The 134,160-nt window shown below is 58.3% G+C and overlaps 7 protein-coding genes, 3 long non-coding RNA genes and 1 other non-coding gene across 28 annotated transcripts; 5 read left to right on the top strand and 6 right to left on the bottom strand.

Moving 5' to 3' along the window:
• Nucleotides 1-1,388: 1,388 nt before the first annotated feature.
• LOC101676791 lies at nt 1,389-4,229 on the bottom strand. The gene is made up of 2 exons (XR_001176888.2): nt 4,134-4,229; nt 1,389-1,446 (listed from the first exon to the last, which is right to left on the bottom strand). It is a non-coding gene; the product is annotated as an uncharacterized LOC101676791 (long non-coding RNA).
• A 1,163-nt stretch (nt 4,230-5,392) lies between these two features.
• On the top strand, nt 5,393-8,133 carry SLAMF9 (SLAM family member 9). Of its 5 annotated transcripts, XM_004775830.3 has the most exons (4): nt 5,393-5,609; nt 6,034-6,375; nt 7,120-7,392; nt 7,780-8,133. In XM_004775830.3, the coding sequence occupies exons 1-4, from the start codon at nt 5,393-5,395 to the stop codon at nt 7,980-7,982; spliced, it is 1,035 nt and encodes a 344-aa protein (XP_004775887.3). In that variant the 3' UTR covers nt 7,983-8,133. The 5 variants fall into 5 exon arrangements, with proteins under 5 accessions (XP_004775887.3, XP_012902916.1, XP_012902917.1 ...); XM_013047462.2 differs by lacking the exon at nt 5,393-5,609 and having other exon boundaries at nt 5,616-6,375; XM_013047463.2 differs by lacking the exon at nt 5,393-5,609 and adding an exon at nt 6,803-6,912 and having other exon boundaries at nt 5,616-6,375; nt 7,120-7,951.
• Nucleotides 8,134-9,067: 934 nt separating this feature from the next.
• On the top strand, nt 9,068-29,216 carry IGSF9 (immunoglobulin superfamily member 9). 3 transcript variants are annotated; one of them, XM_045086605.1, is made up of 21 exons: nt 9,068-10,324; nt 14,697-14,945; nt 15,166-15,354; nt 19,297-19,467; nt 20,103-20,257; nt 20,489-20,606; nt 22,002-22,143; nt 22,228-22,373; nt 22,468-22,610; nt 23,773-23,913; nt 24,421-24,537; nt 24,726-24,876; nt 25,074-25,197; nt 25,442-25,617; nt 25,933-26,183; nt 26,347-26,431; nt 26,524-26,700; nt 26,918-26,960; nt 27,289-28,149; nt 28,401-28,528; nt 28,730-29,216. In XM_045086605.1, exons 2-21 carry the CDS (start codon nt 14,888-14,890, stop codon nt 28,909-28,911), a joined length of 3,558 nt encoding a protein of 1,185 aa, XP_044942540.1. In that variant the 5' UTR covers nt 9,068-10,324; nt 14,697-14,887; the 3' UTR covers nt 28,912-29,216. The 3 variants fall into 3 exon arrangements, with proteins under 3 accessions (XP_044942540.1, XP_044942539.1, XP_044942542.1); XM_045086604.1 differs by lacking the exon at nt 9,068-10,324 and adding an exon at nt 12,656-12,748; XM_045086607.1 differs by lacking the exon at nt 9,068-10,324 and adding an exon at nt 12,656-12,748 and having other exon boundaries at nt 19,297-19,449.
• On the bottom strand, nt 11,063-12,306 carry LOC123393730. Its single transcript, XR_006608536.1, has 3 exons — nt 11,482-12,306; nt 11,288-11,329; nt 11,063-11,101 (listed from the first exon to the last, which is right to left on the bottom strand). It is a non-coding gene; the product is annotated as an uncharacterized LOC123393730 (long non-coding RNA).
• Nucleotides 12,563-14,701, bottom strand: LOC123393713 (proline-rich protein 36-like). The gene is made up of 3 exons (XM_045086534.1): nt 14,583-14,701; nt 14,007-14,081; nt 12,563-13,161 (listed from the first exon to the last, which is right to left on the bottom strand). The coding sequence occupies exons 1-3, from the start codon at nt 14,683-14,685 to the stop codon at nt 12,563-12,565; spliced, it is 777 nt and encodes a 258-aa protein (XP_044942469.1). The 5' UTR covers nt 14,686-14,701.
• Nucleotides 29,217-30,650: 1,434 nt separating the features above from the next.
• Nucleotides 30,651-37,767, top strand: TAGLN2 (transgelin 2). Of its 2 annotated transcripts, none has more exons than XM_045086608.1 (5): nt 30,651-30,770; nt 35,673-35,870; nt 36,148-36,322; nt 36,639-36,741; nt 37,009-37,767. In XM_045086608.1, the coding sequence occupies exons 2-5, from the start codon at nt 35,691-35,693 to the stop codon at nt 37,148-37,150; spliced, it is 600 nt and encodes a 199-aa protein (XP_044942543.1). In that variant the 5' UTR covers nt 30,651-30,770; nt 35,673-35,690; the 3' UTR covers nt 37,151-37,767. The 2 variants fall into 2 exon arrangements, with proteins under 2 accessions (XP_044942543.1, XP_004775882.1); XM_004775825.3 differs by having other exon boundaries at nt 30,676-30,770; nt 35,663-35,870.
• Nucleotides 37,768-41,876: 4,109 nt separating this feature from the next.
• LOC123393729 lies at nt 41,877-46,441 on the bottom strand. Its single transcript, XR_006608535.1, has 3 exons — nt 45,348-46,441; nt 43,354-45,148; nt 41,877-42,861 (listed from the first exon to the last, which is right to left on the bottom strand). It is a non-coding gene; the product is annotated as an uncharacterized LOC123393729 (long non-coding RNA).
• Nucleotides 46,442-51,853: 5,412 nt separating this feature from the next.
• CFAP45 (cilia and flagella associated protein 45) lies at nt 51,854-74,190 on the top strand. Of its 10 annotated transcripts, none has more exons than XR_006608537.1 (13): nt 51,884-51,942; nt 54,637-54,810; nt 56,289-56,414; nt 58,739-58,875; nt 60,644-60,788; nt 61,089-61,259; nt 62,295-62,473; nt 64,240-64,369; nt 67,092-67,238; nt 69,579-69,692; nt 70,299-70,492; nt 70,619-73,105; nt 73,245-73,586. XR_006608537.1 is itself a non-coding variant. In XM_045086609.1 (13 exons), the coding sequence occupies exons 1-13, from the start codon at nt 51,940-51,942 to the stop codon at nt 74,066-74,068; spliced, it is 1,824 nt and encodes a 607-aa protein (XP_044942544.1). In that variant the 5' UTR covers nt 51,886-51,939; the 3' UTR covers nt 74,069-74,190. The 10 variants fall into 10 exon arrangements, 8 of the variants coding, with proteins under 8 accessions (XP_004775880.1, XP_004775881.1, XP_044942548.1 ...); XR_006608538.1 differs by having other exon boundaries at nt 73,443-73,578; XM_045086609.1 differs by lacking the exon at nt 70,619-73,105 and adding an exon at nt 73,990-74,190 and having other exon boundaries at nt 51,886-51,942; nt 73,443-73,667.
• Nucleotides 74,191-83,125: 8,935 nt separating this feature from the next.
• VSIG8 (V-set and immunoglobulin domain containing 8) lies at nt 83,126-89,953 on the top strand. The gene is made up of 7 exons (XM_045086535.1): nt 83,126-83,231; nt 86,423-86,667; nt 87,045-87,246; nt 87,336-87,557; nt 88,090-88,209; nt 88,520-88,727; nt 89,570-89,953. The coding sequence occupies exons 1-7, from the start codon at nt 83,126-83,128 to the stop codon at nt 89,850-89,852; spliced, it is 1,386 nt and encodes a 461-aa protein (XP_044942470.1). The 3' UTR covers nt 89,853-89,953.
• An 11,929-nt stretch (nt 89,954-101,882) lies between these two features.
• On the bottom strand, nt 101,883-113,326 carry SLAMF8 (SLAM family member 8). Of its 2 annotated transcripts, XR_201073.3 has the most exons (6): nt 112,290-113,326; nt 109,673-109,981; nt 106,128-106,433; nt 105,943-106,047; nt 104,032-105,125; nt 101,883-103,905 (listed from the first exon to the last, which is right to left on the bottom strand). XR_201073.3 is itself a non-coding variant. In XM_004775821.3 (5 exons), the coding sequence occupies exons 1-5, from the start codon at nt 112,378-112,380 to the stop codon at nt 105,061-105,063; spliced, it is 876 nt and encodes a 291-aa protein (XP_004775878.1). In that variant the 5' UTR covers nt 112,381-113,326; the 3' UTR covers nt 101,883-105,060. The 2 variants fall into 2 exon arrangements, 1 of the variants encoding a protein (XP_004775878.1); XM_004775821.3 differs by having other exon boundaries at nt 101,883-105,125.
• A 9,277-nt stretch (nt 113,327-122,603) lies between these two features.
• On the bottom strand, nt 122,604-124,172 carry LOC106004046. Its single transcript, XR_006608539.1, has 3 exons — nt 124,005-124,172; nt 123,449-123,684; nt 122,604-122,958 (listed from the first exon to the last, which is right to left on the bottom strand). It is a non-coding gene; the product is annotated as an uncharacterized LOC106004046 (transcript).
• Nucleotides 124,173-134,160: the final 9,988 nt, after the last annotated feature.

Consider the following 134,160-nt stretch of genomic DNA (forward strand, 5'->3'; position numbering starts at 1 on the left):
GAACGTTCTGGAATAACCTGTTCATGTCCTGTACCATAGACTCCCTGTGTGTTCTCCTCCATCGTCGCAGACCCTGGCCAACGGCACGGGGGCTCCGGGGCCTCCTGGCACCAAAGCCCTTGGTCTCTCCACTTCACCAGCGGTCATCGGCAGGCACAGCTCGCAGGCACGGACCCTCCCGGTGCGCCCGGCTCATCTCATTCGTCGTCTCATTCCGTTCCCCGCTGCCCCGAGGAGCAGGTGTGGTGAGCAGCTCCCTGCAGGCCGCGGATCTGCGGGTCGTTCTCTTACCCCCGGCCCCCCCGCCGCCCGCCAGATCTGCGGGGCACTTCTTTGGCCAGATAAGCTAAGGGTGGCCCGGGACTCAAAGCTTAGCCAGCTCATGGATAAGACTTCGCTCCTGTTCTAGAGTAAACACATAATGTGTCCTGCAAACAGGACCCTTTCTGAGAGTGAAAAGGGGCATTGCAGGTAATCGGGCGGGGACAACAGGCTTAAACTGGGACAGCCCCCAGACACCTGGACGCAGAGTCCCCTCATCTGTTTCAAAGCCTGTCCTTTCTCCTAAAACACCTGCCTTGGACGCACCTCCAACCTCGGTTTCAGCCAATAATGTGGCCTTCACTTTGCAGGGGAGATGGAACCGCTAGGCAGGGCTCCCCTTGACGTGCCGCAGACACACCGACCTCCCTCTCCGGCCGGCTGACTCGGCTAAAACACCACCTTGCAACCTAAGGTTGGGTCTTCCTGCTGGGCTCCGAGTCTGAGCTCCCTCCCTTCCTCGGGGGCCAGTGGGGCCGCGCTTCGTCCCCTGGCCCCTTTATGTCCGGCTTCCCCATCCCCACTCCCTGCTTGTTTCTCTTCTCAACATTTAAATATGTTCGGATCTCTCCCATCTTAAAAAAAACCAACAGCGATACAACTTTCCCTCTACCCCACACTCTGCTTTCCCCTCCCTGCTGTATTTCTCCTGCCTCTGAAAGGCGAATGCTGGCGAGGGGGGGCCCTTACAAGCCCAAGCTGCCCGTGAGGCCCAGGGGCTGGCTCTGGCCCTCTCCTGGCAGCCCCCGCCGCCCCCCTGCCCGCTTCCGCTCAGCTCCTCCAACCCAGTCTCTCGGTCCTACCAGGCAGATCCCTGTGCTTCCGTGGGTGTGGCTGTTCTCTCCCACCTTGGGGACCCCGTGAGGGCCCGTCCCTCCTCCGCAGGGAGGGCTGCTGTCCCCTCTGTCCCCAGTGGCCGCTCTGGGTACACCTTCTTGGTGCGGCTGAGAAACCAGCCTTTTAACCCTGACACAAGAGAAGGCAGACCGGGCAGATGGAATAAAATCGAAGACGCGCACGTCTCCACCCGCTTTGCTGTGAGAGGGAGGTGACTTGTTGGGGACTTACCTGTTGATGGCTCCTCCAGGGTCATGGTTTGCTGTGTGGGTCCCCATCTTTCCAGACCTAAAGAGAAGCCAAGGAGAGAGACTGATGAAGGGTTTGGCCTTTTGTCGCCGCCCCCAGCCCTCCATCAGAGCAGGACTTGCTTCTCCCGGTTCCTCTTTCCCAGGGCTGTTACGGCAGGAGAACTGGGGTGGGGGCTTATTCCTTCTCAGTGACGGATTTGCCCATAAAATCCAGGGCATCTAAATTTTACTGGCTCAACTACCTTATCATGTACTATTGTGCCATAATCTAGGTCCCTCCCAGAGCAGGGCCTTGGACACGGACTTGGGTGGAGGACGTCTTTATGGGAGGTGAGCTCGGAACCAAGCGGAAAGGATGGAACACATGCCTGGACCCGGGAACAGGAGAAAACGAACAAAGGGTGTGTCGATGGCTGGGCGCGCTCTGGGGTCTGCACTCTACCCACACGTCCCACGGCACCGTGCCTGGGCTGAGTGGCCTTCCGCTCCTTCCCTGAAAGCCCCGAAGGGAGCAGCAGAGGTGCGCACAGAGGGCGCGGAGGGGAGCCCTCACGCAGCTGTCCGCTGCGCCCCAGGCTGCAGGAAGGGAACCCCCGCAGGATGTTAGCTGGAAGCTCCCTGCGGGGTCCCACCACAGGGCTATGGGAGGGTCAGCAGATCAGCAGGAATGAAGGGGAGCCTTGTCACTGCTCTGGGTCCCCTCCCCCGGGGTAGGGAGCTCAGAGCAGGAGACTGGGAAGAGATTTCTTTGGAAATAGCTGTTACTTCCTTGTGAGTCCTCACCACTTCCAGTGGGGGGCTAGTGAGAGGGGTGAAGGACAGGACTGGGGAGGTTTGTCCTGCGGGCCCCGCAGGGATGGGGGACCAGGGGACAGGGGCCGACACCAGGCCTGGGAGAGAGGAAACCGTCGTGCACTGAGGTCGGGGTCCTCGCAGGCAGACAGCGGATCTTGGTGTCAGGGGAGGAATACGGCGAGCCACCAAGCGCTGGCAGGGAGACACAGCTTGGGTGGTGGGTCTGGTGCCGCTCAGTGGGGACGGCTGGCCAGATGTCCAGGGGCTGTGGGGCGGGACCTTCAAAGGACCACCCAGAATAGAGATGCAGCCACCCAGGGTCAAGGGTAGGAGAGATGGGACCAGTGGAAACTCTTAGAACTGACAAAACTCTTCCTCGGAGGAAGAGACCACCGTATCCGTCTGCCAGACCCCCAGACAGCAAAGCCACTCGGCCCTGTGAGAATGATTCCATCATTGCTGGGCTTCCTGGAAAGGCAGGAGACAGGCTGGGGAAGAGAGTTCAGGGCAGCAGAAGTGCGGGGGTAAGCTGGGATTGAGGAGAGAGGGCCCTTCCCATCCCCCAGTGTCAGCTTCCAGCCCGAGACAGAGCCAAGCCAGGGGAAGGGGAGATTGCTTTGAATTTTAGTTTGAAATTTTGTATATTTCATGAGACAGGAAGTTCTCATTTCTGAACTGAGACAGAAATCAAGACCGGAGTTCTCATTTGGGGCAGGAGAAGACCACCCCACTGAATAAAAGTGACGGGGGGGTGGGGTGCCTGGCTGGCTCCGTTGGTGGAGTATGTGGGGCTCTTGATCTCAGGGTTCTGAGTTTGAGGCCCAAGTTGCGTGTAGAGATTAATGTAAGTTAATTAAATAATAAGTTAAATATTTATTATTTAATAATGATTAAATAATTAATATAAATTAAATTAATAAAATATCTGGGCTACCTGGGTGTTGGTGAAGCCTCTGACCTTCCCACAGGTCATGATCTCAGGATCCTGAGATCAAGGGTCCAGGCTATGCACTCAGTGGGGAGCCTGCTTCTCCGTCTCCCTCTGCACCTCTCCCACTTGTGCTCTTGCTCTTTCTCTTTCAAATAAATAAATAATTTTTAAAAAAATAGAATCTTAAAAAAAAAAGTGAAGGGGTGGTGAAAGACAGAAATGGAGTTGAGTTTGGATCCTAATCAATGAGCCAGAATGAAAATCAGATTTTCAGGGGCGCCTGGGTGGCTCAGTAGGTTAAAGCCTCTGCCTTTGGCCCAGGTCATGATCCCAGGGTCCTGGGATCGAGCCCCGCATCGGGCTCTCTGCTCAGTGCAGAGCCTGCTTCTCTCTCTCTCTCTCTCTGCTGCCTCTCTGCCTACTTGTGTTCTCTGTCAAATAAATAAATAAAATATTAAAAAAAAAAAAAAGAAAATCAGATTTTCAGAACACCGTCTTCGGAGAAGTCCTTTCTCCACATTGGACTGGGTGTGTGTGTGTGTGTGTGTGTGTGTGTGAGAATTACCACCCTCTACTTAAGAAGCACACGCACTGTTTGTTTTTGTTGGTGGAGACAGGTCTAACCCACCTGAACACAGCTCCCGTTGGTGGATATCTGAGGAGCTGCCATGGGGGGGTCCCTGGGTCTCCTTCCCAGAGAGCTTGTCTTCAGCTGCAGGGTTGCAGCTGGATCCCTGCTCCTCCGGGGCAGGTTCAGAGAGCACAGCGGGGTGGGGGCGGGGGCAGATCTTGGCCCCAGAACCCCCACTAACTTAGCAACTTGCCCTGGCAGAGACTGGGCTGATCTGCTTTGCATGACAGGGGCGTGGGCTCCCCCTGCCCCACTCTGCTTCCTTCCCTTTTATCTTTTATAGGGCGGGCATTCCCCTCCACCACAGGAAACCTCCTTCACACCCAAAGCCCACCGGCACCTGCCTCGCAGAGACCCCCGGACTCACCTTTTAAACTCGGGATTACACACGTGACCTTGTTTCCGTTTTTTAAAAAATTATGCTTTAAATTTTTTTAAACAGGAAGCCTGCATAAGAACGTTTTCATCTGCATTTTCAGAAAACCAGTCTCTCAGGTTTGATGCTCCCAAATTGAACTTCCAGAACTGCCCACTCTCTTCCCTTCTGCACTTCGCAGATCCTAGTACCTTGAGGTCATTTCTCCTGGAGGACTTTCTCTGACCTCCTGAATTCAGATGTTAAACCCCTTGTCCTGAGCAACCCAGACGAGTCCGTGGGGGAAACTCATCCAACTCGCTCTTAGTTGTCCTTGGTCAGATCTCAGCCCCTGAGAAGTCATGATCTGAAGATCTTGGTCACGGCTAATTGCTCAGAACTTAGGGCCTGGGCCAGCAGCTGCTCAGAAAGTATCTGACAAGGGCTGAATCTGACGCCGCGAACGCCCGGGGGGCTTCCAGCTGCCTCCGCCGTGGCCTCAGTCTTAGGCCATCACTCCTGCTTCCTGATCACCACACAGACCTGTAAGACTGGGCACTCGAAAAATGTAAAAGTTCTCCTGTCCGAGTACCCAGCGAGAGGATCTGTAGTCCCCCACCGACCCAAGACTGTCCCCTGTGAGCTTAAACACCAGCGACGGAGACTCCTCCCGAGGCCACCGGGGCGTCCTGAGCAGCTCCGCCTGTCGGACCTCCTCTAGCTTTGGTCCGCGTCACAGCCTCACAGGACAAGTTAGTCTTTCCGTAATATTAACCTAGATGGCCTCTCTGGCCCAAAGTGTGCTTTTTTTTTTTTTTTTTTTCCTTAAGAGAGTTAAAATTTTTCTTCCTCTTGATAGTCTCTCAAGTGGGAACCTGGCAAGCTTGAAATATGGAGTACTTCGTTTGTTCGTCCGTTCCAGAAGTATCAACCGGGTGCTGCCTGTGTCCAGCATGGGACATAGAGGTGTCCCAAAAGACGGGGTCCATCTGGGGAGACAAAAACGCTTATAAGGTCAATGCATGACAGCAACATGGGAACCGCCGAGCAAGAGCTGACGGAGGATACACTCAAGGCCAAGAGCTCCGGGCAGGTGGGGGAGGGGGGCTGCCTGGGAGCACAGGGGCAGGGCGTCTAGGAAGGTTTCTCTTAGGAAGTGGGATCTGAGTGGGGTCTGATGGACAGGAAGCACGGGCCAGTGGGTGAGCCAGCCGGACAACCAGACTCCGAGAGAGAACTTCCCAAGATGGACAGGGAGGGGCTTAGTGGGGATGAAGGAAGTTGGAGGCTGCTGGCGGGGCGGGTGGGTGTTGAGAAGCATTTCCCCTCCGGGACACTGTCTGTCAGTCACTCGTCTCCAGCAGCCTCCTGACCCAGCAGCTGGTCTGCTTCATCAGCTCGGGGGCCAGGAGGCCAACCTGCTGGCGAGCAGGGCTGCTGTCATGGGGGCCCTTCCGTGGCTCCTCCTACTCTTGCTGGTCCGGACAGGTGAGAGAGGAGAGGCTGCAGCCCTGGATGGGAGCCTCTCCCTCCCTCTGCTCTCCTGTCCCGCTGGGGTTTGGGCTGGCCAGCCTCGGGGGTGGATGCTTCAGCTCTCCGGGAGTCAAGAGGAAGAGGGTGTGGCTGCGGTTTAGGACCAAGAGGTGGGGAAGCCTGCAGCGTAGAAGGAGCCAGCCCACCGCGGCAAACGGCCACGGTGAAATTTGGAGGAGGAGGGCCCAGACGGAAGCCAAGGCCTGGGAGGTGCTCAGGTCGAGTGCAGCGGGAGCTAGAGCCAGAGAGGGTTGGGACGGAGCCGGGGGCCACGGAAGCCACACGTGGGAGACAGGTGCCCATCACTGCCCCGGCCCCAGGCGCAGCAGCGCAGACACACCAGCTGGGCTGCTCCCGTCTTTTCTTCCTTTTTCTGCAGCGGAAGGGTATTCTGGAGATGATGGGGACACAGAAGATGTTGTTGCGGTCCTTCAGGAGTCCGTCAGCCTCCCCCTGGAAGTTCCAGCCGATGAAGAGGTTGAGAATATCATCTGGTCCTCTCATATAAGGCTTGCCACTGTGGTCCCTGGGAAAAAGGGGCAGCCGGCCACCATCGAGGTGACCAACCCTCGATACAAGGGCCGAGCGAGCTTCCTGGACCCCGGCTACTCCCTGCACATCAGCAATCTCAGCTGGGAGGACTCAGGGCCGTACGAGGCTCAGGTCAATCTGAGGACGTCGCAGATCTCCGTCGTGCAGCGGTACCATCTACGAGTGTACCGTGAGTGTCGGCTTGGAGGTCCGGCGCTGCTTGTCCAGGGCTCTCCCCCGCTTTGCACGCGAAGGAGCAGTGGTCTCGGGACTCAGAGTTACGGCTGGAGGGGCGGGGATGGGGGGTGGGCTGTCTCCTGTGTGCCCAAGCCCGGGGTCTGAGCTGCGGAGTAGCTGGAGCGGCGAGGCCCTGGGCACGCGGGCTGCTCCCCTGGGCCTTCCGCGCGCAGGGAGACGGGTCTGGAGTCTGTGTGCGGACGTCCGGGGGCCCTTCTCTCCCACTGAGATCCTGCATCCTGGGAATGGGTGCCGCCTCTAGGCCTGAGTGCTCCATCTCCCTGTGCCCTTGAGGGCTGCTAATCAATGCCTCCTCTCCACCCGAACCAAGTTTCTCAGTGCCGGTAACACTGACTGATACTCCATCTTGAATCTTGCAGAGACACTGATTAATCTATCAATGCCCTCAGGAGGTGTGGCGATATTTTCTGGGATCGAAAAGGCAGAACGGGTTTGGAAGAAGGTGGGGTATGCAGGGGACAGAGAGAAGGTGAGGCCATGCTGCGGGGCGCGTAGAAAATGCCAAAGGCAGCCCTGTCTACCTTAGCAGTTGCCCGGGGGACCCTGGAACCAGATTTTATGGCGGCTTTGTTAGTTTCTGGACAGGCACCCCTGTCCCCCCAGGATCGAGGACCTTAAGAGAACAGCCCCAACCCCTGATTACTTAAGAGGGTCTTTGTGTCCCTCCTTCATCCAGGCCGGCTGTCGGAGCCTCGCGTCACCGTGAACTTTGAGATCTCTCGGGAAGATGGCTGTAATATATCTCTGACCTGCTCTGTGGAGAAGGCAGGCCTGGACGTGACCTACAGCTGGCTATCCGGGGAGGATGGCGTGGACGCAGTGCACGAGGGCTCTGCCCTCAGCACATCCTGGCGGCCTGGGGACAGTGCCCCCTCTTACACCTGCAGGGCCAGCAACCCCATCAGCAGCATCGCTTCCAGCCCCATCCCTGCTGGGTCCTTCTGTTCAGGTACCAGGCCCCTGGGGACAGCCCCGAGCTACTGCAGGGCTCACAGCTACCACCACCCTTCCTCCGTTCTTCCCAGGAGAGTACCTGGTACCCAGAACCGCACTCCTCCCCAGGGGACCTGGTCCCCTGGGCTGGGGATGGGGCCGGCGCTCCCAACTCCCAAAGGTTCTCGAGTCTCTCGCTCAGCTTGAGATCATTCCCTGCATCTCAGCTCCTGACTTCTGTGATCAGAACACACATGCCCAGGGACCCTTGACAAGGAACAGCAATTGGCTGTGAACTTGAGACCCCTCTGTGGGATCTGGGCTGGATGTCCTCCTCGGAATCTGGACCTCCCCCCTCCCCTGCCCTGGCGAGCCCCTCTCTCCTTACCTCCTTCTGCCCCAGATCCTGGCTATCCTTCGGAAAAGTCCACTTACCTCTGCGTCTTGGCCAAGGGGCTGCTGCTCCTCGTGCTCCTTGTGGTTCTGGCTGCGGCGCTGTGGCTCACCGGAGCCCCAACATGGGGCCGAACACCAAGGATGAGGAAGCTCAAGAGAAATAGACTCAGATTGAAAAAGAAGGAGAAGCCCCACCCCAGCCTGGCCTGAGCGACCCTGGGACCCCAGTCCTGAGCACTGTTTCTCCCCCAGCCCCGGGGGCCTCTCCTCCCAGAGGGCCGAGGGCTGGGCGCTGTAAGGGCCATACTCCACAGGGGTGGGGGAGAGGATGATTATCCTGCAATAAAGTCGAATTAGGTGACCACCGCTCTGGGGGGGTGGTGTTGGGTCCTCGGCCGCGTGACTCCCCAGACCTGCTTCCCAGGCTTTCCTTGTGATCTGGGCATCCTCCCGGCCAGCCGCTATGCTTTCCCACACCTGCCTCTGCTAAGGAGAGTGAGTCCAAAGCTCCGTTCACAGTGGTCTTTATTCTTCAGCCCCTACCCCAACCTCGCCCAAGGTACACTTTCCTGTGACCCTACCTGAGTCTGGGAGTCCTACCCCGGGGAGAGGTGCTGGAGAGATGCCAGAGAGAGGTGGGAACACTGAGCAGCCCCAGGGGGGCTAAACTTCCCGCTCAGATTCTGCTCTCAGAGCCTGCCGCCTGCCCAGTCCCCGGGCTCAGGGCAGAAGCTGTGTGGCCCATTGAGATGTCCTGTGTCCCGGGGCTGAGCCGAGCCAGGTGACCCTCAGTCAGTCGCCTTCCTGTTCACTTGACACTCGCTAGCTGCTCTGGACCTCTACGGCCTGGCCTTTGAGGCCGGCCCCAGACGGACGACGCCTCGGCTGGACTGGTAGCTGGAGTCTGGACCGCTGATGCCGTCTGTGATTGGTACTGCTGTCCGGTCCTCTGTCTGTGGTTGGTACTGCTGCCCGGTCCTCTTCTCCAGATTTCCCATCTCGGACCTACTCCCTGGGCCCTTGTCCTGGGGGCACGCCCTCCCGCTCCATGCACACCCGTCCCCGGCCAAGCCCTTATGCTGATCCCAGGAGCCTGAATCCCCCACCCAAGACTGCTGAGCCCTTGTCGAGGTCATCGGATAGGGTGAGAGCCCTGGGGGCGGGGATCGCAGGGGCTCTCGGCTCTGCTCTGCCTCTCTCCCGGGACACTTTGTCCAGCAGACATCCATTCAGGCTCCGTCCCTTTCCTGGGGCTGTGGAGGCGCAGGAAGGCTGGCTGGTACCCCCTGGGGGGGGGGGGTCTCTGAAGTAGAGTGAAGAACCAGGGGTGGGCCGCGTGGCAGAAACTGTCTGACATTCCTCCTCCTCTCTCAGTGAGAAGGATGCTGGTCTCCAAAATGACTTCCAAGGGGCAGTGCGATGCGTAGGGGAATCGTGGGGACCAAGGACACTGCTTTTGGGAAGACAGGACAGGTGGGCCAGGCACTAGGACACCCAGGAGGAGGGTTCTTTCCTGGGTTCCAGCCTGGAAAGGAAGCAGGACCATGAGGCAAGGGAGGGGGGAGGGGAGTGTCCTAAGTTTCTAGGCAGGAGATGGAGCCCCTTGGGACCTGGAATGGAGTTGGTGACGTTGGGAAACCAGGCCCCAAAGAGCTCCTCAGGTGGGCAACAGATCAGCTCTACTCCCTGAGGGCCTGAGCCCTTGACCCGCTGGACAGCAGTCCTGGCTGATTCTCTGCCCCTCTGCCCCGCCCCCCAGGAGGTCCCACCTTCCAAGAGGCCTGAGGTTTAGGGCCAAGGCTGCAGCCCCTGTTCCTCCAGCTCCTGCATTCCGTTTCTGGAGACTGACTGGGAAGGCACGCGGGGCCTCTGGTTTTTCCTGGATCTCAGAGTCAGGCCCACGGAAAGCAAGTAAAGAGACAGAGGGTCCCTGTCCGGCTGGTCCAGGGCTCTCCCCGGAGCTGGCCAAGTCCTCTCCCACCATCCCCCAACAGAGAAGGGCTGAGGCCCCAAAGCATCAGGGGGAACCTGAAAGAGGAAGGCAGAGCCCCTCAGACGAAGGAACGGAGGCTCAGGGAGGTCCGGGCCTCTCTGTCTGCAGGAAGCCAGGGAAAGGATCAGCCTGGTAGCACTTCGCCCCTGGCCGAGTTCGCCTGTCCTTTGACACAGATGGAAGCAAACCGGGGCGGGATTGGCGTGGGGCCGAGGAAGGAGGGCAGTATTTAGGGATCCACTAAGAGTCAGGCGCTGGGCTAGCCCTGGGGAGGCAGGAAAGACCTGGCCTGCCCTCAAGGAAGTCTTCCTGCAGCCTGTGAAGACCATAATTACGAGGTGTGACAAGGGCCATGGGTGAAGGTGAGGGCAGAGTGGGCGGAGATGTCCCTGCCCCCGAGAGGAGAGGAGAGCACAGTTTCTGACCCCAGATTAGCCGGGAGTCCGAGGAAGGAACATTCTCGCCTGACAGAAAACGAGCTGGAAGACACTGGTTTGTGGCAGAGCACAGTGACTTCTAGGGACTTTGAGACCGCACCTGGCAGGGGACAAAGGGAGAGGTAAGAAGCGGGTCTGAAGAGGAGGCCAGGCCCCTCTGATAGACTCAGCGTTGTGGGATATTCAAGCAGGAACACCCTCCTGGACCTACAGCTGCACGGGGACAGAAGGCAGGGATGCCCATGACGAGGGGACAGTCTGTGAGAGACCACACTGGGTGACAGGGCTGGTGCTCCCAGGTGTCAGCGGTGCCCGTGGAACTGACCACAATGTCTGATCTTCTTCTCAGCAAGTTGAAAATATGTGGGCCGGCTGATGCTTGGGTTACATAAAATCCTAGTGGGTTGAACACCCTTTCCCTGAGAGTAACAATCACAGATCGAGGGGGACCCAGAAGAAAATCTTAATTTTGAGACTCAGGGACTATTTTTAATCAACTTTCACTTCTGGCACAGTGAGGGAACAAGTTTCGGGGCTAGGTTCCTGTTCTTGCCCCAAAGCCCCCAAGATACTTCAGAATCAGAGCAAAATGACAATAATAATACATTCCACAAAATAAGGATTCAGGGTGGGAAATGACCAGACCATCAACTTTTTAAAAATGGAAAGCTATTTTAAATCCCAAGATCACAAAAAGTTATTTTACAACCAAATGAAATTAGCTCCTCCTCAAGAAAACCCTGGAAACAGGGGGCGCCTGGGTGGTTCAGTCAGTTGTCTGTCCGTCTTTGGCTTAGGTGGTGATCCCAGGGTCCTGGGATCAAGTCCTGCATTGGGCTCTCTGCCTTGCAGGGAACCTGCTTTTCCTTCTTCCTCTGCCTGCTCCCCCTTTGTGCGCTCTGTTAATAAACAAAATTAAGAAAAATAGGAAAAAAAAAAACGCAGGAAACAGCAGATGCGAACTTTTGGATCAGAGGGGGAGGGAGATCTTCTCTGCTGGCTAGCGAGGGACCACGGGGTAGAGAAGGCTGCGTGTGGACATCTGTTTGAAGCCGTCTCCTGGCTTTCGCACGGCGTCCACTAACCTGTGCTCTGAGCGGCCTTGTCGCGGTCATGAGGTCTGGTACCTTGTAAAGGAATGTGGAGAGCTGCCACCTGGAGAGTCTCCGCCGGAAGGGTGGTGGGAAATAGCCCCCCACCTCTCCTGCCCCCCCCTCCTTCTCCCCTTCCTCTGCCACATTCTCTCAGGCTGTTGCAAGGAGCCCACAGATGTTCACACCTGGAAGAACTTTCCAGCAGTCTGTCCCTAAGGATGGAACGGATTACTAGGGGGATGGCGAAGCTTCCTGGCCCAGGATGTGGGCCTGTGGGGCCAGAGACCACCTGGAAGGCGAATGTGGCTGGGGTCCTGGTGGGAGTGGTTCAGCGTGTCCCGCAGGGTCTCTCCTGGCAGACCTGGAGGCCATGAATCCATGAATGGGATGCCTGGAAGGCTCCAGGGGGTCCCGGAGTTCAGACTGGGGGGAAAGCAGTGAACGGGAGGGACCTGCACAGGTCTGGCTGCTTAAGCCTGCTGGAGAAGGCGTGATGACCCTAGATCCCTAAGGGGACCCCCAGGTCGCCAAGGAGAAAGCTCTGAGGGGCAGCAGTGCCAGACATCTTTCGGCCTGAAGTCTCTGACGAGGTGGGTTTCACGAAGTCCAGGCTGGGAGAGCGCTCAGCCCTGCGCAGATCGGGATGGGAAGCCCGGGACAAGTCCCAGTTTTCTCAAAGCAGAGCCATACCCCTCCCCAGTTTCTTGGCCCAGGGGACCTAAGGGCCGCAAAGCCCGTAGTCCAGGGTCTGGCCCCCTGCAGAGTTCAGGAGGCGATCTTTCCATGCGCCTGTCCGGATGCCTCCCGTCCTGCCCGCGCCCCGCCCCCCGCCCCCGGGACTGTTTCGCGGGGTCGCGGGCGCAGTGAGCTGCCGCCGGGGCGACCTGGCAGCCTCGGCCGGGGCGCACGGTCCCCTCGGCACCCTGTGGGAGGCGCCGGGGCAGGACCTGGGAGCTCGCCAGCGCAGACAGGTATTTCCAGTCGGGCCGGAGCAGAGGCGGGTGGGTGGCGGTGGGGGGGGTGGGGCGGGGGAGGCGAGCCCGGGTCCCACCCCCCACCCCCCATCGCGCGGGTCCCCCGGGGGTCCTGTTCCCGGCCGAGCGCGGACCGCGGGGCTCGCGGGCGGCTGGCCGGGGACGGGGGCGGGCCGGCTCCGGTCGGCCGGGGCCCGGGTCCTGGCGGCCGCTGCCCCGGGTGGCGCCCAGCGCGCGGAGCTCCGCCAGGGGGCGGCCCGAGCCCGCGGCCACGCGTCCCGCGCCGCCGAAACTACAACTCCCAGGCCGCTCGGGGGTCGCGGCCGCCCCGCCCCGCCCCGCCCCGCCGGTCGGCCCCCTCGGCGGCGGGCGGGGCGCGGCGGTCTCCAGGGCGACGCGGGCGCTGGGGCGCCGGGCGGGAGGCGGGCCCGCCCCCTATTGTGTGGCTGCGGGAGCCGGGCCGCGCGGCGCCGGGCAGGTGAGGGCGGGGGCGCGCCGGGGGCAGGGACAGCCGCCCGCGGGGCTCGGGAGTCCGGGGGCGCGGAGCACGCGGGGGCGCTGGGGCGCCGTGGGATTCTTTGGGGAGCAGAACTAGAGTTCTGGGGAGTGAAGTGGGCTTTTTGGTGGGCGGGTGGGGGGGTTCCCCGAGACCCGGAGGCGTCTGGAGGTAACGCGCGCGCGCGCGTGTGTGGGTGTGTGGGTGTGCGCGCGCGCGTCTGTCCTTCGGGTGGGTCCCGGGGTTCCGAAAGGGAGAGTTCTGGGGTCCGGAGCGGGCGAAGGAGCGGGGAACTGGGGGTGGGGCATCAGAAGAGTCTTGTGCGCTGAGGCCGGAGAATTTGGGGAGGGAGATTCCAGGGCAGAGGATGGGAGAAGTGGGTTGCCGGGTGGATCCTGGAGGAGACAGGAGGGAAGTTCCTTGAAGCGCGGAGGACCTGGCGCAGTTGGAGATCAGGGGTGGAAGATGGGTACTGGGGGCGGGGGGTACGGTGAGAAGTAGAGGGGTAGCTGGAATTGGAGCACTTGGTGGGGAGACCCAACAGGTGAGGACATGGTTGGGGGGTGGGTGGGCAGAGGAGTAGGAAGATGTAGGAAAAACAGAGGAATTCGGGGGAAACCCGGGAGGGGACTGGGGTTCCTATCCACTTGGAAAATGACCTGTCAGGGAAGAATGGGAGAGCTGGCTGGGGGCACGGGGAAGCAAGCGGAATGTTTGCTGGTGAGCTGTTGGGGCCGCTGGCCGCTGAGTAGAAGCCCGGGCCAGGCTGCTGGGCGTGGAAGACATTTTACAACCAGTCCAGAAGTGGGAGGCCAAGAGGGGGGTGGAGGCCACAGTGCAGAGCCTGGTGGGCTTTCCCCGGCTCCAGCTGGGCCCCTGACCCCAGCCGGCTATGACTACCCTAGATGCTCTGGGGCTGGGGCGGCTCTACCCCAGGGCTCACTCTGTACACCCTAGGGACTCGCAGGCTCTCTGGCTTCTCCTGGGTCTGCCTCTAGGGTTGGGGAAGGGAAAGCCTGGCAAACCCTGGGCCCCAAGGACCGTGAATGGGGAGCCCTGGGGTGCAGCACCTGGGTTGGGCCGAGGGCTGCCTGGCAGCATCACGGAGGGAAAGGTGCCAGCTGGAGGGAAAGGTGCCAGCGGCCTGCCAGGGGACCTGCCCAGACCTGGAGGATGCTGGGGGCGGGAGCCTTCCACCAGGTGGGGGAAGCCACCCCTCCTCCCCCAGAGCCTGACTCACTTGCTGCCCAAGCTGTGTTGGGAGGCCGAGTGGAGGAAGAGATGTAAGGTCTCCAGTTTCCAGGGTTCACAGAGGCTGGGGAAACGGGCAAGGAATCATGCATGAGGGTTCCCTGGGAGCCGCTGTGTGTGGTTCTGATACAGGTTTTGCCCTTCACGGGCTCCGTGCCCCTGAGCAAGCCTGTCTGGGATTCCGGGGGTCCCGGCTTGTCACTGCGGGGTGCAGGCATTGCGATCTCGTTATTAGCCTCAGGGCTAGGGAAGGAGAACAGAGGAGGCTGAGCCCTGGGGCTTCTTCCTTTCCCATTTTCCTGACATCTTATTCCCAGTGGATAGGAGCCCCAGTTCCCTCCCAGCTCAGCCTTCTGAGCACTCACGGAACCCCGGGTTTCCCTGGAATTCCTCCGCCTTCCTTAAGATCTTCCTACTGCTCTGCCCCACCCTCCCTGTGTCCTCACCTGTCGGGTCTCCCCACCCGGTGCTCCCGGGCTCTTCCAGGGCTCCCACCCCGGCCCTGGAGGGCCCTGATTCCCCAGGGCGACAGGATCTCTGGTCTCTGGGCCCCTCCCCTACTTACCTGCTCTCCCCTCTCCTCCTCTGCTCTCGCGTCCTGGCCTTTCTCTAACTGTGGGGTTTCTTCCGGTCCTGAGGATTGGCCAACTCTGTGTGCTGCTGTGCATTTTGCGCTTAGGTCTAGTGGTGCTCCAGGAGCGGCTTCAGCAGGTGTTATGTGAGCCAAACCCGGATCGTCCAGAAGAGTGAGCGCTGAAAGCTGCCACCCACTCAGAAGGCTCTGTGGGGCTTGCTGGGCTGTGGATACCCCCAGGCCCCTCCGCCTGGGCCCCCGTGGATAGGAGGGGCCGGGCACGCAGGCCGTGGGCTATGGTTTGGTGCCTTGGTGTGGCCATCCTCAGCCTGATCATCAGCCGGGGGGCTGACGGTGAGCCGGACTCCCGGGGCTCAGGCGCTCCCTGCTGGCCTTGGGGTGGGGGGCAGTCCCCGGGGAGGGAAGCAGGGGTGGGGTGGTAGGGCGGGTCCTGGAGATGTTGGGGAGTCTCTCGGTCACTTCGCCAAGCCCGGGGGAGCCCTCAGAGCTACGGAGGAGCGCCCTCTCCCAGCCCTGACTAGGGTCCCTGCTGTGGGCCTGCCCCACCTCACAGGTCGAGGGAAGCCTGAGGTGGTGTCAGTGGTGGGCCGGGCCGGCGAGACTGCAGTGCTGGGCTGTGACCTGCTGCCCCCCGCCGGCCGCCCACCCCTGCATGTCATTGAGTGGCTGCGTTTTGGATTCCTGCTTCCCATCTTCATCCAGTTCGGCCTCTACTCTCCCCGCATCGACCCTGATTACGTGGGTAAGACGGTCCTCAGGCGGGAAGTTGGGAGGTGCCACCACCACACGGTGGTGGGGGGTGGGTGGAGGGCAGGACTCGCTACTGCTCTGCCCCCCACCACTGTTTCAAATGCCCCTTAGGAGGTTCAAGGCCTCTGGGGGGTGGGCGGATGGGCAGCAGGGTGGGTGGGTCTGTGACCTGCCTGCTTCTCCAGTGGGGGCCCAGTCTGGTGTGAGTACAGGAGGACGTGTGCGTGCGTCTGGTGGGGGGCTGGCCAGGCCGAGTTCCTGCTTCTGATGGCTCCTGTCCGGATTTCCACTAGTACATTGGCCTCCCAGGGGCCACCTTCTCTGCCTTCTGCACCCCTGCCCCCTCGCTGGCTCCCTAGAGGGCTTGGATTCCTCCTAATCCCAGATGGATCCTTAATCTGAGCGGTTTCCTGAAGGCCTCCGAGGCCAGTGTGTGGCAGGGCCCAAGGTGGGGGCTGGGGCTCCTGGGCTAGACTGTCTTCCTGCCTTTCTCTGCCTGGGGGGATCCGGGAAAGGCCACCTGGGCAGACGTTGGTGGGGGAGAGCCCCCCACCTTTTCCCTCTCTAGTTTGAATCCCGAGAGCAGCCCTGGGATTGGCTGAGGCCTTCCCGAGGGGCAGGCTGAGCTCAGGCAGGTGCTGCCGAAGGAAGAGTTTATTTTCAAAGTGGGGACCGTTGTTGGCAAACAGCCTGCTGGGAGCGTGTGTGTCTCCACAGGCTGAGGCAAGCAGGCCCCAGTGAGGACAGTGCGGGGAAAGGGCCGTACCCGGCAGCCCTCCCTCCCTGCCTCTGTGGGCTCTGGCAGGCAGGAGGGGTTTGGGCCCCGGAGCTGAGGCTGGGCTGTTAGAGAGTGTCCCGGGTGCGGACAGGGCAGGTGTGGGCGGGCGGTGGAGGGAGAGGGCTTTTCCTGGGGGCTGTGCAACTCTCCTTCCCGCCCTCTGCCCTGGCTTGGGGTCCCTGGGGCCGACAAGCCACTGTGTGGCTGGCAACTTTGTGCCCCGTGGGTTTCCGTTCTCTTTGTTGCTCCTTGGAGCTGCAAGGACCGGGGCAGTCCCCGCCGGGCTCTTCCTACCCTGCCCTTTGTGTCCACCCCTGCCCCTCCTCTGGAGCTCCTGGTCTGGCCTGCGCTGGTCTGGGGCGTCGGGGCCCTGGGGGGAGGCCCCCGTGCCCATTAACTCTCTTACTGCCTCCCAGTGTGGAAGGGGCCTCTCTGCCTTTGTGTAGGGGACTCGGGACTGTGGTTGCTAGGCAACAGGAGGTGGAGGTTGCTAAGGACAATGGTGTCCTGTCATAAGCTCTCTGGGCAAGGGAAGGAGAGATGGCCCGGGACTGTGTGAGGCCGGCGGCCTAGAGTGTGGGAGGGACTGTGCCCGAGACCAAAGCAGCCCCTCTTGGAGTACTCCAGAACCCATCTGGCGGAGTTGCCGAGCTTTACAGACTAGCACAGAGTAGGGGAGAGCAGTAGGACCAGGCTGGGGCTGCGTCCAGGTGAAGGCAGTGACTGTCCCTCCAGCGCCCAGCACCGAGCCTGTGCAGGACACCTTTGTGGTCCCGGCGTCCAGAGGGATGGCAGCCTCGGATTACTCAGACTTGAGTAACCCCGGGGGCAGGGGTGGTCTCAGACCTGCCCTTTTAATCCACGACACGGTTCTGGTCCTTGACTTTCCTGGTGTCTTTCTTGGCGGTTTGAAGGTAGCCCGTGCTGCCAGGAGGCACGGGTTTTCTCTCTGCCTTGAGCAGTGGGGTTCAAAGCAGGTCTCGCCTTCTGTTCAGAACCCCTGCTCTCTCCTGTCTTCTCCCCTCGCTGCCCTCCGGGTGGTCTCTGGAAGTGCTCGGTATTCCTCGCGCTTGGCGGTCCTTGGACTGTCTGGACACACCAAACACCATTTCTTGAGCTGTGTGTATGTGAACTTGTACATGAGTGTGGGTTCTCTGCCTTCCAAGAGCTGGAGAGCAGAGTCTGTGTCTCCTCCTCCCCTTACACACCCCTGCATGCGGGAGGTCTAGAACCCACCAGGCTCCGGCCCTTCCGGTCCTTTGCTCTAAGTGAAATCTTGGGAGGATTAAGTGTGGTGCTGGTGGTCCAGGTTCAGGGCTCAGTCTCCCTTTTCTCCTCTTCCTCCCTTGTAGAACTTGAGGGTCACCATCGTGAAAAGTTGCTATCCTACGGCACTTAGGAGAGGCCGCACGCGGGAGTCTGCAGGGCTCCGTGGCCACGCCAGTTAGGGTGCCGGACGGACGGACGAATCCCAGAGCAGGGTGGAGGGTGTGATTATGTTAAATATTTACCTGCAAAGTGTAGGCTTATCTCCTGGGTGGGGAATTCAACCCCAGCCTGTGAAGCAGGTCCCCACCCGGAGAGTCCACACCTCTGGACCTCATCCTTGGAAGGAAAAAGCCCTGGCCTTACTAAGATCGCCACCGCAGCCTGAAGCCCATCATTCTCCTCTTCCCTGACAACACTAGGGGCACTGCAGGCTTCAATTATACTTTGGAAACATCACCCTGGAGGTAGAAGGGAAGCAGACGCACAGCGTCAGAATTTCTGGTCTTAGGAAGGGCCGATTAGGGGCGATGTCTGGTCCGTGGGCGCAGGCAGGCGTGAAAGGACTTGTCTTAAGACTGGCAGTGGTTTTGTGTAACCCCAAAGATTTAGAAATGTTCATCCATCCATATCAAAGGCCAAGGTGTGGTGGGCTGATGCCTGGAACGGAAGGGGGGCTCAGGCAGGGGAGACGAGCTGGTGGGCCGCGGAGGAAGGCAGGGGAGAGGTGCTCCGGGACCACACCAACGCGAGGTTCTGGGAGAAGGAACAGAGAGCGAGGAGGCAGGATTTCGAAGATGGACTGAGAACGCAGGGGTGGGAGGTAACAGACAGGAGTTGGGGTGGTCCCAGTTTCTGGTAGGGCAGCTTGGTGCGTGGTGGGGCTGGCCATTGCTCGGGCGGGAGGAGAGGACGTGTTACCAGGCAAGGGGCAGGGGCAGGGGCAGGGGCAGGGGCAAGGTCCAGTCCAGCTTCTGATTTCAGATCTTGTGCTCGTTCGTTTGTTCAGCAGTATGTGAGCCCAGTGTTCCCCACACCCCACCCGGCCAGGTTTGCCTTCCCCCTCTTACAGGTGACACTGAAGTCGGCTGACTCGTCCAAGGGAGTGTCTCTGGCTCCCGAGTGCAGGCCTCGGTCACTAGGCCGCCCCGCCAGGGACATCCGAGGCTGTGTGGGGAGGGTGCTGAGGGATCTGCGGGGGCGGCCTCCGTCGGAGCCTGCCGCTGTGCCAGATGCTAACTGAGGGTGCACCGGGGTGTCTGCCTGGGCTGTGGCTCTGTGGCTTTGTGGAGCTCCACGTGGCCAGCCGGCGGGGGGGCCCCGGGGACATGGGGGGATGGGGTGAGGAGGCTGCTGACCTTGCTGCCTGGCTGGGCTGGACTCTGGCCACCCTAAGGCGCTTAGGCCGTTGATAATAGCTCTGGGGGATTAGGGGCTTTGGGAGGCGAGACCTGGGTCCCTGCTCAGGCCCCAAACACTGCTGAGGTTTCCAGGGACTGTCCTCTGGCAGGAGGAGTACTCGGGGAGCCAGACCTTGCCCCTGTAAAGAGCTGTGGGGCGGGATAGGTCCTGTAGGAGTCACAGGGAGACTAAGTGTGGCTCTTAACCCCCGACCCCGTCCCCCAATGGCCTTTGCAGCCCCTGCGGTTCAGGAGAGTGTGTCGTCCACCTGCTGCCGCTCGGGGTTCTCTTGGTCTAGACAGGGTCGCAGCTGCTGAAAGGCAGGGGTGATCCAGGGCTGAGTGGAGGGACCTGCCCTCCATGACCCAGCCCCACCTGTGTCTCTCTGGGCCGGGCCCCCCTTGATTAGGGTAACTGGAGGAGACTGGGCCCATTCTTGAGCTCTGAGAGAACCACAGTGTGACCAGGGCTTTGGGGCTCCTCTCCCAGGGCGAGTCCGGCTGCAGAAAGGGGCGTCTCTCCAGATTGAGGGGCTCCGAGCGGAAGACCAGGGCTGGTACGAGTGCCGCGTGCTCTTCCTGGACCAGCACAGCCCTGAGGACGACGCTGCTAACGGCTCCTGGGTGCACCTCACAGTCAATTGTATGAAGCCGGGAGCAGGTGGTGGTGAAGGGAGACGAGCAGCATGATGGGGGCCTGTGGCTTGGGGGAGGGCAGGGGTCCCCGTGCCCCACCCTTGTTCACACCCCTTGTGTGCTGGCTCACTGCCTCCCCGCCCTCCCACGCCGGCGCTCCCTCTTCTTCAGCCGGGGTCCCAGCTGCCTGCGAGGCCCTGTTGGAACTTCCTTGAGTCTTACCTGGGGGACGCCACAGGGGCTATGGGGTCCTGAGTGACACATAGCTCACGACATACACAGCGTGTTTTTTTTTTCCCCCAAACACCTTTGAACGCAGCACCTCATGAACTCTCTCAGCCCCTAGAAGGGAGGGAAGTCCTAATTGTTCTCATTTCGCTGTGGAGACTGGGTGATGCTACTGATTAGGGGCAAAACGGGTCTCCTGGAGCAGTGTCGGAGGCCACGGGCTCTCCCGCAGCCCCCAGCCTGTGCGCAGCCCTGTGGCCAGCTCTACAGGCCAGTGCGGGGATGGGCTGACACATTCCTCACTGGGCCCGGAGGGCGGCAGGCAGGGTGGCCCTGGCTTGGTGGGCTGAGGGGTGCAGCCCTGACCTGCCTTCCTGGCCCTCGGACACTGCTCTGTGGACTGACATCTGGCACCCCCATGCCTCTCTGCAGCGCCCCCTCAGTTCCTGGAGACGCCTCCCCAGGTGCTGGAAGTGCGGGAACTCGAGCCTGTGACCCTGCGTTGTGTGGCCAGGGGCAGCCCGCAGCCTCATGTGACCTGGAAGCTCCGAGGACAGGACCTTGGCCAGGGCCAGGGTCAGGTGCAAGTGAGTACTGGGGCTGGGCAAGGAGGGCAGATAGAGCGGGAGAGGCAGGTGGAGGCCTGGGAGCGGGGCTGGAGGACCGGGCGAAGGCCAAGCTCCCGCAGGAGGGGCTTTGTGTTGGCTTCCTGAGCCCGGTGTGCTGCCTCCCTCTGCCGGCCAGTCTCGGGAGTGCAGGGTCGGAGGCCGGCAGGGGGAGGAGGCACAGGGGACCTTCCTCATCGCCTCCTACCCTAGGTGCAGAATGGGACGCTGTGGATCCGACGGGTGGAGCGAGACAGCTCCGGAGTCTACACCTGCCAAGCCTCCAGCACCGAGGGCAGCACCTCCCACGCCACCCAGCTGCTGGTGCTAGGTGCTCTGGGGCGGGGGGGGGGGGGCATGGCCTGCGGCTGGGGTGCACACAGCAGAAGTGGGGAGGGGTGTGTGGAGAGAGAGGGAGCTCCCAATGCAGGCGGGTCCTCCAAAACCAGCATCTTAATTTTTAAAGGATCAGTGAATGGACAAGTAGACATTTAGTGCCCAGCAGTGTAGTGTGTGACCCCCCAAACCCCCAGTTTCCTCGTCTACATATAAGGAGGTTGATATCCGCATCTTAACCCTATTACAAGAATTTAACCGAGCACAGTGATCAGCAGTTAGTAATTCCTGTCCAAGCCCCTTTGAGGAAAGTGAGCAACGGAGCCTGGACGCTGCCTGTGATCCGGAACCTCTGTGCTGTCGCTCTCCTTGGTCCTGAGGGCGGGCGTGTGCGGAACTGCTAGGGGCCAAGTCCACCGGTGGCGGGAAGGCCTGGATGAGGCCTGCCTGCCCTGTTAACCTGGGGCAGCTCTCCTCACTTTTCTGCCTCTGAGCCTCCATTTCCTCATTTGTGGAGGGAGACAGTGACTCCTCCCACAGAAGGCACTTGTGAGGACTTGTGAACGAGTCGTGCGGTGACGTGCTTACGGGAGCGGCCTGTGTGCCGGTGGTGTTCTCTATGCTAGCTTGGATCATTACCTCTTAGGACTGACCACTGGCGCAGCAGAGCCCAGGGAGGGGCGAGGGCGGTGGAGCAGCCGACCAGACTGCGTGGCCTGGCCCGACTCTGTGGGAAGAGTGTTCCAGATGGGGTTTGGAGCAAAGGCAGGGCAGTGGGAATGAAGCGCAGAGCCGGCTACCCATAGTGACTTGAGTCTGTAATGGTTGGCCAGGCTGGGAGCCGTTGGATCATGAGGGCCCATGAGGCTAGATCAAGAAGTTTGAGCTTAACGTGGTAGGAGCCAGGAGCTGTTGTGAGTTCTGGGGCAGAAGTGTCCCGTGGCCAAAGGGAGGCATTTCTACATGAACGGCTGCCGGAGGGGCAGAGATGGGGAGCCAGGATCAGAGGTTGCTGCAGTATCTTGGGGTAAGGTCCTGGGTGTCCGCAGCAGGGTAAGACACAGAGCGGTGACTTCAGATGGGACAGATGAGGGATGTTAAGGGTAAATAGGCAAAGAATAAACCCGATTTCCCAACCCCACACACACGCACACGCACACACACAGCTTCTAGGCCGGGGAATCTGGGTGAATGGTGGTGTTCCTGGAGGGAAGGAAGGGGAGCCGGTCTGGGGGAGAGAAGGAACTTTTTTTCACGTACAGAGCCTGTTTCAGTTCCCCGAGGCTTCTGTATTCCAGAAGGCAGATCCGGAAGAACTGCTGAAGGGACCTCAGGGTTCTGGGCAGACTGTGGGCTGATGCCCCTCCCTCCCCTTGTGCTCCCCCAACAGGTCCCCCCGTCATCGTGGTACCCCCCAGGAACAGCACGGTCAATGCCTCCCAGGATGTTTCCCTGGCCTGCCGGGCTGAGGCGTACCCCACTAACCTCACCTATAGCTGGTTCCAGGACAGCACCAACGTGTTCCACATCAGGTGGGGCTCGGGGGTGGGTGAGGGGCTGGTAGGCAGCCTTCGGGGAGTGAGCCTGGAACCCAGCCCACACGTGCCATCTTGCAGACGGCTGCAGCCCCGCGTGCGGATCCTGGTGGACGGGAGTCTGCGACTGCAGGCCGCCCAGCCTGATGACGCGGGCCGCTACACCTGCGTGGCCAGCAACGGCCTCCTGCGCCCGCCCTCGGCCTCTGCCTACCTCACGGTGCTCTGTAAGCCTGACCCCGCTCCCTCCCCAGTCTGCTCCCCTCCCCTGGGCCAGGCTGAGCCCCTGCCCTCCAACCTGCCACTGCTCCCCTCCACCAGACCCAGCCCAGGTGACAGCGATGCCTCCGGAGACACCCCTGCCCGTGGGCATGCGGGGGGTGATCCAGTGCCCGGTCCGGGCTAACCCCCCACTGCTCTTTGTCAGCTGGACCAAGGATGGGCAGGCCCTGCAGCTGGATAAGGTAGGGGCCTTGGCCCCAGGGGAAGGAAGGGCTCGGCTTGGTGTTCTCCTAGTCAGGGTAGCTGGGCTGGAGGGAGCTCCACTGAATTCAGGTCGGTGGCTAGGGTACACTTCTTCCCCGGGGCTGTGTGGGGTGTTTGGGGAACAGGAATGCCACAGCTGTCCTTAAAAGCACAGCCTGGAGGGGCTAGGGCAGCACACATGCTGGAAGGCTCGGGCTGGTTGAGGAGAGCTCAGCAGCCGCTTCTGGGACTTTGGTGATGGGCCTTGGGGATGCACAGACATTCCAAGCGGAAGCCAGGGCCCTGGGGCAGGGAACCGTGCAGAGTGTGGAGGGTATGGTGAACCCCAGGGTCGGGGCGGGGGGCTGGTGGGAGTCACAGTGCCTGTGGGGACGTGATGCTACCGAGAAAGCTCAAGGGATAGGTTGGGGCCAAAAGGAAGCTCTGTGGATACCGAGCGACTGTTCCATCGTTCCCTGGCAATCTTTGCAAAGGGAACACAACCCATGGGGCATTGCCCCCATGTCTTTGGATCCCAGGGTCCCCGGGGCTTCTGCAATTAGGACTCAGTACATTTTTGTTGAATGTTACCAAAAAAGCCTGCAGGCAGTTGGAGCCCGTGAAGTTGTCTGAGCAGAGGTGTGACAGCTTCGGAGCTCTGAGCAGGAGCTGAGTCCGTCAGTGAGTGGAGGACAGAGTGGACGCGGGGACAGGGGTTCAGAGGCTGTTGAGACGGTCCAGGGGAGAGGTGAGGAGGTCATGGCAGTGGACGGGCTTGACGCCTAGACAAAGGCCTTCCCAGAGGACAGAGCTGGTGAGCATTTGGATGGGGGAGTGAGGAGTCTGGGGCCAGTAGGGACAGTGGGGCCCTTAACACAGAAATAGGGAAGCCAGGGAAAGGAAGGGATTTGGGACGGAAAATGCTGACTTTCATCGTGGAGTGATGGGAAGACAGGTGGGGGACACCCCGGCAGGCAGGGCGCCCCCTACCAGGACTCAGCTCCAGGGGGCGCCCCTGGGGAAGAGAAGTGAAGGACCAGTTCAGAGAGAGGTCAGGCCTGGAGGAGGAGTCCTCTGCAGGGAGGCGGCTTTCTCCTCCCTCTCCCACCCCTGCCCTGCTGCTGGGACTGGTGGCCATCTCCTCTCTCCTGTCCCCTCCAGCTCCCTGGCTGGTCCCAGGGCCCGGAGGGCTCACTGATCATTGCCCTGGGGAACGAGGACGCTCTGGGAGAGTACTCCTGCACGCCCTACAACAGTCTCGGTACCGCGGGGCCCTCCCCGGTGACCCGCGTGCTGCTCAAGGTGAGCCTGTGGACGGGTCGCCGCACCGGGCCAGGGAGCTGAGGATGCACCCTGGCCTTGATGCTGGAGGACCAGGGGTGGGGCAGTCACACGTGGGGAGGGGCTTCCCGTCTTTCCTATGGTGGGCACAGCCGTAGCTGTCAGGCACCACCCCAGAGGTTTCTGCAGAGATGGTGCTGGGGAGGGGGGGCGGAAGGCCGGCACACCCCCAAAGTCAGATACCCCGCCGGGCCAACACACTAACCTTGGCCTCTCTGGAGAAGGAGCGGGCAGCAGAAGGGGGGTGAAAGGGCCTCCTGTGGGGCTGTATACATCCCTGGAGAGGCTTCCCAGCCCCCGGTCCTTGTGCAGTCCCCCAATTCCCTGCAGCCCCTCCAGGGAGCAGAGACTACGGGGAGGGAGATGGGGCCTGAGAAGGCAGAATGACTGGAGACCCAGAGAGGGGAGCGGCCCTTCGCTAGCAGGGCGCAGGGCGAGGCCCTTCCCGATGCCGGATCTGGCTTGCAGGCTCCCCCAGCTTTTCTAGAACGGCCCAAGGAAGAATATTTCCAAGAAGTAGGGCGGGAGCTACTCATCCCCTGCTCCGCTCAAGGAGACCCCCCTCCTGCCATCTCTTGGGCCAAGGTAAGGCTCCTGAGTCCGCTCTGCCCGGGCTCCCGCCCACTACACCCCTGCCTCTCCCTGCCCTGCTCATCCAGTGGGAAGGAGGGGGCCCTCAGGGCCCGGGTGGGGAGGACACTGGAGCTGCCCTCAGTGAGGGGTGGCTGCGTGTGTCCTCAGGGCTGACCAGTGGTTGACCAGTGGTTCTGTAGGTGGGCCGGGGGCTGCAGGCCCAGGCCCAGGTGGACAACAGCAGCAGCCTCATCCTGCGGCCACTGACCAAGGAGGCCCATGGGCGCTGGGAGTGCACCGCCAGCAACGCTGTGGCCCGAGTGGCCACCTCCACACATGTCTACGTGCTGGGTTAGTGGCTGGAGGGCCGGCCAGGAGCTGGAGGAAACTGTGTGGGACAGGAGATGGGGGCGGGGAGAGGGGGATTATTTTTGGAGGTCCACATGGGGGGGGAGGGGAGGGGATGCCTGCGACGATACACAGAGGTGCGAGGCCCCGGGCCTCCCCTTAGTTCTTCACCTCCCCCTCCCTCAATTCCCCCTCCCCAGGCACCAGCCCCCACGTTGTCACCAATGTGTCCGTGGTGCCTTTGCCCAAGGGTGCCAATGTCTCCTGGGAGCCTGGCTTTGACGGCGGCTATCTGCAGAGGTTCAGTGTCTGGTATACCCCGCTGTAAGTGACCTGCCCCTGCCATTCCTGTCCCCCCAGCCCCCATTCCATCGGACCCTCTGCCCTTTCCCCCACCCCTCCAGTCCAGCCCTGCCCGAAATCTGCCCTATTTCCAGGGGATCTTAGGTGTTCAGGCCCCGCGTCTTGAGACCCCAGATGGCTGAGAAGGGACAGGTCGGATCTCTACACTCCAAAGCTTCCTGGGCCTCCTAGTTCACAAGTTTCCTCATTTTCTCACGTCCTCTAGGGCCAAGCGTCCTGACCGAACCCACCATGACTGGGTGTCCCTGGCAGTGCCTGTGGGGGCTGCTTACCTCCTCGTGCCGGGGCTGCAGCCCCAAACCCAGTACCAGTTCAGCGTTCTAGCGCAGAACAAGCTGGGGAGTGGGCCCTTCAGCGAGATCGTCTTGTCTGCCCCAGAAGGTGAGAAGCCTCTGCCCCGGAGAGCAGCCGAGCAGCCGGCGGGGTGGGAAAGGACTGGTAGGGAGCACCCAGACGTGTGACCGCCGGGGTGGGAGGGGGCAGAGGTGCTGGGCAGCTGCTTGGGGTCCGCAGGGGTTTGTGGAACATGATTCAGGCTTGTCTTTGGGGCTCTGGGAGAATGGGCACGGAGGTGGGGGCAGGGGTGGTGGTGAGAGGTGGGTTGGAGGGGCGGGTGTGTGGTGGAAGGGGCAGGGGATAGGGGAAGGGCACTGGGAGCCTAACCCTGTCTCCGTCGTGCCTCTCTGCCCTATTCAGGGCTTCCCACCACACCGGCGGCCCCCAGGCTTCCGCCTACTGAGATGCCTCAGCGCCTCTCACCTCCCCGAGGCCTGGCAGCAGTGAGGACACCCCGGGGGGTGCTCCTGCATTGGGATCCCCCAGAACTGGTCCCTGAGACGCTGGACGGCTATGTCCTGGAGGGACGGCAGGGCTCCCAGGGCTGGGAGGTGCTGGACCGCGTCGCGGCAGGCACGGAAGCGCAGCTGCTGGTGCCGGGGCTCATCAAGGTGAGTGGGAGGCACGCGCAGGGACGGGCCTGCTCGGCTGTCCCGGCCCCAGCTCCAGCCCAGGCCTCAGCCTCGCACCCGAACCTCCCAACTGCAGTCTTTCTGAACGGGGCTGCGGTGGGGGGAGCTGGGCCCTGACGCCTTCCTGGACCCCCACCCCCAGGACGTCCTGTACGAGTTCCGGCTCGTGGCCCTGGCCGGTAGCTATGTCAGCGATCCCAGCAACACGGCCAACGTCTCCACCTCCGGTGAGAAGCCGGCGGGAGGGCAGGGCGCTGGGCCTGGGGGCTCCGGGCCCACCGTCGCGGGCACCGACACTCCCCTCGTGGCCCCCGTCCAGGCCTGGAAGTCTACCCCTCGCGCACACAGCTGCCGGGCCTGCTGCCCCAGCCGGTCCTGGCCGGCGTGGTGGGCGGGGTCTGCTTCCTGGGCGTGGCTGTCCTCGTGAGCATCCTGGCCGCCTGCCTGACCAACCGGCGCAGGGCAGCCCGTCGCCGCCGCAAGCGCCTCCGCCAAGGTAGGCCCCGCCCTCCCTAGGCCCCGCCCACGGGGGAATGGAAGCCCCTCCCCGCCGCTGCCACGCCCCGCGGCTCGGGGGGCCAGGTGCGTCCTGTCCGCCAGCACAGTCCCGGGGCGGGAGGGGTTGCGGGCGGGCGATGGCTGAGGCTCCGCGCCTGGGGCCCTGGAGGCCCTGAGCTTTGCCGCTGTCCCCTCTGGTTCTCCTGCCCGAACAGATGCGCCTCTTATCTTCTCTCCTCCCGGGAAGTCAGCTCCACAGTAAGTCCTTCCACCTCCGCGGCCCCCTCCTGCCTGCCCTCTGCGCCCACTATCTCGGTTTCGGGGGTGGTGCTGTGGGGTGGGCTGGGAGGGGCGGAACGGAAGTGGGAAGGGGGTGAGGGTGGGAGTGCGGAGGCCCCGGCTTGGGGCCGCCACTGCGGCCTGTGCCAGCTCCACCACGGGGGTCCTCGTCTCCCTCACTCTCCCCAGCTCCGCTCTGTGGTACACCAAACCTCTCAAGGCCCCGAGGCTGGTTCCTGGGGGGGAGGAGGGGGTCGGCCGGGGACAGGACGCCTGCCACAGAGCCTGATCTCCTGTCCTTCCCCAGCTCTGCCCCGGGCTCAGGCAGCCCTGATAGCGTGGCGAAGCTGAAGCTCCAGGGTTCCCCAGTCCCCAGCCTGCGCCAGAGTCTACTCTGGGGGGAGCCTGCTGGCCCCCCCAGCCCCCCTCCGGATCCTCCGCCTAGTCGGGGGCCCTTACCCTTGGAGCCAATCTCTCGGGGACCAGACGGACGCTTTGTGATGGGACCCAATGTGGGAACCCCCGAAGAAAGGTCAGGCTCTGAAGGAGCTGAACCTCGGACCCCGGCCCAGCGCCAGGCCAGGTCCTACGACTGCAGCAGCAGCAGCCCCAGCGGGCAGCCCCAGCCGCTCTGCATTGCAGACATCAGCCCCGTGGGGCCCCCTCCCGCAGCACCACCTAGTCCTCGGCCTGCTCCGGGACCCTTGCTCCAGTACCTGAGCCTGCCCTTCTTCCGGGAGATGAACGTGGACGGGGACTGGCCCCCTTTTGAGGAGCCCGCGCCTGCTCCACCCCCAGATTACATGGATACCCGGCCCTGCCCCACTTCCTCTCTCCTTCATCCCCTGGACCCCGACACTGTGTCTCCCGGGGCAGTGCTTCCCAGGGCTGCGATGGGGGCCGGGGCCGCCCCAGAGCCCCTGTACACAGCCCTGGCTGACTGGACGCTGAGGGACCGGCTGCTGCCAAGCCTCCTGCCTGCCGCCCCTCGGGGCAGCCTCACCAGCCAGAGCAGCGGACGGGGCAGTGCCTCGTTCCTTCGGCCCCCCTCTACAGCCCCCTCTGCAGGAGGCAGCTACCTCAGCCCTGCTCCGGGAGACACCAGCAGCTGGGCCAGTGGCCCTGAGAGGTGGCCCCGGAGGGAGCATATAGTGACAGTCAGCAAGAGGTGAGGACAGTCCCTGTCCATCCCTGTCCTGGTTCCTGTTCCTGCCCAGACTTCCCCTAATGCTCTGTGCCTTCAGGCTCCACTCCCATCCTGGGACCAGGAAAACTTGTGCCTCGTTAGAAGCTTTGGCTGAGGTCCCAAGGATCTGCAGGGAATGCATGGCCCCTCCTCAGCTTGGGGACTCTGGGTTGGGGCTTTTGTGGTCACTCTCAAAACTCCACCCAGTGCTGGACATGTGTCCCTTTTAACAGGAGGAACACGTCTGTGGATGAGAACTACGAGTGGGACTCAGAATTCCCTGGGGACATGGAACTGCTGGAGACTCTGCACCTGGGCTTGGCTGGCCCTCGGCCCCGACCTGAAGCTGAGCCAGAGCTAGGTGTGCGAGGCCTCAGAGGGGCAGTGTGGCCTCACTGTTCCCCGTCTCCCCACTCTGTTCTCCGTCTGGTCCCCATCACCCCGTGCCCCAGCCTTGCTGTTCCTGTTCGCATGGCTCATCTGCACTGGCAGGCCCCGGGGGCTTCATGGGGCCGCTGACCCTCAGACCTCTCCCTCCCCTTGTTCTGCTTTCCCCTTGCAGATGTGAAGACTCCAGTGGAGGGCAGCCTCCCTAGCATGGCCTGTGCTCCAGGCCCCGAGGCTCGGTGCGCTGCCCTCCGGGAGGAGTTCCTGGCTTTCCGGCGCCGCAGAGATGCCACTAGGGCCCGGTTACCAGTGTACAGACAGCCAGTGCCCCATCCTGAACAGGCCACCCTGCTGTGACAGCTGGGTGAAGATACACAGACTGGGCAGAGGAGGGCCCGTGGAGACCCAGCTCCAGCCCGGAGCCCTGGCCTGCCCCTTTGGTGCTCAGACATAGCCCTGATGGTGGGTTGGGAGGGTTTGGCAGGAGATGTCTGTGCTGGGCCCTTAGAGCCTGGGGACTGGCGCAGGGATCTTAGGTCTGCCCGTGTGTGTGTGTGTGTGTGTGTGTGTGTGGTGTGTGTGTGTGTGCTCGCGCGGTGATGGTGATGGTATTTGTGGTGTGGGTGAGGTTTTTTACATGTGAATAAAGAAATTCTGAAAAATGTTTGTGTATCTTCTGCCTTTGAATCTGAGAGAGAGGTAGAAAAATCCCTGAACCCTGACAAAGGAGGAGACTCTTCCGGAATGAACAGAACAGAACAGAATTCAACAGATCTTTGCAGAAAGCATTTATTGAGTGCCTACTGAGGCCAGCTACTAAAGACAGCCATTGAGTTCGATGCTAAGAAAACAAAGCTTATTAGGTCAAGCCTTTGCCCTTGGCAAGTTCTTTCCAGTCCGAGAAGCTGGCAGAGAAACAGTTACAGTGTGATGTGATAAGTTCTGTGATAAAGCTATGTGTTGCGTGTTGTGGCTGCACAAAGGAATGGGTCAACAATGAGTATTTATAGCGTGTGCTGGGACCGTGCTACCTCCCGCTGGGAGATCCTCCTGGAGTGGGAGTGATAGTGAGGGGCTGAGCCCCCACTGTGTGCCAGGCACGGCTCTAAGCTCCTTCCACTCATCATTTTCCACCACTCAGAGGGAGGAACCATTCTTGGCTCCCATTTTCTAGACTGTGGAACGGAAGCGTGGAGGCTGTAGGAATTTGTCCAAAGGTCACACAGCGGGTATGGAGTAGGGCAGGTCAGAAGTTGGTCAAGGGAGGGACAGCATCCCAGGCAGAAGGCACAGAAAAGTGAAAAACACCTGGTTTCCCAAGGGCTCACTTGGCAGCGGGTTATAACATTGGGGGGTGGGGTGGAGCATTGGAGGGAGGACACTGGTGGTTGATGTCCTTGGAAACCAGGCGAAACAGTAGCTTCTACCAAACAGGAAGGTCCCCGCTGTTGGATGTAGGCAGGGACTCTACCAGAGGGGAAGAGAAGCCTCCGTAGAAGCCTGAAGAGGGGTGCTCCTTCAACCCTTAAACTATGCCCCCTCCACCCTCAGACACAGAAGAACTGCCAGGCTCCTCCCCTGAGGCCTCCTCTTCTGATCCCTGGGATCCCTCCAGGATTAAGAGATGCCAGGTCAGAGAGGAGGAAACGGAGGGGAGAGAAATCAGATCTGAACCCTGGGTCCCAAGGCAAAGAATGACCTCACTGTGGGTTCCTGCCCAGGCCTGAAGAAGGCGGAGAGCAGGAGTACTGTCCTGGCCTGCAGCCCCAGTACTGTCACACCCTAGTCACCTGGGGGATGGGGGTGGGGGTCTTCCGGTGCCTCCATATACCACCCTTTTAAAGTCAAGAGGCTTCTTCCCACTTAAACATGCCCATAGTCTTGAGCTGACCTTCCAGGCAAAAAGCTTCCCGCCAAGGCATAAGTTTAAGGGCTTCGGGGTGGAGGTCGAGGTTCTCACCGATGGCGACCGCCGTCATGGCCCGCATAGGCTCGGACTCCTCATACCCTCCGGCCCAGCTTCCCGCCCACCGCCCCTCCAGCAGAAGCTCGGCCCTCCGCGCCCGCCACGCGGCGCCTTTAAAGCCAGGGGCGCTCGCCCCGCCCCGGGTCCGCCCCGTCCGAGGCGGGACCCCGCTGAAAACCCCCGGCCCCGGCCCCGCGCGCCACTCGGCCCGCAGGCCCCGCCAGAAGTGTATCGCGGCAACCGGCCAACGGTGAGCAGGGGGCGGGGGGCGCGCCCCGGCAAGCGGGAGGCCGGTGCTTGCTCCCGGGACTGCGGCGAGGGTCCGACGACCGCTCTGCCCGCCCTGTGCTGTCGGGTCCTGTCCCCAAGCCCCGACCCCGCATTGCTGGGCGATGAGGTCAGCCCCGGTTGCGGGTGCACGGACAGGGCGTCCGTCCGGAGCGGGGGGGACCCGGCCCTCGGGGGAGAGGAGCGGCGGGCGCCGGGGCTTTGAGCCGCGTGCCCCGAGGGCGGGCGCGCCGGAGCTTCCCCGCGACCCTCAGTGCCGGGTTCCAGGAGCACGTGTGGGAGCTGCCCGCGCTCCGCGGCCCCGAGGCCGCCCTTTCTGTTCCTCTTCCCGCCCGCCGTCCTGCTGGCGAGTCGGGGTCTCGGGCTGGCGCGGACAGCCCCCCGACCTGGGGCTCCCGGGGCCGCAGCCCGCGCCGGCGGGCGGTGTGGGGAGGGGGTTGGTTGCGGGCGCTCCCGCCGCCGCGCCAGCCGGGGCCCCCACCCCGCGCCCCCTGCTGCTGGGAAAGCCGGCGGGGGCTGCGGGCGGGCGGCGGGCGGGCTGCCCAGACCACTGCGTCACCCCGGCGGTGGGCGGTGGGTGACTCATCCGGCCTTAACGGCCCAGGGCGTGGCGTGGCGAGGCGGCGGGGCCGGACCTGCAGGACCGGAAGTGGACGGCCGCCTTCCCGCCCCTGCGGGCCCCCCGGAGCCTGCTGGCGCCCCGGCCCGGGGAGGTCTGGGGCAGCCCGGCGTCTGGGAGCAGACGGGAGCGTGGCGGGAGTGAGGGTGGGTGGGGGGAGGTCCCGGGTACGGCTTGGCTGGGCTCTCCCGACTGCTGACTCCAGAGCACGGGGCGCAGGGACAGCTCCCCTCCCCAGCGCCCCTCCCTGCCTAGGTCTCCTTCCTCGGTCCCCCGGGAGACCAGCTGCCCGGGGGCCAAGGGAGGGTGGGGCGGCGGGGCCCCGCCCTGCGCGGGGCAACCGGTGGTCTTTGTCCGGCTGCGGCCCCCAACTAGCGCCCCAGCCCTCTGCTGCTCCTGGACTGGCCTGGGATCCTCCCTCTGCCCAGCCCTTCTCTCTCCAGGATTTCAGGGAGCGGGCGCTCTAACTCCGGACTTGCCCTCGGTGCCCGGAGCATTGCTTCTGAACTAGTGCTTGAGTCCGCTTCTCTGTCCCCCGACGGGTAACTTCCCACGCCTCCAGCCCCCCACCCCCGCCTCTGCCGCTGACCTAGCCCCCCCACCCCCCGCCCCACAAGGGATCCCTCGCACCTGCCTGCACCTGGGAACTGCCGTGGGGGGGGGGCTTTTCCACGGAGGCCGCGTGTGGCCCCCGGGCGCGGAGCCTCCTCCCCACTGCATGGGTGTTGCGTGCGTGTTTCTGCCCGGCGCCCCCACCCTGCGGGGTTCCTGTGTTTGGTACACAGAAGCCATGGCAACGGCCCCACCTCACCGCTCCGCCCGCTAGCCTTGCGGCTTCCTGTTTGTGCGGCTTGGGCTTTCTCTTCTGCTCTTCTGCTCTGCTCGCTGACTTGATGGGGAGGGGCTGTCCCCCGAGGGGCTCCTCGATCCCAGGTGTCCACCACCCTTGCCTCTGCCTGCTTCCTCTGCGTTTCCCTCTGGGGGCGGGCCCCCCCCCAATCTGGTCCTTTCGGAATAGCCCTAAGCCCCATTCTGACTTGGGAAGTTCCCCTGCGACCTGTGTGCACAATGAAAGGAGAGTCTCTTTGTCCCCCCCCCCCCCCCCCCCCGTGAGACGCCCCAGCCACGGATCTTTGGCATCTGCGTGGGGTGGGGTGACGTGAGAGGCCTGCCCCTCCCCCTCGTGAGAGCACTGCAGTCTTGTGGGTGGGGGGTGAGGGCTGTTCCCCCTGCTGTAGGCAGCTGTAGGCCCCTCTGGCTTATGTTACTCACCAGGGGGCCGACCCCCAAGTGGCTCAGCTCTGGTCTCCTCTTTGGCTCCCCAGCCCTGGGGCTCCACCACTCCCCACCCCAGCAGGCACCTGGCTGTCTGCCGTTCTGTTGAGGCAGGACTGCAGAAGGTCCCCTGGGTGGCACTCGGCTGGGCACACCAGCTGGGGCCTGTCAGCTCGAGCCTGCCCAGCGGGGCGGGGACAAGCCACAGCTGGGGACAGGCTGGCTGGGCCGCCCCTTCCTGGAGCTCTGCCCCAGGGCTCCTCACCTACCAGGTTCCAGGACAGTGACCCCTGGGGGACCCAAAACAACTGCGGCTGGAGGCTGTGACAGGCCCAGCTGTGTCCAAGCTCCAGAGTGGGGAAGGGGCCCTCAGCATCCTCTCGGAGCTGGAGCCCCGGGGCGGGGAGGAGGGGTGGGCGGCTGGGAGGCCAAGTCTGTTTTGCCCCTGTGCGGGGACACTGGAAGGGTAGGGCGTCAGGACTGCTCTCCCCTCTTAACCCGGTGCCTGGGTTAATGATTCTTCTGCCCTTTTTCTCCCTGGGCCACTGGGATCTCTTGGCCTCAGGCCACTTGGCTGCAAGGAGACAACCCTTAGGCCCAGGGGACCCTGGTGAAGCTGCTCCAGAAAAGAGATCTGGACATTGAAACGGGGGCTTACTGGTGGCTGCAGCCCCATCCCGCCTTTTCCCCCCAGGTCTCCTAGCCATGCCCCTGTGTGTCACGGACCCCAGGTTGAGCTGCTGGGGCCGCGCTGGGAGGAGACCGTCTTGTCTGCCAGCTTCTGAGCTGCTCTCTGCTTGCCCTCCCCCAGCCGAGAGCCTGTGTGCCTGGTGGTGTGGGTCAAGGCCCAGACCAGCATTTATCTGGGCCAGCCTTCAGGCGGGGGGAAGTGAGGGTGGGTTGCTCTTAATGAGGTATAAAAATAACTGATTTATGGGGAGGATCGGGGCGGAAATGTGCTGCTGGATAAGCTGGAGTAGAAGGGAGCCGCCAGGCTGGAGTGTGGGGGAGGGGACCGGCCTGCGACCCAGGGGCTGAGAGCAGGAGGGGTTTGGGGCGGCTCTGCCCCTGGGCCTGGCTCCACAGCTGAGCCCCGAGGCCCTTGGAGGGGGTGGCAGGATAGTTGAACTTGGGGTGTGTGGGAGGGAGGGAGACAGTGACTTCATCCCTTCAGTCTGACCTGGCCTGGAGCCAGATGTGGGGAGTAGGAGTGGCTTCCTTTCCTGTCTTTGGGCACAGGTGCCTGTGCCTGGGGGTCCCCCCTCCCCCCCCCCTGTATCTCACGGTGGAAGGGGAAGAAAGGGAAGCTCATTCACAGAGGGTTGGGGACAGGGAGTGAGGTCCTGGCCCACCCCCCAACCCCCCACACCCCCCACATGGGTAGCATCCTGGGACTTGCGCCCCAGGGTCCTGGGGCTGGGACCTAGGCAGTGAGGTAGGAGGTGGCGACAGACTGCCCCTGGGCCCACGGTCTGGAAACCACCCAGTTCTTCCCAATGCAGGTTCTCAACCGAAGTTCAAACCTCCTGTGTGTTTCCCCAAGTCTCCCTTCCCTCCAAAGTTTCCCTAAAACTACCACCCACCTCCGGGGTTAGTTCCCTATTCCTGCTGTAACAGATGAGTACAAATTCAGTGACTTAGAGCCACACCCGTTTCACGTGGCAGGGACCTCAGCAGAGGTTCAAATCAAAGTGTCAGCAGGGCTACCTTCCTCCTTGGGGAGTTCAGGGGAGAACGCCTTGCCTTGCCTTCTCCAGCCTCTGGAGGCCCGTCTCCCCGACTCCAGCTTCTTGCTTCTCCCGCTCTGACTTGTCTGCCTCCCCCCCTCGCTTGTAAGGCTCCTGCTGTGTGTATAAAGCCCCTTGCTGTGAGGACACTAGGCCGTCTTGGACGATCAGCACAGCGTCCCTGTGTCGGGACCCTTCATTCAGTCCCACCTGCAAAGGCCCTTTTTGCCACGTAACATTCGCGGGCTCTGGGCGTTAGGATGCAGACACCTTTGGGTGGCACCGTTATTCTGCCCACTGTAGCTTGTCAAGGGGAGGTGGGATTGGTTTTGATTGCCTGGTTTCTCATGGGAAGTTCCTTCTGCCTGCTGAAATCTTTTTCTTTTTTTTAAAAAAATTTATTTATTTGACAGAGATCATAAGTAGGCAGAGAAGCAGGAGAGAGGGGGGGTGGGGGGGTGGGGGGGAAGCAGGGGATGCGGGTTAGGACCTGAGCTGAAGGCAGAGGCTTAACCCACTGAACCACTCCAGCACCCCCTGCTGAAATCTTTTAAGGGACTACTCAGACCTGCTCTTCCAGGAAGGCTTCCGGACTGCTTCTGCCCATACTCTTCTCTACCTTTCTGTCACATAGGGTCTGATTTGTACAGTATCTTCCCGCACAAGCCTTCCGCTTTCCTGGGTGCTCTCTTTGTCTCTCTGTTGGCTTTCCAGGACCATGAGCTTCCACCGCTTCCACAGTCGCGGGCACAGATTGGGGGTGCTCGGTCAAGCCCAGAGGCTGGTGGTGAGGGTGGGTGTGTCCGGTTCTCTGGCTCCTGGAAGAAGTTCCCTAGTCATGTCTTCCTCTCCCCAAATCCTCCTCCTCCCCACGGCTGCGGTTCTAATGACCGGTTTGCCTTGGCTAAAGCAGACCACCCCGAATGAGGGGCCTCGTGTACGCCATATTCTACTCCAGTGGGTTTTCTATTTCATTCCAGTAGTGGGGCCGTTCGAATGAAGTCTAATGGCAGCACTCAGCGAAGTCAGCCTGCCGTGGGGGTGCCCAGAGATGGCCTGCACGGGCCCTTACCCCAGAGCTCTGAGCAGTGTAGTTTTGGGCCCTGTGCCAGAGGTGGGGTGAGCCCCGTGTTTGACCGTGGTTCTCACCTCTGGGGCGCACCCTGGGGATACAAGGTGTGTCCCTGCAGGCTCAGAGTACTGACTGCGGGCCCCGCCGTGTCCTCTCTCCAGCACCCCACAGCCACCACTGCCCTAGGGAATGGCCAACAGGGGACCTGCCTACGGCCTGAGCCGGGAGGTGCAGCAGAAGATCGAGAAGCAGTACGATGCGGACCTGGAACAGATCCTGGTCCAGTGGATCACTACCCAGTGCCGCAAGGACGTGGGCCGGCCCCAGCCTGGGCGTGAGAACTTCCAGAACTGGCTTAAGGATGGCACGGTGAGAGCTGAGCCCTCTGACTGGAAGTGCCTGGAGCGCTGCGGGGCCTGGGGGGCCTGGGGGGCCTGGGTTTGTTCCACTTCCTCCTGAGCCTGGGTCTCTACCTCACAGAGGACCCACGGAGTGAAAGGGGGTGCCCTGGGGGACTCCGGGAAGAAGTGCTCCAGGGAGAGGACCACGGGAGGGTGTGTTCCGGTGGGACAGGAACCCCGGGGGCACACTGTCTGCCTCCCGGCCAGCGGGCTCTCACCGCCGCACACCTTCTGTCCTCACCCAGGTGCTGTGTGAGCTCATCAATGGGCTGTACCCCGAGGGACAGGCCCCGGTGAAGAAGATCCAGGCCTCCACCATGGCCTTCAAGCAGATGGAGCAGATCTCCCAGTTCCTGCAGGCGGCCGAGCGCTACGGCATCAACACCACTGACATCTTCCAGACCGTGGACCTCTGGGAAGGTGGGTCGGGCCAGGGGACTGTCTCCCAGAAGACCAGACACCAGGCGGGGCCAGCTAGCTCCGGGAAACGGGGTGGGTTTCTGGCACCCTGAAGACAAAGGGTGTGTGTGTGTGTGTGTGTGTGTGTGTGTGTGTATTTCATGGTGGGATGGGCCCTGTGGGAGGCTGGGGGGGAAGGAGGGTGTGGGGACAAAGGGAATTAGGAAACCATTAGGTGCATTAGGGAGTTAGGTGCTGGCCTAAGTGGTCGGGGTGGAAGGCGGGCCCCCAGGACCCCAGCGTCGCTGAGGCCAACACAGCCCCTCCCCTCTCCCAGGAAAGAATATGGCCTGTGTGCAGCGGACGCTGATGAACCTGGGCGGGCTGGCCGTAGCCCGGGACGATGGGCTGTTCTCTGGGGATCCCAACTGGTTTCCCAAGTGAGTATGGCACGGTGGCCCAGGCCTGTCCCTGTCCCTAGCGAAGGGTCTGGCACAAAGCCCTTTCCTGTCCCTCGCAACTCTCCAGGGGTGGCAAGGTACTGTCCCCTTTGAGACACGAGGCGGTGTCTTGAGAGAGCTCGGGCCTCTCAGACGGGGTGGACACCGGCTCCCGAGCCCCCCAGCGAAGCCTCAGCCTGTGCAAAGGCAGACGTGTGCTGAGGCAGCCTGCGGGCTCGTCCTCACTGGCGCTTCCTTTCCACCCAGGAAGTCCAAGGAGAACCCTCGGAACTTCTCGGACAACCAGCTGCAGGAGGGCAAGAATGTCATCGGGCTGCAGATGGGCACCAACCGCGGGGCGTCCCAGGCCGGCATGACTGGCTACGGGATGCCGCGCCAGATCCTCTGACCCCGCCCCAGCCCCGTGCCCATGGATGGTTAATATATATATATATTTTTTAGCAGTGACATTCCCCGAGAGCCCCTGGGACTCTCAGACTCCCTTGGCCAGGGTGGGGGCCCGGCCTGCCTCCTCTGGGGTGCCCGGTGGCAGGCCCCCCGACCCCGTGCTTACTAATACATTCCCTTCTTCAAACCCACCAAAACTGGACCAACTGGCCTCCTTCCTCCTGGGACCAAAAGTGGGGGGCCTCGCCGCCCTGCAGCCCCATAGCTCTTCTCTTTCCCTTTGGCTTCTTTCCGCTCTGAGCTCTGCCCTCAATCTGTTCCTCGGCTGGGGGTCCGAGACCCTGCCTTCTGGCCTTCCTTCGCCTCGCCCCTTAGCCCGGGCTGCAGGGACTTCATTTATAGGGAGAGGCCTGGGGCGGTGGCCACCGGCCCCGGCTGGGCTGCCGTCCCCACACACGGAGGCGGTCTACCCCTGGCGGCGCCTTCTCTCCCAGCTTCCCCTTCTCCGTTCCCTGTGCTGTGGCTACGGGGTGGGGGTGAGGGGACAGGACTGCGACCATGGGCTGGGGCTCGAAGAACCTGAGTTTGCTGATTTCAATAAATATCTCTTGTCTTTTTTGGGTGGTCTCTGGCTGTGTCAGGGGCCCTGAGTCCCCCATGGGGAAGGGAGGAGTGTGGGGACAGTACCATGACTTTGACAGGGGAGAGGGCTTCGAGATGAAAGGCTACGGTCCTCACCCCCATCTTCTGATTTCCTTCCCCGGCACCTTCGTCCCCAGGTTTAAGGGAGGGGAGGTTGGGTTGAGGACCACGGCCCTTGGTCCCGGAGCCGAAATGCAGGAGATGTAGGCGGTGTCCACACGCCAGCCTAGGAATCGGGCATCCACCCTGGTGCTGGGGTTGGGCCCCTCGCCCAGCCCAAGTGGCTTCTTCGCCACCGCAGGAGGGTGGGGCTGGCTGCTGGCCCTGCCCGGAGTCCTGGCAAGTCTGGGGGCGGGAGGCCCCTCGGGCGGGCCTGGGGAAGGCGGCCTCTGTGGGAGTTGGCCAGACCAGCTTGGGGGCCTGGGCAAGGGCGGCAGTGCTGGGGAGGAATGGCCCGGCTGTGAGTGAGCCGGAGGGAAGAGGCCCTGCAGACGTGGGAGCTCTGTGCTTTGGAGAGCCGAGAACTTTGCTTCCGGGCACTGGCCTGGTACCAGGTTATCTGGAGCTTGCCCTGATGGAGGCCTGAATGTCCCCCCCACCCCCCCCCCCCCCGTTTCCAACTCCTCGGTGTCATCTTGACCCCACGGCCTCCCCATCAGACCCTGGGACTTTCTAGGGAGAACGGGACAGAGCCTGGGCCAGCCCCCCACACCAAGTTCCCCCACCCTCTCTACTTCAGCGCGTGTTTCCTTAGGAGGGCAGAGCCCCAGCACTGTGCCAGGGGGTGACAGATGCTGAGGAGGTTGCTAACCAGAGGGCTTCCCGTCTCTTCTCCCTCTGCCTCACTGGCTCCCTCTGCCAAGGAGCACCTACTGCGCGCTCGCCTCAGGCTCAGCCGGCATCTGGAGGGGTCCCGACGTGACCCGCCTGAGGGAGGGGATTTGCTGCACAGCAGGGGCTGAGGCGCAGATAAGATAGGCTGCCGCCTGTATGCAAATTCCCAGGGATTAGCTGTCATTCGGTCCCTTTATCTCTGGCTCTGGAAGGCTTTCTCCCAGGAGTACGGGGAGGGAGAGTGACGTCATTGCAGAGAAAACCTTGAATTCGCTAATGGTTCCACTGAAACACTGACCTATGCACATCCTTCCCAGCTTTAACCGCTTACAGCTTCCCGTCCTTGGCTGGGCGCTTCCCGACATTCTGAGACACTCCGCTTGATCCAGGGCTGAGACACTGGGTCCCAGGGCATCCATGGCCACGTAAAGACTAAAGGGGGGATGTGGGTTCGATGCCAGGTCAACCTGGCTGTGATCTCGTGCCCTTGGAGGCTCAGTAAGAAGGGGAGTCGTGGAGGGGATGCGGGGGCGGTGGGTGCCCCTCCTCTGAAAACTGGAGGTACTGGCTCCTTCCTCCTGTAGCTGTAGGGGTTTTGCCAGCCTGGGCAGCAAGTGCGGTCCTTGGCCCAGCAAAGGCTCCAGAGACAGACAGGCAGGTGCAGCGGCATCCGTGTGGATGCCTCGGGGGGGGGGGGGGGGTGCTGCCCGGCTGGGCTCCAAGATGCTTCAGGCAACAGCCAGGCCACCCTCCCCAGAGCAACTGACTTCCAGCCCAACACGGAGGGGATGGGGGAAGTGCTTGGTTAAGGGGCGCGCCTCCCTTCTGGCTGTGACCGCCACCCCCACAGGCCCCCGTGAGCCACTGCTGCCCGCAATCCACCCGGCCACAGCTCCAGCAAATGTGTTCTGGAAATGGCCTGCACCGATACCCCAAAATCGGGTACGTGTTTTGTCGCATGGGAGGCCACAGTTTTGTGCTGAATCTGGCCTGTTCCACCTCTCCTGACCTCTTCCCCCTTCGGGGTCCAAGAACTAGGGGAGAGGGGCAGCCTCTGTGCGGCACTTCCTTCTCCGGGGCTCCCTATCCTGCTGTCTCCTGACGCCCCACCTGCGGACTGTCCCCACTGCTGCTAGGACCCCTGTCCCCTCCAGGTCTCACCAGGGCTTGTCCTTCAAGTCTTTGGTCAAAGTTTACCTTCCAAGTGCAGCCTTCCCTGGTCGGCCTACTTTGCGCATTCCTCCCTCGCCCCACCCCCACCCGCTTTCTCCTATCACCGCCTCTGGGTGTATTTTACTTTCTGTCTCCACCCACAGAATGTACACTCTTTAAGGGCAGGTTTGTGTTGGTTTTGTGGATGTGGAGAGGTGCCTGGCCCGGCCCGTGGTCGGTGCTGAATAAATATTTGTTGAACAAATGAATGAATATCACCCCACTCTCCAGTTCCTCAAACCCTTGGCCCCCGTGACACGGCGCCCCGGTCAGGCCAGGGTCTCAGCAAGCCAGCCTGACCTTGGGTCTGAGATGGAAACAGCGCCTCTGTCCGCTTCCTTCCAGTGCTCCCCCATGGTTCATTTCCAGCAGGTGGAACACCCGAGACTCTGGGGCTCCAGAAGGCTGGAAGGGGGGGGCTGGGGAAGGAGGGGAGAGCCCTGTGTGGTCTGCGCAAAAGGAAGGCTCACTGTGGATTTGCGGGAAGACAGCGTGCCTGCGAGTAGGGCAGGAAGAGAGGTAGGAGCCGACTTAGGTTCAGGCTCATTGACTCCTTGCCTTCAGCTTTGAAGTGCAGAATCCCTGAGGAGGTAGAGAGAAGGCAGGTTTGGCTCCTTGTGGCCCAATGGAAAGAACTGGAGTACGAAGGCAGGGAGAGGCAGGGAGAGGCAGGGAGAGGCAGAGCGGGGAGGAGGAAGAGGAAGAGGGCTCCCAGGGCTCAGCCTAGCTTGGCTCACCCTTGGGGGAAAAGCACAGGTCTCTGTGGTCCCTTCCCGTGCGTGTGTGTCCAGGTGGGTGAGCATTTGCAGGGCTGGGGCTCAGGGGCACAGGTGGGAGCAGAGGAGTCTGTCACCCCGCGTGGAGGCCACCTACAAGCGTGTCTGCCAAGGAGCGGAATGGGTGCAGAGAGCTGTGCGTCCTGCGTGCGTAGGCAGAAGGTAAGCATCTGTGAGTTTGCGCACGGGTCCTTGGAGAACAAACAGTATGTCCCATTCCTGCCTTTCAGCTGGGGGAGGCCTTGGAGAGCTTGGCAAAAAGCCCAAGGAGCGGCAGAACAGGGAAAAGGCTGGGCAATAGGGCCCTGGGGAGAGAACTATAAAGGGTCTGGGATTAAATTTGTTGAAGAGAAGCCCAGAGAGTAAATTAGTAACTGTCTCTGTGCAAAGCAATGAGTTTTAGTCCCAGTGGCCATAGAGGTGGATTAGAAGAAAATGCACTGAAGTTGTATCTAGAGAAATTTAGGTCAGCCAAGGAAAAACGATGCCCTTGGCTCTGAAGGTTATCAGCCTCTGGTCTCTCTTACAGATCAAGAGGCATGTTTTCAATAATAGGATGGATCCCGTCTTGGGGTGGAAAATGGGCAGTCTGCTTGGGAACGCATATACTACACCCATCTTAAAAATTCAGGCCTTCATTCAATATTTATTGGGGTTCTCTATGTCAGGCCTTATGGGGGAGATGAAGATTATTAATACGTGATCTCTTTGCTCAAAGAGCACAGAGTCCTGCATGGGAGAGAAAACACAGATATGAGCCGAGCCACGATCATTGGGGAAGCCAGCGCTCTGTGCCTGTGGAGAAAAGCAAACAGCAATGTTTGGGCGGGTCACTCGCCAACCTCCCGCAGCCCTGGGTCCCTTCTGCAGTGGAAGGGGGTGACATCATAGGGAGCTAAGACTGCATATCTCGGGGATCAGCTCAGGGGGGAGCAGGGCTGTAGGTTGGGGGCTAGGGGGGCTCCTCCAGGAAAAGGAGCAGTCCTTGCTCTGTGGTCAGAGATCAACTTTCAGCGCTGGTGGAGGGGGGCTGTTCCCTTCCATCCTGGAGTCGGGAGTGGGAAAAGAGGCCTGAGTTTGGGTGAGCACCAGGGACTGGGTAGGGAGAGATCAGCATCACGGGTGGGCTGTGAGGAGAGCATGAAAGAACTCAGACACGTCGCCCTGCGCCCAGCAGACCCTGAGTTCCTCTTCTTCTTTTTTTTAAGAATTTATTTATTTATTTGACAGGCAGATCACAAGCAGGCAGAGAAGCAGGCAGAGACAGAGGGAGGAAACAGGCTCTCTGCTGAGCGGGGAGCCTGATGTGGGGCTCTATCCCAGGACTCTGAGATCACGACCCCGGTGGGTCCGACACTTAACCGACAGAGCCACCCAGGCGCCCCTCAACAAATAGTTCTCGAGCACCCATTTTGGATAAGGTATTTGCTGAGTGCTGGGGTTACAGCATCAGCAAGGCGAGTAGAGTTTTTGCCCTCCTGGGAGGAGCTAGGCAAAGCAAAGAGCAGGTTATAATGGGAGATGGGGGGTGGAAAGGGGAGCGAGCCTAGGTGCTAAGGGACCCCGCAGCAGGGGACTCAACCCAGCCTTCCAGGGGTGGGGTGGGCAGGGGAATCCATGAGAATCTCTGGAAGATGCTGGAGTCTGAGCTGGGGATTTAAGGACAATGAGAAGCACGAAGGCAGGGCCCGTGCTGGTGGGGAGAATGTTCCAGGCATGGGTGCAGCATGGGCACGGCCTGGAGGTAAGAATGTGCACAGCCGGACAGTAGAGGGCCGGTTCATGGGCTGAGAATGCAGCTGAGAAGAGAAGAAAGGCCCAGCTCTTCCAAGGAGCGTCAAAGCCAAATGAAAGATTTTGGATATTTCATTAAGGACTTGGGGGTACCCCTGAGAAATTTTAAGCAGGGGGCTGCAGAGACGAGGCTTGTGTCTTCTTTAGAAAGCTTCCCTCCATTATAGGGCAGAGAAAGGCCTGGGGTTGGGAAGACTATGGAGGCACGCCAGCCTTGAGTCTACTGCACAGGTCCAGGCTGGAGAAGAGCCGGGGCTTTAGGGGGCTCGGCAGGCGTGAGAAGGGGAGAATGGATTTCCAGATTGGCTTGTGCTCTGTGGAGAGTGAAGAGGGTTTCAGCAACCAGGTGAGAGCTGCTGTGGTCTCCCGGGATGCGAACTCCAGGAGCAGGGCCTCCACAACACAACGGATGCGTTTCCTCTTCTCTCCTATAGTCCAGGTGAGGAAACTGAGGCTAAGAGCAAAAGTTACTTCAGAACCCAGCTGGTGGCTGAACTGGGATTTGAACTGATAAGCAAAGCAGTTCAAGCTTATCGCTTGCCCCATCGGGGCCTGCGAGCTGGCTGACCCGGGGAAGGGTTCGGCTGGCAGCCAGCGTGAACTGGGCTGTTTCTGTGGGCGGAGGCCGGGGCCGCAGTGAGGAAGCAGGAGGTCAGGCCTCAGAAGCGGGGCAGGAAGTTCAGCTCGGAGGCGGCTGCCCCTCCAAGGCCGTTGCCGATCTGGCAGCTTCAGAAAGAGGCTAATGGAGAGACCCCGAGGCCCAGGCCCTGGATCTTGCAACTCGGGGTTCCTGTCCTCAAGGCTCTCTGACTTTCTGGAGCTTTCTGACTGCTCAGCTTACCCCGGCAACAAAGGCTATCGAGACCATGAGGACTTGGAAGGCACTCCCGTGTCTTGGAAAGGCTTTAGTATTCCCATATCCTTTGTAGAAAAGAGAAAAACACACCTGAACAGTGTTAAGTGGCGTGCTCTAGGTCCCAGCGTCCTCGAACCCCTGGTGTATCTGCCTCTGGCTTCTGGCGCTCAGCCCGGTAGCTCCTGGCCCACCAGCCGGCTCACGGGGAGTTGGTGGTTTTGCACTGGCTCTGCATGTTCTAGAATCCAGATCTCTGGACTCCTGATCACTCCCTGGACACTGAAGATACCTAAAGTGAAGCATCAACAGGCCTGGGGCCGGTGGCCGGCGCCGGCAGACACAGCAGGGTTGGGCGACCCTAGGTCCCCTCCCGTATCTCCCCCGGTCCTCCACAAGGAGCCCAGCTTGCTCAGATGTCTTCTGTTCTCCAAGTGACATCTGTCCTCACGGTGCCAATACTGAAGTCACCCTGGACGCTGGTTTGAGATGTTTAGAAACACAGATTCCAGTTTGTCCTCTTAGAACCCTCCACCCTCCCAGTTCCCCCGGGGGGTGGGGGGTGCTCTCTGGAATTTGGTTTTAAACGGGTTTCCCCCATAATTCTTAGGCAGCCCTGTCCTCAGAGATGCAGAGAGAAGTTTCTCCACGGAAAACAGGTCTGGGAGGGCCCTGGCTGGAGGCCTGGCCCGGGAGTCGTCCCTCCCCCTCCCCCCCTACTGCCCTGTTTGGCGACTGCGGCTGGGTTGCCGGGGAAACAGGCTCTGTAACTTCCGGCCTTCGGCGGCTCTCCCACCTCGGCCTTATCTCAACATCCGCCAGGCAGTCCCGGGTCTGTGCCGGTCACGTAGGAGGGGAAGCTGGTGCCAGGCGTGGGGAGGCGTGTGGGGCACCAGGGACCTGGGGCAGGCCGGAGGGTGGAGATGGGGTTTGGAGGAGGGGCGGGGGCTGTGGTTTCCTCTAAGGTCTTTCTCCTTGGCCTGGGGGCTCTCTGCCCTGGGGGGCTGGGGCCAGGTAGGGGGTGGGCCGTGTGGCCTGCAGGGCTCTGTCAGCGCTCTGGAGGTCCCCCCACCCCCCAGGCCTGAGGGGGGTAGGGCACAGTGCTTCCTCGGCCGGTTCCCCTCACCCCTTCCCTGCTTCCTCCCTGGGGCCCCAGCGCCCTGGGGCGCCTGCCACACCCTCCTCTCTCTCCCCCAGCCCTCCGTCCCCGGCCCTATGCCTGGTGCTTCCCAACGTTCCCCAGGGTCCTCCAACTCTCTCCCCAGGCCTCGCCTCCTGGCTGTAGGGAGGCCCCACAGTTTTTAAGGATGGGCAGGAGAGTTGTGAAGAAAGAGGGGAGGCAGTGAATACTCGGGGGAGAACAATTCACGCATTTGAATGTTTGTTCCTGTGTTCGGCTCTACTCTGCTTTGGGAAGAACTGAAGGCCGTTTTGAGAGTTCAGGTGCTCCAGGAAGAAGGGGGTGCTGAGACAGGCTCTCAGGCATCTTTCAGGCAGCCTGATTCCTGACCGCATTTGTACTACACCGAGGACGAAGATGTCCCCCGCCGTGGCCCGCACATCCCCTGCTCTGGCGGGGAGGAGAAGGAGTAGTAACCGCCAGGCACGGTGCAAACTCTTTTTCGAGCCCCGTCGGCACAGTGCCTTTTGGGGCGGTTACCCCATGTCAGATGAAGAGGCAAGGCCCCGTGGCTGGGCAGGTGGCCCAAGGGCTCTCCCCTGTGAGCGGCTAGGTCAGGGCTCTAATCCTGCCAGTCTGGTTCCGAAGCTGCTGCCCCTCGAGCACAGATTCAGAGACCACACGAGCGGCCAAGGCCCCGTGGGAGAGCTTCTTCACCGGCTGGATGGACTTCCTGGCCACGAGGCAGCCGAGGAGCAGCGTGTTTTCCTGAAAACAGAGTGCGCATCCGCAATTCCCTTTACCGACAGCTGGGGTGCCCCCCCCCCCCCCCCCCGGCCTCCAGCAGAAGCTGGCAGGCCGAGGCAGGCAGGTCCAGAGGAAGGAGATGGGGGCCCTGTGTCGGAGAACTCCCAAGACCCGTGCATCAAAGGCGTTCAGAGACCACAGGAGCGAGGAGAGAACTCACCGCGACCAACACAAACTCTTGGAAGCCCCTGGGCTGCCGGCCATTCTCTCGGTGTGGCCCAGCTACCCCCAAGTCCCTTACAGGACCCTCGGCCTCGCGGGTCCCCGGCCTGCAAAACGCAGGTTCCTAAATGCTTTTCAAGCACGGAAAGAGAGAAAGAGATCGAAAGAGATAGAAGGGAATCAGCTTCTCTTCTTGCCCTTAGGAGACGCGCTCCAGCGAGCGCCCAGACTTGTTTTAACCGTCGGCTCCTCGGGTCTTCTGTCCCCGGCTCCTCCCATTTAAATGTGCTTATTCGTCAGGGTCCAGGTTCTTAGCCCTCTGGCCGGAGCCAGTGTGGGGAGGGCGTCGGGACGCCTGCAGGGTGCGGCCGAGGCCCGGGAGGGCTCCAAGGCCTCGTGCGGCGAGAAGGAGCTGCGGGGGTGCCCAGGGGCCGCGGCGAAGGGGCGGAGCGCAGGGCGCGAGGGAACCGGGAGCCTGGGGATGCGGCCGCGGGAAGCGGACGTCCGAGTCGCGTCGCGAGGAGGCGGGACCAGAGGGAGGGCAGCGCGCAGGGGAGGAGGTGAGCGAGGGCGGCGGGGAGGAGTGGACGGAGCGGGCGGGGGCTGGGAGCGGAGAGCGAGGGCCGCCCACCCCGGCCCCGCCGGATACGGCCGCACTGGGGAGCCGAGTTGTGCTAAGGGGAAGGCTGCCTCCCGGCTTCTGCGGGTGGACCCAGGCTCGGGGCGGCCCGAAGCGCGCGCAGTCTGGGAAGCCCCATCGGGGGAGACAAGGCCACGCTATGCATGCACTGTTAATGGCGAGCCTGAACGTTTATGTAGTTTAATCCAACGTGACAGGTTGGAAATGTTTCAAAGTCTGGCAAATACTGTAAACATCATCACATCTGGAAGAGTAACAGATTTAAGTGAAGTCACGGCCTGAGACAACCCCGAAATAGCTTTCACCCTTCCCTTTTTTGGGCTGTTTATTCTTTGTGTCCAAATGACAGCGATTTTATTGATATTTTATATGGAGAATAGAGTGATAATTCATTCCTTCTGATATGGATTCACACTTTTATTATTATTAATAGATTAAGGGGGCGCCTGGGTGGCTCAGTGGGTTAAAGCCTCTGCCTTCAGCTCAGGTCATGATCTCAGGGTCCTGGGATCGAGCCCCGAATGGGCTCTCTGCTCCGCAGGGAGCCTGTTTCCTCCTCTCTCTCTGCCTGTCTTTCTGCTTGTGTCTGTCAAATAAATAAATCTTTAAAAAGAAATAGATTAGGATGTTTCTTTTATTTCAGTTTGCCTTTGGTAAAATCATATCAATTTTTGTAATTGTACAATTTGGGGAAATCTGTGCTACGTTCCTTACCTGGGCTGTAGAATTTCAGGACATTGTTCAGTAATTACATGTTCTTTGAATTGATGGCACTCATGAACCAACTTGTCTTCGGTTCTGATTCTAGTGTACTGAGTTTTATGCAAGCTCTGTCAATGTCAGTATTTTATGTCAGATCAACAGGAAATCTGATACACTCCCGATGTGTTCATAGGATTTTCTTCTTGTTAATTGCATTATTCAACAATCCAAGGGCCTATTTATTCAAAATTTGTCTATTTCTCTTATTGAATTATGCTGTTGATAGAGTCTGAACGTTTTTGCTACAATTTACTTTTCAATTTCATAATAATTTGTACTGATTTCATGGTTCATTTTTATCACTTTGGTTTCATAAACCTACTGAGTTCTTTTATTGAGATATAATTGACACATAACATTATATTAGCTTCAGGTGTGCAACAGAATGATACAGTGTTTGTATAAACTGAGAAATGATCACCACGAGAAGTCAAGTCAGTGTCTGTCACCACAAATGGTGACACATTTTTTTTTCTTATGATGGGAGATGTTAAGGTCTATCCCTTAGCATCTTCCAAGTATACAGTACGGTATCATTAACCACAGTCGTCCTGTTGCACATTCATCTCCGCGACTTACTTATTTGATAACTGGGAGTTTGTGCCTCGGGTGGGAGCCGGACGGTTGGATCTTCCACCTGCCCCTCCAAAATCTTAAAAGTTTGAGGCCTTAGCTGGGTCCAGTCACACATACTGGCCAAATGGTCTCAGTGCCCCATCGTTCTCTTAAGGCTGTGTTCTTGGAGCAGCCTCTGGGAGTGGTAAAGCCAAGTGGAACCCATATTCCAAGGTCAGGGTGGGGCTCAGGAGCCTCTGATTGCCTGGGTCCAGCTTACGGGTCAGCCAGTGGTCAGGTCTTTGATGACCTCCCCCAACAGCGGGATCATACCATTTGTCTCTTCCTGTCCAACTCATTTCACTTAGCAAAATGCCCTTGAGATGTATCCATGTTATCACAGATGGCAGGATTTCATTCTTTATGGCTGACTAGTATTCCATTATATATAATATATGTATCACATTTTCTGCATTCATTCATCGGTGGACACTTAGGTTGATTTCATGTCTTGGCTATTGTAAATAATGCTGCAAGGAACACAGAAGCGTCTATATCTTTTTGATCTAAGTGTTTTTGTTTTGTTTGGATAAATACCCAGAAGTTGATTGCTGGATCATACAGCAGTTCTCATTCTAGTTGTGTGCGGAACGCTGTTTTCCACTGTGGCCGCACTAATTTACATTGCCACCAGCAATGCACAAGGGGTTCCTTTTCCCCACACCCTTGCCAACACTTGTCACTTCTTGTCTTTTTTGAAACTAGCCATTCTGACAGGTGTGAGCTAATATCTCATTGTGGTTGGCATTTGCATTGTCCTGATGATCAGTGATGTTGAGCCCCTTTTCATGTACCTGTTGGCCATTTGTATGCCTTTTCTTAAAAAAAAGATTTTATTTATTTATTTGAGAGACGGAGACAGAGCACGGGCAGGGACCAGGGATAGAGGAAGAGGGAAAAGCAGACTCCCCGCTGAGCCCCATCCCCCCCCCCCCCCCCGCTCGATCCCAGGACCCTGAGATCATGACCCCAGCCAAAGGCAGACGCTTAACTGCCCTTGACTGAGCCACCCAGGTGCCCCCATTTTTATATCTTCTTTGGAAAAATGTCTACTCGGAACATTTGCCCATTTTTGCATTGGATTTTTTTCTTTTTTCTTTTCTTCCTTTTTTTTTGCTGTGGAGTTGTAGGAGTTCTTGATATATTTTGGATATTAACCCCTCATCAGATACACAATTGGTAAATATGTCCTCTCATTCAATGGATTGCCTTTTCATTTTGTTGATCATTTTCCTTTCTTGCGCAGAATAAACTCATCAATTTTAAAGTAACTTTTCTGTTCTTCAACACATACGTTTAAAGTTGATGAAAGAAGGGAATGTGCTCTTTTTAAAAAATTAAAAAAAAAATTTTTTTTTTAAAGTAAACTCTGTGCCCAACATGGGACTGAACCTCACGACCTGGAGATCAGGAGTGGCACGCTCTCCCGACTGAGTCAGCCAGGTGCCCCGAAGAGGATGTCCTCTTGACGTAGGTCCACGTCTGTTCAATCTCACTTACATTATTGAAATCTTCAGAGAGACTTCAAGATCAGTTTAGAAAGGCATATTCAAGTTGTATCAACTTTTTGAATAAATAGTTTTGCATTTCCTTTTTTGTATTTCTCTTCCCAACCTTTGAAAATATGTTACAGATCCTTAAAAGGTCCATGTTACCGAGCAATGTGTGGTAGGCAGAATAAGGCACCACCTCCCCTCCAAGTACCTACCTCTTAATCCCCAAGCCTCTAAATATTTACCTTACGTGGTAAAAGGACTTTGCAGGTAGGAATAAGTTAAAGATCCTGACATGGGGAGATTCTCTTGGCTTATCATGGTGGGCTCAACCTAATCAGAAGTCCCTAAATGAGAGCAATTTCCCCAGTAGAAGGAAGGATGACTTCTTAGAGTTGCTCAGCTGTGTGATGTGACAGGCTTTAAAGACGGGAGCAGGGGGCCGTGAGCCCAGGAACATCGTGGCCTTCAGAAGCTGGATAAAGGACTCACCCTAGAGCCTCCGTAAGGAACACAGTCCTGCTGATACCTCAGTTTTTAGGCCGGTGGGAACTCCAGGACCATGAGATAATACATTTGTGCTCTTTTAAGCAACTAAATTTGGGGTAATTTGCTAGAGCAGCAGTAGAAAACTAATATACAGGCTTGAACAGTTTTTAAATGGAAGGAAGTTCTCACTATACTCAGAAGAGTATATATATATTATATATATATTCTCACTATACTCAGAAGAGTTCAAGTGGGTGTGTGGGTTTGAAATTATTTACGAGAAGAATGCAAAAAGGAAAAACTGTGTCTATCACTGTTGGCAAAAACAGAAGTTGTCAACACGTTTAGGCCCTCTGGAGGCAGTTTCTTCTCTGGTGAGATGTGTAATGTGTTTATAATCATATATGTTGTATTACTAGATCTCTTCCTGGCCAGCGAGAACTTCCTTTTCGGCCTGGCAGTGATAAGAACAGAATCTCCACTTACAATTTTACAGAGTAGGAGGGTAACATTGATTCATGGACTGGCTTCTGGCTTCTGAAAAAATTTCAAACTTTGTTTTTCTTCCACTTTGCAAATCTTTCTGCTGTCGGGCACGACAGCCCCTTTTTCCCACGGAGAATGTGGCCAGCACTTTCCTGTCCGGACCTCAGGTGAGGTGGCAGGGTAGAGGGTAGAGGTACGTGGTGTCGGCCTCACCAACAGCCCGCCGGGGAGGCAGTAAAGCAACAAGAGAGGTGATGGGGAACCGACACAAACAGGTTTCACCCAGCCAAAATCCATGGATCCCTAACCCCGCTTCCTTTTGCAAACTCCAAGCAAACACACAGCAAAGAGCCCTGAAGGCCCGGAAGCATATTGGGCTTCCAGGTCAATGCAAACAAAGCTGGGCGAGGGGCTCCTGCTCTCCTTCCTGCCTCAGCCTTAACCTGGCCTTCGGAGCTCACCTGGGTTGAGAAAAGAACACCAAGTGTTGAGTTTGGACGGTGGTCCCTCTGGGCCTGTCTCCTCTCTGGGGATGGGGATGGGTACACAGAGATGTGGCTGCGAAGACTCAGTGGGACACTTAGGGGAAGAGTCCCGTCTGGGGCAGGCCGCTCACGTCTTCCTGTCCCTTCTCTCCATGCTGCTGGGAAGAGGCTGGGAGGAACCCCAAAGCCCTCCCCTCATTCCCAAGCCCGTGGGTTGTGCTTCCCCTTCAGGCCTGCCCGGTGGGGTCGCTGCTCTCTCCTCCAGGTCGGATCCCACCTCCCACACTGTGGCCTCCCTCAGTCCCGCCCCCATGTTCTTTTGAGGATCCCAAAGGAGATAAGGCTGGGAAATCTGGAGAAGGAATGTGAGGTCTGTGGGAGTTAAGTCCTTTTAAGAAGAACTGGAGGTGACCCCGGCTGCCTTCCTCCGTCCCCCTGGGGCTGTGGACAGCCCTCGGGCCCCTGGCTCTGCGGACGGTCCAGCCCGGAGTGTGTCCCGGATGCAGCGCGGGGCTTGGAAGCCACAAGTCAAGCTGGAGGGAGCTTCAGAAGGGCGGGCTGTGAGGGCGTGGGGAGAGGTTCCCCAGTGGGAGGCAGTTCCCAGGATCACGATGTCATCGCGGCCTTCTGGCGGGAGTTCAGCTCGTCAGGGCTGGAGGGGAAACCTGCCTGGTGCTTGCAGAGGCTCCGAGGGGCTTGGGGTCAGCAGGCCGAGGCCCCAGCTCAGTTCATCCCTGCAGGCTGGGAGGCGTGAGGGCGAGCCAAACTGGGAGAATCCTAGAGCTCCTAAGACCTCTTCCAGAACAGTCCACACAAACGTTAAAAGGCAGATTTCCTAATCCAGTTCTGTCGATTTCCATGCTGGTAGTCTTTGGGGCCTCCCCGGTGGCTGAGCTGGAGGGCCCAGGAACTGCTCCTGAAGCTACACGCGCGCACGCACACACACACGCACACACACGCGCAAGGACAACATGCACGCACACACATACACACACACATGCACGCACGCGCACACACGTGCGCACTCACATGCACATGCACGCACACACACACGCACGCACTTGCACACACATCCGCACACACACGCACACACCCACACGCACGCACGCTCACACACACGCACGCACGTGCTTACACACGTACTCACGGTGGTAAGTTCGTCCTGCGGTCTCACTAGGCTCCCTCTTGGTGTGCAACTTGTCTCCTCTGATCCAGGGTTGCCTGGCATCTCCCAGGCGGCCCTTGGGCAACAGTAACCATGGTAACCAGGGGGCGTCTGGGCCTGGCTCTTGCAGGAGTGCCCGCAGTTGGACGTCCTCGGCCCGTGCCAGGCCCTTGAGGGTTCGGGTTGACCCTACGGTCCAGCCAGAGCCAGTGAAGAGCCGTGCGCCCTGGGCTCAGGCTTTCGGGAGCGCGGTTCCCAGTCGAGGCGGGGGTTCGGGTCCCGGAGATCACTGGACGCCGCGAGCGTCTGCGGGAGCCGAGGGGCGGGGCCGGGGGCAGGCCTGGGGCGGGGCCGCGGCTCTCGCTCGCGCGCTCTCTTGTTGCTATGGTAACGCATCAACATCCAGTGCCCGCGGCGGAGGTGGCCGAGGCTCTGAGCCCGGGCGGGCCGCTGAGATGGTGAGGTCCTGGGAGGACAAGGGTGGGGGCCCTCGTGTGTCCTGCACTGGGTTGGGGTTCTGAGCGGGGAGCGCGGGGAGCTGGGGAGCGCAGAAGATGAGTCAGGGTCTGCGGTCCGGAAGGGCCAGGGGCAAAGAGGACATCCCTATAAGAAGTAAGGGAAGTCCTGAGGAGGGTCCACGGGGGGAATTAGGGGTGGGGTCGACAGGGCTCCAAAACGTGGAAAGGTGCTAGCCCGAAAGTTGCCGAGAGAGGGACACTCCCTTCCCTCTCCGTCGGCCTAGAGCCTCCATGGGCTGGGGACAGTGCGCGGTGATGTGGGACAACCGCCGCGAGGAGGCTACATGCAGGTTATAGGACCGGCTGGGCCACAGCTAGCAGAGTGACAATGCGTAAGTCACCTAATGTCCCCGAGCGTCAGGTTTCTCTTCTGTTGGTGGGACCTTTGTTCCCGCACTAGGGCTCACGAAGTACTTGTGCATGAATGAACGGATGGGTAGGTACCAGCTTTGAAAGACCCTGGGGAGGGACCGGGTCTGCTCTAGCAGTTGACAAGGGCACCAGGCCCAGGAGGAGCTGTGAAGAGGTGTCCGGTTTCCAGTAAGGAACGTGTTGGTCCCTGAGGGATGGGGGAGTGAGCCAGAAGGTAGGCACTGGAGCCTTGGGGTGTTGGAAGTAATGTAAGAACTTCTGGGGCACACCAAGGGGCAGAGATGGCGACCTGTGTATTCTGTGGGCACATTTCACGCCCATAGGTCACGCTGCTTCTCTAGGACCAGTGGTTCCAATTCAGGGCCGCCAAATAGGGATTTCCAAGAACTTTGTTCATTATACACAAACCAGTCTCCAACCAATGCAGCTCCCCGTGTCTGAGGACTCCTTGCGGTGTGGCAGTGGGGGCCCCTCGCGGATCTGTTTTATCACATAGTTATCCCGGGCTCTCCCCGGGGCTTCCTAAGTGCAGGGTGTAATCTGTTTATCTGGGACGGCCTAGCGTCACCTCAGGCATCCCGGCTGGCATCTCAGGGCACCCAGTAACGGTTACTTCCTTTCTTTCCGGTTTAAAACAATTCATATTTTCCAGTGCAAATGAATCAGCTGCACTTAGGCTGGACGTGTGGGAATTAGCAGATCGGGCTTCCCGGCCAAGGGCCACTCAGGGCAGGAGTCAGCCCACTGTCTGAGCATTTCTGAGATCCCTTGGACAGGACCGGGCCTGCAGGCACCTTTGGGAAGCAGTGGGTCGAGTTAGTGGTCTCCGCCTCCTAGCAGGCTGTGTGTGCGCGTGTGCGTGTGTGTGGCTGCTGCTGAGTGTGTTTGGAGGGATGGGGAGAGGTGCTGGCGGCCGCCATGGGGAAGGCAGGGGCCCAGGGAGGCGGAGTCCTAGGACTCTTACGGAAATGACGAATAACACCATCCTCCAGAAGGAGGCTTGGGACCTCTGTACTGACTAGGATGCCACCTTGTCTCCCATTTGAGGAAAGAGGTGCCCTAAGTGGATCACTCAGTAAAAGGCAGGAGCCGCGTGCTGGGGCACCCTCGCCTTCTGGGTAACCACAGCCCACGGAAAGGGAAACAGCGTCGGGCTGAGAGCTGGAAGCTTGCCTTTGCTGGCCCCTGAGGAAGCTATATGCAAAAGGAACGGGGCGGCAGGGTGAAGAGGGCGTCCGGGGAAGGACGCCAGAGGTCTTTGTTCAGTCGGCAGGTGTTACCATTACGTCAGGGACACTCGCCAGCTGTCCGCGCCACCTGTGCCAGCCCCTTCTCACCGGATTCGAGCTGAACGTACAGGACCAGGGACATCCAATACTGCTGTTAAGGGCTACACCCTTCTGTTCAGAGTCCGGGACTAGCCCCAAGGCCAGTCCTTTTATTTGTTTTCAAATAAAAATACAGTGTGTTACCTACAAAAATAGTTACCGACTCAAAGGCAGAAAATTATTCTCTACGGGAACTGACGGAAGTTAGTGTTGTTTGGTGAACATTCCTTTAATACGCCCTTGGGGTGCATACCCTTCAAACAGATATTTTCGCAGGAAGAACTTTCATGGGTCTTCTCATCTGCTTTCTTCAGATCTCAATATGTTCTGGAGATTGTCCGTATCAATGACCGTGAAAATCGTCCGACTGACCCGCTCATCTTTTGGCACTGGAGCCTCTCCCCACATTCCTAGCAGTGGCCACATTCCTGCGGCCCTGGGGAGGGAGGGTATGCGAAGGGAGGGGTTAGCTGGGTCAGCAAGATGAGAACATCAAAGCGGAGCTGGCGTCTTTATCTGTCCCCTGTCCTCATCTTTGCCCGTGGAACTAGGAACTAGATGGGCTTGTCTCTGGGCGCTGCTCACCCTCTTGGGGACATTTATTTCGTGATCCAAGAAGTCACACCAACCCCTCATTTCCTGAAAGAACCTTTTGGCTGCCGTCTCTGGCCTAGAAGGATCTAACTTTCCATTTCTGCTTGGCTCTTCATTTTTTTCGAGTGCTGTTCCACAGTGACCTCCCTAATTCTTCTTGTTGCTCTTGGCCAAAGTGACCATTCTAACCATGGTGCGTGGCTTGTGGCTTCAAAGTCAGCATTTCCTCAGTGAGGTTTCCCAGCCACCCAGCCCTAGACAGCGCAGTGCCTCCCTCTGCCCTGCCCACTGGCCACTTCTCTGTGGTCATCTCTTTTCCTTCCTCTGTTCTGACTTCTAGGCTCTGGCGGTGGACCGTCCCTTGAGTGGCTTCCTCTTGAGCTGGGTGCCAAGGGTGCAGGAAAGAGGTCACTTGGTGTCAGCCCCAGAGGAGCCTGTTGCCCGGTGGGCACCCGAGCAAAGGGCAAACCTGCAGGAGCCCTTGGAAAGAAACAAGAGAACACATACAAAAACAGTAATAATACTTTCCATCTGCCTTTCAAAGCCCCGTCACGGTGTTATTTTCCACAGCGATTTGGAAGATGTGGGGTCGGGGAGGGGCCTGGAGTCAGGCGTGTTCTGGGGAAGCTTCCAGCTCAAGCTGGCCCATGGCCCTCGAGGGGTCACCTTGCTTGGTTCCATTCATTCGCACTTCATCAAACGCGTGTCGAGCTCCTCTGACGTGCCAGGCACCCCGGCTTTTCCCGTACTTAGAGACGAACTCACCCCGTCCCTGCTGATCTGGTAGCTTCCACCTCTCCTCCTTCCCAGTGCTTCCCCTCAATCCCACTACTGCCGGGTCTGGTCGTTTCCTCTGGTTCTATTTTTGGTGGACAGGGGAGCAGTGGCTCACCACTAACCATGCAATAACCCTTTCGAGTTTGTTATTAGACGTCCTCGGGGATGTTATATTTACCTTTTAATAAACCCAAGCTTTCCTGCTCTGCTGTATTGGGGTTGCCTGGAGCTCTAAAGGGAGGCTCCCACCTCACTGGCCAAGAGCCAGTAAGCCTCTTGCTGGCTGGGGAGGCAGAGAGGGGCCAGGCGCACGCAGCGGTACTCAGCTGGAGAATCAACTGGTTTAGCGGTGGGGCAGGTGCTGGGGAGTCTGGTTGGTTAGGGCAGACGGGAGAGAGCTTTGGAAACACACTGTCCAGGGCTTACTGACCCGGAACGACAGGGTCCGTCTCCCTGTCTACACTGTCCCCTTGACGGCTGCTGATTCCCAGGCTTGGGAGACCCAGAGTAGGTAGCTCATGCTGCGGGACATCTCATCTTAGAGACTGGGGGGCAGGATGTCTCCTGCAAAGGAAGAGTGGGATCAGCTGGAGAGTAAGGCGGGAGATGCCCACAGTCCTCACCAAAGTCACCTGCCGGAGACAGACTCCTCTGAGGGCTGAGCTGGGCTGTGGGAGTAGAGGTCGTCTAGTGCTGTTAGGTGCAGACAACAGAGTCAGAACTCTGGTTCAAGTACAAGGGCACACAGGGCGGGGGTATTGGAGAGCTTGCTGGCTGGGAAACTGTGCTTGGAAAATGGGGACAAAGGGAGGCCCTGCAACTGGAACCGGGGCCCAAATCACAACCCAGACCCGGTCTGGCCAGGCCCAGGCATGCGCCGCCGCCCGCCCAGCACTGGCAGCTTCGTGGGGTGCTGCTGTGCGTCCTTATCAGCACGGCCCCAGACGCCGGCTGTGGCTGCTGCTCTGCCTCCGCCAGAGCTTCTCTGGGCTCTCCGGGTGCCACCAGCTCCCCTCCATCTCCGGCTCTGGAGATCTGTGCCCAGCCCTGTGCCCAGGCTCCTACATATCAGGGTTTACCCGGTGCTTCCCCCCAGTGGTGTCCCCACATGCCCACCTGCTTCTCCCCAGCACAGGCTGGTGAAGTGTTTACCTTGCCCAGAGTCCTGCCGGCCTCTCCGTACAGATGAGTCGACCTTTCTGCCTCTCCCTGCAGCCGCTGAGCACCGCTGGCGTCCTGAGCTCCGCTTCTACTGCTTCCAACAGGTCGAGGAATAGGACGCGCTATAGGACCAAAGCCGTGAGCTCCGAGGTGGATGAGAGCCTCTTTGGAGGGGTCAAGGTAACCATCCCCCAGCCCCTCCCGGCAGCTGGCTCCTGGAGGCAGTGGCCGACTGGCATTGCTCAGGATGAAGCCGGCCCTGGGCAAGCCGTCCCCTCCCCTGGTTGACTCTCAGAGGGAGACTGGAGCCGCGGCACGCTGGCACCTACTGGGGCCCTTGTGAACGGGGGCACCCAGCTCCCTCCACCCCTGCAGTCTTCACATCTGCCCTGTTGTGATGTCGGGGTTGGGGGGCTCTGCTGCAGAGAGCAGATCGCTGCCCAGTGAGTGCCCCAGGAGGAAGGCCTGCGAGGGCCACGGACGGAGCTCGCGGACCCGGAGCTGCGCATGGCCCCCAGCCCGAGAACAGCGTTAGAGACAACCACAGATCCCCTCTCCCAGTGCCCCAGCAGCAGGGCTCATCAGCTCTGGGGAACCCCGAGCAGGTCTTCTTGGGCCGGTGTGGTCCCCACTGAAAGGCCGACAGCATCCTCCGTGTGGAGGACGAGCGCTGGCTAGAGCATGACTCGGACTGTGGGACGTGTAGCAGGTGAGAAGGGGGAGGGCAAGGACGCAGGAGAATGGGACACGGGGAGAGGGCGGCGAGGGACAGACAGAGAGACAGACGGACCGAGCCAAGGGCGGGAAAGATGCCGGCAGCTGTGTGAGCGCCAGCATGGATGCCTCTGCACGCCGGGGGGGGGGGGGGGGGGCAGGAGGCGAGCGGATGTGTGTGCTCCTCGCTGTCCTCAGAGCCTAGAAGGACTCTCCGGGGACATCTGGGTGGCTCAGCTGGCTGAGCGTGCGACTCCTGGTGTCGGCTCTGGTCTGATTTCGGGGGTGTGAGATCGAGGCCCCGCCCGCATGTCAGCTCGGCGGTGTGACCCGTGATCGTGGCAGTCGGCTTGGGGAGTCCTTCACCCTCTGCCTCTGCCCCCCCAACCCCTGGGTGCTCTCTTTCTTTCAAGTAAATAAATAAATCTTTAAACAAACAAACAAACAAACAAACAGAACTTTCCAGAGATTTCAAGATGGGCATCTTTCTCCCTTTATTCTTTTTCCTTATTTATTTGTTTATTTATTTATTTGGGAGAGAGAGAGAGAGAGAGAGATGAGCGAGCCCACGGAGGGAGAAGCAGGCTCCCCACTGAGCAGGGAGCCCGATGCAGGGCTTGATTCCACCACCGGAGCCAAAGGCAGATGCTTAACCGACTGAGCCCCTTAAGTGCCCTGCTGTTCTCCATTTAGAAGAGCCCATCTGCGACTTTTCTATCGATGGGGAAGGAATCGAAGGAACATACCCTCACTTACAGACAGGTTCTGATTTGGGCCCCAGGGGTGGCCAAGTTCTTCAGGTGTCCGCCGTCCGGCGGGCTCTCGGGAGGGGCCGTCAGAGACTTGCCGGTTCCTGGCCCTTGGGCCTCCTTGCTGGGGGAGTCTGAGGTCTCTCAAGCCGGCAGCAGGGGGCAGGAGCGGTCTGTGGCGCCCCAGGCGCGTCCTCTTGGAAGCACACGGACAGCAGGTGGCAGCAGCGCTCTGGGGACGCTCTGTGCAAAGGGCCCTCAGGACCCCAAGGCCCACCCCCCAGGCCGGCCGCTGGCCTCCACGCAGGATCACCGTCACTGCCTTCATGAGACAAAATTCTCTCCTGTGTCCAGAATTTTCCTGAAATAAGTGGTTTCATTTTCTTATTATCTGACTCCTTCAATGAAGGTCGGAATGTTTCGGAAAAAACAAAACAAAGCAAAACATGCATTTAATATGTATTCCTGCTAATTCTGACTCCCTGACATGCTCACCGCATTCCATTTGGCCATTTCTAACATCCTCCAGGTGATTTTTTTCGGGGGAGCCAAAGTAAATTAATCATAAGGAAAGATTGAAAATTTCGAATATCATAGGTTGGATGAGTCTGTAACAAATTGTATTAACTCAAGTCACACTGTGGTCCGAGAGAGATCATTATTTCTTCTTTCCTAAATCATGGAGGGGGAGCAACGAGAGACCCCAGATTTTCATCCCTGATGGTTTTAGGTTAGGAACGGACACAAGCTAGCCACTCCCCTCCCCATCCATCCAGGACTATCTGCGCGAGACACGGGAGGGCCCTGCTCTCAGATGGGCTGGTCAGGAGGAACGCACACAGCCATGGTCAAGGGCCAAGCCGTGTGCTGCTTCCTCAGTGCCCCGGAGACTCTGGTGGTCCTGAGGTCTGGGCCCCAGCCAGCCTTCTCTGCCACCGGATGGGCTGGAAGAAAGCGGGGAAGGCTGCCCTTGAGGAAGTTGGGATGGACCCGTAGGATGTGGGCTGAGCAGCTTCTAAGCTGTCCTTCCTGACCCCACAGCCTCAGGCCCAGAGCGACAGCCCCATCGTGCTCCTCCGAGATAAGCATGCCATTAGGAAGACGCTCACGGCCCTGGGCTTGGAGAACAAGCCAGAGACCATCCAGCTCATCACCCGAGACATGGTCCGGGAACTCATGTGAGTACTCAGGGCACAGGGCCTGCCTCCCCATCCGGGCCTGCGTTTCTGCTGAGAACCTGAGCAGGGAGAGTGGCCGTCTGGTCTCCTCCAGAGAGCCCAGCCCCACTTCTGTCCTGTTCATCTGCCCCGTTCGCTTCCTGGCTGTCCTTCCTCGGCATCCGGCCTCTCTCGTTTCTCTGTCTCTTGTATCGATTCTTGCCTTGGCCTTCGGTTTCCAGCTCCTTCCTCTTCCCTGTCTCCTGGCTGTGCAGGGACCCGTGGACCGCGAGAGGCGCCGTGTGTGGTGGGTCCTCGCTGAGCCCTCCTGAGTGCCCTTGGTAGAGGGAAACTGTGCAGATGAGCCAACGCCTTCTGGCTGCACCAAGAATCTGAAGTGAAGGGAAACTGACCGGAGGCTAATCGGGCCCCGGGCTTCTTCCCAGGCTCTGAGGCCACAAGAGAAAGTTCCCCGGGTCTCTCGGGTTCCTTTGGGATTGGCTTAGCCTGGCTTCCTGACTGGAGCTGCCCCCTTGCTTGGCACCCCTGTGGTATCAGCAGTGGGAACTGAGCTGTCGCTGGGCGCGGGTTGGTGGGGGGAGGTGAGCTGCTCTCTTGGAAACCATCCTCCCAACTCTGGGTTCGCCCTCGGGGAATCTGAGCGCCCAGGAAGTGCCATCTGTGTCACGAGCCCAGGGTCACGGAGCGTGGTCTAATCAGCCATAGTGGCAGATGGCCATTCATGGTCCACGCTATCCTGTAGCTCCCGTGGTGTGGCTTCTTGGTGTGGTCTAGTCTGGCAAGCGTGAGATCCGTCCTGGTCAGTCCAGGTCCCATGACAAGCCCCAGATCCACTCACTCATTCAGTCTTCCTCCTGGACTGCCCCCCAGCATGCACACACACACACACACATTTTACGAGATGAGGTTTCACTTCCTGCCTCAGACCGGCTGCGTCTCATTGCTGTGTCCCTGTTAAAGGGCCTCACCCAGAAGCAGCTTCGTTCCTGGCCCCTGCTGTTGCCGTGCCCTCCACCTCCAGTGCCTGTCGTTTGTTTGTAATCATTATAATTAGCTATTGGTTTGTTGAGTGTGCTGGGCGGCTCGGAGGAGAGGTCCCCAGACATGCCTCTGACTGTTGTTGATCAGAGATTTTAATTAATATTTAGGGTTCAAAGCTTCTCTCTGGGCCGGATGGACCAGCATGCTTGGGTTTCTCATAGCATCCGTTTCACACTGGGCTGGCGTCCCCCTGCCCTTTTTATGTCATCCTTGAGGAATAAGCTATTTTAAAAGTCTAGTTCACCAGCGCGGTTTTGAGGCCTCCCCCTGGGCTCAGCACGGCACCGGGGGGCTGTGCGGCCACTGTGGCCAGTAGAGGCTGCATCCTGGGGGAGCACACGGGCCATGCCTGGGAGTGGGGACACAGCCCAGTCCATGAGGGCAGAGCGTGGTGGCCTCCAAGGAGGTTGGCTCTCGGCCTGGCTGGGGGAACTGGCCTATGTTTACATGGTGGGGAGGTTCTCTGATGGGTGCACAGAGAAAGTGACACACGTACTAGGCCTTTTAGTGAAAGCCCTTAAAATGTCTCTGTTTGGCTCATCCCTCACCTGGGGCCCTTTCTCCCCAGTGGGCCAGGGGTGCAGCGGGCGGTCTCTCCTGCCATCGGTGTGGCACTGTGGGACACGGGCCGTGACGGGGGAGGGGTGACGGGGCCCGCCTGAGCACCAGCAACACTGTGCTAAGAGCTTCCCTGCGCCTCCCCACTGACTGCTATCCCCTGGGGCAGCGTTCCTGCCAAGGATCCCTCCGGGGAGTCCCTCATCATGAGCCCTGAGGAATTTGAGCGCATCAAGTTGGCATCCCACGTCCTGACCAGAGAAGAGCTCGAGGCCAGGGAGCAGGCCTTCAAGAAGGAGAAGGAGGCCGTTGTGGTAGCTGCCCTCCGCCAGCCCTGATCTCTGCAGATGGGAGGGGGGAGCTGTGGTCTGGGGGCCCTGGAAGGAGGCGTGAGTGTCTGCCTCGTGGAGACCAGAGGCGTGGTAGCGTGGACACCAGGTGTGGGAAGAGCTGGGGGCCGGGGGTGGGGTGAGGAGGACTCCAGGCTCGGAAACTTCTGGGTTCTGCTAGCAGGACGGGCGAAGCCACATGGTTGGGGGGTCCCACTGGGTGGCCTGTGGTAGCTGGGCCAGCGCCCCTGGCAATCCCCCGCTGATCCAGACCGTCTCCTGTAGGAGGCGGTGACCAAGCGCAAGAAGATCATGAAGCAGAAGGAGATGGCGCGGAGAAACAGCGAGAAGCTCAGTGACCTGGAGGAGGCGGCCCAGGAGAGGGCCCGGAGCCTGCTGCAGAGAGCCAGCGCGCTGCGCATGGAGCAGGAGGAGGAGCTCAAGGACATGAGCAAGGTGGGGACGTCGGTCCTTCCCTCCTCCGAGGACTCGCGGCCACGCCCCCTCCCTCCTCGTGGGGGCTGGCGGCGGGGGGCTGTTGTTGCCGCCGTGAGAGGGAGGAATGGCCCTGCCGCGTGCTAGCTGTGTGACCTTCAGCCGGTCACTCACCCGCCCTGGGCCCCACTTTCTTCCTGGGTCAGACCACTTAGCAGGGTGATTGGCGGGGAGAACTGAGCTCTGCCAAGTGGAGACCTGCCTTCTGTTTCTCTCCCGCGGGCTCAGTCGTGGCCGCATGGGGGGGCCCTGGGAAACGGGCTTCTCCTCAGGAAGAGGAGAAACCAAACTAAACCAAGTCCTTCCTTTAGCTGAGAGCGAGAAGACCGGAGGCTGGGGTGGGTATTTGGGTTCTCATTTGCATGTGGTTCACTTCCCAAGCAAATGAACCCTGCTGACGCCCAAGCCCGTCATCTACACCTTCTCTCCCAGGCCGATCTGTCCTCATGCCTCCTCTTGTTCTCTGGTGCTTTCACTTGGTCGTTCTCGTGGACGGCTGTCCCCCGACTGTCATGTCGGGTAGCTTGGCCTCTGCATGAGAATTTTAGTTTCCCTGAGAAGTAGAGCAGATGTTGGGGTTCATGGGTCCCTAAGGGGGACCTTGAATCTCTGCAGTTTTGTGGAAATTTTATGTTCTGTATACAATGAATCTTAAGGAGGACAGAGCCCATTGCTTCCCTCATACTCTCAAAAAGGGGTCCATGGCCCCCCAAATACGAAGACCCAATGCCCCGAAAGGTACTCCCATGGCTTCTCCTTGCACGGACTAGCACTTTGCAGGAGCCCAGTAAGTGCCAGTGCAGAGCTATAGTCAGGGCGCGGGAGCAGAAGAACGCTCTTGCTCTCGCGGGCTTGCGCGTGGCTGCGCGTGTGTCCCGCGCACTCCGTAGCACCCTGCTCCCGTTTCCCCCTCCAGCTCCCTCACCCCGCGATGCGTCCCTCCCTATCTTCGTGCCTAGACCTGGTGCCACTGTGTCATTCCACCTCCCCCCCCAGATCATCCTTAATGCCAAGTGCCACGCCATCCGGGATGCCCAGATCCTGGAGAAGCAGCTGATTCAAAGAGAGCTGGACGCAGAGGAAAGGCGACTGGACCAGATGATGGAGGTGGAAAGGCAGAAATCCATTCAAAGGCAGGAGGAGCTGGACCGGAAGAGGAGGGAGGAGAGAATCCGGTAAAGCGGTGGTTTTGGCATCTCCCTGCCTGTCATTTTCATGCTTCTCTTTGTCAAGAGGGAAGAGAAAGGGTCGTTGCCGCCATCTATTAGGATCTCAAAACCTTACGAAGAGATTCATAGAACCACAGACTTTCTTAAAGCTGATTCCTAAGATCACAGCAGGAGCTTCACAGCCGGGCCCCCGTGCAGCCTCACTCCCCGCCTTCCCCTGCCTTCCCCTTTGCACTCTGCTGCCCCCCAGCACACCTGGACTGCTCACGGTTTATGCTGTGGTCGTTCCTTCCGCTTTTAGTACACTCGTCTTTCCTTTTCCTCTGGAAAACGCTTTCTCTTCCTTTAGTACGTGGCTTTGCTGTCGCCTCCCCTGGAAAGCGCGCTCCCCCCAGCAAGCAGGCTTGGGGGCTCCCTTGCTTGTGCCCTGCCACACCGTGTTTATACCCCAGCACATGGCTTCTTGCGCTGGGACTCTCTGGCCCTCACTGGAGGCCTGCACGCTCACGGAGGACAGCACTCCTGGTGTGGTTCATTTCTGTAGCTCTTGGAACTAGCGCACTGTTTGGCCTGTGGCAGCTGCTTAACACACATTAGAGGGATACATTCAGTCCCCTTCCTTTTGCAGAGAAGGACAAGTAAATTTACCCGAGCAGGTAAGTTATTTACCAAAACGACAAGTAGATTGACCAGAACAGGTAAATTACAGAATCCCAGGGTCCCAGGTCTAGAACGTCAACCACAGAACGCGAGCGTCACCTTGAACCACCCTGACCGGCTCTGCGCTCTCCCGCTCTGATTCTGTGCTCTTGAACCATTCATCTCTGGGCCTCCAGTAGGTACCTGCTCGACTGTGGCAGGCTCCCTATAAATGTGGATTTAATGGCTAAGTGGCTCTTCATCTTCTGCATAAACAGCTCCAATTAAAGAAAAATCTCTGCCTCATTAGGCCGCTCTAATGACCTGAGCTGGTCCTTACGCCGAGCCCCAGCCTGCTGCCGTGTAACTCTTTTACTCATTCCTCCCGCGTATTTCATCTGGAGTCATGAAGCCATTCAAGGGCTCCACCTGAATGGGCGCCCCATTGTCCTTCCTCTTGATTCTTACCTTACCCCGTGTCTTCTCTCATTCTCCCAGCCTTTACTCATACATCATGGGGTCTGGATGCTTCTAAGTGTATTGCCATCCAGCAGCACCTAGGGAGTCACTGGCAGCAGCACAGATTGTAGACTCCGGGCTCTCTGCTTTTTACTGTGGAGCAAGGGCCTCGCTGAGTGGGGAGGCTTGTTCAGACCCAGCCCTGTCCGCCTGCGGTGGGGGAACCGTGGCACGTGATAGCGAACGCAGTGGGTGTGGGAGGCGGGTGGGAGACAGGACACACCGGGTGCTAGCAGGAGCCCCGGAGGAAGGAGAGGTCCTGGGCTTTCTAAATCTGTGACGCTGGCAGAGGAAGCTAGCTCCCCACGGTTGCTCCGGAAGGGTTTGGGAGGTGGTAGGATTTCAGAAGCTCTTGACCCACTGAAAGGCAGAAGGTTTGTTGCTGATGTGGGGTGCAAACAAAGTGGGGGGAGTCTCAAGATGGGCAGCTTGCGAGAGGAGAGGACAGCCCCTCACGACACTCGACACTTGAGGACTTTGGTCCGGGCTCGCGTGTAGGAGGCGCTTGTCCCATTGTCCCTGCGACACCTCCCATCTCGGTTATTTGGGTGGAGGTTGGAGCAGAGAAATGTGGGTGTGGGTTTCTAAGCCCCTGCGGTACCGTTCACCCCTAGAGGAAGACGGCACATCGTGGAGCAGATGGAAAAGAACGAGGAGGAGCGGTCGCTGCTCGCGGAGCAGCGGGAGCAGGAGAAGGAGCAGATGCTGGGATACATGGAACAGCTCCAGGAGGAGGATCTACGGGTAACGGGCCAGACAGATAATGCCAGGTTCCACCAGCAACAGGGACAAAGCTCTCCGGGTTTGGGGGTGTCAGGGGGTGGACCAATTTGCTGTCAGGCCCGTGCTCACTTTGCAAAACCATCACTGTCAGCTTTTATGGCCATGTTGAACGTTCATTTGGCTGTGGCACCATACTGGGGGTCGAGCCGGGATTTGGACAGCTATCCTCTGCCTCCTGGGGACTTGGGGTCTGAGACCAACGCATCCACGGGCATGGACACAGAAAGGAAATACACAGCTCTATGCATTGCACCAGTAAACATAGGGATGTTTCCTGGTCTTTCCGCAGCTGGTTAGAGATGTGATACATTTTGTAGATGTCTTAGCCCTCTGTGTCTTAGGCTCAGGCTCCCTGCTGTTCCCTCATATCAAGTACACAGCATGTGAGTGTGGTTAATAGTGTGAAGGAGCCCCCCCCCCCCCCACTAATCTAGATAAGATTAGCAGGCATTTCCATTGCAAAAGAAATGACGACATGCCTGCTCAGACCCTCTTCTGTTTGCCTGCTCCGGTCTGTTCCAATACAGGGACCCCTCGCACGTGGGGGGCCGGGCAAGCCTTGGGGTGTTCATTCTTTCTGTCCCCCTCAGTTTTTTACCTTTGAAAATTTTTATACACACAGACACGTTGAAAGAATTGTATCAGACCCGTCCACGCTTCATCTAGATTTCATGATGAGATGAAGGTGAATCTGCCTTCATTGTCCCTTTTCGGGGCATTTTTGTGTTCTGTTACTGTGAAAGTCTTTGACCGTGAGTTGCGGACATCTTGAGACTTTGCTACTAAACGCTTCAGCCCTCGCCTCTGAAGAACAGAGACGTTCTCTTACCAGTTCTCTCACCATTACAGCTGTTTCATTCCCTCCTCCAAAAATGGAATCCAACGGAATCCAGTGTCATTTAATACTTAATTCACATTCAGATCTCCCCAATTGTTCTAAAAATGTATTTTTAGTTTTCTTTTTTTCCAGCCAGGATCCATTAAGGTTCCCTGCCTTGCATTCACCTAAACCTCTTTCATCTACTTTGACCTAGAATTCTCTCGTTCCTTCCTTCCTTCAATTTTGGGCACCCAGGCCAATTGGCTTGAAGAGTTCCCTCCATTCTGATCTGTCGGATTATTTCCTCATGGTGTCATTTGACTAGTGGGACACGCATTCTTCAATTTTTCTCCTCTTCCCCCACGATAATGGACAGTGGGGTTGTCGTCTCCCAGTGATCTGATGATGGTGGAACCAACAGAAACAACAACATGGAAAGTAAATAAATAGGCAAAGAAGTAAGTCAATACATGACGGTATACTTGTCCTAGATCAGCATTTGGCAGGTTTCCCAGCTGTGCTGGTCAGTGGGATTAAATAATGCGTGGGTCCCGACGGCAGGACTGACCCTGGAGGGAAGCTGCGAGAAAGGGAAGGAAGAAAGGGAGAAGAGGGAAAGGAGTGGAGAGTCACTGGGCCAGTGGGGAAAAGTGGGGTGAGTGAGAAGTGGGCCCGGGGAGGGTGAGGGAATGCTGGCGGCCGTGAGTCACGCACCACCGGCCGGGTGGGAGGCAGGCAGCACCGGGCGCAGATCTGGCGCAGAAGGCTCTCCAGGAGGCCGGCACGTGGCTGTGAGTCAAGCTTGGGGAGAGCCGGCAGCGTTGTCTCCGGATGAGTCAGGGTAGAAGCTGGCCTGAGGAGGAGCTGGAAGCAGAGGGTGGGGCATAGCCTTTGAGGAATGGAGGGAGCCGGGGACAGCGTGTGTGGGGAGCTGCTGCGTGGAAGAATTTGGAGGAGAGTTGGAGGTCGGTGGGAGGTCATCGGTGGGCCAGCTGCCGAAAATTCTACACTGGGGCCTGAGAATGTGCTCTGCTGACCATCCGGGGCTTTGAAAGGCTCAGGATCCTTCCTTAGGAGGGAACTTGTCACTCAAGGTCACGCTGGTACCCTGACCTCCATCATTCATTGTCTCTCTCTGTGTCTACTGGTTTTTCCCCCTTTTTCTCACATGCCACTCACTTTGGTTCCCCCTTTCCTTGTTTTAGTTTATTATTTGTTGTTTTCCTCTCATCGGGCTATGCATGTTGCCAGGGAAGACAGGGAGTGTGACATGGTCCCCATCCCCCGAGAAGATTGGAACTTGAATTCGGAAAGACCAGGTTTCAAAATTCTGGCTCTGCATTTTGTTAGCTGGATGGCCCTGGACAAGTAAATCTGGGGCCTCATCGTCTTCATCAGCACGAGAAAAATAACAGGTTCTACCTTTCAGGGCTTGGGGCTGTATCTGGGTTTCCGAGATAGGCTATGTAAAGTGCCCAGTGAATAGAAGATACTCAATGAGGGCGATACTTCATTATTTCACTCCTCACTATTGAACAGAGGCCAGAAGCCAGGGTTTGACGACGAGAGGGAAACTGAAGGCAGGGGAAAAGACCAGGAACAATGGGTAGAACTTCGCTTGACATGTGGGAGACACTGGGGAGACTTTTAAGAGCCTCCTCTTCCCTGAGAGTGCGTAGAAATCATCTGAGCCAGGTTGCCACCAAGCCAGGTGGGTACAGACTGAGAAGAGGCCATTCGGCTGCGAGGGGTCATTGATGACGCTTGAGAGAGCTGCTTTACCAGAGGCTAGTGGCAGCAGCGGGCCAGTGTCTCTGGATCTTGTCCACTTCTACTGGGAGTCTCTCTTCCTTCTGATGCCAGGACATGGAACGGAGGCACCAGGAGAAACTAAAGATGCAAGCTGAGATTAAGCGCATTAATGACGAAAACCAGAAACAGAAGGCAGAGCTACTGGCTCAGGAGAAGCTGGCGGACCAGATGGTGATGGAGTTCACCAAGAAGAAGATGGTAGGTTCCTGATGCCTGGGACTTCTGGCCATGGGGAGTGGCCAGGTGAGATCTAGGGGACTCACACCAGAAAGCCGTGTGTCCGTTCCGGAACTCATGTCCTTCGTTCAAGGGCCTGGCTGCTCCTCCTCTTCCTTTTGGCCAGTGGTTCATTAGGCTGGAAGGGACACCCAAATTAGGGCATTATATCCTCGTTAACACCTGTGATTAGAAGTCGAATGAGGGTCAGTTACAGGCCGGGGAGAAGATGAAAACTATTGGGGAAAGTAAAGTTTTGTGGATTCCTCATGGAAAGCATAATTACATCCCCAGTAATCAGAGGTCACCCGCCCTATAAATTTCTTGTGACAATTCTGCTATTGGGCATCCTGTACTGGGGGCTAGACTTCGAGAGGAGAGCGTCTCCCACCGCGGCTGTGAGAACTCCAAGCACAAATGCAGTGCAGGGCAGAGAGCGACACCGCTCACAGGGACCCGGAGATGCTGCTCTGACGCAGGGGCCAGGCTGAGTAACGGAGTGACTGGGGCAGTGAGAGGTGGAGGGCGAGAAAAGCTTCTAAGCCCAGTTTAGATGGAGTGAATATGGGGTGACACGGAAAGAGAAGGACTGAACGTGGCAGGAATGTTATTCCGTTCTTCATGTGTTGGTCCTGCCTCTCCTGCTAGTTTCGAGACTCCATGGTGACAGAGAGCACATCATACTTTTCTCCGGTAGGGGTGACAGGCAGGGAGATGGGTGCACTCTGAAAAGGCGTATTTGGTATGGCCATATGCTCCGAACGCAAACCTCAGAAAATGAAGCTCAACCAAGGGTATGTTTGGGCTTTGGCTTTCTTATTGGATGCTGGGATATGGAGGCAGCAGAGCAAGAACACATACGGGGACAAGGGTGGTTGGTGCCTAAGAATGACCACCCAACTCCATTCATTGAAGGTGAAGACTGTGCATGGGCTCTGTGCTAAGTGCTTTCCCTGTGGGTCTCGTCAAGCCATTACAATCCTGTCACTGAGTGATTCAAAATATCCTATGCGCTTCCCTGTGTGTCCAGTATGAGCCTGGGCTGAGTAACGGTGTGGACTTTGTGCAGAGCTCAGCCGCCGTTTCCTGGTGGGTGAAGGTGGTGAGATGAGCCGGTCAAGTGCAGGAGCTGCTGAACAGGTTGGCTGGCTGCAGCAGACCTGATGATGGTCATGGTCAGAGAGGAGGTGGTGAGGAGGCAGGTTGCTGAGAGCAGCTGCTGGGGATACCTTGAACCTTGAGCAGAGCTGGAAGCACGGAATGAGGAGGAGTCACTGTAGATTTCTGAGACTAGGGCCTGTCTTCGTACGTGGAAAGAACATCGGTGGGAGGAGCCACAGGACAGGCCAGCCACTGCCAAAGGGTTGGGCATTTGGGCATGCCCACAGCCCGCCCTAAGTACCAAGTGTATCACAAGTCCATCCCTGACCCCACAGTGGTCTCTCTTCTTGTAGCCGGGGCTGCCCCTTTAAAGCTAGGGGCAGAGATTGGTTGTGGAAACCTCCAGAGTTCCGTGCCCTGCCGTCTACGGGGGAGGTGGAACAGAGACCAGCTTTGACACCCAGCTCACAATCAGGCAACTCGCTGGGCTGCCCTGGAGTCTGGGCAGGTAGAACGGTGGTTATAGAACGTTGTTTAGGGGAGGATCCTATTTCCACTCAGCTCAAGCCATTCGTCTTATGACTACCCAAGAATGGCGGTTGGGAGGCTGGGTTGGGGAAGATCTTAGGGGTATGTCTGTTCTTTCAGAGAAGTGGCAAAGGGAGCTAACTTTGATGGTTCACTCCTTTCATATCTGCTAACCGCAGTGGGACTGCCCAAAGCATGGTTGGCCATTCGCCCAGGGACTAATGAAATAACTTCCACCTGCTGCACTTTACAAGACAGGCGGGCTGCCACAGTTGTTACTTGTAGAAACGTGACCCAGTGGCCTTGAAACTTAGACATTGTCTGCAATGCAGTAGAAGGGACATGAGGGCTGGGCTTGGGATACCTGTGTTCAGATCCTCTTTGGTATTTGACTATGGGATCTTGGGCAGGACCCTTGATCTGTATGAATGTCAGTTTCCTCATCTATAAAACCTGTCCCACAAAATGTTGTAGGGGCCCTCTGGGATCCTATAGGAGGAAGCATTTTGTAAACAATGAAGCATTTTGCAATGCTAATTGACTTTGGTCATTGACTTTGGTTTGCTAGTTATTTTGCCCTACTTTAAAAAGAGGGAGTGATACGGGAGATACTGGACAGACTGTGGCAGGAACTGTTTCTCTGCAAGGCTGGGGCAAGGGGAACCAATCTACAAGACCTTTTCTTCCTGGCAGGCTCGAGAAGCAGAGTTTGAGGCTGAGCAGGAGAGAATACGGAGGGAGAAAGAGAAGGAGATCACTCGTCTGAGGGCCATGCAGGAGAAGGCCCAGGACTACCAGGCAGAGCAGGTACCTTCTTAGTCTCAGCTTCCTCGAGCCTCTGCAACCCCTTAACTATTCCCTTGACAGCCTGCAAAATCGACCTGAAGGAGAGATGTGGAAGAGAGGGTGCAGGTTACCTAGACTTGAGTCATCTGAGGGCAAAGGGGTGGGCTGCCCCAGTGCCTGGTGCAGCGAGAACAGGGCAGGGTGTTACGTGCTGAAGGTTCAAGAGAAAGTTTTCGGCTGCTGTGAAAAGAACTTTCGACCTTAACTCTCACTGGAAAGTGTCACCAGAGGAACTGTGGTGCCTCCATCATTAGAATGAGAGGTGACTGCAGGATCGCCTGGAAGTGTTGGAGATACAGGGAAAGAACTGGGGTCAGTGGTGGGAGAGGACAAGCCAAGACACGTCAGGGTATCTGTCAACCAGAAAGTTCTACAAGAGTCCATGTGCTCTCCCTCGCACTCCACCTTGCTCTGGACTCTACCTTGTTGCCAGGGAAATAGGGAAATTCAAAGCTCTTCTCAAAGAAGGCTGTGTCAGATCCTGCGGTCGGCATCTTCCTAAGGCGCCCTGTGGGTACCGAGGTCAGTCTGCGCCCTCGCAGGTCTCCCCACCCTGTCCTTTCCCAGGACGCCCTGCGCGCCAAGCGCAACCAGGAGGTGGCAGACAGGGAGTGGCGTAGAAAGGAAAAGGAAAATGCGCAGAAGAAGATGGAGACAGAGGCCGAACTACGCAGCAGCCGGCTGGAGCAGGTGGCTTTCAAGGAGCACAGTCTGGCCGTTCAGGTGCAACGGGACCGGGATGAGTTTGAGAGGATTCTTCGGTAGGTGGGGCCGGGCGCCTTGGCTTCCTTTCCTCGTAGTGTGGCAGGGGTGGCCTCTACTGGGTGGAGAGGATCTTCCTGGCATGTCCACAGATGGATGTGTGTCCATCTTGCCTGGGGTGGTAGAGTCATTCCAATGAGATGAACAGCTGAAATGGGCAAAGACGAAAATTGAAAGCCAAGAATGTTCTGACCAGAGATTTGGAAAACAGCACCTGGACATGTCTAAGGAACTGGGTATTCCTGGTGTGAGTAAAAGTGTCTATCTTGTCCCTCTGCCCTCCCCTGCTTCCATGTTCCCCCTGCAAGTTAGGGATGAAGCTGCGGCAGGGAGGGTGAGGCGAGAAAGAGAGGCGTTCCAGCACCAAGGTTCTGGGTCCCTGGAGAAGAGCCTGGTTTGGGGGCTGGGGCCTTTGCCATTCATTTGATAAATATGTATGAAGCACATAAATTCAGGACTCGGTGCTGGATTGTCTGGGAGGTATTGGAGGTGAGCAAAAGGCTGTCCTTTCCCAGTCATGTGGGAGGAGGCAGAAGACTCATATTTGGAGAGACCTCACCTAGATTTATGCATCTGGCCCGGCTGGCCTGCTCCTCATCCTTTTATTTTTGTTCTCTTTTGGCTCCGTGATAATCCCCACCCATAAGTGGAAGTGAAGAGCTCATGCCCGTCGCTGTCCCCGCCCCGCGTCCACCCCCAGAGCTGCCAGCAGCCACAGCTGCTCTGGCGTCTATCAGTCAGATCTGCCACCGCCAGACCCGGCCCCTGGGTGCTCCCCTGGCTCTGTTCCGGCCTAACTGGCAATGACTCCTTTCTTGCTCTGGTTCAAAATCTGTAAGATCAGAAGCTTTCAAAGGAAACAAACAAAACCGGAAGGGGGAGGGTGTAGATGCAAAATTAAATTCCGTTTAGGTGAGTGGAGATGCGATGGTGCAGCTTGGCTTTCTGGTCTACCCGCTCTCAGTCCCTGGCATTGTCCCAAGTACTTGCCAGGCAGCTCCGGGCCCCCTCAGCCCCCCCACCCCCACCCCGTCCAGGGCCCCCAGCTAGAGGCAGAGCCGACCTGTAGGAATCTCCGTGCTTGCCAGAGCCAAGTTCCTGGTCTTTTACCAGGGCCCCAGCCTGCCCCCACTAGCTGTGGCGCCCTTTGGCTCTGTAGCTTTCCTGGTTGGTACTGGGCCCTCAAGGGTCGTGCGATGGTCTCTGGAAGCCTGCTGAAGGAGGCAGCTTTCTCGATGGCCCCACAGATTCCGCCCCTGGGCTCCAGACTGCCTTTCAGATGTCTGCCATCACCGGCCTCTATGCTCTTGGACACCCCTGTTGCCTTTAGCAGGGAGTAACAAATATTAATGAAAAGGAAGTAAGGGTCCTCCTTTTGTCACTGACTCATTTGTCCCTTCTTCACTTTGTCTGCCCAAAGCATATGCACTAGCCGGTTAGTAAAGTGAGATCAGCCCTTTGGAGATCAGCCTAAGTGTGACACATAGGCTTCCATTTCCAGCCTGTTTTGCTTCACCTGATCTTCTAGGTGAGCATCTAGACCTGGTGTCCCTGGGGACACGTGACCGTCAGCGTGACTGTCTTCAAGAGCTCTGAGCATCTCTGCCATAGCCAGCAATCCAGGTTTTCCTATGTCAAAAACACGACCTTGTAGACGGCCTCTCTAGGGGCTTCCTGCTTCTGGCGAGAGCGATGCCTTTGCCAGGCAGCCCACTGACTAAGCAGTGATAGCTGACCTACCGTACCCGGGGGCTCTTAGAGATGTCTGGGAGCTCCCATAGAGCCCTGAGACCTGGGCTCCAACCCCACAGATTCTGATGTAACTGGTCTGGGGTGAGTCCTAGACAGCTGTAGGTTTTAGAAGCTCCTGGGTTTCTGTAAGACAGCAGGCTCCAAGGTCATGGCCCTAATCCCATGAAGTGACTAGACTTTTCCCCATTCAGATTTCTTACTGCCTGTCAGCCCAGGGGCTCCCTAGTGTGACACATAGGCTTCCATTTCCAGCCTGTTTTGCTGCTCGTGAAATAATAGAACACCATTCTCTATATAGGAGAATACATGGGCAAGGCCAAGAGGTGGGGCTTCCTGTTATCACGGAGGAGTCTGAGTGGTTGGGTTTGGAGTCTAAACAGAGGAGTGAGGAAGTCGGCAGGTGTCTCCTGGTGGACTGGCGGGTGGGGGGGGTCCTCTGGGGCAGGTGCAGCACTGGGAGGTGGTCCTGGGCAGCTGAGCTCAGCGTTTCCCCTGAGATGTGAATACATTTCATTCGAGGTTTTTTGGAACCTGTCTGGCCCCCATTGGCTGCTTTCTCCAGGGTATCGGGGCCGGTGAAAACCCCCTTGTGGGGAGGTTCCTCTGAAGAATCTGGAGAGCTGGAGGAGCCGGAGCACTGAGAGGTCCTGGGGCAGCTCCTTCCTCCTTCCAGCAAGTGGCAGAGCTGCTGTTACCAACACCAGCGCTTTTCCCTTCGGAGCATCCCCTTTGCAGTTTTGTTGATGTCATTGCTACTGTTCCTGGGAAGGGAGGAAGGAGATCTCAGTGTCTTAGAACCAGCTAGAGAGGAGCTGTGCATTGTTGCAAAAGAGAAGAGCTGGAAACATAGTTTCTGATGGGTGAGCCAGCTACGGAATTTGCAGGGCCTGGGGGTTCCCTGGTTCAAATAAGTATGAAGAATTTCAAAACAGTGATGAAAGAGTGGTAAAGCAATGTGGGGCCCTTCTAAGCATGGACATAGAGTCCTGTGCCCCACAGCGCCAGGCCTGGCAGAGGAGAGGGGCCGCATGCCCAGAAGCAGCTTGGAGGCTGATGTCTGAGCCACAGAAGACGGTCGGAGTGGGCGGGCTCTGAAGCGCGTCCCCTGGAGAAGCCCTTCTGGAAGGCTTCCTCAGTGCCTCTCCTCGCTGGGCCAGCTCAGCCTAGTCCATTCGGCAACCCGTGTCCCTCCTCCAGGGCTCAGAGAGAGCAGATCGAGAGGGAGAGGCTAGAGGAGGAGAAAAAGGCCACGGGGCGCTTGTGGCATGCCAACGAGCTCAGGCGCCAGGTGCGCGAGAACCAGCAGAAGCAGGTGCAGGACCGCATTGCCACCTTCGAGGAGGGCCGGCGCCTCAAAGAGGAGGCCCAGAAGCGGCGTGAGCGCATCGATGACATCAAGAAGAAGAAGATCGAGGAGCTGAGGTGCGCTGCAGCTCCCGCCGCCCGCTGCCTCTCCCCGTCTCCCCCTCCACCCCAGGGCAGGGCATGTGGAGTCAGGGGACCGAGGGCGTGACACGTGCTCTGGGAGGGCCCTTTCTCCTGAAGGGAGCTGCGGCTGAAGGCTCTGGGACAGGGGCTGCCTGGCTTTCTGGGAACTCCGAGGCGGGGGGCTGGAGCCTTGGGGGGAACGGGTTTGGGGGGTGGATTGTGGGGGTAGGGGTGGGGGCATCCCCCAGGTTCTGTAAACCCCCCACAGGGTCTGCTTCCTGCGTCCCCGTCACACCTGCCCTGTGTCCCCCTGCAGAGCCACCGGTCTCCCCGAGAAGTATTGCATCGAAGCGGAGCGCAAAGCAAACATCCTGCCAGCCGCCTCTGTGAACTAGGGGAGTCTCGGTGTCCCCGGGGACGCCCGCGGGGACAGGCTCTGCCCAGCCTCTGGGCGTCCATAACTGCCACTATCCTAGACATTTTATAGTTACAGATTAAATTGATTCTACTTAATTAAGCCACAGTCCAGCTTTCTTGGGGGCCTGTGGCTGCCAGGGGCAGGGGGTCCTGCGCTGAGAGCCCAGTGGGCCGTGGGAGCGGAGGTCATGGGTGGTGTCATGTTCTGGGGTGGGGGACGGAAGTGTGCTCTCTGCGGGTGGTCCCTCCTAGCCGCACAGGCCCTTTGCCCTGGGTCCCCTGACTTTTTTGGGACCCTGGGGACATTGCCTTTACGTCCACCTACAGCACAGCCTTGCTCTGGCTCTTTTCCGTGCCCGGTTCAGAGGTATTTCGGGACGGGGGGGGGCTGGGGCTGCTCTCTCCAGGAGGGGCAGGGTCAGGAGGGAGCAGGGCTTCAGACACAGAGCTCCATGGGGCACCTGTAACTCAGATCACACCTGTGCGGGGGGGTGCGTGTGCACCTGGGGCTTGCCCTCGGGCTCTACCCTCCCCGTCAGAGTCCCACAGACACCTGCTGTCCCCTCAGGCACACCCAGGGCCCCACTCCTCACCCAGACCCGGCTGCCCCCTCACTGGAGCGGGCTGCCGGGCTCTCCTCGCTCCGCCTCACGCTGACGGGTGGGGCTCCGCATGGTCCTTGTTGCCGGTGTCAGCCTGCCTCTGTTTCCCCCAAACCCTCTCAGTCATTCGGTCCCTCACTCAAATGCTGCTTGGGTGTCTCCTTCGTGGGGTCCACGCTGGGCCCCCAGTGCCGCAGACCTGGGTCCACCATATGTCTTGTGCCTTTAGAATAGTCTCGGCTCCTTTGGAAGCAGCCTGATTCCCAGGGCCCTTGGGGGCTGCAGAGCTGTGGTCCGGGTGTAGAGCCATTTTTCCGTTTTGTGTGCCTGGGGCATGGGGAAGGGCTTGCCTCCCAGCTCCCAGCCCTCGGGGCCACCCTGCCCCCTCAGTGCTCCGTTCCTCCAATCCAGAGCCCAGCCTTGCCGCCCTCGATGGGCCCAGCACAGAGGAGGCCGAGAGCAGGAGCTGGGCGTGTCCTGAGTGTTTACAACGCCAGGTTATAAGGGCCCCGGGCAAGAGTCCTCTTTTCATAGGACCCAGGGAGAGTGGGCGGGCAAGCTGCTCCCTGGGCTTCCTCCTCCTCAGAGAAGCCTCTCCAGGGCCCTCTCCACCTGCCCCGCCCTGACCAGGCTAGCTGCTGGGGAGGGTGGTGCTTACCCTCCTGTTCAGTGTCCCCAAGGACGCCCGTCCTACCTGGGGAAGCTGCTCCCTTCCTCCCAGAGGCTTTGGAAAGACGTGGTACTCCCCCAGGATGGGAGGGAGCCCCTGATCTCATGGCAGCACCACCGAGGGGCCCGGCATCTCCTGTGGCTGGCTGGTGGCTCAGCCTCCGGTGGGTGAAGCCTCTCGCTGTTCATACCTGCAGGGACCGAGCCATGACCCCTAACGTGTTCCAGGGGACCCTCCTGCCAGGACAGCCAGACAAGGCCTTGGGTGCTTGGAGTTTGAGCAGATCCCTCCCTGAGTCACCCGTCTTGGGGCGGGAGGAATGGGTGTCCTCGGAGTAAGGGTCGGGAACAAAGGCGTTCCAGGCCCATCGCTAACTTATGAGGCCACGTGGAGAGAAACTGGCGACGTTCACAGGCTTAAAGCCAGGCTTGCATTTTGGCAGAACGGGTCCCCGTGAAGCTGCAGGTGTACAGGGCCTGGCGGAACCCACAGCCTAAAACTGAGACCATCCTGACATGGCCTGGATCAAGGGGCGCGCAGCTGTAGTTCTGAGTAAATGCCTGGCTTCAGAGGCTGAGGGGCCGGGGTGGGGGCGGGACACAGCTGCCTCGGAGCAGGGGAGGACAGGTCTGCCCTCGGAGTCGCCCCCTCTGGGAATTCTTGGGGTCGGCCTGTGATGCGGAAGGGAGGTTTGGTAGCTCCCCTGGGGATTCCTCAGCAGCCCCCGTGCTGGCTCCCGCGGGCTTCGGGACAGGCCTGAGTCACCCGCAGGAACCCAGTTCCTAGAAGTGGACATTCCCGAGGGCCAGGCGGGCCGCTGGCATCTGAGACGAGCAGGCGGCTTCGGGGCTGCATCTTTTATAAACACCCTCCCGCCCCCTTGCTGGGACAGCAGTTGGGATAATGACAGGGAAGCGGTCTGTGTTAGTGGGGCCAGTGGGGTCAGGCTGCAGGAGGGCGGTGGCAGAGCCCCGCTGACAGAGAGGGGGCGGGACACTTCGGGGCAAAGCGGAGAGACTCATGGGATTCCTGGAGGACTTCGTGGGCCCCGAGCTCAGGAACAACCAGCCCAAGTCCTGCTGCTAGAGATTGGGCCTTGGGGTGGACGGTGTTTTCTCCTAGGGAGGGCTTTGGTTTTTGTTTTTTCTTCCCTGCTCTGGGGTGGACGTGTCGTAACCCATTGAGCCCCCGAAATAGCTCAGGGGTGTCTGGGAGAGAGAGAGCCGTGCTGGGGGAATCAGGGCGCGCTGTTTGGTGCGCTGTGTTGGTTGCTGTAAAGATGTTAGAAATTTGTGGGAAAAAACAAAGTATGTCCAAGCTACGATTTAGTTGTGTGGGTACCCAAGGGGCTCCCCAGCTGCCTGTCCCCGGCTCCTTGGGTCTTCTGGTTCTGGTAGTGTCAGATCGGGCTGGTTGGCGTCGTCTGGCAAATCCAGTGGTGGGGCTTCACCTCGGAGCCCTGGGTCAGGTCTCCAGGCAGCTGCCTCCTGCACACGTGACCCCGGCTGCTGGCGGTCCCGGTGCCCCTACCTGGCCCTGTGTGCCTGTTGCCTGTGTCATGCTGTGGCTTGGGGGCAGTCTCCAACCTTTGCACCTGCCGGAGAAGCAGCTCCAGTGGAGTGTGACTCAGCAGCATTCCCTGGTGGCCAAGCCAGGCTGTCCCTGACTCAGTGGGGCGCTGGGATGTCCTCAGCATCCCCATCTGGGACTGGGGTCACAGCCGGGCGTTAATTGGTCTCAGTAAAAGCACTTTGATTAGGCTCGGATGAAAGGGGCTCAGAGAGTTCAAAGCCACACGGGGCTTTTGGGGTGAGAAAGGGTGGCAGCCGTCTAGGTGACAGTAGAGGGGAGACGCGGGAGTCTCAGACAAGAAGTCTGGGGGCGGAGGCCAGGGAGCTCCTCACTGGTCTCCCTTTCATCCAGGCTGACAGCTCCTTCTGCAGAGGGGGAGTCTGGGAGACAGCTGGGTCTCCCAGCATCCGAGGCTGCTGCCAAGGTGACCTGCCCCTCCCCCACACTCTGGGAGGTATCCCCACAAAGCACCCAAGTTCCCCCGGAAGAAGCTCATTTGCAACATCACAGACCTCCATCTGCCAGGCTTTACATGGTTAGACCTTCCCCCTCTCGTAGCCTCCCTGGCTCAAGGTCTTCCTTTCCCCCTTGGGTCCTCTTGGGAGAGCTGTGGTCACCATCTCAGTGCCCATCGATGGCTTTGATGCTGGGATAGGAATAGGGTTGAGGGTTTGGGTGGCTTTTTCAGGAGGCTCCTGGGAAGAGGAGTCAAGGGGGTGGTGAGAGTGGAGATCGCGAGGAAGCGGCCAGAGCTAATGAGCGTTTCTGTGTGGCTCCTGGGGAGAGACCATCCCCAGGCTAGTGGGGCGAGCCCCAAATCAGAGAATTTGAAGTCTTGAAGGGACCCACAACACCCTATGGTGCTTGGATCTCCTTTGTAAGCTCTAACCAAACAACTGGGCAGTGTGAACTTGCACACTCCGAGAGAGAGGGTGCTCACGACCTCAGAAGGCAACCCAAGCTCACCCAGACCAGCCCTGATGCTCAGAATGTCCGCCTGTGCACCCACCTGCTGGCGGGGCCCTTTCTACACACCACACCCCTTCAGGCACCTCGTACCCCGGGTCCTGTGTAGTCCGGCTCCGTGTGGGCACGGGTTTGAAATTCTGGAAACACAGAACTCTTCTAAGAGTTTGTGGGGTGGGGACAGTTGTTGGAAGGAGGAGGCGGGGGAGGGAAGAAGCTGGGCATTTAGCCCTCCTGACAGTGAACGCTTCTGCTGCCCGGGCCAGGCTGGCGGGGCTGTGCTGCCCCTGAGTCCCACCCCTCGGCACCGCCTCCCCTCGCCTCGCCCAGTGCCTGGGCAACAGGGAACAAACAAACACAAGGAGAGCCCAGGGAGGGCCGGGCGGCTCCGTGGGGAAGCCTGAAGCTGACCCCCACCGGGCCTGGGTCTGCCCCTGCCAGTTTCCACGCATCAGCCACTGCCAGGGCCACGGCCAGGGGCCGCCCTGGGCACCGAGGAGGATCACTGTGCTGCTCTGCAGCATGTGTTGGGGGATCCACACGGCACAATCAGAAGCAAATTTTATTTCTATAAATTCAAAGTCAGAGTCCCACTGGATGTGTGGAGTCACCCAGCCCAAGGTCTCCCCGCAGACAGATGTGTGCAGGCGTCTGGGAGGACCAGTCTGCGTCACGGGTCTGTCCTGCAGGCCCGGCTCCAATCCCAGTGATCGCCCTGCTGCAGGGGGGAGCAGCTCCCCAGCGGTCCGGGCCTCGAGGATCTTCCCCTCAGTGCGAAAGCCGGCATCAGCTGACTCTCCTGGCCTCATCCTCTTCTCCGGTGGTTGGACACCTTCTGGTTTATTTCCCGAGGGCCGACACACTCCTCCGGCCACTCTCCGTGCTCCCGGGGGCATCACGAGTGGTCCTCCAGAGCTCTTTGTATGCACCTCCCACTAGGGCTGCCCCCCTAGCGCCATGGCTTGCGGCCCCGTGAGCGAGGGGGCACCTCTTCCCTTGCTGATCTCCCCCAAAGATGGGGCTCCAGGAGGACAGGGGGGTTGTGCTGCTGGCTGCCTCCCCGGGGCCCAGCCGTTTGTGGGATGCACGAGGGTCCCGCAGGATACGGCTGCCCTCTGTGAGCGGAGCACAGCTCTGTTCTCCAGAGCCACTCCGATCTCTGGGCTTGTCCCCAGGAATCCCACACTCCTTCTAAACCAGCTCAGCCGGGGATGCTGAGCCCCTCAGCCCCAACCCGGTTCCCGAAACTGAGCCCACACACGCATGTCGGCCTTTGTCCATCACTGACCACCGCTTCCTCGTCCGAACTCGGCAATCTCCCGCCACACCCCCGGTGCCCCCCGTAACCCACTCTTCTCGTCCCCCCCACCATGGCCTCACCTGGTCGCCCGCCCACCGGCAGCTGTTGCTGAGAACAGCTGGAAAGGGCGGTCAGCCGTGGGGCTCTTCTCTTCTCTGCCACCCTGAACTCGGAAGCAGGTCTGCGCGCTCTGACCCCGCGTGCTGGTGTCCCTCCCGTGGCCGTTCAGACAGCTGCTCCTGGACCCTGTCCTCCGGGGCCCCTCCCGGGTCTGCTGCCTGCGCCCTGGGTGGGGTAAGGGTGAGCCTGGGTCTACACAGGGTCCTGAGAGAGGGGGTGAGGAGGAGCCTGCTCTGAGCGTGTGTGTGGAGCTTCGCGGGCGGCAGGGTGCAGACCCAGGGCCCTGGAAGGGGGCGGTGGGAGCTCGAGCTTGAGCCTGCGGCCCCGGCGGCGAGGCCGGAGGCCGGGCCCAGCAGGCTGCGTGTGAGCCGTGCGGGGCTTCAGAGGAAGAGGAGGTTGGCTGTGGCCTCTGCTGTCCTTCCTTCCCCAAGACGTCGTGGGGCCGCGCTGCCCCTCGGCTCAGAGGCAGCCTCTGGCTCCTCTGGCTCCTGCGTCTGCCTCTTCCCTTCTGCTCGGTGTCTCTGTTTACTCCTTTCTATGTCTCTGTCTTGAGATTCTGCCTCTGTCTTAGGAAACAAGGAAATACAACCCACACTGGGCGGCCCGTACAGAGGAAGGGCCATCTCCCCCGGTGAATGGCGGATTTCTTAGGAAATGTGGGTGCTGCACCCCGAATGGCAGCCTGGGCCTCTGCCGCCTCTGTCCCTCGGAGCCTCTGATGAGCCATCCGGGGGCCTCTGCCTTCACGAGCCCCTGCTCTCCCTATCAGCTTCTCTCCCCCTGGGGCGCAGGCAGCCGCCACAGTCCCCTGGATGTGGCCAACCTTTCTGAGACCTGCAGAGAAAGTGGGTGGGGACATGGGAAGGTTGGGGCGGAGGCTGGGCGGGGGAAGGGGAGAAGGAGGAGTTGGAGTCAGTGTGGGGGGGGGGGCTCCCACGAGCGACCTCTCTTCCTTTGCTGAGGAGCAGCCCAGAGCGACACTCGGGCTGGGGGCCAGGTCTGTGCTGTGAAAACCAAGCTGATTCCCCAGGGCCCACCCTCTGCGCCTCCCCTCAGAACCCTGCAGGGCTCAGGGCACAAGGCAGGAAGGCGGCAATTAGCCCTCAGTGGGTCAAAGGGAACAACAATGTGCTTTGCCTTTTGAGGCTTTAAGGGGCCTCTATGTGGAGTCCTCAAAAGTGGCTGTCCTTCTAGAAGCATCTAGGCCCTCAGTCTCTCCCAACATGCATCCCCAAGACTCTAAAACCAGCCTCGTCTGAGCCAGTAACACTGCCGCTGCTGGACCCTGTCTTCCGGTTCCATATGTGTCTGCGCCCCACTCACTGCTGAGGGCTCCGGCACCCCACAGCCCGTCACTGGGGGCAGGCTTAGGCTGTGAAGCGGGACTCCTGCGGTTACGTTTGCTAAGGGATTAGGTTGCTTTACTGCGCTCCTGCATACGTGGAACTCTCTCCCCAGCCCTGGGACCTCCGTTCACACGCTGAGCTACGATGAGAGGGCGCTGGTGTTCCAGAGCCAAGGAGTGAATATTCTAGCCAGTCTGGGATTTAGCAGGCGGACACTGAAGTCTTTCTGTCTCATAAATAAAACCTCACTTTGGCTCCCCACACATCACCCTGCCCATAGAACGGCAGCCCATGTCCTAAATGGAACCATCGTCCGTCCAAACCCAAGTCCCCTACTCAGATCGAACAAATTCTTGTAGCAGGAGGCCCAGCCCTAGTCCGTCTCAGTCCGGCCTTCAGCTTCCCGAGTCAGGCTGTGAATGCAAGTGAGCCCCTGTTCATGCCTTGTCCTAACACGGACCCGGACCGGGACCGGGCGCCACAAGCCCCAGCCTCAGCTCCTGCTGTTAATCTAGCTTAATCTAGGCTTTTGCTCCCCTCCTGGCCTCAAGGCTGACCGGGAGCTCATTGGCGATCCCAACTAACTGACCGAAGTTTCACCCTGATTCTGGCAGGAGTCATCAGGACCCAATGTACCAACCCTATACTCCAGTGTGTCCAATCTCCTTCTTCCTGGCCCACGGTTCTCCCCCTGCCCATCCCTGACCTTCCACGCTTTTCCCCTGCGCGTGGGTCTATGATCCCACAGGGCCACGGAGCCCTTTCCTGGGGCCACTCTGAGAGTCAGGATGCTCGGCTGTCCCCCACTCTGTCAGGCCCACAGCAGCCCCCGGGCTGTGTACCCTGTCTGTGGGGTGGGGAATGGTGATCCCTGTTCCGAACGTGCAGGACAATCCCATAAACCTTGAAATAAACAAGGAAATAAGGATATTCTCTGGTACGTCGGAGCACCCTGTCATTGCCGAGAGCGCGGTGGAGCGGTATGGAGCGCGGAGACGCGTGCATTCCTTGTGCTTCCTTGTTGGGCTGCCACTGAGCCTGGAGCTTTCCCCGAGATTCCCCCCCCCACCCCCACCATCCTGTCCTCTCTGTGCCTCCTGCCAGGGAGGGGGAGGCCCTGGGTTCCTTTGAGGGAGCTGAGCTGCTGCAGCCGGCCACTCGGGACCCCCACCATCGTGAGCGGGCGGCCCTGGGACACCCCGCCCCAGAGACCATTAGTGGGGCTGGTGCTCTGCCTTGTGCCTTTCCCTGCCAGGACCTCCCCACCCAGCTCCAATATGCCCAGAGCTGCGCTGGCCTTGTCACCCCAGTGAGCTGTCCAGGTCACAAGGGTCCTGGTTGCCTTTCTGGGCAGAGAAGCAAGGACACCAAGTGGTCCCTAAATAAGTACACACAGCAGAGATGTGGCTCATGTCAGGTGAGCAGGTGCACATGGGCTCGCCACCCCAGTCCCCAACCCTCTTGGGACTGTTCCTGCCAGTCCCCTGGCTGCCTCAGTGGCCCGTGCTCTCCCCTCGCCCCCTCCACACACCCTGGCTCCTCTCCTGCCAAGCCCCGCTGCAGTGGTGTTGGTTTTGCAGGGAGGGAGGCCTGATCCCCCAGCAGCCCTGCTCCCAGGGATTCCCTGCGCTCAGGGCTGACCCCCCCCTAGGTATGGGTGTGGGGCACGGCTCCGGAGGGGGGAAGACCCCCATTCCCAGACACCCCTTTCTCTCAGCTCTGCAGGCTTGACTCCCCTTGAAAGGCCAGAAGCCTACCGGGGAAGGTGGGCTAGACGTTCCCTGGCCCCTTTCATCTGCCTGGGCCTTCCCTCCAGCCTCTGTCCCCTTCCCAGCAGGCCACTTCCACAGACCTCCACGTGGTGGGGGGTTCCCTAGGGTCTGGATGCTGGAAGGAGGGACTTGGAACGCTGGAGCCTGCAGGGGAGGCTGGGTCAGGCCCTTGGGCTCAGTACTGACCCTTCAAGGCCTGGCCGCCCTTCCTCCCCAAGCCTGACTCTCCTTCCACTTCCCCATTTCCCCCAGGGAAGGAGGCGACAAATGAGTGGTGAGGGGAGCCTTGTGGACGCTGTGAAATGGGGCGACTGTTGTTACCCCGAGGATGGGGCCAGGAGGAAGTGGAAGTTTAACAGGAGCCTAATTACAAGACCCGCTGGCCGCCCTGCGCCACTCTCGGGATCGGGAAGAGCTTGGGTGAGGGCTGGGTAATGCCTGGGTAGGCCACTCTGTCACCCCGATAATTAGGGTTCCTGGGGCTCCTCCCCAAGGCGGGGACCAGGCCCCCTCCCTCCCATAGAAATAACTCCGGCTGCGACTGGGCACTCATTGCACCTTCCTGCCACCCCGGGCAGTGTCTGGGCCCTCAGTCCCCCCCTCCCTCCACCCGTCCCCACACGCCCACCACCACCACCGGCCCCCGGGAAACCCAGCCCAGGCGGAGGAGACACCGAGCCTAGAGACATGGGAGTTCGAGGAGCACTCCACCTTCTGCTCGTGTGCCTGAGCCCAGGTATGCGGCTGGGCATCGGACAGGGACGCCCACACAACGCCGGGGCCCAGGGGGCAGGTAGAGGGGCATCGAGGGCCCCGCAGAGGAGCCTGGGGGTGGTCAGAGACACCTGCTGCCCGCCCGCGGTGCATATGGCCAAGGGCCCGTCCCCAGGAGAGCCCTGTGCCTGAGGGTTTGGGGCACGTGTCTGTGGGGCAGGAGATCCCGATGGATCTCGGCTGTGCCTCTGAGCCGTGCGGGGCTCAAACATGCATGCACATGTGCATGGGAGCCCAGGCCTGCCTGGGGGACTCGGGGCTCTGGGGGTGGGGCAGAGGGTCAGGTGAGCAGCAAAGCTGGAGGCGCCGAGGAGGAGCCTAGAAAGACCCTTCTCCTCAGCGTGTGCTGGTCCCAGACTGGGGACTCCCCAGCCCCAGGCTAGCATCAAGGGCCTGGAGGTGCTTGCCACGAGAAGGCAGAGCCTCGGTGTAGTCTGTGGGAGCAAGGACGGACCCTGCTCCAGGCCCCTGAGCTCTGAGAGGCCCTGGGGAGCGCCACACCCCTGGCATGAGGCCTGAGGAGGGCGAGGAGGGAGCTGCCCAGAGTCCTCTCACCCCGGCGGGGCACACCGGAGAGCAGGGCTGGGGAACAGATGCTGTGGCCGCCTGCCCGGACTGGGGCAAGTCCCAGCATGGGCCGTTCTGTGTGGGCCTCGCTGGAAATGGCTCCGAGACCCTCGGGGGTTCTGGATTTGGCAAGAGGGGCTTTGTGGGAGGAACTCCGGAAGGGGAGCACATTTTCAGCCTTTGTTCATGCTCGTGCGTGTACGTGTGTGTACATGTGTGAGAGAGAGAGATTGAGAGAGAGACTGTATTGGCAACAAGGTGCTTGCAGAGCCCCCGGGCCGCTGGGAGCAGGTCGGCAGAGCCCACTCGGGACGCGTCCCTGTGTGTAGTGTGGGTGCGGGAGGGCAGAGCCCGTGCTCCAATACTCTCTCCTAAGGGCTGCCTGTTGTCCCCTCCCCAACCTCCAGAGGGAGGGCGAGCAGCTGGGGAAGCCACTTGAGGATTCTTGGAGGGTTTACAAGCTGAGAGCAGGTAGTGCAGCGCCCACCCCGTGCCCTTGTGGGGGACCCTGCATGGCCACTGCCCCGTCCTCCCGCCCTCTCTGTGCCGACCAGCTCTCTCTCCCAGCCTGGCTTTCTTCCCTCTCTCGGGTCTCTCTCTTCTCTCCCATTTCCTGGAATATGTCCTTAACTGCCACTGCATGAGGGACCAAGGTGAGACAGCAGGAACGACTTCCTCAGGGGAGCATGAAGGGGTGTGGAAAGGCTGGAGCCCTGGGTGGAGGTTGAGAGGCTGGTGAGGCTGGCCCGGGACGGCGGAGGGTGGACGCACTCCCCTTCAGCCGGTCCCTCCTTCCCAATGCCCCGACCCTCCTGCCCACCAGCCCCCAGGGATGGGGGCAGCTGGTCCCCTGGGGATGCGGACGGGCCTCAGGGCTGTGGGCTGCTCCCAGAAGCCCTTCCTCAGGGCGGAGCCTCTGCTCTCCACTGAGCCGGCCCATCGCTGGCTTGTCGCCTGCTGCCGGGGGAGCTGGGAGTCAGCACTAGGATCCTTATCTCAGGAGAGCGGGTGTTTTCTTGGCCTGGGGCTGGAGGAGGCATCCCTGGATCCCGTTAGTACCCAGGGGCCAGCCTGCCTGCTTCGGGTCCCTCTGGAAGCTATGGGGTTAGGGCCGCTGCCCGCCAGGGTCCCCGGGGGCAAGCTCAGTGATCCTTGAGGGCTCGGGGGCTGTTGAGAGGGCCCCTGCTGGCTCTCTAGAACTGGGTTAAGCTTCTGAAGATGTGTCTAGTCTTGAAGGAATGCACATGGGGACTCTGGGAGTGTGCGGCGGGTGTGTCTTCCGGGTGAATGCAAACTGGTGTCGGCGTGTGGCGGCAGGTCCGTCCCGGTCGGACCGTGTCCCCGTGGGCAGGGCGGTGGGACGGCACAGGTGCACAGCTGCATCTGGACGCTTTGCCGAAGTGTGTGGCTGTGTGGCTGTGACCACGGCATCGCTGCATGTGTATGTGGGACACACTGTCTACCAAGAACGCAGGCCCCAGAAAGATCAAGGGAAGGGCAGAGCCAAATGAGAGGCTGAGACCTGAGACCAGGGCTGGGGCTCCAGAGGATTTGCTGGCTGTCCTGAGCATAGGAGGGGAGAGAGCCTGGCTGGGCCAGGGGCCTGGGAGGTGGAGCCCTCCTGCCCTGCTTGCCAAGGTTGGGGCCCTGGCACCCCCTCCCCCTTGGTCTTCCTCTCTGGGTCCAACCGGTCCGGGGCTAGTGCTTGCCTGGGGCTTCAGGTTAGGGAGGGCAAGGAGCCCAGGCCCGAGCTTCCAGATCCTGGCCCCTCACCTGGGCTGACTCAGCGCAGCTCAGGCTGTTCGGAGTGGGAGGGGCCCCGAGTGGAGCGAGCAGGAGAGGGCGGCTACCCCGAGCCGCACCGTCACCGTGTACAGGGAAGGACACAAGTCCACGACGCCGTGTCACCACGCGAGGCTCTGACTGCGCTGCGGAGGCATGGGCCGTATTCCAGGCACACAGCCTCCCTCCCCATCAGACAAAAACCATCAGACAGGAGCCTGGCTACCTCCTGTCGTGCACGGGCACAGACGATGGCTCAGAGCACTGACACAGCGGGGCACACGCAGCCACACCCAGGCTTGTGGCCACAGGCACGCACGGTCACACACAGAGACGCACACACAAGCATGACCGGCCTTCTGCTCCTCGGGACGGAAAGGGACCCTGGAGGCTGTGGTGGCCATCCTCCTAGAGCCGGTGAGCCTCCCTGGCTGGAGGAGACGGCTCTGCATGAGCCCGGCTTCTCCGTCAGAGCACTTAACGACTCTGGTTGTTTCATGCGCTCAAACACACACACGCACACACAGTCCTGTGTGCATAAGATACCCTGGTTATATGCAGGAGATCCCTACTGTACACTTGAGCAGCCACAAATACTCACAAGCACACAGTGTACACACGCACACACAATCATGCACGCACACACGCAAGCACATGTAACAGGCGTACACATGCGAACAGTGTTCAGACGCAATCCCACACTAGTGTAGACTGTAAACATGTACACAAGTACGCGCAGACATGCACAGACCAATCCCTGCCTTCTCTCTCTCTCTCTCTCTCTCTCTTACACACACACACACACAGACACACACACGATGGGGGCGGCTGCTCCTTCCTAGGGAACTCCACTGAGAACAGTGGAGAGAGGCGCTGGAGCTCACGCCCCCACTTCCCCGTCTTCTCCACCCCCATCTGCCCCTCCCCCAGCACTGCTGACTGCTGTGCGCATCAACGGGGATGGCCAGGAGGTCCTGTACCTGGCGGAAGGTGATAATGTGAGACTGGGCTGCCCCTACATCCTGGACCCTGAGGACTATGGTCCCAACGGACTGGACATCGAGTGGATGCAGCTCAATTCAGACCCCTCCCATCGGGAGAATGTCGTGAGTGTCTGGCTTAGGGTCCCCCCTACCCTGCACTTCACGGTGTCAACCCGGAGGGCTGCTGACACCCTCAGGGGAAAGGGAGGGCAGAGAAGCAAATGAAGACCTTGAACTTCCCCCACGGCCTCTCTGGGAAAGGGGACTGCAGGGGGGAGGGCTCTGCCATCACAAGCCACACCTCGCCCGCCTTCCCCCACCTGCTGCAGAGGGCACGGGAGGCCTCAGGGCAGTCCCAGCCCGACCTTGCGCTTTATGACCACCATCGCTACCCTCCACAGGGACTCTGCGAAGTTCAGTGAGGCTCCTGAGGACTCTGAGCCACGCCGGGCCCCTTGCTCTGCCTGTGTCACATGTCCCTGCTCTCCTCTTCCTCACAGTTCCTGAGCTACCAGGACAAGAGGATCAATCACGGCAACCTCCCCCACCTGCAGCAGAGGGTCCGCTTCGCCGCCTCGGACCCCAGCCAGTACGATGCCTCCATCAACCTCATGAACCTGCAGGTGTCGGACACGGCCACTTACGAGTGCAGGGTGAAGAAGACCACCATGGCCAGCCGGAAGGTCATCGTCACTGTCCAAGGTACCGCCGGGTGCCTCCGGGCGCCCCTGCCGCAGGCTGCGGCGCCTCCAGGCGGGGGCCCTGGCTCACACCTGCCCCGTTCTCCGTAGCACGGCCCGCGGTGCCCATGTGCTGGTCCGAGGGCCACATGACCCACGGCAACGACGTGGTGCTGAAGTGTTTTGCCAACGGCGGCACCCCACCGCTCTCCTACAAGTGGGCCAAGATCAGCGGGCACACCCACCCCTACCGCGCCGGCTCCTACCACTCCCAGCACAGCTTCCACTCTGAGCTCTCCTACCAGGAGTCCTTCCACAGCAACCTGAACCAAGGTGGGACTGGGCGAGCAGCGGGTCCCGGGGTGCAGACGGCAGGGTCTGGGACAGATAGGTAAGAGCGAGGCTCGGCTCCTGGATTCACCACTGGTTGGCGGCAAGACTCAGGCAAGCGGCTGCATGTTGCTCTGCCTTGGCTTCCCTCCCGCGGAAAAGGGATAATAACATCTACCTTCCAGGGCCGTGTGAGGAGGAAATGGGGGGGGGGTGGGGACTGGGAGAAGCTGCGCACGACTCACAACCAGAGAGTATCAGGGCTGGAGGGGCCTGTACAAATTCCTGGGTCTAATCTTCTTCTCCCTGTACAAAGAAGGACACCAAGGCCTGGCAGGGGGGGGGCGGGGGGGATGCATTTCCCTAAGGTCACAGAGTGAACGAAGGGTGTCTCCGTGCTGGGGCTGGGAGAGGGTGCCTTGCCTCTCTGTTTCAGCTTGGGGAAAGGGACTCACCTGGAGACTGGGGTGGGCCTCCGCCTAAGACACGGGGCCCCTGGGCCTCGCTCCAGCCCCCTGGCACTCTTCCGTTTCAGGCCTGAACAACGGTGACCTGCTGCTGAAGGACATCTCCCGCGAGGATGACGGACTCTACCAGTGTACGGTGGCCAACCACGTGGGCTACAGTGTGTGTGTGGTGGAGGTGAAGGTCTCAGGTAGGTGCAGTGGCCATGGCCCTGGGGGCCCAGGGACCAGAGGGCGGGGATGAGGGAACCTGGGCTGTGTTTGGAGCCTCCGCGCTGCCCCACCGGCTCTGGCAGCCCATTGCCATCAGTGCCTGAGGCTCTGCTGGGGGTGGCCGGGAAGCCCTGGGAGAAACATGCACCTAGCACGGTCCTCACCCTTCCACACTGGGTGTCCCAGGGCCCTGAGATGGCCGGGGATCCTGGCTCTCCTTCCCACAGAGCGCCTGCCCTGGCCCCTCCCGGTGAGCGGGCTCCTGACCGTCCTCACTTCTCTCCACAGACTCCCGGCGCATAGGCATGATCATAGGCGCAGTGCTGGGCTCTCTGCTCATGCTGGCCTGTCTGATGGTGGGCATCTGGGGGCTCATCTGCTGCTGCTGCGGGGGCCCCGGGGCCGGCGGCGCCCGCGGTGCCTTCGGCTACGGCAACGGCGTTGGCGGCGGGGTCGGCGGCGGCGGGGCCTGCGGCGACTTGGCTAGTGAGATCAGGTAAAACCTGATGCATGCTGCATGCTGCCAAGCGGCGGGGGACCGGCGCCCTGCCCTCCTCACCCCCGCCTGCCACCGGCCGGCGGGACCCCCACCCCCACCCTGCCTGCCATCGCCAGGAGTGCTGGGACCGCAGCATGTCGACCTGCCACTCGTCTGGCTCCTCCCCCTCCCGCGCCGGTCTTCACCTCTACCCCCTGCCCTCCGTTTCCCTCCTGTCGGTGCACCTCTCTGTCCATCTCGTCTAGACTGTAAGCTCCTGGAGGGCAGGGTCTGCATTTTTGCGTGTTTCCCCTGTTTCGCGCCGGTGACAATTCTGGACATGCTTATTTAAGAAGAGTCAATAGTAAGAATAGTGCTAATAACATATTAGAAACCAACTAGTAATAAAAATAGAACAAGACTAGTCGTGCTAATGGCTGCAGTGCCCTGGGGTTGGAGGAAGGGACGGAGCAGGAGGTTGAGGGGCAGAGGTGCGGAGAAGAGAAAGCGAGAGGGCGAGGCTGGTGTTAGCTACGGAGAGAAGGACAGGTAAGGCCGCCCCTCCTGGGTCCCCGCGCCTCCCTCCCCGCGAAGGCGGGCGGCCGTGCGCACGTCAGACGGGGCCGCAGGGCGCCTGACGGGGCTGCCGGACAGGCTCTGTCTGCGGCGTGGAGACGGTGGCCCCGGGGTCGCCGGCCCGGAGGAGGCAGAGGAGTGCAGGTGGAGGCCGAGGGAGAGGCGAGGCGCAGGCGGAGGGAGGCGCGGGGCCGAGAGGCTGCCGGCGCCCCCGGCTCCCGCCAGGCCGTGCCCACGCCGCGCCCGGAGGAGCCCGCTCACCCGCCCGCCTGTTGTTTCCACAGAGAGGACGCCGAGGCGCCCGGGTGCAAGGCCAGCGGGCGCGGCCGCAGCGTCACCCACCTGCTGGGGTACCCGACGCAGACCGTCAGCCGCTCCCTGCGCCGCAAGTACGCGCCCCCGCCCTGCGGCGGCCCCGAGGATGTGGCCCTGGCGCCCTGCGCCGCCGCCGCCGCCGCCGGCCCCTGCGAAGCGGGCCCCTCCCCGGTCTACGTCAAGGTCAAGAGCGCGGAGCCCGCCGACTGCGCCGAGGGGCCGCGGCAGCGCACCGACGGCCTCCTGGTGTGAGCGCGCCGCGGGGCCGCCCGCCCGCCGCTGGGAATGCGCTCGGCCCCGGGCCCGCCGCGCCCGCCCCGCGCCTCCCGGCCACCGGGGCCCGCGGCGCCTCCTCGGGGCCCGGGCGAGAGGGGCGCGGGGGCCGGGAGCGGGAGGGAGGGGGGCAGCGCCGAGCGCGGTCGAGGCGGAGGCCCGGCGTCTCCAGCCCAGCCGGAGGGCCCCGGGACCGGGGAGGGGGTGCGGGTCCGGACTGGCTGGTGGCGCGGGAGAGCTGAGCTCCGGGGCGGCAGTGTTAGCACAATAAAGCACCTGTAAGACCTCAAGACTGTGCCGGCTGTGGTTCCGCCGAGGGGCGGCGCGGGGGCGGGGGGGTGGGGGACGCGGGCGGCTGCTCCCGGGCCGGGGCTGCGCTCCCGCCCTTCCTCCTGCGGGGGTCGGGAGTGGATGGGGCAACTGTACCCTCCGTCCCGCTTTCCCTTCCCATTCCGGAAGGTAGAGGAGGGGAACCGGGGCCCTGACCGCGGGGACCTCCCGAAGGTTCCCAGCCGTCCTCCGCCCACATCCACCTCCTCCTCCTTCCTCCTCTCTCCGGGGCGTCTGCCCGCCCTCTCAACCGCCAGGGAGGGTTTCAGAGCCCCACTCTGGGGTAGAAGACCTCTGAGGGCCTCTAAAGTGACCTCTCCCCACCCCGCCCCCTGTAATGGAAAGCGGACAGACAGTTTTTGAGAACCCACTAAGGGCCAGGTGCTTTCCAATATTTTTGTCTTCTTTAATCGTTCCTTTAGTCGTATGATGTCGTGCGCTGTCCCCTCGAGCAGATGAAGAAACCAGGGCTTGAGGGATAGATATCTTGACCAAGGCCACAAAGGTAATGCAGGTGTTGAAGCAGACTCTTTGGCTCTAGGACCTCAGGCTGTCTCTTTGATATTTGAATTCCTGCTACAGCATTCCTGACAAATGATGCTCCGACCTCTTGCATACCTCCAGGGGCATCTTACTATCTCCCAAATCAGTCTCTTTGGCCTCTGACAGTCAGAGAGATATTTCTTCTATTGAACCCAGTGTTTGTTCCGTAGAACTTTTATCTCTTGGTCCACTTCTCTCAGGGAGCCCTAAACGTCCTATTTCCAAGTCCGCCTCCTCTAGGGGACCAAGGGGTTCGACTCCGTACAGGATGTCTGCAACAGGCAACAGCTGGAAGTGTGTCTGGTCCAGGGGCGGAGGGTCTGAACACGGAGGGTAGAACAGGGTTCTACCAGCTGCTGCCCAGCCGCCTGCCTGTTGAGAGCCCAGGACTTTCCTTCTCTTTGCCTCTTTTTCCTGGTAGGCTTCCTAATGCGCCCTGCTCCTCCCCTGGGACTGCATGAAGTGTGGGGTATGGCTGGACCTCAAAGTAGCCGGGTTCCAAGTTTCTAAACTGATAAATCCCTGAGCCCCTGCCTGGCTATACGCAACTATGAAGCCCTGCTGGTTGGCTTGGGTATTTGCCAAGGGACGAAGGCATGGCTGGCTCTGGCTTGCTGGAACTTGGGAAGAGAAAGGAGAGACAGTGGTGGGACTGAGGGAGCCAGGGACTAAAGCTATGGGGTGGGGTGGGTTCTTGGGGATGGGCTGGGTACAGGGGAAGGGGATCCAGTGGTTAGGGGCGTGGAGAACTGTAGGGATCGTGCACTCCTCATTGCCTTTGGACACATCCGTGAGCATCTGGAAGACGACTTGCTTGTGGGGAGAGTTACACCTTGGGCTGGGCACTGCGCCTGGCACACTTTTCCCCAAGGCAGGAGCCTGCACGGGATGACTTGCGGAAGGCTCTCCCAGTCTGAGGAGCCTCCAGCTCAGCCTCCTGGAAGTCGGTGAGGGACGGACTGACAGCCAACTTGCTGTTGAATGACATCCTCTTCCCCATTCCAGGAACCAGGGAGCCATGCTCAGACAGCCTTCATTTGAGGGGTGAGGACAGTGAGGTCTGGCAAGAAAAGCTCATTATAAAGCAGTAAGAGAGACTTTAGGGAGGCTCTGGAAACGAATTCCCATAGGGTGACCCAGTGTGCCCTGGGGAAGTTCGTAAAGCCCAGGTGGGTGTTCGTTCAGTCCCACTGCCCGCCCCGCCGCGGTGAGTGGGAGAGGCATCTGCCCCAGAGACCCTGGGGTCTCTTTTCCGTCCACATGAGCCCTTGTCAGTGCTGGGGGAGAACCTTGTGGGGGTGAGTGTGTAATGGTGGCTTTGGGAATGGAGGGGGGAAAGGGGCAGGGGAGCCCCGATTGGTAGCAGGTGCCTTCTCTGAGATGTGCGTCCTGCCAGCGTGGACGTGGTGTCCCGGCACAGAGTGGGGGCGGCATGCAGAAGGACGCCCCTGTAGGCTAGTTGCACGAACCAGGTTCCACGGAAGCAAATGACCTCCGGCACCGAGACAGTACAGAGCCTTAGTAGGGGGTGCCTCGGTGGCTTGGTCAGGTAAACATCTGACTCTCCATTTCGGCTCAGGTCATGATCTCAGGGCTGTGAGATGGAGCCCCACGGCAGGCTCTGGATGGATTCTCTCTCCTGCTCTCTCTGTCCCCACCCCCACCCACTGCACATATGCTCGCTCTCTCTCAAAAAAAAAAAAAAAAAAAAAAAAAAAAAAAAGAAAAAAAGGAACCTTAGTAAGATAATTAGGCAGTGATGAGTTCTGAGTACTTACCTCTTTTGTTTTAATGTCATTTAATTGTAAACTTATAGAAATTAATTTTAATAATGGCTGCACTTAACAACAGGCTGGTAAATTTTAGGTGGGCTATGTCACTATGCAAGCAGATGGCTGTGCACCCAGATGCTGCCTCAGGAGAGGGAATCCCAAGAACAGTCCTGATTCTTCCATGGTTTTCCGTGGAGACACTAGCGGCACAAAGTCTCTCCTCTCCTTTCGGCTTCTTGTGCTGCTCTCTGTGTCTCTCCCCAGCCTTGCCAGAGTAGGAGGCCAGCTCCTCTGCTCACTGAAAAATGAGATCATTTTTGTGTCCCTGGTCACCTTCAGGGTGACCACAGAGCTCCTAGCTTGTCATCCACAGAATTCCCGTGAACCTGTCTCCCAGGATACCCTGGGAAATCTATTCAGGAGACACCGGGTCCCTCCTGACTCAGTTCCTCCTGAGTCTCTCCAGGTTTTATGTAGTGATGCTCTAGTCATCCTCTTATAAGCCGCCAAGTCTCAAGAATGGAATCCCGGTGAGTTTTCTTCTCTGGGTTCCCGTCAGAGTAAGTCAGCATCGTGTGGCCCAATGTCTGGCGAGTGCTCTGGGCCCACAGACTCTGGTGGTGACTCTGGGAGGGACTGGCAGTTTTCCGGCCTCCCTGGAAACCCAGAGGTTTTGAGAATCACACAGTCACAGTCTGGAGGCAGGGGACGGTGCCGGGTGCTTCCCCGGAATATCTCCGGAAAGTCCTGCTTGCTGTCTGGACTGTGCCCCAGCCGCTCTGCCTCGATCTCTCATTTATTCCTGGGGTGTGGACACAGAACCCGTTCCAGTCAGTTTCTTGCAGTCCCATCAGGAGGGACGTGCAGAAGGGACAGAGCCTCGAGGGCAGTGGGACAGTGCAGGCCGGGTGGAACCACGCTGCTCTCTCTCGGTCAGGCTGGGGGAGCTCGGGCATTGTGCCGGCCAGTGAGGCTGGACAAGGCAGCCTGGCTGGGGCCATGGCAGGCCTGCAGGGAGGGAGATGGGAGGAATGAAGCCTTGGGGTTGAACTTGAAGGTGACTGACCACCTTGCTGGACAAGGCAGCCTGGCGCCACCCACATGGCCTTCCTGCATGAGCTTTGGGAGGACAGGGTGGGGCACCGCGTGCCAGGAAGGGGACTGGAGCCCTAGGCCAAGTCAGGAAACAGAGAGGAGCGGGATGGGGTGACTCTAGGGGCTGAGTCCCCCAGTGATGGCAGACCCATGGTGGGTGTCTTGGGGGAAAAAGAAGAAAGGGGAGGGGAAGAAAACTTGTGATAAGTATGTGTGAGTTCGTCTTGTTCACACCTGCAGAGGAAAAGACCTCTGTTCTGCAGAGAGACCTGAGTTCACAGTTGTGTCATAGGCCCCCAAACCTCCTCTTCTTCCTCTGTAAAATGAAACAGTAACAGGGCTGATGCGTGTGAATGCTTATCCCAGAGCCTGGTGCATTGCTGGGGCTCTGCAAATGGCTGGCCCCCGGGGCCCCCAGCCCTCAGTATGGAAGTTCATACTTATAAATTTGAAATTTCATGGAATTTCAAGAAGGCAGGCTTGCTGGCAGACGTCCAACCACACACAGAGTGGGGGCTGGGGCCAGGGCAGGCCTGCAGGGAGGGAGATGGGAGGAACGAAGCCTTGGGGTTGAACTTGAAGGCGACTGACCCTCTGGGGGAGGAGATGAGGATCCAGCAAGCCGCAAATAAGCAGGAGGAGAACCAGGAGTCCACAGGCGGGTATTCATATTGATGACAATGCTCGTTAGGAATAACGATGCTAATAATAACAGGAAGCACCAGAAACACAAGCTCAGCGGGGACGGGAGTCAAGCCTGGGGCCACCACCCTGGGCGTGCCCTCCCGGGCTCTTTCTAGTCTACCCCCTGGCTCTCCGCGGCGCCAGCACTCAGGCCCGCCGTGGGCCCCCCTACCCCCAGCACTGACCTCCACAGCGCCTCCCAGGGGTGCAGTCTCTGCTGAGGGGTCCCCACGCCCCTCCCGAAGCTGAGGAGGGACCCTCCCAGCAGGGGCCGTAGAGATTTTCTCTAGCATTTTTGGGAGAATCAGTTCAGTCTCGGAAGTGAGCTCCTTCAGCTCAGGACCGGTCCCACTTCCTGCCGGTCTCCACCTGTCAGTCCCCCGAGGGCATCCCCGGTCCCCAGCTCCGCCCCCTCTCCCGCTGGGAGGCCGCGGGCCCCTCCCGGCCAGGACCCGCCTCCACAGGCTCCCGGACTCCGCAAACTCCCAATCGGGGCCTCCACCTCCAGCCTCCGCCGGCCTCCGCGCTTCCCCAGCCACACTTGCCTCCCCTCCTCCTCCCTCACCCCCTCCCCCTCCCCCTCCCCTCCCCCTCCCCCTCCCCTCCCCCCTCTCCTCCCCCCTCCCTTTCCTCCCCTCTCCCCCCTCACCTCCCTCTTTTTCTCAGACAGCATCGTCTTAGGAGACAGAATGACCATATTGGGTTCTATTATCCCAGGCTCTACTGGGCTCCCAGAGAAGGGCAGTTGACTTACCTGTGAGCTGTCCTGGACTGTGCTGCCACACTCCCATCTCCATGAGACCAGGCTCCCCCCGAAGGCAGAGCTGGGTCACCTCCTTTCTCAGTATCTACTCCCTTCAAGATCCCACAGGTGCCCCAGGCTTCCCAGGCCAGGGCACCGGGCCGGGCTCTCCCGGGCAGGTGGCTGGGCCCCGAGCCTTTGGCCAGCAGGCTCTGCGGAAGCCGTTCCCGGTAGGGCGGGGGCTTCTCCTTCCCAGCTCATGAAGGACTTGAGGAAGTGGATGTTCACGATCATCGCTCTCACAAACCTGCTAGGTCGGGAGCGGAAACTGCTGTTGTAACTTTGCTCCTGGATTCCTTCCTTTCAACGCCCAGGAGCCTCGCCAGGAGCACAGCGCAGGCTGCGAGAAAGTGAGCTCGGCGGCGGGCACCATTTCCTCCCTAGCTCTCTACCTGCCCCGCTGAAGCCCGTGTGCCCATAGCACCCAGACTTGCGCACCGAGGCTGGACCTCCCTCCGAGGCCCCCTCACTGCCTGCTTGGAGCACGCCCAGACCCTGCCTGCCCCCCCCCCCATCTGCTCCCGGCTGTCTTCCCCACTGCGTCTGAGGGCAGCTCTGTCCCCCGGCTCCTCTCCCCCTGCGCGCCCACGGTCAGAAGCCCAGCTGACCCCACCTTCAGAGTCCATCCAGGGTCCCACCCCCCTCTCCTCCCTCCTCCCTCGCGGGCTCCCAGCCTGGGTTCTGGCAACAGTGCCAGGGCCCCCCCCCCCCCCCCCCCCCCCCCCCCCCCCCCCCCCCCCCGCTCATGCCCACCTCCACTTTGTTCTCAGCAGGGAAGCCAGCATCCTACTTAGGATTCTTCTGCTCAAAATGCTGAAACGGCTTCCCATTTGACTCAGAGCCAAGGCTGAGGTCCTCACACTGGTCCTCTGGACCCTGCCTGGTGCCTCAGGGACCTACCCTATGGCCCTTCTCCCCTCGGCTCTCCACCACCCTATGCCCGAGCCACACTGGCCCTTGCTTCGTGAACAGCGCAGGGGCTCAGCCCACGAGGTCCCTTTGCCCAGAACGGCTTTGCTCCAGGTTTCCCAACGGCTAACGCCTCACCTCTTCCAAGTCTGTTCAGTGCTCTCAAGGAGCCTTCGTTGAGGTCGGAGGGCCTTCTGCCCACACTCCAGATGGCCCTACCCCCTCTCTGTTGTTCTTTAGCCCTGAGAGCGTCACTAACTGACACCCCCGCCCGTCACCTCCGTGGGGGTGGGCATCTGTGTTTTACTCACTCGTGCACCTAAGATGCAAGAAAATCCCAGGCGCGTAGGAGGCACGCCGTGCATTTTGTTTCAAAGATTTCTGGGGGCTGGGGGGAGACAGGCACGCTGCGGCAGGGGGCCCGCGAGGCGAGGGGGTGATGGGAAGCAGCTTGTCTCCTCCCCAGCGGCTCTGAGCTCCCTCAGGCCCAGAAGGCTGCCTGAGCCCGGCCGTGGGCTGGTGGCACCACGGGAAGGGTGCCGTCCAGACATAAAACCTCCCGGCCCGAGACTCCTGGCTTCCCCAGCGGAGGGCATGTCTGGAGAACAGCCCCTCACTGTCCGCCCGCACCACAGCCCACCCCCTGGGAAAATTCCAGAATTATGCTTGTGACCCTCGATTTCGTTCCCTGCAAGGCTGGGGTGGGGGTGCTCTGAGGTCCGTGGAGGGAAAGGTCCTGGGGATGGGGGTACCTGGGGTCGGCTTCAGAGCTTGGGTAGGAGGGCAGGATGGATCGCGGGCCGTATTCTCCCTGGGAGGGGCAGGAGGAGCCTGGAGAAAGGGGAGGAGTGCCTGACGGGCTCGGGGTCAGGGGGCAGCCGGCTACCTGGGACGGAAGGTGCGGGTGGGGCTGCTGGTGGGTGAGTCGTTTCCCCCATAAGGCCTTGCTGGGGAGAGGCCAGGCACGTGTCCTCTTGGATGCTGGCCAGAGAGGGGTAGGGGTGCGGGTGAGGAGGGTGTTTCCGCCTCCATCCTGCAGGCTGAAGAACCTCATTTCTTCTGCTGAAAATCGTCCAGTGAGGCCTCATCCCTCGGGGACTGCAGCTTCCTCTCCACCTTCCCCTGCCTCCCGACCCGGTCAGCATAGGACCCTTCCTCTTCTGGGTAAGGTGGTGGACCAGGAGGGAGGCGCCGATCTCATGGCCCGGCTGAGGCTTTGCTGGTCCCTCAGGCAAAGAGGTAACTTGGTGATGGGCTGTTTGCGTGCCCTTCAAACTGCGTGGTTGGACAGCCTCACGGGAGGCTGAGTGTGAGGGGTCAGGATGTCCACTAGGGCCAGTGGTGGCCAGGTGGCCATGGCTCCAAGGGATGGGCCACAGCAGACCGCCAGTCCCCTCCTCTGCCCACCTAAGAACACCCGTACCCCAGAGCCCTGACTCCTGCACCCCTGAGTCTCCCCTCCCCGCCCCCCTCCCCCAGGCACTCACTGACCCCTCAGGAGAATATGGGACATTTCCGGCCCGGAGTGGCCGCGTGACACACATATTCCCTGTGTTGCCCACTCCAGCTCGTGTTGAGACCCCAGGCAGGCAGGGGCTGGCCTCCATTCTGGGGGGCTGGACCCTCCCTACCATTTGCCGAGGCACTCCAGAGCCTTCTCTCACCAGCCAGCCTGACCCTGAGGTGTCGGTGTCCTTTGCTCCCCGTGGCCTTGACCGGGCGAGAGCGGCTTAACCCACGCTGGACGGTTGCGGTGACTGTCGCTTCCCGGAGGTGTCTGAGCGTGCCTGGAGCCCCTCGCCGGGGAAAACTCTCCGGAGCCGCCCCGGGGGGCTCCACGTGGGCGGTCCGCGTGGGACTCAGGACGCCTGGGCCCCGGGTAGGCGAGAGCGCCTTCCCTGACCCCTGTCCGCAGCCAGGCTGTCCCAGCGTCCGTCTCCCTCAGCTTCCCGCGCGGCCATTCTTCACGAGGCCGCCCGAGGGAGCTTTTGAACACGCAGGTCTGGTCCTGTCCTTTCCCTTCTTAAAACTCTTCAGTGGCCTCCTTTTACGTGAGAATTAGATTTTAAATCCGAGACCGTGTCCTACCAGACCCTGCACGGGCTCGCCTCTGCCCTTGCCTCCTCCTCGCGGCCTCTCCGCGCTGCCCTCTGGCCGGCGAGGAGGCTGCAGACACCCCGCTGAGCCAGGAGCTTTCCAGAGGGCCTTTCAGGGGGCCGGTCCTCAGCACGGCAGGCCTCCCCGCTCTGCTCCGTGACCCTCGGTGACTCCTGTCCCCGCAGGGCTCTGCGTGGGCCGGTCCTCGGAGACAGCTGTGTATCGCCCTGTGCCAGAACCAACTTTCTCCCTCGTCATTCTAGCTTGCTGTTTTCTCTTCTTCTCTGTGGAGCTTAACACAGTTTTAATTAAACATTGTGTGTATTTGTATTTTTTAAAGGTTTTACTTATGAGGGCACCTGCGTGGCTCAGTCAGTTGAACCTCTGCCTGCAGCTCAGGTCCTGGTCCCGCCCCGGGTAGGGCTCCTGGCTCAGCGAGAGAGCATCTGCTCCATGTCTAAGCTCTACACTGAGACCCACAGATCCAGGATTCTGGATTCCTGGAGCGTGTTCTAGAAAAGCAAGAGAGAGCTCCAGGTGGAGGGGGCTCAGCTCCATGCCCGTGGGGGAGCGTCCCGGCACTGTGCGCCCAGGGCAGTGACCCCCTTGCCTGGGTGCCAGGGGGTTACTCTCTGTGCTCGCAGCCTCTGGGAACAACTGGACAGGGCTGGGACCGGCAGACAGCCTGCTCTACCTGTTCTTGTCACACACAAGCCCCAGAAGAAGGGACTGTCCAGGAACAGCTGCCCCGAGTCGGCTGGGGCTCTAGCGGCTGACTCCTGCCTTCCTTCAGGTGTGCAGCTCCCTCTTGTGTGAGTCCTAGGTGAGCGCTCTGTGTCCCTTTTGTGTTCTACCAGGAGGGGAGCCTAGGGACAGACACCTGCCAGCCTGGGAACACAGGGAGCCCACACCCTGATGCCGTGCTAGGACACCTGCCCCAGGAATCCCCCGGCCTTATCTTCTTCAATCCCTGCTCAGTGAAGCTTTGCTCCCAGCCAGAGTCTCCGTCCCTTCCTTGGCTTCCTTCGGGGACCTGCCTGGCCTTCCCTGGGGACAAAGTTCTCATAGGCTAGGAGCTGACTTTGGGCACAGGCTGGGGGCCGTATTACCGTTGTTGGCACATTGCTTCCCCCATCGGCTGTGAGCTCTTTGGGGGCGGGGGGGGGGAGATTCCAGTACTCAGACTTCTTGGAAACCCGGTGGGTGCTGGGGCGCCGGGGGGCAGCGGGTGAGTGGGCAGCCCTGACCGAACGGACACCAACGCACATTTTCTTCCCTCCCTATGCCAGCTCATACTTTTATCCTTGATTTTGTTAAACCAACCAACACCCCTTCTGACAAGATGTTTTGCAGCCCTCCTCCCTCCCCTAGAGGGAGGATTCTTGACCCCAGCTAAGCTGATCAACCTAGATCTGTTTTTTGGGAATTTTAACCTCCAGGGAGCCATCAGGGAACAGAAACAGAACAGATTTATTCCATGGTGGCCCCGAGGAGGTTGTCCCTAAGCCACCTGGCTGTGCCCTGGTTCCTTGGTGTTTTCTTTGGTTCTCGAACATGATGCACTGAATGTTTGTGTCCCCCTCAAGTTCATAGGCTGAAAACTCGTTTCCAAAGTGATGGTATTGGGAGGTGGGACCTTTGGGAGGAGACGAGGTCCCGAGGTGGAGCCCCATGAGTGGGGGGAGTGCCCTAAGAAAAGAGACCCTGGCGAGCTCCCTCACCCCTTCTGCCCCGTGAGGACATAGTGGGAAGCTGGGTGTCTGTCCGTGAACCAGGAAACAGGCTCTCACCAGACCCCGAAACCGGCCAGCGCCTTGACCCTGGGCTTCCCAGCCTCCAGAACCACCAGCAATAAGCGTCTGTGGTTTATAATGTGCCCAGACGACAGTATTCTTTTACAGCAGCCTGAACTGACAAGGACCCTGGGCTACTACAACTTTCTGAACATTTCCTTCTCCTGCTTTAGTTAAAACCAGAGCTGGTTTCTGTTCCTTGCATCCGAAGAACCCCGATGCCAGGAGTTTTCACTTTATTCTTAGATATTCCGAAGAACAGGATCGTTCCAGCGGCCAAAGGTGTGATACTGACTTATTTGGCTGAAGTCGTGCTGTTGGGCGCGTCCTTGGCCGTGGCATCCCTCCTTTCTGCCGACCTCGCCTCCTTTTCGGCTCCGATGCCTCCCCCGAGCCGCACGCTGTGGGCAGGGCCGAGGGAAGAAGCCTGGGAGGAGTCTCGGTTGCAGGAAGCTGGCGTGTTTCCCACACACGAGTCGACTCCGTTCATTGGCTTCCTTTATTCCACGCTTCCCTCATTCTCTCCATCCGCCCTTTATAATTCGTTTGTGATGTGGGGAGGATCTTAGGGTTGTCTACGGCAGGAATGGCTAATAGGTTTCGTCTTGACTCCCAACCTCAATTAATTGGCCCGAGTCACTTGAGCGTCGTGCTGCCTGTGGACTCCGCGGGGAAGAATGTGTCCTCACTACTCCTGCATGCCCGACAGGGTCCCGGAGGGCGGGAGTCTGTGTGCACGTACCGCACGTTTGTCCTTCCTGAGCTAATGCAACTCCCCACCTGATAGGAAAAGTCTCTCGTCTGCCACTGCTCTGAGATGGTTTCAGCTTCAGCGCGTTCACGGAAGCCGCTCGCCTCGTGTGGGGCTTCCTCGGTTTGTCGGAAGTCCTCCCTGGCGGTATAGGGTGCAGGGGGCAGGGCTGGGCGGACGAGATAAACCTCCCCCTAATTCCGCTTCTGCCAGCGACCAGCTACGTAATTATGAGGAAAAATAGTTTCTCTGGACCTCGGCTTCCCGCCTGAGAAATGAAGAACTTGAACTGAGAAACCACAAGATTCCCTTCCAGCTGTAAGATCCTATTACTCGTGTGAGTCATCGTCTGCTCTCGGGGGGGTCCCATCCAGGGGCCTCCGTTGTACATCCTGGCGGTGCGAGAGCCCTTCAGACCACAGGGGGACCTTCTGAGTCCTTTGCCGTAGGCTCCGTAGGACCAGTTTCTTTAATCGTTTTTTCACAGGGTGAGGTCTCTAGACTTTTCTCCATGTGGGTCATTCTCTTCTCGACCCTTGAGTTGAGTATCCCTGCCACTTGCCACGTGCTCGGCCTGCTCCCCCGTCCCTGGCAGACGGGGCCCACGCAGACCACGGCACAGCCCGAGGGGAGGCACCCGCTGAAACCTTCCCGGGTCTGGGGTTGGGGGCGCGGCGCGGCTCTGGAGGCCTCCCCTCATGCTGCAGCGGCAAAGCTGTGGGGAGCCGCAGAGTCAGACCTGGAAGGAGACGGTGCTTGCCCTGAAGGCCAGTTACTGACCAAGTGTTGATTAACCGAACAGGTGCTGCTTCTGAACCAAGATGGGAGGGATGTTTCCCAGAGATGTCGTTTGCCAAAAAAGTTTTTAAAAAGATTATTTATTTATTTGAGAGAGATCGTGTGAGCAGAAGCAGGGGGAGGGGCCGAGGGAGAAGCAGACACCCCCGCCGGGCAGGGAGCCTGATGTGAGGCTCCATCCCAGGACCCTGAGATCATGACCTGAGCTGAAGGCAGACGCGTCACCAACTGAGTCACCCAGGTGTCCCTATGAAAAAAACGTTTTTAAACAAGGCCCTGGGTATTCCTGTCTCTACTGATGAAAACAAACGCGTCTGTCTCACCCTCGCCTTTTGCTACGCCCCCTCTCCATTCTCGCTGACGTCACGTCTCGTGACCCCGACGCCCTCGCTGCTCTTGCTTTCATGCTTTGCACAGAAGGACAGGTACAAAGGCTCGTGTTCAAGGAAAATTTAATGAAAGCAGAGAAAAGCAAAAACAGAGGGACAGGGTTCTGGTCTGACCATGAGCCAACTGGAAACAATGGTGGAAGGGTCGTCACGGGAGGAATCTGACTCCCAAACAGACAGGGGTGCTCCCGGCTACGCTAAGCCCAGGGACGTGTGCTGTGAAGACCCCAGGGTCCCACGTGCGGTGGCCCCAGGCCCCCTCTCGGATCTTCCCCATTCCACTCTCCCCCACCACGCCCTCTCTGTTTTCACCAGCCAGCCTGGCCTCCACTCTATTTTTTAAAAAAATTTTTTATTAAGATATACTGTATTATTAGCCGCAGGAGTACAGGTCCACTCTATTTTTTGAAAACACTAACCGCGCTCCCCCTCCGGGGCCTTCGCACCTTCTGGTCTCCAGGCTAGTCCCGCCACCCACGCCACGGTTCTCTCCACTGCCTTTATGAGACGGGCTCCCTCTCCCCGACGCATTATTCTCTAGACTCTTACTCTGCTTTCTCTCCTTACCAGAACCCGTCAAATATGACACACACTTCCTTGCCTATTGCGTTTCCAGCGTATAAAGTCCATGAAGGAAGGACATTGTTTCACTCACTTCTGGTTCCCCAGGGCCTCAAGCTGGACCCAGCGCACGCCGAACCGTCCGTCGATCCTCGCTCTGTGCGAACGTCGCACCATCAATCCCAATGCTTGCCACACAGACCCTGCTCTCTCAGAAGCATTCTGAGTTTTCTGGTGGTGGTGGTGGGGTCATTCGTCTAGTCCTTGACAAGGGAATCACGAGGGGTGGGAGGAGCCACGTATTCCAGCAGCACGGATCCACTTAAAAAGCCCGGGTGTGCCGCCCCATCAAACCACTTCATAAAGTCACTAAGAGGGAACTCGTGGAGGGAACACTGTAGGCCCCATTCCACCCAGAACTGCTCTGATCTGACGTGGGGCCCAGGGAATGAAGGGAAGGAAGGAAGGAGTTAGCGTGTGTGTGTGTTTGTCCACAGAGTCCCCACGGCTCCTGGCCAGGTCCCCGGCTTTCTCTTTCACGTCATTTTGAGGGACCGAGGACAGCTTTGCCTACGAAGCCAGTGGCCCCAGGGACAGCCTCCAGGTGACGGGAGGAGGCAACACCGGTTGCCAGGTTGGGGGGTCCGGTGCACAGGACAGGAGGACTTGGGGGAAGGTGAGGGGGGAAAGCGGGCACAGGTAAGGCAGGAGGAAAAGACGAAGCCTGGAGAGCAGTTGTGGACTGAGCAGAGCCAGAAGGTAGGGAGATCCCAGAATGAGCTGACTAGGTGAGGGGGGTTGTGAATCTAGAGGCCGACTGACCATTTGATGAAGGTGAAGTGACTGCCCAGCTCCTGGGGGACGGAGGGGAGACCCTTGCCCAGGACTGACCTCCCGGGCGGAGCGATGGGAACTGTCCTGGGAACACACCTCACTCCCTGCCTCTGTTTCTTCAAGGCCGCCTTCCTCTCTAGTACCAAGCCTTGAGGGAGGTCCCAGAAAAGAATCGGGGTGCACCTGGGTGGGAGTAACGTGAACTCGCCAGCCACGTACCCCCAAGTCGAAGTTTCCAAAGGCGAAGTCCCAGAGTTTTCCCAGACAGAACCACTGATTGGCAGATGCTGTTTCAGCCTCAGCACCTTCACTGAAGCCGGGATGGCCACGATCACAGCTTCCGTCCCACATGCTGCTCTGAGACAGGGACCTTGGCCGGCTTTGCACGGAGGGGTGGAGCCTTTGTCTCTTCCCCGTGAGCACGGGGGCATCTTCCGCTCGTGCATCTGAAAATAGTGTAGCAGATTCTACCAGGCCTCCGCCTCTGTTCCCTCCGCACTTGGCACTTGTTTTCTGCTCAGCTGTTCTGGCTCCTCACCCTCTTGGCCTCAGGCAGAGGCCCTCAGGCTGAGCTGCTTTTCTTGAAGCCGTGCAAGAGCTTTCTGTTGGCTGCGGAAAATTTAATACCTCTTTTGTGGTCGCTGTGCTGGGCAGAGCAGAGAGGACCTCAGATCCTGCAGGAGGCACAGTGGTGGGCAGAGATGGTGAAAATGTCATTCGCGAGGTGTTACCTGCAAAATGGCCCCCACCCCAACCAGGCTATGTCAACCATCTCTTGATTGTCTCTACCTGTGAATTACCTTTGAGGGGCTACAAGGTCAGACGACCTGATAGTCCTTCATGCTGGAAAGAGAATCCTGTCCCCTGCCTCTCACCTTCATCCATTTCTAGATCTTTTCTTACGAGAATGTCTCAGGCATCAAGAAACATCAGGGTCTCAAACTACACGGGCTGGGCTGGGGCTGGAGCTGGAAGGGGATGGTTCAGAGTTTCTCTGTTAGTTCAGATGTCTAGTGTCTTTTAGCGTCTGGGACCCAGACTGGAGGCAATCCTTTGGTGCCAGTTAGTTAACACTTGGTGTGGTCTGCGAGGGCTGCCGTAACAGGATATCACAGAATGAGTGGCTTCAACAACAGAAATTTATTTTCTCATAGTCTTGGATGCTCAAAGCACAAGACCAAGGTGTTAGCAGGTCAAGTTTCTTCTGAGGCCTCTCTCCTTGGCTTGTAGATGTCTTCCTTCTCTCTTTGTCCTTCCATGGCCTTTTCTCTGTGTGTGCATCCCTAGTGTCTCTTCCTGTTTTACAAGGACACCAGTCATAAGGGATTAAGGCCCATCCCAATGACTTCATGTAATTTTAATCTTCTCTTCGAAGTCCGATTTCCAAATACAGTCCTATTCTGAGAGATTGGGGATTAGGACTTCAACAAATGGACTTTGAGGAGACAACTTCTGTCTGCAACAATACTTCGTGAACCATGGTGGGGGTGGTGAATGCTTAGGACCATCAACGTCCCTGTGGGTCCTGGAGAACTTCACGTGTCTTGGAGGGGATGGTCTGTTATCTTGCCCGAAGCAGAGCCAGGAGCAGGATGGAAGCGGGGATGGGGTTGGGGGGGATGTGGAAGGTTGTGCTAGTGTTTTCTGTTGGGCAGCTCCCAGTGCAGTAGCTGTCTAGGCTGCTCCCAGAGGTGGGACAGAAGTCTCAGTGGAAGCAACAAGGCCCATGGTGGATTCCAGATACCAACATGTTCCAGAGCATCATGGGCTTGGGCAGTGGGCTTCCTGATGGTCCAGGCAACAGTTTATGTCTGCCTTCATCCAGAACCCTACACAAGGGGGTTCTCTGTCTCTGGAGTCACTCTGTCATTACAGACGTCCTTCTGCTTTTTCCCTGGCAAAGAGATCAGAAAGTTACCCAATGATATCTGGACTCTTAGCATCCTTGGCTTGGCCTGAAGCCATCCCAGACAGCCAAGGGTGGACATCTCCACAAAGCCCAGGTCTGTGGGGGTGTTTCTGTCAGGGGCAGGACATCCTGAGGTTGAGGGAAGGGCTAAGCAGGAGGGCCAGTTCAGAATCCAGCCACACCTCTGAGTTTCCCTGCTCTCTTCTCCTTGAGAAGGAGGCCTCATAAACCCCTAGCCAGAAAGTTTCTTCCTTCAGAGGCATTTCCTAGGAATGGTAGGCAAGAGTGGGTTGGGATTCATCTAGACTTCCACTCAGCAAACCTTTATCTGTACCAGTGTTGTTCCAGGAACCATTGCTAGTTGCCTGGTGGGGTGGTAAGGCAGCCTTTAAGGAGCGGAGAATTCAGCGGGAGAGTTAAGTGCAGTGAGCACGGTGACTAGGGTAGGCAATGGAGATTAAAGGAAGAACACCCACTCTGCCCAGACCAGGGGAGGAGGTCAGGAAGGCTTCCTGGAGCCGGTGTCCCTTGGAGATTGTGGAGGACAGAGTCACATGAAGAGGTGGGGGGATTGGGTGGGAAACCATGGAGAGGGTGTTCCAGACAGAGATAATGGCATGTGCAAAAGCCTGAAGAAATACATAAGACAAGAGTTCATTTGAAGAACTGCAAATGAGGCTTCACGTAGATGGATCTGATTGGACACCAGAGTAGGAGTCAGGAGATGTGTTGGCAGAGGTAAGGAGAGCAGACCATCTGAAGCCTAAAATGGAGGAGGTCCAAGCACCTGCAGGACTCCTACCTGAGTAGCAGGGGTGCCAGGCAGAGAGGAGACCAGCCAGGGTCAAGAGCAGGGAGACGGGCACCACCACCAGCAGCACATCTTTGTAGGAGGAATTTCCTGGGGCTGGATATGAAGGGGGCAGGTCAGAGAGGGGCTTGATTCTTCACAGTCCCTCCACCACTGGCCCCAGGCCTTTGGCATACCTGCCTCATGATGGCAGCTCTCCCAAGGGGTGACAGTGGCCAAGTCCCAGCTGACAGGGTTAGAGACAATGCAGGAATAGGTCGTGCTCTTGTCTCCTGGTCCCAGTGAAACCCTCAGCACCTGTCCGTCCGTGAAGAGGTCGCTTGGCTCCATACCAAAGTCAATGGTCCCTTCCCGTCGCCAGCTATAGGTTATGTCACTGATGTTGGGGGCCCAACAGGACAGGAACACCTGGCAGGTCTTGGGTGGCTGAGTCTCTCCTGGCACAGCGATGAATACTTGTACCACGGGTCTGGGCACCACATCTAGGCAAGAACAGTGGAGTGGGCATGGGTTACAGTGATGCCGGGGAGGGCATATCGTGCCAGCCCTGGGATCCATGCAGGGTTAGAGGTCACCTCTGACCAGCCCACTCTTGCTCCAGAACATAGTCTGGCTTCCCATTGCCCACAGGACAGAGGCTGAATTCCTTAATCTGGTATTCAAAATCCTTCATGACATAGTTGATGTCAACCTCTGTAGCTGTAACCTCCTGCTGGTCTTACTCACCTACCCTGATTAATTTCCTGTTCTCCCAAGCACGCCATTACTTTCCCATATCCTGGGCGCTTTTATCTGGCTCAGCTGTGCACGTATGTCTTTGTCTTCTCTTCCTCCTAGGAAACTCCTACCAACCCTTCAAGACCCAGCTTGAGCACATAGCTTGCTTTTCAGATCCTGAAGCCTTCCCTGACACCGCAGGCTCGGAAGACTCCAAAACTCTGTCTGTCCTTTGTCTTAGCACTTTCCTCATGACAGGTGATAGGCATCTATTAAATCAGGCAAGAAGACAAACACGTTCCTGGACTATTAGAGCTTACAGTTTGGTGAAGAAGACAGGTGCTGACAAGTGACTGAATAATTAAGGAAATAATTACAAGGGTGCAAACTGCGGGGGAGACCAGGGGGTGGGGGTTCTGTTTCCTTATGTTCATAACCCAGCTCTCTAGGTGCTCAGCCACCTGGACCGGTGAACACATTGGAGTCTCGGCCTCCCTGGCAGAGGCTCGCCTTTTCTGTGTAGGTTGATGAGTAAATCTCGAGTCTCCGTGGCAATGGGGGCCAGCGGGAGAGCATTCTGGTGACAACGGGAGGGCTCTGTCTCTGACAGCATTCCAGAGTCAAGCAGAGTAAAACCTCATTAATGCCAGCTCAAGCTGGTGGGATTTGTGATATGGAAAAGGAAAGATTTGCTGGGCACCCTAATAGTATAAACAAAGATTACCGTGTATGCATGTGGGGGGGATATTTACACTACTTAGGAGGACAAGCTGCTTCCAAACACTATCAGGCACAGTAGAAACACCCATTGACATTTGTAGTAACTGATCTGCTAATTCAAATCATTCTTATCTATTGTCAAAGCAGAGCTCCCAAGGACGGCTGCTGGCAGCGTCGTGCAATTAGTTCTAATCATGCTATGTATTTGGAAGCAATAAAACAGCAATTTCCTTAAAATCTGTAATTCAGATGCTGAGAACAAGGCATTTGAGAGCTTAGTGGTGTGGGTGCTGCGTGTGTTATCCCATTCAATGTCCTCATTTCACACGTGCAGCAGCTGAGACTCAGAGCAGGAAGAGGCTCCAGGGCTGCCTGTATGGTTGTGGAGGTTATTCACTGCACAAGGGCCCTGGGCTAAGGGGATAACCAGTGAGGGTGGGGCTGCTGAAATCCAGCCAGTGCTCTGCCTGCCAAGCCATGCAACTGGGTTCCGGGCTGCGTGCATCCAGAACACACGAATAATGGCGTGCTGGCATCCTGAGTGGCTCACAGACAACCTGCTAGCTGCCCCTGGGTTAGTGGTGGGGGTGGCTGGGGTCCTCTCTCCTTCCCAGTTTCCTGACTTTCTCTTCCTCACTGTCTTCCTCTTCCTAGCTGTCACCCCGACTTTTCATTCTTAACACTAGAACTTTTTCTCCCTATTGCCCTACCAAATTTCTGAGGTTTTACTGAAATAGTGATTTGGGGTACCTCGCATTCTTTTTCCAAGCCATTAGGCAGATAAATGAGAGCTAAAAGGCCATTTTTTTTTCCCCTTGATCAGCAACAAATATGGTGGAAGGGGAGGCAGTAGAGGTGGAGATAGAGGTGGTGATGGTGGAGGTGGTAGACATAGACGTGATGGTGGTGAAGATGATGGTGGAGGTGATGGTGGAGAAAGTGAAGGTTATGGTGAAGGTAGTGGAGGAGGTGATGGTGCAGGTGATGGTGAAGGTGGTGGTGGAGGTGATGGTGGAGTTGGCAGTGATTGTGGAGAAGGTGGAGGTGATGGTAGTGTTGGAGGTGATACTGGAGAAGGAGGTAATGGAGAAGTTGGAGGTGATGGAGAAGGTGGAGGTGATGGAGAAGTTGGAAATGATGGTGATGGTGGTAGAGCTGATGGTGAAGCTGATGGTGGAGGTGATGGTGGAGAAGGTAGAGCTGATGGTGATGGTGATGGTGATGGTGGAGGTAATGGTGAAGAAGGTGGAGGTGAAGGTGTTGGTGGAGAAGGAGATGGTGGTGGAAGTGGAAGTGGTGGAGGTGGAGGTGATGGTGGAAGTTATGGTGGTAGAGGTGATGGAGAAGGTGGAGATTATGGTGATGATGGTGGAGGTGATGGTGAAGAGGGTGGAGGTGAAGGTGATAGTGGAGGTGATGGTGATGGTGGTGGTGGAGTTGACGGTGAAGAAGGTGGAGGTAAAGGTGATGGTGATGGAGGAGGTGGAGATTGTGGAGGTGAAGTGCTGGAAAAATTAGCTCGCCCAGTGCCCGGTGAAGCCAGCCACCCCAGCTGAGGTGTTGACTGGCTGCATGGACGAGTCTGGCAAACCACGGGGAGCAGAAGACCCCCACTGAGCCCCGCCACCCTGCAGGTGGTGAGAAATTAAAATAGCTGTTTTCAGGCAGTAAGTTTTGGGGTGGTTTGTTTTGCAACAATGAATAATTGAGAGCATCCATGAATGTCATATAGTTAAAAGTCTCTACGTCTAAAGAACTCTTCAAAGCAATATGAAATAAACATTCCATGCTTCAATTATGTTTTAATTTTTAGTAAAAAAACATTGTGCCATAGTTTGATTGGCAATATGTTTTTTCTTGTTAGTGTTTTGTCTAACAATGGCACATCTGATAACCTTAGCATTCTGGAGTGTAGGCCAGACCTCCGTCTTGGATGTGTTCCCAGATGCAGTGTATCCTGCCTTTGTGGGCAGCTATGTGTACTACCACTCACGACGCCCATTTGATCAATGAGAAAGGTGAATGCTCGGGAAGCTTTGCATCGTGTCCAAGGCCACGGAGCCTAGAAAGGACCCCGCTGGGATTTGGGCAAGATCAGTGGGTTGGCAAAGCTGGGCTGCCTCACACAAGAGGGCACCTGGGAGTCCCTGAGGAGCTTTCTCAGATGTGTCCCAAATCAGCTGCAAGGCCTGAGGCCAGAGGTCTCCCCAGCTCCCGGGACACAGGACCCCTTTCAGGAACTTTCTTTGTGGGCAGCACACAGTCCAGTGTGGGGCGCACTCACCGTACACCTTGAGCTGCAGGACCTGGGTCCGGGACCGACCGCCCGTGTCCACCAGCAGCACGGAGAAGTTGCCGCTGTCTCCAGACTCCAGCGGCTGGAGCTCCAGGCTGAGGTTGCTGTGCAGCTGGGCTCGGCCCAGGAAGCGGGAGCGGTACAGAGTCTCTGGGGTGCCCCGGAAAAATGTGGCCAGAAGCTCCTCGGAAGGCCAGAGAGATCTCCAGATGGCCTCTCGGACTTGGAAGCCGGAAGGGCGCTCTGCCACCAGCAGCACGGAGCCCCCAACCTGGCCATGCACTTGTGCGCTGGAGGCTGCAGGTGGGAAGAAATGCTGGAAGAACGGAGCCCCACTGCTGCCTGGCCAAGGTTCCTCACCCCTCCCGGGCCACGCTCAGGCACCCAGCTAAGCGGCTGCGAAGCACACTCCCTCCACCCGAGCAAGGTACACTGTGCTGGGGGCTGGGAATAACAGCACAAGGGACAGAAGCCTGCGTCTGTGCTCTGGGCGCTCACAGAGGAAGCCCGACTCTAAGCATATTAAGTTAGGACCCACGATGGGGAAGAAGGGATGCCCTGGGAGAGCACACGTGTGGCAACGGCCTTGGGGGCTCCGAGAAGTGGTGAAGCTGAGACCAGGAGGAGAGGGGATCAGACAGGTCGGGTGGAGGAGGGCTGTGCGGAGCAGGGATGGGGAAGCGTGCAAGGGCCTGGAGGGCATCCGGAGCTCCTGGTTCTGGGAACTGAAAGCAGCTGTCTGCAGGGGAGGAAGACGCTGGCCCGAGGAGTGGGTGGGGGTCAGCTCCCGCAGCACCTGGGCTTCGCACTAGAGCCCTGGGGGGGCCTCGCACAGGGTTTAAAGTGAGGGAGTAAGAGGGCGAGATGCCGGTTGGAGAGCCGCACCAGCAGGGGTGTGGGAAACTGGAGCAGGCCGGCCTTCTCCTGTGCCTCGGCCTGCGCCTGCGCAGTGATGGGGGCGGCTGAGATGGGGAGAAGCGGGAGGACCTGTGCAGCCGGTGCGGTCTGGTCCTAGGTGTGGTCTGGGGAGTGACGGCGAAGGCCAGGGAGGGCACCAGGGACCCACAGAGCACTGTTCTCCGTGGTCCAGAGCAGGAGGAGAAGCAGTCGGGGGGATGCTGAGTTTGAGGGCTCTGGGAGGCCTGACTCCCTCGCTGTCCAATGCTGCTCATCGTTGAACACCGCCTGCCTCTCTTGGCTTCCCCATCTCGCGGGGGGGGGGGGGGGGGGGGGGGCGGGGGGGGGGGTCCGCACTGTTTCTCTGCGTGGCCTGCAGCCGGGGGTGCTGGGTCCCTCTGCCGTGATTGCCTGTGGCTGCGGCAGGGGCTGCCACGTGGGGCCACGGGTGCCTCTTGTCTTCTTCCTACCCCCACGCCCACACCAGCAGGAGCGTGGAGGAGACACTCAGCGCATTGTACTGGGTGAAAGACAGGAGTCCCCGAGGAGTCTCCGGGCCGTGGCCCCGGGGGACACAGGGGCAGAAAGCAGCACACAGCTCGTGTCGACTGTGCCCAGGCCCTGGGAGTGGGCTCGAGCAGCCGCATGCTGGGGGTCACTCGGCCAGCCCCCGCCCGTCTCACTGCCCTCCAGGTCCGGCTGCAGCAGTGACTGCGGGGGGAGACCTGGCCTGCACAGAGCACAGAGCCGGATGCTGGTCAAGGCTCCTCAGTCTGTCCTGCCTGAAGTCTGCCGCAGACCTGCTCTGTGACATCAGCCCATGGCCCTGGTCCCTTCTGTGGTCTCAGCCCCGAAACAAGAGGGCGCAGCCAAACGGTGGGACGCATCCGGTTTACCGTTAAGGGGCCGTTTTGCCTTCCACATCCCAGGATTTGAAAGATTTGTGCACCACACAGGTCTTTTTCCTTTGTGAGGATTTCCCGCACGTGCTTGGACAGGCCCAGGTGAGGGACATTGGCTGAAGTCATCTCCAAGTCCCTTGGAGTCCCTGATGGGAATCTGGGCTCCTTTGATTCCTGCCTCCTGGCCCTGCCGTGCTGGTCCCTGTCACGTGTGCTGCTTGCTAACCGCGGGGGGAGGTCAGGCAGCAGACAGGAAGGGGGATCGCGGGGGGTCGCCCTTCCCACAGCACACCCTTGTGTGTGCTGTGCCAAGTCCATGTGCTCTGTGTGGCTTGCTCTCCCTTGTCGCCCTCCGCAATACCCGCCTCCCTTACACAGACCTGCGGGGAGCAGCCTTGGCTTCCCCCCGGCTGAGGGAAAGGCACCCAACCTTGTCCGAGCCTGCTCCGCCCTGACCTCCTTCTTCTCAGACTGTAGTAGAATTCCTTCACCCTTCCCACAACTGAGACTTTCCAAACCACTGGGACCACCAGCCTTAGTTTTGAACGGCCCAGGGCCACGGAACAGCTCATGTCCCCCGGACGTGGACGCTGCTACGGCCTCCACCGCCTTCCACCCAAGGAGCTGCAGAGCTTGGCCGGGTCCATCTTCTAAGGTCACCGAGAACATTCTTCAGTCTTCCCTGTCCCTCCCCAGCCCCTGGGCTCTCGCTGGGGATGGGGTCCCTGCCCAGACAGCAGGCAAAGGGCCCTGGGGGGGGAGGCACCCAACTCTCTGAGGACAGGCCACACACTGGCCCCCCTTACCTTCCCAGAGAAGCAGGCTCCACAGGGACCACAGGGCCATCCTTCTCCCGAGAGGCCAGCAGACTCCTTCAACAACCCAAATCCAGAACATCTGGGGTCAAGTGGGTGTGCGGAAGAGGCTGTGGTCCTTCTGGAAAGTCCCATGTTCCAAAGGAGGAATCTTTGACTCAGAACTGGATGCCCCGAAAATGAAAGTCTCCAGAGGAAAGTGGAAGTTGGCCCCGGCCTGGCGGGGCTTTATCAGGAGTGGATTCTTGTAAGTCAGCCTCTTCCATGTGCCCGTGGTTGGCCAAGGCCGTCGCCGGCAACAGATGCCTCAACACAAGCCCACATCCTCCGTTTGGATCCGCCAGCCTTCTCTGGATCCCACCGGCCCCACGGCCGGCTGCTTTCCTGCCGTAGCCACAGGGAACCCTCTAGATTGCAGTTCCCTGTGTTACTTCTCTAAAATTCTTCCGCACCTCCCACTGCCCTCAGAAAACAAAAGACAAAACCCTCAGCTTGGTGTACAAGGCACTCCTAAGTTCAACTCCAGTCTGCTGGCCCGAGCTGGGCTCCCCAGTCCGCTCTCTGGCCATGTGAAGGCAGGACGGCCCCTCTGGGGAGCACCCACGACACCCCACGCTCTGTGCTCGCTCTTCCGGCAGGTGTGCTGCTCCATCCGGTCCTCAGGACCAGGGACCGGGCACGCCACGGCCGGCCAGCTCCCACTCAAGCCATCCCGAGCCCCATGCCGGCCAGCTCTCTGCCCTCGGCACACTGTCTCGTGGTGGTTTTCTGGTCTCCACGGACTGCTTGCCAGCAAGGTCTTCACCTACCTGTGCCTGTGTTCCCCTTGGCGCTCGGCATACCGTGGGTGTTTCCTAAACATTTGCAAACGAGAGCGTGAATTCTAGACTTCTTGAGGGTCTTACTGATTTGAACCTGGAGCGAGGTTAGCCCCTTGCAGAGGTCATGAGCGAGAGCTGGGGTGGGAGGCTCGCCCCGGGGAGCCTGGGCCCCTTTGCCGGCGCTGCCCCTCCTCACCCCGCGTCTCTTCTCACTTCCAGTTACACGGGCCTGCTTGAGTCAGGGGAGACTCTGCAGCAAGACCAGGGGAACCCCCAAGAGACACGCCAGGCTCGTGGTGTCTCGTCCCGCGGAACTCCTGACCTCGGCTCGGGACCCGGCCAAGAGCTCGTGGTGTCTTGTCCCGCGGAACTCCTGACCTCGGCTTGGGACCCGGCCAAGAGCGAGGCAGGCACAGTGGCAGGAGAGCCGGGGGACCCTGGGTTAGGCTTCCTGCTCTCCAGGGCCTCACAGCCCAAGTGTAGAAACAGGGTATGCCTGGAAGGAAGGCCCCCGGCAGACAAGCACAGCTCTTGCAATGGGCAGCGGGGTCTTCTCGCTGCAGAGGGGGTGGGGGAGAGATCCCTGTGAATGCGGGCGGGGGGCACATCCCCCAAAGTGGGCTTTGAGCTGCACCTTGCTGGTAGGCATGAATTGGACAGGCAGAGAGAATGGGAGAGCCAGGGGCTGGGGCAGGTTCTGAGCAGGAAGTAGAACCGAGTGGGTACAGCTAGATGGGGGAGTCCCAGGTGGGCTTCTGGGGTGATGAAGGAGCGAGGGGAGGAGCCCGTAGGGCTGCAGTGGGTGGGAATGGAAAGGGAGGTTGAGGGTTTGCTCATAGAGGCCTGGAATACTGGCCTAGGGACTAGGCTTTTGTTTTGGGGGCAGCAGCTCTCCGCCTTGCGGGACTCAGCCTCGGAGACTCTGGTTCCGTGGGGCTGGGACAGGGCCCGGGAATCCAGTCTGGCCCGTGCTCCGCTCCAGGTGACTCTGCAGCTGGTGGGCCGAGGGAAGGCTCTGAGAAGGTCTGCTCAAAGGGAGGGGCTGTGGCCCGCTGCGAGCCGAGCCGAGCGTAGCTGGCGGGGGGAAGGACAGCGTGCAGGGCAGGTTGGCCGAGAGAGAAGAGGCAGGAAAGCCTGGGTAGCGGCCGTTGGGGTGGTCTGACTGGAAGAGGAAGGAACTATTCAGAGTAGAGAGGAAGGGACAGAGCGGAGTCAGGGGCAGAACTGGGCGCCATCTGGCTTCACGGTGAGAGGCCGGGGGGCGGGGGTCCCACCCATGACCCCGCTGTGAATCCGTCCTTTTTGTGTCAGGTGTTTATTGAGCATCTACTTCTGTGCCAGGGGCTGGGGACCCAGAGATGAAAGGCCTGGCCCTGCCCTCAGGGAGTCTGCAGTTTGGGTGAGGAGACGGGGAAGGTAACCTGCTAATTACAGTCCGTGGGGCAAGAGTGCAGGTAAGGGTTTATTTAGGATGGGGTCTGGCGCTTAGTCAGCTTTTAAAAAACCCTTAGCCATCGGGACTAACTGGCCAGAGAGGGCAGAGCGGAGGGCAGGTCCACGCAGAGCAAGGGGGCTCGGGTGGGAGCAGCCCCCTCCCAGACTGTCCCAGACCGGAAGCTCGTGAGGGCACGTCGGCACCCCGCCTGGAGCCAAGGACAGGCTTCCCAATGGGGGAGCCCTCCGAGCCCGCGGAGAGGCGGATGGCGTGATGCTGGGCTGGCAGGCCTGGGACCGGGAGGGTGTGGAGGCAGGAGCTGGGCCCTTGGGGAGGAATGTGGGCAATATAGACGCGGAGTTCCCGCAGAGAAGACAGTGGGGGGCCACTCTCCCTCCTAGTGGACTGGGCCTGCGCAGGGTCCGTCCAAGCAGGGGCGGAGCTGCCATCGTCCCAGCCTCGCATCCCACCTCACGCCCTCCTCCTGGAGGGGGCTTCCAGGGACCTGGGGAAGGGGGAGGAGGTTGGTGAGGGTCCGCAGACATCCTCCCTCCGCAAAGGGAAGAAGATCTCCAGGCTGTGTGAACTGGAGAGAGACGAACAGGGCAGCTCAGGATGGACAAGTCTGCGGGGACAGGCTCCCCCCCGCTGCGGATCACTGGCTCGGAGCATAATAATTACCCCGCCACCGGACGGTGCGCTGGAGTCACTGGGCTGGGAGTTCAAAGGCACCACTCCCACATTCCTTAATTAAGAGAGCAGCCGGCAGCGGGGCCCTTCTGGAAGCCAGGGAGTCGCTGTGGTTCGGGGCTCCGGCTGCCTGGGCCCCTCTCCCCTAGCCCCCCTCCGCCGTGGGCAGGGGCGGGAGCAGGTGTGCCCGGAGGTCGCGTGTGCTGCCTGCGCTCCATTCGGGGCCAGTGGAATCGGGGTATCCTGCCCACTCACGCTTGTCCTTGATTCTTGGACTGGCTTGGGGACAGGCTGGGGCCACACCGAAAGACAGGAGAGATGCAGGAGGGACAAAAAGTGAGACAGGAGAGAAGAGGCAGAGCTTCCGACAGGAAGGGAGGGCACCCAGCAGGCTTCCCGGGAGGAAAGGGGGCTCCTCTGAAGGGTGGTAAGGGGTGGGGGCTGAGAGGCCACGGGGATCCCCACCGAAGCCACATCTTTATGTCTACATTTATCTCCTCGGTTCACGCAGAGAGGACCACCTGCCCGCACGGTCTGTTGCCAGACGCCAGGCCACCGGGCACCAGCTGGCCCCAAAGGCTGCCCTGGGTGCGGCAGCCCGTGCACACCACTTCCCCATCGGCCAGCTCTGGCAGCAGAGGTAGCTCCCGCATGCGTGAAAACAGGGAGCCCGACCTCCCCTGAGATGCCACTCTCATGCCTGCACTCATGGCCCTGAGCCCGAGTGCCCACAGCACCTGCCGTGCCCGCCCTTGTCCTGGCCTTGCTGGGGATGCGGAGAGAGAGGAGCGCTTGATCTTTGATGCGTGAGACCAAGGTGCACCCAGCAGGAGAGGGGAAGCAGGAGACAAGAAACAGCCCTGTAGAGGCTGGGTGGGATGGTCCGAGGCTTCGTAGGGTCTGCATTGGAGGCAAAGACACACTTTCCCAGGGAGCTGAAGGCAGGCTGCGTACAGGAGGCAGACCACCACCCCGAGCCCCGCAGAGGAAGGAGGGAGGAGCTGGCGTCTCCCTCACTCGCTCAGCAAACCTCTGAGGAACCTGCCCCCTGGGCCCCTTCGGCTGCGAGCAGGTGCAGCGTGGGAGGGGCCTGCTCAGCCCGGGAGCGGGGGAGCACAGTGGTGAGGGTCTGTGCCAGCAGTGAGGACGGCGATGGGAACCTGCATTCAGGACGCAAGACATCCTGGTGTTGGATGAGAAAGCCTGGGTCTGCCTTGTCCTGTGCGTCTCGTCTGTGGTTCCTGCCCCCAAGGTCCGTACCAGTGGATGCTGGTTTAGGTAAAAATGTCAAAGACCTCATTTTCTAGCCAAATCTCAAATAAACCTGGAATGGAAAGAAATCCCAACCTCTGCAAACTGCCTGGCGCATGCTCCATTTTTGTGGTGTGTCTCTGAGGTGTTGAGCCAAGGACAGGTGTCCAAGGGCACCTCTGGACGCCGCGGTCCTATGGATGGTCAGACCCAAGGCGGCCAGCAGAGGGCAGCCGTGAGCCCCCCGGTGTGCGCCCCCCTCTCCCCACAGGCGCAGCAGCACGCAGGCGGGCCGGGCTCTCAACCCTGCACAGAGCCCTTTCTGTCCTGTTTACCTGGGAAGTGATGTGGACCCCCACAGCCCCGGTCCCTGCGTCCCTAGAGCAGGCTGACAACTGGGCGCTGCTGGAGGAGCGTCTGCTTTTGCTCCGACTTGGAGAGGAACTAAGAGTGCAGAACCTTTCGGGCGGTGGTGTCTGCAGGGTCTGTCCCTGGGGCCCCGGGAGAGTCTTGTTTTCTTCGCCACCAGTGTCCTAGGGTCCTCCAGGACCAGCAGCGGGTTCCTGCTCTGCGCACCGGCGAGGGCCCTGGGACCCGCTGTGCTGCTGTCAGGCCGGCGGGGGAGAGTCTGGGGACTCCTCTGAAACCTCTGCTTTCTCTACCTGCTTTTTGCGGATTTTCTTTTTCTTCCATTTTCTTAGTTACTGTTCATTAAAAAAAATCATAGCCCATTCTTTTCTAAGCTAAGAGGAAAGGATGCTTTCGCTGTGCAAATACACGCGGAGGTGGGGGAGGGGTTCTGGGGAAGACACAGAGAGGAGAGGCCAGACACAGGTGTGCACGTGTGTGTGCGCACGTGTGTGTGAGCGCGTGTGTGCAAGACTGTGAGTCGGTGTGTGTAGAGGATAGGGCTTCTCACCGGTGTCAAAGGAACTGTTTTTCTTTATTTTGAATCCATTGTGGAACTATTCTTTTGTAGAATATGATAAAAGCCATTTACTAAAAGAAGAAATAAAAAGAGACATCCAAAGGATGAGCCCTACTTTTTACGATTGTATTAAACAAACAAAATCACTCTGTGAGATTGCTATAAAATCCACTTATCCTGCCCTGCATTGGTAAGCACCATCCACAGACAGGCCCCAGTGTCACTGGTGTGGGGCAGGGGGCAGGTGGTGCGAATGCTCCAGGAAGAGCTGGTCGGGGGGGAAGACTGGCAGGGCCAGCTCCTTCCTGCTCCCCATCATCGCTGTCTCCTTCAGGAGCTGTCCTGCCTTTGACTTGACTCTTTATAAGGGGCCAGCCTGTTTACAGAGGGCGTGGCCAGGCTTGGCTTCAGCAGGTGCTTCCTGATGGACCAGTGAGGACCCTGGGCTTCTACATGATCTGGCCTGTGCTCCCCAGCCTGATAGAGGAGGTGAAGGGGAGGGCCCTGATGTTTTCTGTACCCGGACTGGACCGGTGATGAGAGAGATGGGGAGGAAGCCGAAGCCGAAGAGGCTGGGGAGGAGGCAGTCTGATGGCGGGTGGGAAGCTGGGAAATGCCAGCGCGGGTTGTCTTAGCAAGTTCTCTGGGTCCTCTCTCCTATCCCGTGATGTTCCCAAAGGCGAGTGGATGAAGGTAATCCCATGACGTGTCTTTTGGAGGCAGACCAGGCTTTCTAAACTTTAATGTGTTTATAGACCAAACACAGCAGAGCGAACTGCAGGCCGAGGGAGATGCAGGTTCCCCACGGAGCTGGGAGCCTGATGCAATGTGGGACTCCATCCCAAGACCCTGAGCTGAAGGCAGGTGGCTAATGCCCAAGCCACCCAGGTGTCCCTTATGTCCCTTACAGATCTTCTTTAAATGTGGATCATGAACAGACACTTCTCCAAAGAAGACATCCAAATGGCTAATAGACACATGAAAAATTGTTCATCATCACTAGCCATCAGGGAGATTCAAATAAAAACCACATTGAGATATCACCTTACACCAGTTAGAATGGCCAAAATTAGCAAGACAGGAAACAACATGTGTTGGAGAAGATGTGGAGAAAGGGGAACCCTCTTCCACTGTTGGTGGGAATGCAAGTTGGTGCAGCCTCTTTGGAGAACAGTGTGGAGATCCCTCAAGAAATTAAAAATAGAGCTTCCCTATGATGCTGCCATGGCACTCCTGGGTATTTACCCCAAAGATACAGTTGTCGTGAGAAGAAGGGCCCTGGGAGATGCAAAGGCACAATTCTGAGTTCCCTCCGAGAGCAGGCTGGACAGTGGGGGTAGAGAGTCTGAGAGAAAGAAAGTCAGTGGAGGCTGCCGGAGGTCTCAGGCTGGTGTTTTTATGAGGCTGATTCACAGGTCTGGACAGGGCTGATTGTTAGAGGATGTTTCCTTTGAAAAATATCCCGGAGGGTAGGTAGAGTGGCCCCCCGGGCATCACAACCTCGGAGGAAGCAGGGTCAGAGAGGAGAGGTCGCACCCCTGCATGGAGAGGGCCCAGACTCACCACTCAGGCTGCTTTTCAGGAGAAGGAAAAGCTGGTAACTTTGGCCACACGCTGTGCCAGACGCCGGGGCCGGGGAATTCAAACACGACGTCGACTTGACAGCGCAGTGCCGAGCCCAGCGACCAGCGTGTAGCTGGATGACCAAAAATCCTCTCTCCCTAACTCTTTGGTGTCTGACATTCTTTGCGACCGTCCTGCAAGGGCTGAGACTATGACGTCATAGTATCATATATAGATGAGGTGACTGAGGCTGGAGAGGGACTTCTCCAAGGTCACACAAGGTAAGGGGTAGGGACCGATTCTTAATCCAGGTTTACCTGCTTTTTCTCGGGCATGCTGCCTCTTGGAAAGCAGGTGCTTCCAGAACATTAAAAATTAGCTCCTAGGATAGGGATTGGGTCATGGGGTTGATGCCTGGCGCCTAAGAAATGTTCATTATCTCTGACAGCAAGAAGGCAGCAGGATCACTGGCGGGATTGGCGGGAAGGGAGCTTCCTATAAAACCAGCAGGGCATTCACGGAAATTCCGAGAGGCTCCTGGTTGTTAAACACCCCCCCCCGCACCCCCACCCCTTGCTCATTCGTCAGGGCTGTGTTTCTGGGCCGCCATGTGCCGAAGAGCTCCGGGAATTCGACGGACCTCTGTTTCACGTGGGGTGTGACAACGGGTCGTAAAACGGACGAACTGCCGTGGCACACCTAGGCGAGTGGTCCTTGGACGTGGGCCCCTTGCATGACGATACACGGGGCTAGTGACACCATAGTTGGCCCAGATGTTTTGAAAATTGCCTTCGGAGATACAGCCTGTTACGTATCTTTGGTGGCGGCACGTGTTTCGTTTGTGGGGGGAGTGGACATGCTCTCCGGGGGTGGTTAAGCGTCGTCCAGACCTGGGTGTGGAGAACGGAGCGGTTGAACTCCCGTTTTTCTCGTGAAGCTTTGGAAAGGGGCCTGAAGGTTGTTTTCTGTGTGACATTCATTCTCAAGGTTCTGTGCCTCGGAGTTTCGGAGAGAAGCGGCCCAGGAATGCCCACCAGGAGCCCAACTTTCCTGAGAGACAGGCTCCTTACGACAGGGGACTAGTGCCGCTGCTCCCAGGCTGGCAGTGGGCGTTGGGCCGGGGAGCGTGGGCCGGGCCGCGGCAGAGCCTCTCCACGAAGAGGGATGTTCTTTCCCTGCGAGAGGCTGCTTCCTCTTGGGGATCTTTCCCCAGCGACTGCTCCCCACCACCTGGTCTGCGGCTGGGAGGGAGACAGCTCTGCTGTCTTGAATGCTGTGACCCGGGAACAGACACAGCCGTGTTCCTGAGGCCAGGTGAACGGCTGGGCCAGGAGGAGGGGGCTTTACTGCAGGTGCAGAGGTGGTGGCGGTCACACACCTTCGGCTCCTGGTCTGCTGCTCCAGCTGCCTCTCCGCCTAGCCGCGGACCTGCCCCCATCTTTCTCCTACTGTGCAGATACGCCTTGAAGCAAGGCAGCCGGCAGGGACACCCCCCCCACCACACACACCTGCCAAAAACTAGAGGGAAGGTTTGTTGCCCAAAGACAGCTAGAAGGGGACAGGAAGTTGGAGGCTGGCCCGAGCCCTAAGTGGGGGCTGGTGAAGCAGGGCAGGGGTCCAGGGCTGGGACGGCTAGCCAGGCCTTTCAGGTAGCCTGGCTAGGGAGGAGCACTTGGACTGCGTGGCGGGGTGGTCTTTCTCACAGAGTAGCCGGCCCAGCTCCTGAAAGACTCATCGCACCGTCCTTACCGGAAGGAGCTGCCGACTTGAATAAGTAAACGTAGCTTTGGCGGTCTACGACAGCAACCACTTTCTCCCCTGGCAGGTGGAAAGTAAGAATGAGACCCCTGGGTGGGCGGAGGGGAGAGGCTGGGGCTCGCTTGAGTCTCTGTCGGTGGGTTTGGAGAATCAGCTGGCACCAGAAAGCTTCGGCATCGGCAGCCCTGAAATGGGGCCTGAGGTGAAGAAAGGTTAGAATAGGAGCACGTGGAGAGCTACCCAAGGTGACTGCTGTGAGAGCCCCCCACCCCCCATTCCTGCTTCATCGTCATGGCCGGACGGGAGCGCGGGAGGGTCCGGAATCCGTGTAGACCAGAGGGAGAATGTCCCGAGCCCCACGAGGTATCAGCCCAACGCGTTCGTAGCACGTGGATGTCGTCTCCTTCGCTGAAAGACAGTGACCCCAAGAGGGAGACACTTGGTGACTCTTAGAGTGAACGGGCCCACGTCACAGAATTAGGAGACAGCAGTGCTGGGAGAAGCCATGGCTCCGTGCTCTCCGCCGTGTTTCCTTCCTGAGGAGTGAATGTCCACCGAGCCCTCCTTGGTCCCAGGACGGGACAAGAGGGTGCGCGCTCAGGGCACAGAGACGGGCACTGGGTTCTCCTCCTTCCTTTCCTCTGCTCAGCAGAGCTCTGGTCCGACGGAGCTGGTGGCCTGGGGTTGTCCTGGCACAGTCGACAGCCACAGAGCGTCTCGCAGACATGAAGGACTCCGACGTGCACCACCTTCGGCCGGTGAGTTCCCGTGTTTGATCCTCCCTTTCAGGCCCGGGTGTGCGGTCTGGCTTTGTGCATCTCTGCGTGACTGTGGGTGTGAGACAGTGTGTGTCCGCGCGTGTGTGTGTTTTGGAAGCGGTTAGAGTCCCTCCGTGGGCTCCTTTGTGTGACACCCGAAGAGAAGTTCCTCCTCCCACCCAGCACCCGAAGAGGAAGCAGCTGGTCCTTTGAGATGCTCTTTAGAGGCTGGGCTGCCTGGCATAGGGACTCAGCCGCCAAGAAAGTCACAGAGGTCACTGACCGGTTTTTCCCCAGGGTCTGAAGTACACCACAAGTGCAGTGGCGGCGACCAGCACACCAGGCAGGCTCGCAGATAGACAAGGAGCCAGCCAGGGGCTGCTGGTGATGGCAGACAAGCCCCGAGGACCCACGGGTGAGGTGGGGTGACCACGAGCACTGAGGACGGAATTGAGAAACGCACCCCGGACGGGCGCGGAGGAGGCAGGATGGCTGGCACCAGGGGGAACTGCGTGGCCCAAAGGAAGTTTGTAGACGGAATGAGGGTCGTCCAGGGGACACCAGCTCGGGCAGGCAACACCGCTGAGGACCATGGACCCACCCCTGCCCCCTGTGGAGCTCTCCCTTCCCCTCCAGGTTCAGTGCACAGATGCCCAAGCAGGGTCCATGCTCCCTCGCACAGTGCAGGGGGTGGGGGGTGGGGCACAGAGCGGGAGACCTGACCCCTGCCTGCTTCCTGGGGCTCAGAGCCCGGGTGGGGGACAAGACAGACCATTCAGGGAGAGCGTCCTGGGTTCACTTGTCTCATTGGAGACATCGTTCTCGGCCTGGCAAGAGTAGCTCGCTGCATCCTGCTCTGACGTCACAGGGAAGGGGAAGGGGGCGGCTCTTCCGTGGGGAGCCCCCCGGCTCCCCAGGATCTCCCCATTCGGGTGGAATGACTACCGGATCGGAGGGGAGCCATTCTGGGTCTCACGGAGGAGCTCCCCTGCGTCCCCCACAGTGAGGCCTGTGGACCTGGGTCTCAGGATGAGCCGAGGCCACAGGAGTTGGGCAGCAGGCGGGGTGGGAGGCTCAGCTCTACTTAGCCAAGCTCCTGGCCCCTCCTCCCCGGGACCCCTTTCTAAGGGCCCTGGGTTCCCATTACCTGAAGCTCAGACCCCCGGGGAGTGTCTCCCTTTCCTCCCCACTTACCTTGTTCCCTCACCTCCAGCTGGGGGCTCTGTTTCTGGACCTGCTACCCTCTGCGGTGGCCTGATACCAGTAAACCCCAGAGGCTCCCTCCCGGGTTTCTGGGAGGCAGAGCTCTGAGTGGGGACCCTGGGTCTGTGAGGTGCGGCCATCTTTGTGAAGGAGAAGAGGAGTCCCGAGGCCGACCTCCGGGGGTGCAGCTCCGTCTGGCATCTCAGGGTCGGCGGGCTCCCCTCACGGCGCTTGTCCTGAGGTGGGAACAGCTCTGGGGAGAAGCAGGCCCAGGCTCAGCGGGGACTCCTGAGTTCTGAGTTCTGAGTCCCCAGGGGCAGGGGTGTAAGTTGGGACATGTCCCAGGCCACAGCCCCGTGTCCCATGGGACACTGTCTTTGTTCCCCAGGACCCACCTCTCAGCTGTACCCCACACCGCCAGAACCAGAGCCAGAGGGTCTTGTCGGTCATCCGGTCTCCAGAGGGCAGGGTCTGGCCCAGGGTCTCTGGGACTGAGTGGCTGGGCTGGTTCAGGGTGCTTCCACGGCCCAGGGCATCCCCCTCCTTCCCTGGGTTCCAGATGTGCCCCATGGGGGTGGGCATTTGGACAGCGTGGTGGGCATCTCAGGGCTGTGTGATTGGCCCAGCATTCCGGGCCGGCAGGAGAGCTGCTGGCCTCTAGGGACCAGATCCCTGAGCAGCACCCCAGCCCCCACTCCCCCGACCCCTGGAAGCTGGTGACTTGAAACGTGGTCGTCTCTGACCTTTGTGTGCCTGGGTGCGGGAGGAAGCTTGCCTTCCCAGTGCAGCTGTACTGGCCGTTGCTTTGCAGTGTCGCTGTCCCCATGGGCAGAACCTGTTTGGCCTTTGGGTCATGGAGTGATTTCCCGTCTTTGTAGAACGTGGCCAGGGACAGAGCTCCATTCCTCCATCGTGGCACTGCAGACTCAGGATGTTGCCCTCAAACATGGGGTTGGCAAGGTTCGGAGGTACAACCAGCCTGTGAGACCCAGGAGCGGGTCCCATCAGCTCATTTTCTCCCTCCATCCCCCAGCCTCAGGCCTCCCCTGGGGACAGACGTTCCCGGACAGCACCTGCACGGCCGCTCCGTCCCGGGCCTTCGTGCCAGACCGTGGCAGGTCTCCACTGTCCTTCCCTCCTCCTCCTCCTTCCTCTTCCCTGCTCTTCTAGACCCTCCCCTCCCCTCCCCTCCCCTCCCCTCCCCTCCCCCACTCTTCCCGCGCCTTCTCTCTGGTCTTCCCTCCTACCTCCTCCGCTTCCAGCGGCCCTTCCAACATCGCCCAGCTTGGGTTCACTTACATTCTCTCCGTCCCTTGTTCCACCTCCTTCCTTCTACCCAGGTCTCTCCCCGCGGATGGGCTCCTCGCCGCCTGGCTGCCCCATGGCCACTCTGTGCATCTTCCCCTTCCGAGCACAGCGGCACACAGCCCACCAGCCAGAGGCCGGAGGGGGGGGACGTGGGGCGTTCCCCTGCCTGGGCTCGCTCCTGCTTCCCTTGTCCGCGCCCCCAGGCCAGGCTCCCATCCCTGCACGGGGTTTCGCTTCCACCACCGTCCTGGGGAGGGGCCGTCCTGTCTGTCCTCCTTCCTAAAATGCATTCTATGGCCTGATGTGGACAAAAGACAAGGTCCCAGGGGCCCAGCACCTTCTGCAGGGCAGTCCCAGGCCGGCCTGTCCCCAGGCCATACTTCTTTGACAAGCCAGACGCCGCTGGTCCCAGGCAGCCTCAGGAGCCAGGCCTGAGAGCTGAGAGCGATGGTGGGGAAAGGGTGGGAGCCCCAGCACAGCCTTTGCCTGGGTCTCTCTGGGCCCTTAGGACCCCCTTCCAGCCCCGCCGGAGGCTCACGCAGAACTGAAGGTTGAGCCTTGCTTTTGCCGCTGCTCTTTCTAGCAGCGTGGACCATGGGTTTGCGTCCTGCCCAGCACCCCTCACCCCAGCCTGGCACCACAGAACGTGTCCCTGGCCGTCAAGATGTTCATCGGCGAGCGTTTTTCCTACTTGACAGGAAGCTCCGTGGAGGTCAGGGGGGACTGGAAGACAGAGGGAGCTGAGGGACAAAGCTGCCTTCTCTGAACACACAAGGGACAGAAGGGAGTCCGGGGCCTTGGTGAGTGGAGAACCTAGGACTTTAGAGCCACTTGGAGAGGAGGAGACAGAGGTCGGTTCCATTTACAAGGGAATAAGATGAGGCCCAGAGCCATGTGCTGGGAACCGAATCACCTAGAATTACTCTCAGCCCGAGACCATTGGGGTCCCAGGTCCCATTTCTGCCTGGGCACCAGCCAGGACTCCTGAGCAATGGGCCTAGTTGGCTGTTCTGAAGATGTTTCCAGGGGACCCAAGGGCCCATCAGTTAAGCTTTGGGCCAGAGTCATATCTGGAGTTGGAAGAGACATATATAAGACTCACCGGTTTGTCCAACACAGGGAACTGTAAGAGAACAGAGTGATAGAATTAGGGTAAGCAGCATGAAGAACTTCTTCACAAGGAGGCCTGTCACCTCGGGAATGGGTGCTTATATCCATTCAATAAACCAGCCACCCAGTCCCCTGGGCACCTACTTGTTCAGCCACCCAAAAACTCAGCCACCTAACCACCCAGCTACCCAGCCACTGAGCTACTGAGCCACTCAACCACCCAGCCACCCAAACACCCAGCCCCACAGCTCCCCAGGCCCCCAGCCACTCCGCCCTCCAGCCACTCCGCCCTCCAGCCACTCCGCCCTCCAGCCCCCCAGCCACCAGCTTTTATGTTGGACCCAGTGCCTAGAAGCCTCTGCCTTATCTCAGTACAAATGTCACAGCTTGAGGTCTTTCTGGGACCCACAGTTGAAAGAATCCTCCTCAATCACTACTACAACCCCCACTGTGTTATCATCAGAGCACTTGGCTCTGTTGAAGTTATCTTATTCTTTAAATTGCCCACTTGTTACCCCCCACCCCATCCCCACCACCCCGTCTAGAATGTAAGCTCCGCGAGAGCATGGACTCTGCCTGTCTTCTTCACAGTCATGTCACCTGCGCCTGGGGTCTGTGCCAGGAATAGTCTGTGTTCCACAAGCCTCTGTTAACAAACACTCGCAGGCTTTCCTCTGTGCCCAGCCACGTGGGACAGGGCACACGAAGTAGGAGACAGAAGAGTAGACCCTTGCAAGGGGCAGGGAGCGGTGTCCGAGCTCCTATCTGCACCGGCAGAACTCAGACAGTGAAGGCAGTCCATGCCGTCTGGTGGCCTGATCTGTCCACAGAGCCCTGGAGGGCCCAGCATGGAAGTGACAGCAAAGGAGGTGAGAAATCACGAAAGAATGAGGGACCCGGCCTGGCGGCTCGAGCAGTTGGGGGATGACAAACACGGAGCTTGCAATTCTTTATATGCGCTCCTAATGCTTCTAGGTGTCTGTCTGTCTGTCTATTTATCATTTTGTTATTTTTTAGGATCTTATTTTTAAGTAATTTCTATACCTAATGCGGGGCTTGAACTCACAACCCTGAGATCAAGAGTCACACGCTCTCCTGAGTGAGCTAGGCTGCTCAGAGCAGAATTTTTATTTTTATTTAATTAAAAAAATTTTTTTTAAGTAGGGTCCATGCCCCAGTGTGGGACCTGAACTCATGCCTGTGAGATCAAGAGTCACATGCTCCCGCGACGAAGCCAGCCAGCGCCCCTAATGCTTTTAAATGAATGAAAGAGGAGCAAAAGTGGCCTGGGAAGGCAGCCCAAGCCACGGAATGATGGCGGATGGGGGATGGGCGGCGAAGTGGTGGGGGCGAAGTGGTGGAGAGTGTTCTAGACTTTGGGGCAAGGCGTGAAGCAAGGAGAGGCACATGGCCAAGCACAGTCAGGCCAGCTGTCGCAGGCTGCATCCTTTGTGGGTGGAGACCGTCTCACTGGGGGCTCGAGATGTGGCTGTTTGGCATGTGACTCACACGACGTCACACTTGTTGTCCGCACAGCCTGGGACCCAGACAGAGGCTTTCAGCCTCACTTCTCTGCTCAGCTCGGGGCTAGCTCAGCCACAGGCTCTCGGCGTGTGCAGAAGGAGGAGTCTTTCTTGCCATCCCCCCCTCCACCTCCGCCTGGCCCCATCTATACACCTCTTTCCCTCTGAGCTTGGTGTAGTAGGAAGCATGCAGGATTTGGAATCCCAGGACCTGAACTGGACTCATGAACCCATCTCTTTCCGTGTGAACTTGGATGCACTGTTTGAATCCCAATAGCCTTCCATTCCCGATTCTTTCTACATGATAGGAACCACGATAGCCATTTCCTCCTTAGAGAGCGGTTGCTCAGAGTTTCACTCCCTGGAAACATGATTACTGCCTTCACGGAAAGCAGAAAGAAGGCCTGACCTCGGAGTGACTAAAACCTTGCAATGTAGTGATGCCCTCTTTCTTTCTTCTCTTTACTCGAAAAACACCTCTGCAGCTTCAAAGTGATGAGTAAACAGGGCTGAGGGCATGGAAGCCTACAAGGCAGAAGGCATCCAGAGAGCAGAGGGACACTCTGATGACCTGCTACTGTGAGAACTGGGAGCTGTGCCTGCAGACCCAGTGTCTGTGATGGAGACAGCTGGCTGTGGGGTACGCTGGGGGCTGATGGCTGCATTACAGTCCTCTTACTAAGGGGACCATGGACCCCAGTTTGTTACAGGCTGAAGATGATGTGGTGACACAGCCATTGCATAAGCCGCACAACAGAGTCCCGGACAATGGAGGCTGCAGCCCAGCCAAACTTGGTGCTACTCAGGCCGTGGTGTGAGGGAGGGGAAGGCCCAGCTCCTGGCCCACTGACCAGGTACATCCAAACCCAGCAGACCAGGATGATGAGCAGGGCTGAGAAATCATTCCCCACTCGAAGGGTCAGGAGACACTTATCTGAGAAAGGCACAATAGAGTAGGGACACAGTAGTCTTCAAATAGTCGATGAGTGATGCTTAAAAGAGGGGGAGAGACTTCAGGCAGAAGTGGGACTGATTCAAGGGAACGAGAGAGACCAGGGAAGCAGGTTTCAGCAAAGCATGAAGGACTAGCTCACAACATCTCGAGAACATTGGAACAGGCTGCTTTGCCAAGCTGTGGCTCCCATGGTGCTAGAGAGTGGTGGTGTTGTGGGAGCTCTGAGACACTTGGCATGGGTAGTGTGGGTCTACAGAGGGTGGGTTCCAGTTCTGGCACTGAACTTGCTAATGCTCAGCTCAGCAGAAAGTCAAGGTTCATCCCCTAAACTTCAAATATACCTTTAGTATACAGCCATGGACCAGCACGTTCAGTGTCGGGGACCCTGGCCTCTCGAATCTGTGATTGTCAATAATAGTATTAGGCACCATTTGCTGTGTGAACATACCCCACCTGGCACTTGAAATGAATTTTATTTTCCTGTCTACTTGCTTAGAACCCGACCACAGCCCTGCTGGTGATATTGCAGTGGGACGGAGAAAGGAGCTCCAAGTGGATGTGGGTTTGCATCTCTCTGTTTTGCTCTTGCTAGCAGGGTGATTCTACGCAAGCTTCGTAACCTTTCTGAACCTCAATATCCTCAATTGTCTAATAGGGATTAAAAAAAGCCTGTCCTATGATTCTAAAGGTTAGATGTGATACACACTATAAAACAGGTCTTCAGTGCTTTCTTCTTGGTCTCTGCCCACATCTAAGAGGAAATAGCAGCTCTGCACTTAGGGAAACTCTGTTCCTCCACATCTAGCCCTGGGGTCCCAGCATCTTAGGCTAGTTTTCTGGGGCCCCCAAGCATCGAGTGTGACTCTGTTAGGTCTGGGTCCTCTACCACCCTGTCCCCTAGTCAGCCAGTTTTTCACTCTCTCCTCTTCATTTGCTTTCTTCCGCTCAGATCATGGAACCCAAGCTAGAAATCCCTGGGACTTTATCCATTCAAGTCCACCAAGGTCTGGTCCTTTTATAAGGTAGTGATTTGCCCTTAAAAGCCTTTCCTCTGGAGTATACCCAGGTACTAGGCCATCCTGATCCTGCCCTTGGTATGACCACTAGACTTTTTCACTTGTCCAAATGGCCATTCATAAACACACAGGCAACAGTGACCTGGGGGAGAAGGAAGAACACTGAGTAGAACAAGGGTCTTCCTCCCAGGGTCAAACTCCCACAAACTCTGTCTAGGAAGAGATCATATTTAGGAGTGGTTTTGATTTTCTGGTTCAATGAAAACAAACAAACAAGCAAACTACTGGGACCAAGTTTAAAACAAAAAGTAAATTGACTCAGAAATTGTAAATCGAAGTAAAATGTATGCCGAGACTTGTGCCTTCTGTGTAGCGGGTAATAGTGGCTGAGACTGAGTTGAGTCTGGGGGGACTAGTGACCCTCTCCCCACCCCCATAATTCTCTGTTATTGGAGGAACAGGTTTTCCATCACTGGAAGGGGTGACTGGTCCTGGGGAGATGGTCAAAGAGAGAGTTATAGAACAGGGAGAATGGATTTGATCCTTCAAACCATCCCCAAGGACCAGTCAGACCAAAACAAACCCTCCACCTCATCCCCAACAGAGAAAGGACACAGGCAGAAGGGGGAATAGCCAGTTTGTAAAAGGCTTTGAACACTCAGAGCAAAACCTCTTGACCAGAGGAGGAGGCTGGTCATGGTTGACTGCTTCTAAGAAAACACTGAGGCTTCATAACAATACATCTTTTTGTAAAAGCCCATTCCCTATTTCTGAGCAAAATACACAGAACTGCCTTTTCCCATTTCCCTGATCCTTCCAGCTTACCCCCTACCCAAAGCCTTCTTTCCTTCTATAACTTCATTTTCCTTTTGAGACAGCCTGATGAGTAGTTAAATCTTATTTGTTGGGGTAAACATGTCAGTGGGTCTCAGAATGTGATTTTTCTGCCTCCCTAATTTAGCTCTGATACTTTGAAGACCTGCCCTTCCAAGCACCAAGGAAAATGGGATGGGAACAACAGGGAGGCCCCCCACCACACCGTATTTCTGCCACGCACACCATGTGCACACACTCATTTGAAGCTCCAGCCATAACACCCACTTGAATCCAAAAAAGTAAAACAAGAAGTCCCATAAATGACTTAGAATCTTTGGTGCGCAAAAGGGAAAGTTCACGATTGGTGACTTACCAAAGCACAATCCTGAAGCACACCATGGGGTCTGGCCTGGCACAGAGGAGGGACATAGGTCCAGCTAAAAGCATATGGAAAGTCAGGGTGGAGGGAAGAGCATCAAAGCCACAAGCTCAAGGGTAGGTGAGTGACCCCCATGATGTAGTGGTGTTACTGCTTCATACACCAAATAGAGGAAGTGGGGAAGAAACTTTAAAAGTTCAAATTAGTATTTCCTCTTTGGTGAAGGGGCATTATATAAATGAACTTTCTTCACCATGATGCATAAAGGAGTCAGGTAATTTACTAGTAAGCACTTTTGAACCCTCTCTATGGCTTCCAAAAGCTTATGCTAATGAACCAAGATGGGACAAGGCTATGGAAAGATCCAGAATTTGTGTGATTTCAGCATCATTTAGCTTGAAAGGCAGCACAGTTCTGCAAACACTAAGATCATTCATTCCCCACCCTGTGTGACCTCCAGTTCTCCAAATTTCCCTCCTATCCAATGAGAAATGTGTCTGTCTGTATATTACAATGAGGTGGAAAAGTGGAATCCTGAAAATGGTCCATAGGATCACCTGCTCAGGAGGCACTCAGGGGTTGATGAGGTCAGAGTAGAATGGGCTGGAAGTTCTGAATCTGAGGTTTTAGGACTGTCAGGTTATTATTTTGAGAACTGTTCCTTAAAACATACCAGTAAAAGAGTAAACAGGCAAGCCACAGGGTGATGAGATATTTTCCATACACGTGGGTGAGAAAGGACCCATAACCAGAATATAAGACTTTTAAAAGTCATTAAAAAAAGACCGACAACCCATTGGGAAAATAGGCGAAATAACTGAACAGGTAATTTACAAAAGTAGATAACCGAGTGCCAAATGAACTAGAAAAAGAAGCTTGACTTCATAAATCACCGTGGAAGTGCAAATTTAAACTAAATGAAACACCACTACATTCCCCATGAGAATGGCTAAAACTATCAAGATAGACAGGCAAGTGCTGCTAAGGGTGTAAAGCAGCTAGAAATTTTGCCCACCTCCGGTGGGAGTGTAAATTGGTATAACCAGTTTGAAAAACTGCATGACAAAATCTGGTTGAATCATAAAATAACTGCTGACCCAGCATTTTCACTCCTAGGTCCATGCTAAACAAATACATTTATATTGACACCAAAAGCAGCATCACTTCTAATAGATAAAATCTGGAAACTACTTAATGAGCCCTCAACAGAGAAGGAGGCCACACGTCCTCATCTCCTTTGAGGACAGAACATGGGATTTTAAACTGAAGCACGGGAAGTTGGGTAACATATAGGATGCACTTTCTGACAGTAAGGTTTTTCCTGGAATTCTTTAGGTGAGAAATTCCACGCAGCCTGGGAAGAATTCAGTGTTCTTATTGTCAAAGACAGGAATGGACAGTGTGAACTTTCTAACTTTTTGTGCTCTAGATTCCCTGATTCTCTGGAAGTGGGAAAACAATGACACTGGCAGGCACTTATTAAGTGACTCTATTGATTGGGAGAGAGGTGGACATGGTGAGGAAGTAAAATAGGAAATGGATATCTTATCCACTTGTCTCAAGATATTAACATTTGTACATTTCCTCCTATTGTTCTCTTTCTAGGACATCTCTTGACTTGAGTTGTCTATGCCTTTGCTCAGCTGCAGATCCAGAGTGTGGAGAATCAGCGCTGCAGGACTGCAGCTAAGGTAGAGATGGGGCAAACTGTCTAGCTTGCAAGCACTTACTGTGCTTTGCGTGCAGAACAGTTGAAGCTTCTACCCTATCTGCTTCTACTTTCACCAGGTTCTGGCTTTTTGGGTGTGTGAACTTTTCCTGACTTCTCAATCTACCCCTGAACAGTGAGATGTCACTGTATTTTTAAGGATGTTAGTGGAATTGCCTTTCTGAGCTGAGCTTGCTGCATACCATTCTCTTGGGGGAGGAAGGTGAAGTTAGAGGCTGCTGCTAGGTTAAGGATCTTCCAAGACTCAGGCTGATCTTGAAATGAGATGGAGATTGGTTGGGATAGGAATGAAACCTATAATACTAAAACTCTAAGGAAAATTCAGGGCTAAAAAGAGGTGGGGAGGATAATGGGGGTGGGGAGAATTCTCATCCAGATAGGGTTTGTAGACTTAATAGATATAGAACATTCCATTCCCAAATAGCAGAATACACATTCTTTTCAAGTGTACATGAAACATTTTCCAGGATAGAACACATGTTAGGCCACAAAATAATTCTCAACAAATTTAAGAAGCTCAAAATCATATCAAGAATCTTTTTTGATACTAGAAATCAATTCCAAGAAGAAAATTGTAAAAAGCATAAACATGGAGGCTAAATAACATGCTACTACTAAACAATCAATGGTCAATGAAGTAATCAAAGAGGAAACAAAAAAATACCCTGAGACAAATGAAAATGAAAGCACAACATCCCAAAATACATGGGATGCAGCAAAAGCAGTCCTAAGAGGGAAGTTCATAGCTATACAGGCCTACCTCAGGAAACAAGAAAAATCTCAAATAAACAATCTAAATGTAACCCAAAGGAACTAGAAAGAGAATAAACAAAGCTCAAAGTTAGTAGAAGGATGGAAATAATAAGGATCAGAGTGGAAATAAATGAAATAGAGACAGAAAAATAGAAAAGATCAATGAAACTAAGAGCTGCTTCTGTGAAAAGAAAACAAAGTAGGTAAATCGTTGGCCAGACTCCTCAAGAAAAAAAGAGAGTCCACATAACTAAAATAATAAATTAAAGAGAGGTTGTAATGGACACCACAGAAATACAAAGGATTGTAAGAAACTACTACACACAAGTATACACCAACAAATGGGACAACCTAGAAGAAATGGATAAATTCTTAGAAAATGTAATCTTCCAAGACTGAATCATGAAGAAATAGAAAATCTGAACAGACTGATTTCTAGTAAGGAGATTGAATCAGTAATCCAAAAATTTCCAGCAGATAAAAGTCCAGGACAAGATGGCTTCATGGGTGAATTCTACTGAACACTTAAAGGAGAATTAATACCTATTTTTCTCAAACTATTTCAAAAACTTGAAGCAGAAGGAAGACTTCCAAACTCATTTTATGAGGCCAGCATTACCTTGATAACAAAATCAGAGAAAGGCAACACACACACACACACACACACACAGACACACACAGACACACACAGACAGACACACACATTACAGGCCAATAGCCCTGATAAACACTGATGCAAAAATTCTCAACAAAATATTAGCCAACCAAATTTGACAATACATTCAAAAGATCACACTCCAGTATCAAAGGGGACTAATTCCTGGGCTGCAAAGATGGTTCAATATACACAAATCAATCAACATGATATACCACATTAACAAAATGAGAGATAAAAATAATATATGCAGAACAGATGCATCAATAGATGGAGAAAAAGCTTTTAATAAAATTCAACATCATTTTATGATAAAAAATCTCAGCAAGGGTGGTATAGAGGGAAAATATCTCAAATTAATGAATAAGTAGTAACCCACGGCTAACATCATATTCAATAGTAAAAAGATGAAAGCTTTTCCTCTAAGATCAGGAGCAAGACAAGGATGCCCATTCTCGACATTTTTTCTTAAGATAGATTTATTTATTTATTTATGAGAGTGGGGAAGGGGGAGACAGGGAGAGGGAGAGAAAATCTTAAGTAGTCCTAGCACCAACCAGACAAGCTATCAGACAAGACAAAGAAATAAAATGCAACCAAATTAGAAAAGAAATAAAACTGTCACTATTCACAGACTGATACTATACGTAGAAAACCTTAAAGATGCCACTAAAAAATTATTAGAACTAGTAAGTTAACTCAGTAAATATGTGGAATACAAAAATAATATACATGAATCTGTTGCATTTCTATACGGTAATAATGAACTATCCAAAAGAAAAATTAAGAAAATCCCATTTATAATTGCACCGAAAAGAATAAAATACATAGGAATAAATTTAACCAAGGAGACTTTTACCCTGCAGATTATAAGACTTTGATGAAAAAAATTGAAAAAGGCACAAAAAATGGAAAGGCATACCATGCTCATGGATTAGAAGGATTGATATTGTTAAAATATCTATACTCCCCAAAGCAATCTACAGAGTCAATGCAATCTCTATCAAACTACCAATGGCGTTTTTCACAGAACTAGAAAAAATAATCCTTAAAATTGTATAGAACCACAAAAGTCCTAGAGTAGCCAAAGCAATCTTGAGGAAGAATAAAGTGGGAGACATTATGCTCACTGACATCAAATGATACTACAAAGCCATAGTAATCAAAACAGTATAGTGCCGGCAGAAAAATAGACTTGGATCAGCAGAACA

Source organism: Mustela putorius, unplaced genomic scaffold (assembly GCF_011764305.1).
Source record: "Mustela putorius furo isolate JIRA1106 unplaced genomic scaffold, ASM1176430v1.1 tig00000997_pilon_pilon_pilon, whole genome shotgun sequence".
Lineage (NCBI taxonomy): Eukaryota > Metazoa > Chordata > Mammalia > Carnivora > Mustelidae > Mustela > Mustela putorius.

Bases quoted from the DNA above. Each gene is read 5' to 3' on its own strand.
- SLAMF9 (XM_013047462.2), top strand. From the start codon at position 5,637: ATGGGAGCCTCTCCCTCCCTCTGCTCTCCTGTCCCGCTGGGGTTTGGG. The intron at 6,376-7,119 runs GTGAGTGTCGGC...TCCTTCATCCAG, and splicing joins GTACCATCTACGAGTGTACC to GCCGGCTGTCGGAGCCTCGC. The intron at 7,393-7,779 runs GTACCAGGCCCC...CTTCTGCCCCAG, and splicing joins TGCTGGGTCCTTCTGTTCAG to ATCCTGGCTATCCTTCGGAA.
- LOC123393713 (XM_045086534.1), bottom strand. From the start codon at position 14,685: ATGCACAGCAGCACACAGAGTTGGCCAATCCTCAGGACCGGAAGAAAC. The intron at 14,082-14,582 runs GTAAGTAGGGGA...CCGTTTCCCCAG, and splicing joins AGGAGGAGAGGGGAGAGCAG to CCTCTGTGAACCCTGGAAAC. The intron at 13,162-14,006 runs GTGAGTCAGGCT...TGTCTCCTCCAG, and splicing joins CAACACAGCTTGGGCAGCAA to GATCCACCCGGCAACCCACT.
- IGSF9 (XM_045086605.1), top strand. From the start codon at position 14,888: ATGGTTTGGTGCCTTGGTGTGGCCATCCTCAGCCTGATCATCAGCCGG. The intron at 20,607-22,001 runs GTGCTCTGGGGC...CTCCCCCAACAG, and splicing joins CACCCAGCTGCTGGTGCTAG to GTCCCCCCGTCATCGTGGTA. The intron at 26,184-26,346 runs GTGAGTGGGAGG...CCCCACCCCCAG, and splicing joins TGGTGCCGGGGCTCATCAAG to GACGTCCTGTACGAGTTCCG.
- TAGLN2 (XM_045086608.1), top strand. From the start codon at position 35,691: ATGGCCAACAGGGGACCTGCCTACGGCCTGAGCCGGGAGGTGCAGCAG. The intron at 35,871-36,147 runs GTGAGAGCTGAG...GTCCTCACCCAG, and splicing joins ACTGGCTTAAGGATGGCACG to GTGCTGTGTGAGCTCATCAA. The intron at 36,323-36,638 runs GTGGGTCGGGCC...CCCCTCTCCCAG, and splicing joins GACCGTGGACCTCTGGGAAG to GAAAGAATATGGCCTGTGTG.
- CFAP45 (XM_045086609.1), top strand. The intron at 56,415-58,738 runs GTAACCATCCCC...CTGACCCCACAG, and splicing joins GCCTCTTTGGAGGGGTCAAG to CCTCAGGCCCAGAGCGACAG. The intron at 70,493-73,442 runs GTAGGTGGGGCC...TCCCTCCTCCAG, and splicing joins GAGTTTGAGAGGATTCTTCG to GGCTCAGAGAGAGCAGATCG.
- VSIG8 (XM_045086535.1), top strand. From the start codon at position 83,126: ATGGGAGTTCGAGGAGCACTCCACCTTCTGCTCGTGTGCCTGAGCCCA. The intron at 83,232-86,422 runs GTAGAGGGGCAT...CACTGAGAACAG, and splicing joins CGCCGGGGCCCAGGGGGCAG to TGGAGAGAGGCGCTGGAGCT. The intron at 88,728-89,569 runs GTAAAACCTGAT...TTGTTTCCACAG, and splicing joins GACTTGGCTAGTGAGATCAG to AGAGGACGCCGAGGCGCCCG.
- SLAMF8 (XM_004775821.3), bottom strand. From the start codon at position 112,380: ATGTTCTGGATTTGGGTTGTTGAAGGAGTCTGCTGGCCTCTCGGGAGA. The intron at 106,434-109,672 runs GTGAGTGCGCCC...GTTCTTGCCTAG, and splicing joins CCTGCAGCTCAAGGTGTACG to ATGTGGTGCCCAGACCCGTG. The intron at 105,126-105,942 runs GTAGGAGTCCTG...TCTCTTTGCCAG, and splicing joins CTGGCACCCCTGCTACTCAG to GGAAAAAGCAGAAGGACGTC.